General features: G+C 49.9%; 2 protein-coding genes across 4 annotated transcripts; one reads left to right on the top strand and one right to left on the bottom strand.

Moving 5' to 3' along the window:
* Window positions 1–31,500: 31,500 nt before the first annotated feature.
* On the top strand, window positions 31,501–110,246 carry DGLUCY (D-glutamate cyclase). Of its 3 annotated transcripts, XM_080808802.1 has the most exons (15): window positions 31,501–31,726; window positions 34,334–34,430; window positions 64,878–65,005; window positions 68,879–69,032; window positions 70,993–71,191; window positions 74,344–74,491; window positions 75,594–75,716; window positions 79,674–79,877; window positions 84,586–84,846; window positions 89,217–89,316; window positions 92,716–92,864; window positions 95,563–95,682; window positions 101,067–101,218; window positions 106,564–106,705; window positions 109,519–110,246. In XM_080808802.1, coding segments are annotated over exons 3-15 (1,860 nt in total). In that variant the 5' UTR covers window positions 31,501–31,726; window positions 34,334–34,430; window positions 64,878–64,899; the 3' UTR covers window positions 109,521–110,246. The 3 variants fall into 3 exon arrangements, with proteins under 3 accessions (XP_080664928.1, XP_080664927.1, XP_080664929.1); XM_080808801.1 differs by lacking the exon at window positions 109,519–110,246 and having other exon boundaries at window positions 106,564–107,535; XM_080808803.1 differs by lacking the exons at window positions 31,501–31,726; window positions 34,334–34,430; window positions 68,879–69,032; window positions 109,519–110,246 and having other exon boundaries at window positions 64,905–65,005; window positions 106,564–107,535.
* A 3,276-nt stretch (window positions 110,247–113,522) lies between these two features.
* GPR68 (G protein-coupled receptor 68) lies at window positions 113,523–114,605 on the bottom strand (the record flags this gene model as incomplete). Its single annotated transcript, XM_080808855.1, has 1 exon — window positions 113,523–114,605. The coding sequence occupies one exon, from the start codon at window positions 114,603–114,605 to the stop codon at window positions 113,523–113,525; it is 1,083 nt and encodes a 360-aa protein (XP_080664981.1).
* Window positions 114,606–142,715: the final 28,110 nt, after the last annotated feature.

Here is a 142,715-nt window from a genome sequence, read left to right as displayed (position 1 = left end):
CATCCTGACCCTGTTGCAAGTCCTTATTACTCTCCATGCAGAGCTCAGAAACATCCCCAAATGTTCCCACATACCCTGTGAGAAAATGGACAATTTTGTGTAACAGATGGAAAACTCTAGTTTGGGATCAGATGTTTGTGGAGACTTGGAGTCAGATTATGCCTGTTGTACTAACTGACTTTTTAAACCAACCAACCAACCAAACAAACAAACAAACAAAGGTTCTAAGTGAATAAAGAGTCAAGAGAGGGATAGAGATGGAGAGAGGAAGGAGATGGGGTGGGAATGGGGGAGTCATGAAGAGGACAGCAACGTGGTGCAGGGCTGAATACACAAGCAGAATGAAAATACTCCTGCCCCACTTCCTCTTTCTCCCAGTCCTCGGAAATAAATCATGTTTATCTCTTTTAGGTTTTCTTCTGGTGTGACCTCTATAGCTTTAAGTAATATGCTTTTATCACTGTTGATTGATTTGTTTTATACCTTATCTAATGTCCTCCTTATGTGATAAATGAGGATTTCATGCATTTTCTCCAACACCCGCTCTCCCCTTTATAAGGTTACATAACTTTGTTTTTCTACAGTTTTCCTGTGTTACCTTAATATACCTTGATTTCTTTTTCCATCAACTAAGGGCAGTTATCTCCTGACTGCTCACAAAAAAGATGAAGGTCACAGCAACCCTACACTCTTGTTTGTATCTACATTTCAATCTCTGCCATATACAATTTTAAGGATAAAGAATATTTATATTCTCTTCTTGATAACTAACTCTCCCATAGACTGAGCACAAAAAATGACAATCATTATCACATTTACATTGTCATGGCTTTTTAAATATTGTATTCTGAGGAGGCAAAAGGTTTGTCTTCTTCATCCAATCAGGTATTCTGTGGAGTTTTTAAACCTTCCCCTCTGAGGCTCACTACCCATCCCATAGCAGACGTGATGGGATTTCCCTTGATGGTTTTCCTGGGTCAATTCCAGACTTCCAAGATCCGTATCTTCCTACTTAGATTACGTCTTTGCTTTCCTATAGCACATTTTCAGGTATCTTCCTAAGAAATTGTGGGCGAGAAGTAAATTTTCTGAGCCCTGTTTGTCCCGAAAGATCTTTACTCTGCACTCATACTTGGATGATAGTTTGGCTGAGTATGACATTATAGATTGAAAATCCTTTTCCTATAGAATACAGAAGGCATTACACTTTGCCTTCTAGTATCTGGCATTGCGCTTAAGATATCTGTTTTATTTTCATTCCTTTATAAAGGAACTTTTGTTTTTGGACGTTTTCCAATTATTCTCTTTAACTTTGATGTTTCAAATCAGATTATGTGACTAAGTGGATCTTTTTTCAAATTCTGTGTTTACCACTCAGTGGGCCCTTTCTGTCTAAAGATGTATGGGCTTCAGTCCTAGAATATTCCCATGGTGTATTGCTCTGCTACTGTCCTCTTCCTTTGTTTTCTCTGCTCTCTCTTTCTGAATCTACTATCAATTGGATATTGGACCTCTTGTATTTATTTTATATATCTTCTTTCTTACCTTTTTATAATTTTTTAAAGATTTTATTTATTTATTTGATAGGGAAAGAGAGAGAGAAAGCACAAGTGGGAAGGAGGGGCCCAGGGAGAGAGAGAAGACTTCCTGCTGATCAGGAAGCTTGAGGGGTGCAGGGCTGGATCCCAGGACCCTGAGATCATGACCTGAGCTCAATCCCAGGACCCTGAGTTCATGACCTGGGCCAAATCAGATGCTTACCCTACTAAGCCACACAGGCGTCCCTCTTACCTTTTTAAAAAATTTCTGTCTTTTGGTTCTCCATTAAGAGAGAGTACCGTAATTTAACGTTCACACTTTTCTACTGATTCTTTATAACTTCAGCGGGCATATTTCCAGTTGAGAAGAACTCATCCTGTTTGTCCTTTGTCATCGCATTCTGTTCTTTTATGGATGAAATAGCTTCATGAGTCTTTCTGAATCTATTAATTGGAGCTTTTTAGTTCAATTTGCTTTAATTTGGGTTCTCTTCCTCAAATAATTGTTTCTTCTAAGATCTTTGTGTTTTTCCTGTTTACTTTTACTTCTGTTTGTTTTATTGAGACATAATTGATTCACATCCCTGTATAAGGCATACAGTGTGATGATTTGGTTTACATATCCTGTGAAAAGATGACCATAGTAGTTTCGGCTAACATCCATTTTTTTCCTGATCATTTTAGTTTCTCTCTTTTATTATGGAGTCTTTTCCTGAAGTATCTGGAGTTCCTTCTTTGTCCCTTCTTAATTAAGAGTGATGCTCCAGGGCACCTGGGTGGTACATCAGTTGAGCATCTGACTCTTGGCTTCAGCTCAGGTAGTGATGTTGGGGTCTTGAGATCAGACCCCATGTTGGGCTCCCCACTCAGCGTGGAGCCTGCTTGAGTTTCTCTCTCCCTCTGCCCCTCCCCCTGCTTGCATTCTCTCTCTAAACAAACAAACAAACAAACAAATAATGTTAAAAGAAAGAAAGAAATTGAAAAGCAAAAAAAAAAAAAGAAAGAAAGAAAGCAATCCCAGGAGTGATTTGGTGCATGCCTAGCTTCTCCACTCGGTTCTCATCCTCTGGTGACAAGGGGCAGTTTTTAGCCAGAGGCCTGCCTGGAAACTGGGAAATGGACCAGAAACCATTTAACATCATTGAGCCTGAGCTTCTGCCTCTATTAAACTGAGATCATAAAAATAGCTGTTTGTACTTCAGAGTATTGTTCCGAGAATCAAATGAGATAATGTGCAAAGTGGTGGTATTGTGATTGCAAACACACTCTCACCTCTGCTGGAGAAATTAAGCATGCATTTGGATTATACCAGGTGGGGGCAGGAAACAACCCTCAGAAATATCCCAAGGTTACTCTATGATGAAATTTCCAGTCATTTCTGGGTTGATGTCATCCCATCTGATGCAATGGACTGCAGTTTATTTTATTTAATTAAACTTCTTTAAATAACAGGACACCTGAAATAACAAGATACTTTGGAAAAGAAAGTGAGCCCGTCATCGGAAGTCCTTGGAACACGCTGACTTCCCACATCCAAATGACGACGTGCAAAGAGCATTTCTAGAACACATGCATTCTCCTTAAGTTTTCAAGAGCTCTGTTTATGTGCTGGTCTCCTTCCTCCCAAAGAATCCCTTTTACAACTTTCAGTCTTTCAGGAAACGAACAGAGAATTGTGGTGTCATGGCCACATGGAGTTCTAAGTCAACCCAGCCATTAGGAAAGCAGGGACTTCTAAATTTCCTTTTGTTGGGAGATTATGTCCAAGACTCAAACAGTGTCTGCTTTGTCATTCAGTTTCTTCTTTACTGCGTACATTTCATATTGAAAGACACAAAGATTCAGGCACAAATATGTTCACTGAAGCAATTTTTATAAGCGCAAACCATTTGAAAATGACATATTTGCTTAACAACAGGACAATGGTTAAATAAAACATTTTTATGATAAAGGATAAGGCAGCTATTCAAAGCATGTTTGCACAATGGTTCCTGCAGGGGGAATGGTAGCAATACAGATGTAGTTCTGTTGGTCTGGTCCGAGGCATGCTGGGAACATCCACTTCTGACCAGTACAAGCTAGCTGAGACCACACAGAACCATGACTTTAAATAATGTAGCACAGCTGTGCAGTGCCGGTATGTATCTGCAGCCTACAGACAGGTGAGGGCTGCACCTGTCAGAGGTAATGCTGTTCGCAGACACATCTGGAGCCTTCCAGGGGAAACGGATGCTACAGACCCTGCATAATCTGTGTACACTTGCATCTGGGAAACACCCCAGAAGCCATTAGTAGTAGACATTTTCTGAGAAGGCTGCATGTGGGGACACTGCTGCCATCAGCGATGTCATCTGGAGTGAGAGGAGCCAGGTCACCAGGTCATGGAACAAAAGATCTAAGAGGAGCTCAGGAGTGTCTATCAGCGGAAGCGGAGATTTATATGCTTATTCTAAGCTGTTATTGAATCCAAAAGAAAGTTGAATTAAGTCATTGCTGTTGTACTTGACCCTGGAATTTGTAATAGTTGGAGGGGAAGGGGTGTTACCTCAAGTCCAAGGGAATGGGTTGGATAAGCTCAACAGAAGACTGATTTCAGAGGAGCTAGAAAGCCTTAGAGAGTGAGCATCCCAGGAGAAAAAGCAGCCCAGCCAGGCACAGAGAGATTTCCCTGATAAGAGTGTCAGGGTCATTGGAGCAATAGGGTGGTTCTGACGTTAGTCTCTGGGCTGGGCCTTTGAGGCTTTGAGGCTTCTCCTGGCTCAGGCTCCAGTGATCTTTTTAAAGATTATTTATTTATTTATTTATCTGATAGAGAGAGATACAGCGAGAAAGGGAACACAAGCAGGGGGAGTGGGAGAGGGAGAAGCAGGATTCCCACCAAGTAGGGAGGCCGATGTGGGATTCGATCCCAGGACGCTGGGATCACGACCTGAGCCGAAGGCAGACACTTAATGACTGAGCCACCCAGGTGCCCCTCCAGCGATCTTTTCTGTGAATTCTGCAGAGTGGGGTCTGGACATGGAAGGATTATTTTGCCAGAAACTCTTAAATATTGGGCCATAAGTAGATCACTCTGGTGCCCCTCAAACAGCGAACTATAGACAGGACAAGGCAACCTCCCTCCCAAGTCATCCCAGATGACCCACCATATCGCCCTGGCATCATGGTTGGAGTCCTGACCCAGGGCACCAGCAGAGTCCACGGTGACTTGGCTGGACCATGGTGGTGCCCAGAAGGCATGGGCTTGTAGGGGTGGGACCACTAGAAGTCATGAGGGAGGCTTCAACAGGGACCAAGGGCCCTAAATAAGAAGGTGGGGATGAATACTAGGAAAGCCCACAATATGTTGAGGCTTAAAAACCAGGTTACATACAGATGGGGAAACTGAGGCACTGGGAGGTTAAATCACCTCCTCAAAGGCATAGAGCTGTCAAGTGACAGAACCCACATTTGAACTCAGATCTTCTTGACTTCTGCTTATTCCTCTGGACCACAAGGCCTTCCAGGAGAAACCGGAAATCATCCGAAGAACACCAGCAATCCAGTTGGATGGATAAAGTCATCAGCGGAACAGCAGTGGTCAAGCTGGGAAGATCCTTGGGACTGTCTTGTGGAGGAGTTTGCAGGAATTTGGGCAAAAGTGGCCCAAGGATGGGCCACATGTGGCCTGTGGACAGCATCTGCTCCCCGTTTGGGGGCCATGAGTTAAGAACCGTCTTTACAGGTGAACATTCACCATTGATCTGGTGAACTTTGAACCCCACTTAGGTGAAATATTAGCCCATAGAAAATAATTCCAGGGGCACCTGGGTGGCTCAGTGGGTTAAGCCTCTGCCTTTGGCTCGGGTCATGATCCCAGGGTCCTGGGATCGAGCCCCACATCAGGCTCTCTGCTCAGCGGGGAGCCTGCTTCTCCCTCTTTCTCTGCCTGCCCCTCTGCCTACTTGTGATCTCTCTCTGTCAAATAAATAAATAAAATCTTTAAAAAAAAAAAAAAAGAAAGAAAAGAATTCCATTCTTCTCATTGGTAGACTGATACGATAAAATATTCAATTATTATTATATTTTGACTTCAATAAAAAGGTGTGGAAATTTGTTATCTGATTCTCTATATAATATCCTTGATTTTGCCTCTTGGCCTACAGCCTAAAATATTTACTATCTGGCCCTTTGCAGAAAAATGTTGTCAACCTCTGGCATAACCAGTGATTGAAAAAAGTCACAGAGTATAATTATGTGATTACATACTCTCTCACCAATAACAAGTCGGGGCATGCGTGTCCTGTATGTGCGTATTATTTCATATTTATTGCGTATGACATTACTAATGTCTACCAACAGCACAGTCAGGGCTATGAATAGAGTTAGACTAGTAAGTTAAATTGCCTGAGTTCAAATCCCAGACCTGCCCCTAACTAGCTTTATGACATTAGAAAAAATTTCCTAGCCCTTGTGCTTCAGTTTCCTCCTCTGAAAAATGGGGATTAAAATAGTATCTATTTTATTGGACTGTTGCAAAAATTAAATTAGGGAATATATGTAAAGTGCTTAGAACATCCCTGAAACATAGTAAATGCTAAATAAGAATTATTAATAATGGCACAAACATCATATTATCATTTGTACACAAAATATAAGAATTTAAAATAAGGGGATGATAATAAAAGTCCAAAACTCTTCCAAGGGGAGACAGACGTGGGAACAAGCATGTGAGATAGTGTCTTGGGGGTTCTCATAAGAACCTAGGGGAGGTGAAAAGGGGTGAGAGACTCAAGCCTACTGCAGGGGTGGGGAGGGGAAACCTCATAGGGATGGCCATGGTAGGGTTAAGTACTGAAAGATGCGTGGGTGCGGGCTAGGGATGGAGAAGACATTCCAGGTAGTTAGCGCAGTAAGACCAAAAGCAAAAAGACACAACACAGCCCAGGAAGTCCTGGGGACTGCAAATGCCTGGAGTCGTGAGGCTACACGTGGGGAAGGGGGTCCCATGCCAAGCCATGGGGCCATGGCAACTCCGTAGAAGCTGGGAAATCACTGATGGTCAAGTAACAAATTTCTTTCGAACAACATCCTGCAAAACAGACCCTGTTTCCAGGGCAGTACACATTGCCAGGCTTAAAAGAAAAAAGAAGCTATTTTGTTTTCATTATTTTTAAAGGCAGTATCAACGTCAATAAAAGCTACTTTGGATGGTATGCTAGGGAGCAGTTAAATTGCGCTCCCCTCAAAAACTGATATTAATAACCTTGACCTTACATTTACCTTCAAGGGACTTGGCCGTCTGCTTTTATTCTGAAAACGGAAACTGGTGGTTTTAGAACATAATTTTTCATGGTGAGGTTTCAGTGGGGGAGAACAAAGCAGTTCCCCTGCCTCCCGCCCCAGCCGGTTTCCTCCTTAGAGTCCTTTTCTCTCTCTATCTTTTCACTCATTTATTCACTGACTCGTCCGTCTGCATTTCTGTGGACAAGCTTGTGCCTTTTTGTGAAAACGTTAGACCGACCTCAACAACTAGGATTAAGCAGCGGTTGTCAGAGAAGAAGACAGTCTTGTACCAGGAGGATGTAGCAGCCCCAAATGAGCAAGAACTAGGCCACAAGGAAGATTTGGGGTTGGGGACATTTTGGGGTTTTGGTTTGGGGTCTTTAAAATAATACATGTTTTCTGAAGAAAACTGGAGAACACAGGGTAGTAATAAAGAAATGGGGGGAAGTAACTTTTCCCCAAACATGAGGGACAACCTGTGCTACTGTTTTGGGAAACTTTCTCCTAATAATTTTATACTAAGTTTTTAAATTTTTTAAAAAGATTTTATTTTTTTTAGATGGGCTCTACACCCAACATGGGGCTCAATGTCACAACCTGGAGATCAAAAGTAACACGCTCCACTGACTGAACCAGCCAGATGCCTAGGTTTTTTATTTTTTAACATACCTGGAAATCATACGAATCATACAGCAGTAGTATACTCTGCCTTTTTTTTTTATCGTAACATTATATTACAATATAATGTTAGTAAAACTAACATGTCCATAAAATGTTGCGTCAGTAAGATCTCTTGGTGAACATGAATTTCTAATGGCGGTCCGTGATGTGGATATATATTAATAGCCTGAAAAATCACCAGCTGATAAACTTTAAAGCTTTGTAGAATATTTTATAACTCAAAACAACATTGTGGTGAAGAGGCTTCTGCAAAAAAAAGGAAAAAGGAAAAAAATGCTCACATTTCATATTATTGCATTAGAACAGATTCAGAGAAGAGGTCTGAATGTTTTTTACGACTTTCAAAAGTTGTGGAAAAATATATAAAACGTTGTATGTATCATTGTAACTGTTCGTAAACCTGTTGTTCAATGGCTTAACTCCATTCACCATGCCGGGACAACATCACCACTATCTGTACCCGAAACATTTCATCATCCCCAACGTAAACTCCATACCCATTATGCAATAACCCCAATTCCCCTTCCCCCACTGTTGGTAACCTCTACTCTACTTTTGGTCTTTATGAATTTGTCTCTTCTGGGGACTTTATATAAGTAGAATCCCATGATAATCTCCCTTCTGTGACTGGCTTACTTCACTTTAGCATCCAACAAATTTTCATTCTGGGTTTTTTTTGTTTGTTTGTTTGTTTGTTTTTGCCAAGTGGTGTTCCATTGCATGAATACACCACACATTTTGTTTATCCATTTATCTGTTGATAAACATTTGGCTTGTTTCCCCCTTTCGACTATCATGAACAATGCTGTTATGTACATTGGTGTACAGATGGCTTAGTACCAACCTTCAGTTCTTTTATATACCTGGAAATAGATGATTATATGTTTAACTTTTTAAGGAACCTCATACCATTTTATGGAGACCAAAACTGGAAATTACAAATGAGGTTTGTGTGTTATTTCAACAAAAGTGACTGAAGGGAACTCCTACTAGCACACACTCCAAGTCCTGATCAATCCATCAAAATTTGGTGAACACTTACCCGTTTATATGTTTTAAGTTAAAAGAAATGTTTAGAGAAGGTGTTGCCATTTTTAATGGTTTCCTCCATTTTATCCAACCAATCCCAAAGTCATACAAAAAGCCTTCAACAATAAATATGAAACCAGTACAAAAAGGGGGGTCCTGGTGAAAATGTAGACATGTTTTCAACTTTCAGAAAAGGATCAACAGATACATGAGTAGCTTTTTTGTACTTTGTGCAGTGTTCATTCTTCTGAGAAATATAAAGAAGTTCAAGGAAAAGATGGTTTATTTTTCATTCACTTATTCAAAAGCATTTGCTTAGAAAGCTCCATGATGGGTAAAGTCCTGCTCCCTGTTCTGCAAATGCCATGTCTACTAAACCAAGGGAGATGTTCAAGAAGAAAACAGGAGGCATATCCCATAGTGATATAGTATTAACTTTCAAATGACTGAATAGAATTAAAGAGACATTCATAAACTAGAACAGTCCTAGAGGGCCTCAGGTCTGGGCCTACCTAACTTTTCCAAAGGTTGGAGGATGTTAGCGGGTGTGTTACTTTCCTTTTGCTATTGTAATACATTGTCACATATTTTGTGGCTTAAAATGACACACATGTATTATCTTACAGTTCCAGAAGTCAGAAGTCTGAGATAGGGCTTCTGGGCTCCAATCAAGATGTTGCCAAAGGTCTGTTCCCTCTGGATGCTCTCAGGTCACATCTGTTTCCCTGTCCTTTCCAGATGCTAAAGGCCATCTGCATTCTTGGCCCATTGTCCCTTCCTCTGGTCTTCAAAGACTATCTGTCCAAGCTTTATTCATGTTGTTGCTTCTCCCCTCTTCTCTCTGACCCTCCTGCCTCCTTCTTACAAGGACCTTGTGATTACACTGGGCCCACCCGGAAAATAGGGGATAATCTCCCCATCTCAAGATTCTTAACTTAATCTCATCTTCAAAGTGCCCTTTAGGCAAGGGAACGATGTAGTCACAGTTTACAGCAATTAGAGCGTGGACATCTTTGGGGTTTCCTATTCAGCCTACCATAGCTGGGTAGGATTTGGAAAAGAAGAGAAGAGGAAAACTGTGCTAGAAACAGCATGTCAAGAGCATTTGTCAGTTTGACTACCAACATGCAAAACACCCTTTCATATTTGAGAGTAATTCCAAGAAGAAATGTGAGACAGGCAGCCCTCTTCCCATGAAAGAGGTTCGTGATCCAGGTGTGGCCCATGCGACGATCCCAGCCACGATTCTGACCAAACTGCTTTGCTTCTGCAAGTTGCTCTTGGCCTCGCACTTTAGAGATCTTCTAAGAAACAGCCACATAGAACTTGTTACTGTGGTTACTTGAGAACCAAGTGTAACTCCTCACAACTTTTAGGAGGGGACATGTTTCCTAGGTCTCAGAATCAGCAAGACCCAACAATTCTTTTAAGCATAAGGCCTACATTTGACCCATTGAGGTTGTGATTCCTGTAATTTGACATTTCCTAGCCCTCAACGTGGAACGCTGGTATCCTGTGAGATTGAGGCCAGATCTTTTTTTTTTTTTTTTAGATTTATTTATTTGACAGATAGAGATCACAAGTAAGGAGAGAGGCAGGCAGAGAGAGAGAGGAAGGGAAGCAGGCTCCCTGCTGAGCAGAGAGCCCCACGTGGGGCTCGATCCCAGGACCCCGGGATCATGACCTGAGCCGAAGGCAGAGGCTTTAACTCACTGAGCCACCCAGGCGCCCCTTGAGGCCAGATCTTAAGGGTTTGACAGTGTCCATTAATCACCCATCTTCCCTCCTGTGTTGGAAACCAGTTTAAGGCAGACTTAAAGACTCCAGCGAAATTCATGTTTGGTATAGACTCCATCATCCCCAACAAAGGCTTTTGGTTAACTTTGTTGGAGATACAGGTGTGCATCTTTCATTCAGAAAGGTCGGCAGCCACCTTTTGCCCTGCCCCTACTTTCAACCCTAAGTCTGAACGTTGGAAACAACATAGAGGAGTCTCGTTTGTGGGGCCGCTCCCAGCACATTGACACCTCAGCCACACTGGGGGTTGTGGTCTGCCTCGCTCTTACAGAACAAAGAGAGAAAGACCCAGTGAAGAGTGAGTCTCCGGATGTCCAGCCATGTCCGGGCAAGAACAAGAAGGAGAAGGGGAATATGCTCCATGAAGTTCCTTCTGGGAAATGGAGATGTCTCCTTGCTTCCATGTTGACTTAAGAACAGGATACTAGCAATGTTCATTCTTTCAAAAAAATTGTTTTGATATATAAGAAATAGGTGTTCCTGCCCTGGAGCCCTCGATGTTCTGCTCCCAGATCTTCCCACAGCTCTCCGCTAAAGAATTGCCTTACCGCCATCTCTCCACCTGCCGTGTTGTCTGCCCCGCATCGACCGCTGACCAGATGGTCTTGTCCATGTATTTACTTGCTTATTTGCTGCCCATCTTCCTCCTTCTGGAATGCAAGTGCCATGGAAATTGGGGGATTCCTTGTGCTGCACTTGGCTGAATGGCCAGTGTTCAGCACGCAGTAGGACTCATAGTGCATGTGAGCCAGATGCTCTGGATCAAGGTCCTGAGCTCCTGCTTGCCCCACATCTACTCAGTTCCACACTTGAATGGTTCTCTCCTCCATCCCCCATCATGAGCCCCTCTCTCCCTCTCTGTCCACCCTAACACCAGCACGGATGTTCAGCCCTTAAGACAACGGGAGGGGTTCTAACTGCTCCCTCCGCCTCAGTCTCTACCCCACCCTGCCACTAAGTGTTCCTTGGGCTTCCCCATTCACAAGCCTGACCTTCACCGCCACTTTGTGCAAATCACTGTGCAAATCTGGTGACAGAGAGGGGCACCCCGCCAGGTGGCTATGTTGGAATGGGAGGGGCAGAGTAAGGATGGGGATGTGCAGACTGAAGGCAAAGCTGTGCTTTCTTGCCCTAGCTTTGCTTTTCTATACTCATAACATTTACTTTTTCTTTTTTAATCAAATGTTGTTAGGGGAGGGCCTGAGATTTTCGTGTTTATCAAGGAGGCCAGGGTGTGGTTTGTCAAGTTACGGGAGCTGTCCATCGAGGTTATGAAACATCAGCCCTTTGCCCTGCCTTCACCCACCGGCTGCTCCCTCCGGATCTGTGCTGAGGAAACGCGTGCTTCTCTTCCTGGACCAGTTCAAAGGGCATGTCTGTGATGCCTGCCCACATGTTTTTCTTCTTCCTCAGCAGAACTAACTGCCCACTCCCTAAGCTCTACAGCACTGTGTCCACAGCTCTGAAGGGTAATTATTTTGTACTTGCTCTGTTTCCTCTCAGACTGGGCAGGACAGTGGGTGGCTTACTTAACCAGCTCAGGCAGCCATAACAAAATGCCATGGACGGAGGGGCTTTAACAACAGGATTTTATGTTCTCATAGTTCTGGGGGCTAGAAGTCTGAGATCAGGGTGTTAGCATGGTCAGGTTTGGGTACGAACTCTCTTCCTGGCTTGTGACCTTCTTGCTGTGTCCTTACACCGTAGAGAAAGAGAGAGTGTGCAAGCTGTGTAGGGTCTCTCCAAAGGATACTAATCCCATCAGACCAGGGTTCTACCCACCTGAGCTCATCTAAACCTACTCCCAAAGCCCCATCTTCAGTGTATGGGGTGGGGGTGGGAGGGAAGGGGAGTTTGTGCAAACATTCGGTCCATAACACTCAGTAAACATTTTTAAATAAAGAATGAAGCTATGCTTCCTTAAATTCCCCTTGACTGAGGACCAGACTGATTCCAGCATGGACCCACCTTTCAGAGTCAGAGACACAGATGAAGTCTAGCAATTTGCTACAATGTTGATGTCAACTGATCTTGTCCCCTGGTTTCCTTGCCACAGTTTGAGGAAGTCAGTCCCTGAAGAAGTTCCAGGAGACTCTATCCATGCCTTATTTATCTAGCCTATGCCTAGAATCGAATATTGCTTACAAGATCATTTTGTCCATTCGGAAAAGATGTATTGGTCGACTACTGTGTGCCAGGAATTGTGTTGCCCTCCAGAAGCCCCCTGTCTGGTGGGGGTGACAATAGGGCAGTATGGCGGCTGTGCTGTGAGACAGCCTGTGGGAAGAGCCGCTAGCGCAGCCTGGGAATTGGAGGAGGTATCTTAGAGAGGGGACATCTGAATGGGCTCTCTGAAGACAAGGAGGGGTTAGGCAGGCAAAGGGCCAGGAGAAGATGTTCTAGGCAGAGAAAGCAAGCCGGAAGCCAGGCAGAACAGGGCCCCACTGGGAACTGCAAGTAATTACTGAAATTACTGAGAAGTCTGTGTGTGCCAGCTAGTGCTGTTCCCAGCTCTGGGGTGACAACAAAGTAGAAAACAAAGACCCTGCCCTCGAGGAATTTAAGGTAAAACATACTTGAAGGGCCACCAGTGTGGGGTGGGGGGCTGGGGAGGTGCTATCTTAAAAAAATAAGGTACATCAAAAGTGAAATAAGTGACAATTCATAGCATTGTGTTCAACCTCACCTTTTGGGGGGGTACTTTTTTTTTAAGTAAGCTCCACACCCAATGTGGGGCTTGAACTCACAACCCCAAGATTAAGAGTCACATGCTCTACTGACCGAACCAGCCAGGCGCCCCACCAGGGGGTGCTTCATAAAATGACAGTTTATACTCTCTGTCTCTCTCTCTCTTTAAGTAAGCTCTATGCCCACAGGAGGCTTGAACTCCCAACCCTGAGATCAAGAGTCACAGGCTCTACCATCTGAGCCAGCCAGGTGTTCCAACAAAATAACAGTTTGAACGTGCTTTTGAGCCCCCATGCCATTGTTTTGAGGACGTATTCCTCCCTTCTTGGGGGCACCTCTGTAATTCCCACAATCTCAGGGCTCTCAGTCCTAGTGACTCTGCCTCTTGGAGAGAAAATCAGAAAAGCTGAGGAGCCCCCGGGAGGGTCGTGTTCGACTCTGTTATTGCTGCTGCAGCCCACGGTGCCTCTGCTGACCTGTGGGAGTCTGGGGCGGAGCTCATCTGGGGCAGAAAGTGTCTCCAGGATGGAGATGTGGCCAGTAATCAGACAGGGGGAAGGGAAGAGGTCTCCTTTCCATAGGGTCACCCTCAGTGGGGGATGCTATGGGCCACCGTGGACCTCAACCCCCAGTGCCTCCAGTCCTATGAAGACGAAAGACAGGCAGATGGGCGTGCGCACGCGTGTGCACACACACAACTTCAGGGGCCAGGAACTCCCTCCCACATGCATTCTGGGATCCAGCATCTTTCCCCGGGAATCCCATCCTGGAGCAGAGAAGCCCGCCACCCCCTCCTGCTCTGGGACTTTCTGCAGGGACCATGAAGGAACAGGAGTCCTCTATGGTACGTCAGTAACAGCCAAATAGTCAGAAAATTGCCACAGGGCTCACCCAGTAACTATTGGATGTTGACTGTGCCGGACACTAAGGGGTCATCCATTCTATACCCCTCTCCTTTCTCCGTGGTCTCTTGGTTCCCTGGAGAGCCCTGCAGCCCCCTGGCCCTCCTGCCCACAGTGTGGCCTGAAGTCCCTTCTTTGGGACAGTTGTGCACTTGCAGCCAAGAAAGGCAGTGTCTCTAGGATGACAGAAGCTGTCAAATGCACAATTCCAGAGCTGGGGGCAACTCTGTCTCGAAGACAGGATAGGGCTGCAGAGAGAAAAGGCACTGAAGCCTCAGAGTGGAGAAAAGCAGAAAGGACGGACAGTGAGGGGTCACGTGGGGTGCAGGTCCCTGGTTCCCACTAGATCTGACTGTCCTGTGGACCGGACCACAGAACCTCCCTCTGCCTAAGCTACTTCGTGAGCGTTATATAAGACTGTCCTTAACTAGGATGACCAAGTAATGTGTTGTCCAAACCAGGACAGTTTGAGAATGAAAGAGGTCACTAATAATGATTACTTGGGGCAGTAGTTGTAACCTGGGCCAGTCCCGGGCAGACCCTCCCTATAACCAACCGATTCGGGGATGGGAGAGAGCAATCTGTCCAGCATCGAGGTGTGGCGGGCAGGACCGTGAACACGGAGGGGATGCCGGCCCGGGTAGGTATGGAGCTGGCAGCTGCCGAGCTGTGGCCAGCTAGCTTTTCCTCCCTCCCCTCTGCCCAGCCACATTGTCACTACAGCACACAGAGGAAAGCACCGGGTCCCAGCCTTGTTCCAAAACTGCATGGGTTCTTGTGGGGATAACCCCACAGGTCGGGAACTGGACTGGTCCCCATCCTAGCCATGGAGCTCAGTAAAGATCACGTACTCTCCTCTGTGTACCCCAGTTTCCTCAACCCAGAAAAGGAGAGGGGAAGGAAATCTGTTGAATGGCAGCAGTGCTGTCCCCACGGGCTCTGCTCTCCTGTTGCAGACGTCACTGCCTTCTGAAATATCACCTGCCTGTGACTTTTCTCAGACCTCCCCTCCCAGGTTACTTTGACCATGAGCAGCCCTCCGCATCTGAGCTGCAGAAGACAAGGAGGCAGTGTCTCCTCCTGCCTAGGCTCTGGGGAAAGTGAGTCCTACTTAGGAAACTAGGAACCACTGGCACAAGCTTGTGGGTGGTAAGAAAGAGTCCACTGATGGCCACGGCGTGCATGATCCAGCCCCCCACCCCTGTCCCCCAAACTCCTCTGGTACAATTTGAGGAATCACACAGGTCAGCTCTCAGGACAAACAGGAAAAGGGAGATGCCCACAGCTTCTCTTAGAGCCAAGCTGTTTCCTCTATGCTGTCCTGGTCCGAATCCCAGGAAATGTACACCCCGAGGGTAGTGACAGCTACGTCCCCCAAGGTCACTTAGGGTATGCCGTCAGGGACTATCAAGTCTCAGCCCCAGAGGCCGCCTTCCCGGGGATAAATGAACCAGTACTCCGGCTTCTCGAAACATCCCTCCCTCTTAGTCTTCTACCCTTTGCCCTCAGCAAGTGTGGGAGAAAGGTGTGGCCAGTGTGGACTTTGCCACAAGAAGGGCTGTTGCTTCTAGGAGTGTCGAGATGGGAAGATATCTATAAAACCAGCATGGCAGACTTCCAGTCCAATTGTCCATTCCCAGGGGCATAGGCCTTTCCCTGAACCTTGAAAGAATGCAAAAAGTTGTGGAAGCTAAGCAAAAGTCCATAGCCTGTCCGGGCAATTCCAATTTGCAGGTCTGGAGCAGAAGAGGGTTGGTACAGAGGGCAGGCAACTCAGTTGCCACAAAGGAGACCAGCGCGAGTACAGACCCCTGTTTCATCCCTGGTGGAGGGTCTGTAACAATTGCAGCCTGGAAACAAAGGTCCCTGAGTCCTCCCAACCCCATCCCTGGCTCCAGCCTCTCCTGCTCCAGCCAGGCTGAGTTGCCTGGGACACACCTTTCATTCAACCATTGACTGCACTGAAACGTTAGGGCTTTTGGCTGCCCATCCGTCACCCTTGCCACTCTGGGGCTCTGACCTCTGATCTCCCTAGCATGGGGACTGACCATGTCTCCCAGATCAGACCCTGGACTCCAGGCAAACCCATACTCCTTACTCATTCCCCTCTCTTCCCGGAATAGAGCACCCTGCCCTGCTCAAATTCTGCCTGTCCTTCAAATCAGACTCTTCCTTATAAGCCTTTCCTGAGCATTTCAGCCGCCACTGATCTCGTTTATTATCCATGTGGCTAATGTAACCATTGGTTTTAATAGGGTTCAGGGTAGGTGGCCCCAAGGTGTGCCTCTCTTGCATAATAATTATTTTTAATTAAAGTTACTTAGGCAACAGCCAGTGTAAAAAGGACACTCTGACCTTCCTCTGTCCCCCTAAAAGCAGTAAATAAATTTCCCAGGTGAAGTGTATCTCTCTGCCCCTGGAAGGTAGAAGGCATCCTTATTGCCAGAGATAGGGAATTCAGGGTCGAGAAGGTTGTACAAACAAACTGGTTACTTCTTCGTTAGCTTACTACACCAAACCTGAAGTTGTTGGTCTTGTCAACTCTTCGCAAAATTATTGTTTGTCTAAAAGGTTTAGAAGCTGTCTGCTTGGGTCACTTTTTGGGGTCTCTTATCTTGGGGGCCCCAGTACTTACAAATTAAATTAAATTTGGTTGGTTGGTTTTTTCCATGTTAATTTCTCTCTCGTTGCAGGGAATGTCTCAGCCAAGAACCTGGAAGGGTGAAGGAAAATGTCTTTTTCCATCCCTGTAATCTGGTGCAGACACATTTCCTAGTGCACTGGCCTGTGGATCTGGTCGTCTCAGTTTCAGAGCGCGCAGGACAGAAGCTACCCTCGGCTCATTCACATTCCTTCTCCCCCACCATGGTGCTTAGGCGAGTACCAAACTCGTTGTTGATGTTAGATCAGCTCCTGGGAATGGTTTGCTCCCCAGACTGAGCAGAAACGCTTCCGTTTCTTTGGGTGTCATCGTGTGCTGGTGGCTTCTAACCTTTTCAAAGTTGAAGATCCCCACCTGAGATGAGTGGTAGTCTGAGTATTTGCTGGACTGAGGAAGCAGATGATGATGGAGGCTTTGGATGACTTAGCTTTTATTTATCTCAACGGCGACCACCCACGCGTGAGAGACAGTCACGTCTGTGTGCGCAGGAGACTAAGAGCAGCCACTGGGCACCATAGAATGTTTGCTGCAGACATGGTTCAGGAACTCTTTGCTATAACTGTGCAGCCGAGTAGCTTCATGGTCCCCGGACTGGGAACCAGTGGGGGATGCATTCAACATGATGCCAGCAAGTATCTAATCCATGCATCTTCCTCTCTGCTGTCAAACCCTGATGGCATTTAAGCTATTTTGTAAAACAAGTGGACGGATACAACCGAAAGAGTGGTTAGGAGGAACTCATATACTCCTAATGATGGCATTAGTGATATTATTGAGTGCAGTTTGCTGGGTGATTTGGGTCACTTTGTTATGTATGATTTAACCCTCCTAGGATGCTATGAGCCATCATTATTCCCAGGAGGAAACTGGGAGTGGGAGTCATCATAGAAATGGGGAAGGAGCCAAGCTTTGTGTTCAGGTAGATAAAGTGCAGAATAGCAACAACAGATACTCAAAGTGTGGTCTATCCATGCAATAGAATACTATTTAGCCGTAAAAAAGGAATGGAGGGCTGATTCATACTACAGTGTGGACAAACTTTTTTTTTTAAGATTTTATTTATTTATTTGACAGAGATCACAAACAGGCAGAGAGGTAGGCAGAGAAAGAGGGAGAAAGCAGGCTCCCCGCCGAGCAGAGAGCCTGATGTGGGGCTCGATCCCAGGACCCTGAGATCATGACCTGAGCCAAAGGCAGAGGCTTAACCCACTGAGCCACCCAAGCGCCCCAGTGTGGACAAACTTTGAAGTAGCATGCTAAAGGAAGGAAGGCCAGACACAAAAGGCCACATACTGTATGACCCTGTTTATATGAAATGTCCAGAATAGGTAAATCCAAAGGGAGAGAAAACAGATTAGCAGTTGCCGGGAGCTATGAGGAGGCGGGGAAGTGGGAAGTGACTGCTCAGTAGGTATGAGGCTTCCGTTTGGAGTGATGAAACATTCTGGAAGTAGCTAGAGCTAGTTAGTAGTTTCACAACACTGTGCCACGGAAGTGTACACTTTAAAAGTGGCAAATTTTATGTTATGTGCATTTTACCACAATTTACAGCAGCAACAACAAAACACACAAAAATAGCAACAACAGCCCACGTGGAAACGGGGTCCCAGACACAGGACAACCCTTCAGAAAGAGCACTTGAGAAACCTGTAGACACGGGTGGGAGCGCTTTGGGGTTACAAAAACAGTCACTATCGCTAAGAAATGAACCCACCTTTGCCCGAAGAGCACCCAAGAGCCATGGCTGGGAGATGCTATTTCCTGCTGAGCACAGGAGGCAGGGTGGCTGGTTCTCAGGATCCTCACAGGGTGCCCCTCACCTTCCAGCCTGATCTTGTTCTCACCACCCGCCATAACCAGGCAAGTGGCTGGGAAGAGTGTGCTCCCTGCTACCTGTCTGCACGTGAAGGAAAGCAAACGTTCGATGCACTCCATGTTCCTTCTTTTCCAAGGGAGTGATTTCCTCCTATTGGAGTCCAGCCTCTTAAAAAAAATAAATACACATCGTACAATTTCTTTTGTGGATTTCAAAAGAGATGCTTTAATCAGTTCAGATATGTGGCAACAGCTGGAGAGCAGAGGCAAAGAACAAAAACTTGCAATTATTTGTCATATGGGATGGGAGGAGAGGAAGAAGACTGTGCAAAGAGCAGAAAGATGGCAGTAGAAGGAACCAGATGGAATGGAGAAACACCCTAGATTTTTCCTCAAATTTGGGGACCCTCTCCTTCCTATATCTCTTCAGTGGTACTCTTCAATGGCCCACCCCACCCTTCTCAGTTCTCATCTGGTCCACCTTTCCCCCATATACACCCTCTTTATAATCTAGAATGATTACTACTGGTCACCACCTCAATCCAAACCTCACATCTCCATTGTACGCAGGATCCAATCCCCGATCCCCAAATAGTATTTTGCTGGCCTGAGCCACTTGACCCAAACCCACGTCACAAGAATCTTACCTGTAGCCTCTGGGGGCCATGGCATAACTCAGAGGAATGTCAGGGACTTCAGGTACTACTGCTGGCTGGAGGTGGGCATTTATTTTGAGATAGTGAGGTCTTCATCATGCCCTCAAGTTATACTGCACAAGTGGCCACCTGAGCCGGTGGAGTAAGGCACTGTTGAAAACTGGGGTGTGAGACCCTCTTTCCAATCCTCCTGGGGCCACAAAGTCAATGGTGGAGCCCAAACGCTTTGAGCTTCCTCAGAAATGTCTAAAGACTGACCACACCATGTTCTCCAGAGACACAGCTGTCCTTGGAAGTCTCTGAGTCTATAGCCACATCGGGCTGCTGCCGCAGTGCACAGCCCCTTAGCTTGCTTCTCCAAATTCCTCAACTGTCACAATTGCAACTCACACCTTCAGCCTGTGGCCAGCTCGAACGACAACTCAGCTCACCTCTATGAACTTTTGCTCCTTGCTCCATCCCAGGGAAGCCTGGTGGCCCACTGGGAGGGAGTGGGTCAGCCACAATCAGGAGGCCATTTTGTCAAGCTTGCCCGGGGGATCCTGGGTAAATTACTGACTGGCACAGGGCACAAAACCCATGACATACTCTCCAAGATGAACTCATACAATTTCTGGTTTCTGTGTCAGCTCTTTTAAAAAACCGCCTTAAATCTCTGAAGGCAGAAAGTAGATTAGTGGTTGCCTAAGACTGTGGGTTGGGAGGGGAGTTGGGGCGAAATGGGGAGTGTCTCCTAATAGGTACCAGGGTTTCTCTCGAGGGTGTTGAAAACGTTCTAAAGTTAATTGTGGTGATGGTTGCACAACTCTGAATGTACTGAAAAAACTGTGCACTTCGAATAGGCAACTTATATAAGCATATGAATTACATCTCAATAAAACTATTGTTGAAACAAATAGACTCATCTTTCCCTCCAAAGACAATTCAACATTGACAATCCCCTCTATGTAGACAGATTTACCCACCAATACCCTCACCCTATCTCTCTCTACCTCGCATTCAAGGACCAATTAGAGCCATCCCCTCCAAATATCCTTTTTTTTAAAGATTTTATTTATTTATTTGACAGGCAGAGATCACGAGTAGGCAGAGAGGCAGATGGAGAGAGAGGAGGAAGCAGGCTCCCCGCCGAGCAGAGAGCCCAATGTGGGCCTCGAACCCAAGGACCCTGAGATGATGACCTGACCCGAAGGCAGAGACTTTAACCCACTGAGCCACCCAGGTGCCCCCCCAAATATTCTTATTATTCATTTGGTTCTTCTACCTTCTACTGTCACTGGGTAGGCCCCAGTGTACTACAACATGGCTAACAACCACCTCTGTAGCGGGGGGAAACTATCCCTTGGCCAATGTCAGGCTATCTGCCTGATGGATGAGGCAGACTTGGGAAGTGCCTAGCAGAGCGCCATTAGGTAACCCTTCTACCATATAGACATAGTAAAACATCAGGATCATAGTAAAACTATGTTTTAGTTTTAGTAAAACATCAAAAGGTGGTTGGGAAGGCATGACTTTTGAGTGCGTATCACCTTGGAGTGTTTCCATCATCTTTATGATGAGTTTTGAGTGTGTACCTTTAATTTACTTAGTTGTACATTTATATATCTTAATTTTAAATAATGGCTGCGTTTAACCATGGCTCACAAAATCCCTGAAAATTTAACAATTGGCTCCTACAAGCTTATATGAGCCAGCTCCAGCATCCCACCTTTCCCATCCTCATCATGCTTGCCCTTTTGTGGAAAGACAACATTTCCTACAAGGCAGCCTGGACACTCCCAAGAGCAGGGACAGTGCCCATCTTGTTGGTCATCGAATCATCTGTGGGGCTTAGTGGCCAGCTGCACGAGACAGGCTCAGGACATGCTTGCTGGCTGACAGCAAGGGGGCTGTCTTTGAACCACTGCAGCAATTAAAGTGTGCTCGCCAAGTCAGAGGCTACTGAGCAGTGGAAAATAATGGAATAAGAGAAAAATCAATGCAAATGGGTCTTAAACCTATTCATTTTTTATAAGGTAAATCAAAGTAAAAGATGTCCGTTCTGCACTGGACTCTCTCTATTTGGGGTCTCTCTGCATTTGAGGGCTAATGTTAGAGGAAGATGAGGAAGACCAGACGAGTCTGTATGCAGGAAGTAGTTTTAAAAGAATTAAGGCAAAGAAACTGGCCTGTCTTCTAACCTACTAAAGAGAAGGAAAAAATTAAGCAGGGAGATGACTTGGCAGAGGACCAGCGTTTCCAAACTCTTTTTAACACGTGCCCTTCACCGATAGGCATAAAAATGCCCCCTTTTCCCCAGAGATTGTGATCTGTCCCCCTAGGAAATATAACCATTGCCTTTGGATGACAATCTCGCATACTCAGGACTCGTGGGTCTCCCCAGAAGCCCGGGGTGATTTGCAATTGTATTTAGGAAAGGGGAACATTTTTGGTGGCATGAGCTGTTTTTTCCAATGACTCCTCCCCATGCTCACCACCACCCGCTCCCCCCAAGCCAAGAATCAGGAGACAGCCCAGGACTGGCGAGCAGCACAGCTGGGTTCCCAGGCTGCCCCTACCCTGGGAATTGCTGTCCCGCCTTCACAGGTCCCTGCCCTGTCCCGCCCCGCCCAGCTCCCCAGGTTCAGTTTCCCCACCGCTAGCTCTCCCATCTTTAACAAGAAAATTAGATGGTTCTAAAGTTTCTTCTCAGCTCTAACATTTCATGAGCCCAAGTTCAGTTTTCATCCTGACCTAGATTTTAAAGATAATGTACTTAAAATATTACAAAATGTGAAAGTGATCAGTTATCTCCTCCGCTTGGCAGTGTCATCGCTGGAAGTGCATTGGTGGGCGTGGGGGGGGGGCTATTTTGGTGCCTGGATGCTCAGAAGAGGAGGAAGAGAGGGTGGAGAGATTACCAATTCGGTAACCTCCTCACGACTTCTGAGGCCAAGTCGATGCTTGTCTTGAATGCCTAATCCAAAGAGCTAGGAGTTGTGCAGGTGTGTTAGAAGAGTGATTAAAAATAGTTGCCGCTTTCCTTTACTGACTGCCTACTGAGGGCCGTGGACTTGACATGACTCTCTCTGATTTGCAAAACAAGCTCTCAAAGTGGGCAGTATGATCCCCATTTTATATAAGTGAGCAGTGAAGTAACTCGCCCAGGCTTCCCTCACTTGATGGAACCAGGATTCAAACTTGAGTCTGATGCCCACCAACACCTGTCTTCTTCCACTCTGCCAGTGGCTATAAAGTGCCGTCCCCAGAGCAGGGGCAGCAGCAGGAGCTTAGGTATGCAAATTCCCTAGGTCTGCTGAATCCAGAAGTCTGGGGCTGGGGCCCGGGAAGGCCTCCACGGGATTCTGATGGATGTTCATGATGTTAGGCTGACCCTTGCCAGTAGCTTGGTTCAGCAGTCACGCCATGGAGATCCTCAGAAAGCCAACATTTCTGATGACCTTGCAGTGATATGACCGGGACATTTGAAAACCATCCATTCCCTGGATAAGGGGTAACAGCCTAACACTTTAGGGATGTTCTAAATGCCACAGAAATCCTAAAGTTGGTTTATTGAAGCATCCTTGAGTCAAAGATAAACTGAGTCAAAGTCAAAATTAGCTGCCAGAGATCATTTTTCTAATTTGACTTCCTGGCTCAAAAAGAAAGTGGGGGGGGGGAGATCAGCACTCCAGAATTCCGGGTGCTCTCTGAGAGAAATGGATGGATTCCAGAAGGAGGTGTTGGGGTGAACTGAAATTTCTCTCATTGGAATTAACTTCTGTCTCATGTCTAGAAGAGGACTTGCCTCTTTTTAAGATGAGCAGATCATAAGGTGTAGAATTTTGCATGTTGATTCCTACATGGAATCGTTGCTCAGACTCGCTGTTCCTCTCTCTGGGGCTGGGAACAGTAGGCTAAAGGAAGATGTCTTTGGAAGTGGGAGACAGACATGACTTACAGAGGAGCAGGGGCGTCATTGGCAGAATGAGGAGGGTCAGTGGGCTTTGGGTAAAGCTTGGTGGGCTCACAGATGCACGCACAGCGGGTAGAGTTGGAGGATGCGGGATGGGCTGGGAGATTTGTGCATCTGCTCCCAGGGATGAGAGGGTGCTGTGGTCCCTGGTTCTTGATCTTGAGGGTGCACATTTCCCTCCTGCTAAAGGAAGAACCACCAAACGTTGGGGCTTGGCCGCCTGGGGGGAGCTGTGGCCAGTCACTAAAGTCTTCATGCACCTGCCCCACGATGACACCAGCACAGATGAAATTACTGGGAAAATCCTCACACCGCATCGGCTGGCTTCATTTCAGATTCCTGGTCTCAGACTGCAAATGCGCCATCAACACTACCTCTCCTCCTGTTGGCTTGCTTTGCTTTGCTCTCATACAAGTACTGTGCCTTCTCCTCCCACCTCCTCCCCACTCTCCGTCCCAGCTTCTACTGCTGACCGAGGCCGCGTGTTTGGTCGGGAAAATAGAAACCAACAGATGGAAACTCCCTCCTTTTGCCACCATCAAGTGTACACATCTTCCTACATCTTCTTCGGCAACACGCTTCTCTTTCTTCTCTTACACTGGAGCAAGTGTTTCTACTCCTTCCAAAGGCAAATCCCTCAGCTCGTGGTCTGTGTCCTACTCCTTGCTTATCCCAGAAAAATCACATCTTCTCTCTCTCTCACTCTCTCTTTCTCTCTCTCTCTCTCTCTCTCTCTCTCCTTCCTCAGCAAATTTTCACTCTACCCTGGATCGTTGCCATCAATCTATAGATCTCTGCTGTGTCTCATATGGATGTAGAGAGTTTTTAAACTTTCAAATATAAGAATAATAATACGCATGTGTGAAAATAAAACTCATGTATACATGTATGTGTATATGTGTACATATGCATATATATATACATACACACAAAACTGTATACAACTTATGAGTATATATGACTCTTACAGACAACAAAGGTTATCCCCGTTGGCCCCGCCTCCCACCTCGTTTCTGGCTCTCCCCTCCTGCCTCCCATTCTCTCCTCTCGTTCCTCCAGTCTAGTTTCTGTTCCTACCACTCCACAGAGCAGTAGTTCTCAACCTGGTGCATTTTTGTCCCCCAGGAGAAATTTGGCAATTTTTGCCAGGAAATATTTTTGGTCATCACGACTCAGGGGAGGGGTCCCCTGGTCCCTAGCAGGTGCAGTCTGGGGATGGGGCTTAACAATCTACAGTGCACCGGACAGCCCCCCACTGCCGAGAATTATCTGGCCATGCATGTCAATGGAGCAGCCACGGAGGGTCCCGCTTCAGAGACTGCTCTTGCCAAGGTTCCCAGGAGCTCCCATGATGCCAAGTCTGAGCAACTATTTTCCATGTTTAACACACCCGGCCCCTCCCTCCTGGATTCTGTGACGCTTCTTTCTCTTGGTTTTCCACCTATGATTCGGGCCATACCATTGTACGTTCTTCTTCTGCCTGACGCAGTCCTGGGCTTTCTTCTCATATTTCTCTTCCCCCCTGTCTTCCGCATTGGCCCATCCGGTGGCTTTCTATTATTCACATGCGGGCTCTGGAGCCAGCCGGTCTAGTTCAGATGCCAGCTCTCAGCTTCCCAGCTGTGTGACCATAGTAACAATTTCTTCTCGGTTACTGGGCAGCCTTAGTCTCTTCTTCAGTAAAATGGGGATAATAATAGCACTTACTGCGCTGCGCTGTAATCACTGAAAGAGGAAAACCAAGTAAAACTCAAGAGTTTAAAGGCACATCAATGATGAGTGTTGGTGTTTCTGACTCTGTGACATGAAAATCGCATGTCTTTTTTTCCTTTTGACCAGAGAGCTCAAAGATAGATAGCCACTGAGGACTCACCAGATCAAATCAACACAGGGGTCAAGTTCAATCTGATTCCAAACAAAACAAAACAGAAGCACAGTTTGAGCATGAGATGTGTGCCAGGCACAGAACTCAGGCTAGGAATTCCTGCCCTGTAGGGCTTACTTGCACGGAGGACACAGGAAACAAACACAGAAAAGTACAAGGAAGTGATAGCTAGGGTAGGATGGGCGCCAATTACCGGAAGACCACGGTTGTCAAACAGGATTCCGTGAAACCGATTGGTTGAAGGCACTTCAGGTAGGTGCTCAAACTCTTGAATTCCAGTGTCTGTATTTTTTTCTATTGAGGTAGCACTGACACATAACATTTTCGTTTGAAACGCACAGTGCCATGATTCCATATTTGAATTCCTATTTCAACATATACTTCAAACTATTTTTTAAAACTGAGATGTTTTAGAGTATTATTTATTTGTTTGTTTATTTAATGTAATCTCGACACCCAACATGGGGCTTGAACTCATGACCCTGAGGTCAAGAGTCACATGCTCCACTGACTGCACCAGCCAGGCACCCCTCTTTCAAGCCATTTTAAAATTGTAAAAAGAAGAACACACTCATGAGCAGGTTGTGGGCTAAATTTCAAGATGGTAGAGAGCATCGACACATTGAGTTTTGTGTCAGGTTGACAGATTTTCATCCTGACTGAGGAAGTGAGTGTCTCCTTCCATCTCTGTTTCGTAAAAGAAAATCTTCATCCATCTAGAAAAGAGTTGCAAGAGGAGCTATTTTGCTTAACAGCTTTTTTGGCGTTATAGTTCATGTACCGTACAATTCACACATTTACAGTTTGAGGTTTTTTCTTTTAATAGTTATACTTTGCAACTGCTTACCTTGGCGAATCAGATTCTGCTGAGACTGTACAAAGAAAATAGGGGTGCCTGGGTGATACAGTCAGTTAAGCATCTGACTCTTGGTTTAGGCTTAGGTTGTGATCTCAGGGTCATGAGTTGGGAGCCCCACCTTGGGCTCGACACTGAGCGTGGGGTCTACTTAAGCTTCTCTCTCTACCTCTCCCTCTGCCCCTCCCACTTATGCTCTCTCTCTCTAAAATAAACAAACAAACAAACAAATAAATCTTTTTTTAAAAAAGAAAACACAATAACAAAGTAAAATGAGAGTGCTGTGGGGTGATGCCCACAAGTGTCCATAATATCAATTTTCAGATTTTTATGTTCAAGTGAACCCAAATATTTTTTTTCAATTTTTTAAAAGATTTTATTTATTTATTTGAGAGAGAGAGAATGAGAAAGAGAGAGAGCGAGAGCATGAGAAGGGGGAGGGTCAGAGGGAGAGGCAGACTACCTGCCAAGCAGGGAACCGGATGCGGGACTTGATCCCGGGACTCCAGGATCATGACCTGAGCTGAAGGCAGTCACTTAACCAACTGAGCCACCCAGGCCCCCCTGAACCCAAATATATCCAGTGGCTGCCTTTCTAAGTAATTACATAAAGCTGAACATAGAAAATTATTTCATACTAACTAAAAACCTTCGTTTATGTCCCTTATATGTTGAAGTTACCCATAAGGGTTAGATGAAGAGATTTAATTTAACAAATATTAATCCAGTATGGGCCACACACTGGGACTTGTTCCAGGTTTTGGGATTCAGCCATGAACAAACAGACACCAGGCCCTGCTCTCACAAAGCTTAGATTCTAGTGCAGTGACTAGAGAGAAATATGTGAGAGGATGCATCAGATGGTGAGACGTGCTAGGAAAAACCCAAGCAGGCCATGAGGAGTCAGGAGCTGAGCAGGGGAGGGTGGGAACAGGGAACAGGCCAGTGAGGGGTCATACTAGTGTAGGATCCAACCCCGTCTTCACGTGAAATTTTGGTATTTTGCTCATCATGAGTTTTCTTCCATTAATTTTCATTTTTCATTTTCACTCAGTACTTTCTCTTACTGAGTTCTTCGATGCCCTCTTAAATTTCACACCCTGGTTTCTGCCCCGGAAGCAGGGTCTGTGTAAATGTGATCACAGTCACGCGAGGAAGGCTAAGATGACTGGCTAAGTCTTCAGACTTTACTCTGTGGTCTTTGGAAAGGGCACTGGAGGGTCTGGAACAAACAGACGACGTGACCAAAAATACCACCTGGGGACTATTGGTCTGCAAGCCGTGTGGAGAATGAACGGAAATGACCAGCGTGCCAGGACCAGTTGGGGGAAACATACTGTGAATTATCTGGGGATGCTGGAGCAGCAGGCAGTGGAAAGGAAGGCTGGTGGCCCCATGCCCTTCGTGTGTCTTTGCCTGCCCCTAAACCAGCCCCAGAAGTCAAGCAGCCAAGCAGACACAATGGATCCCGGCCTCTTGCCTCTTTCTGTTTTTATATGGTTGATTTGTACAAAACAGGAAATTCTGCCGTGACAATGGCATTATTTGCGGCTGAGAAATGCACTTTCGAGAACTCTAAAAACCAGTGGTCCCTTGTGCGGCAGGTCAGCCATGGTTATGGAACCTCCTCACTTTCCAACGGGGGCCACGATTTCCCCTAGCTCAGCCAGCGAAGTGAACTCAAGAGCTGCTCTGTCCCTAAGATAGGGGACGAGGCGGCTTAGCCTTTCGGGAACTCCCAGCTGCGTGGGGGCCTGGCACCACAGAGAAGAGGGACTGGCTGAGGGCCAGGGGCCCCTGTGAAGGCAGAGAGCTTTACAGGGAGGTCGCAGGAAACCCTCCCCCGCCTCCAGGCTTTGGTCCTGGATAAACGGTTCAATGGGAGGTAGAGCTTTGGGCTGGGGAAACTCAGAGAGGTAAGGTAATTCAATTCCTGGAGGAGGCAGACAGGAATGTGCCATGGGCCCCAAGGGTCTGGGCCTCCAGACCCTTCAGCAGCAACTTCTAGTCCCTGTTCAGTGGACGTGGAATTTCCGGCTCTGATTCCTCCTGGTGGACTCACTCCCTGGGACTTCTCTGGTCATTGTCTAAAATGAGGTTTGACATTCTTTTGTAGACTAGTCTTTTGGAATCAGAGTCCAGTTGGAAACCTGACTGTGGCTTCCTAGCTGTGTGACCTTGTACAGGTTGCTTGGCCTCTCTGAGCCTCAGTTCCTTCATGGAGTTTACATGACAAAACCCAGCAAGAGTCACATCCCTGCTTCTCTGCTCGGTGTCCCTAGGACGGTGGGCCAGACACTTCGCCCTTCAGAGCTTTGATGTTCTCGTCACTGATAGGGTGTAACTGTAGAGCTTACTGCACTTGTCCGGATCAAAGGAGACAAACCCCTATAAGATAAAACATGAACATTGCAAATAGGAACTCGGCAAACGGTTACCGTGATGACTGCTGTGGTTGGTAGTAGCTCTTATAATGTAACTCTGGAATAAGCAGCAGCAAGGGAGCAAGTTGAATTTCAGGGCCCCAGTGAGATCCTTCAGAACTCTCCTCGGGCTCCCCTTGACTGACCCAGCCAAGCGCTGACGGAGCACCTACTACGTGCCAGTCCCTGTGTTAGGAACAGGGGACGCGGCAGCAAAACAGATATGCTTCCTGCTCTCGTGCAGCTTAATGTCTAGTGGGAAAATCAGAAAACTGAATCATTTTATGAATTTAGAGTTCCCTAAAGTGATTTGAAGGAAGAATCTGGCAGTTAGGAGAACTTACAATAGAAGGTGCCAGCTTGGTCTAAGGGGGCCAGGGACACTTTCGGAGGAAGTAAAGTTTGATTTGAGATCTGCCGATGGGGGATGTGATGAAGCCAGCCCTGTGTCCCTCCCTGGTCCTGTGGGGCTGTGACGCCTGGAGGTCTTCATACCTCTTCATACCTTCATACCTCGGCTCCCCTATACTCTGGGGGCCTCCTCTGCCGGGTGTTAGGTGCAGTCTGTAATACCCAGGGATCTCCCTCCCTGCTCTCCCTTCCAGGAGTCGAGCAGACTAGAGATCAGAGTAACAGGTGCGCTTTGCAGAAAGGGGAAGTTGTATGATGCTCGAGAAGGCAGAAAGGCCGATGGAGACAGGAGGCGACAACCAGAATCCAGGTCCTTCCTGGCTACCTCTGTGGACACAGCAGACAGGGATTTGCATGTTCCCTGCCTAACCCAGATTCCCCGGGCTGATGTAAAATGAGTGAAACGAGGCCGAGGGTTGCTGGCTGCAGGCCGGTGGCGTGCGGTTTCTCCTCGAGGTCTCCGTGGAGCCAGAGCAAGACATGGCCTTTGATCTCTCTTCAGCAGTTGGCAGAAGCCTCAGGTCTAACCGGAGGCCAGATCCACTTTTGAGGACTGATCCCTCAGCCCCACCACTGTCAAGCGGCAGCCACTTCTGGAAGCTTCCCATCAAATTCAGGCTGGGCAAAGCATCTCGAATTCCCATTTCTATCACCCACTCAATCCCTTCCACGGCCTACCCTTTTCTTAACTTTGGAATAGTTTCAGTCACCTGTCATACAGTAATCACCTGGGTTTAAATTTTTTTTTTTTTTGAGGGGGACTCATGTTAGCTAAGCAATTACCAACAATAGCTTGATTATATTCCTAAATTCTTTGGACACAAGCAACTGCTTCTTCCCCCAAGCACGCTCTGACGCTATCGGAACATTGTACTGGTTCCCTCCCCTAGTAGTTTTGCCAGATCTCACCCCCTGAAGAAACCAACTGTAAATATTTGACATTCCTCGTACCTCTGGTAGTTCCCGCAGCCTAACCTTCTGGGGCTTTACACCTCAAGGAGAAAAACAGAAAGAAAAGGCGAGGGTGTGTTCCAGGCCCTGAAGATCTTTATAAAGATTCTTTATAAATAATCACCGCTTGTGGGATGGGCGTTAGTTAAGGTGTCCCCGTGGTTTAGGATACTAATAAAGCCTTTTGTGTGTGTTTGGTCAAATATAGACATACAGAATTTACCATTTACACCATGTGTAAGTGTACAGTTCTGTGGCATCAAGGACCTTCACAGTGTCGGTGCACCCATTTCCAGAACTTTGTCATCGTCCCAAACACAAGCTCTGTAACCAGTAAACAGAAGTTCCCCGTTCTCCCCTCCTCCAGCCCCTGGTAACCACTCATCTATTCTGACTCTACGAATTCAACTCTTCTAAGTACCTCATGGAAGTACAATCAGGTAATATTTGTCCTTTGGTGTCTGACTTTTTATCACCTAGCAGAATGTCTTCAAGGTTCATCCATGTTGTGGTGTGTACAGACTTCCATCCTTTTTTAGAGATCCCATTCTGTGTTTATAGGACACCTGATGTTTATCCACTCATCTGCTGGTGGGCACTTGGGTTATTTCCATCTTTGGGTTAGTGTCCAATAAAGTTTTACATGGGTTCTGGCTCCTCTGTGACTTAGGACCAATGTGACAACTACCTTTTACTTTTAGTTCATCTTCTAGAACCAGGACACCCATCAGAGCAACTTCCCACTCTGGGGCTCTGCAGGCAAAGCTGGGGCTGGGGACGGTGAAGGAGGAGCATCTGTGGTTGCTGGGGACCTTGGCAAAGTGATACGGGAAGAAGGTCTGGCTGGTCAGAGGTAGCAGCCTGGTTGGGTGGGATGGCACAACATGGGGTTCCTGATTCTATAATACAAGAGAACTTCCATTCATTCATTCGAGTAATTAATCCATACATTCTAATGTTCTCTCACTCATTCATTCCAATATTATTTAACACAGTCATGAACTCAGACTTCCCCGAGCTTCCAACCATCAGAGGCAGAGAGACAAGCGAAGCCTAGGGGTATGGGGCTTTGGGAGGAGAAGTACGGCTGGGAACCCAGAGGAGGCACCTGTCCTGTACTCGGGAGCTAGGAAATGCTGTCTGGAGGAAGCTCGCACCTGTGCCAAGTCGTCAGGGAAGGGAAGAATTTAGCCAGTGGAGCAGAGGATGGAAAGGGGGAACCAGGCCTTGGAGGGGAACACGAGAGCCCAGAGATGAAAGGGAGGACCAGCCGTTGGCTTACATGCGTGTGACTCATGTTTTGAGGTTGGGGGTGCAGAGACTCAGGAGAGGCAGAGGGGAAGCCACGGATGTGAGCAGGGACCATTCGGTGAGGGAACTTGGGTGATGTGCAGGCTTGATCCTGGGGCAAAAGAGAAGTTAGATGGCTTTGAAGTAGGAGAGGAAAGCAGATCCTGTTCTACCCTTGAGGGACCCAGCATCCCCTGAGCCCTTCCGGAGGGCTCCATGCCTCCCTCGGTTAACCCTCACAGCAGCTGGCCTCAGTGAGGGAGGAGGTCCCGGACTCCCCATGGGGACGGCCGGGTGCTGACACCACCATCCCCTCAGCTCTTCAGCGCGGTCTGTGGAGCTGGTTGGAAACGCAGAACCTTGGCCCTCTACCTTCTGGATCGAATCTGCCTTTAAAGGGGATCCGCAAGCTGTCCCTGAGCACACTGAGGTCCAAGAAGCGCTGGGGTGATTCCCAAGACTCAGTGCATATTGGAATCTCCGAGACAGTGCTCCGGCCCTACTCCTGGATCACAATTTCTGGGGCTGCCACTCAGGCATCAGGATTTTTCAAAGTTCCCCCAAGCCCCGTGAATTCCACGTCCTCTTTTCCGGGGAGGGCAGGCTGACTCCTGCAGGAAGCACCATTGGAGGCTCTGCCGCTTTAAGAACCGGAGCTGGCTGCCTGCCCAGGAGGCCGCGCGAGGCCACCCTGCCAGGGCAGGGACCAAGTGAGCACGGGCTGCAGGCTGCCAGGGTCAGCACTGGGGCTGGCCTGGGCTCCCAGACCCGAGCCCCACGAGCAGCCCCAGCGGCGCGGTGGCGCGGGCGAGCCGAAGAAAGGGGACCTTTATGCCTTTTGGGGGAAGCACACATTCTGCGAGGCCGTGGAAACAAAGAGAGGAACTGTTTGTAGCCCTAGTCCCGACGTCCCAAACCAACAGTAAGTCAGGAGGGTGCAGAACAGGACACAGCCCTCCCCCCAGGACAGCACACACACGCCCCTCCCCCACGCTGCCACCACCCAGGGGCTGTTCTCTGAAATTCTTTCCCCACGGGGTGGTGGGGGGGGGGTTGGGGGGAGCCTCTGAAGGTCAAGGCTCAGATCCTGACACGCAGCACCTGATGACCTCAGGTGTGGGTGGTGTTTCTCCATTCTGTCCCCACTCCTGCGGGGGCCTGGGGGTCCAAGCCACGGTGCCCCAGAAGGCCAAGGTCCTGTGAAAGCAGAGAAAGTAAAACTGAAACCTGTCAGTGTAACTGTCTTGGGACCGCAGGCTTGCCTGGGACGAGGCAGTGAAGCTAATGGCCACAACAGGGGTGGCCATGGGGGCTGTGGCCGGCGTGGGGCAGTTGGCCTGGACCTAGGCAGGATCCTTGAAGGAGGGAAAGGGGCGTGGAGGCAGGAGCCCAATCATTGACTGGAGGCTGAGCTCCGTGAATCCCCTTCCAGGCTCTCTCCAGGCCTCGCAACAGCTTGTCAGGCTCGTCTCCACTGGGGGCTGCAGTGACATGCTTCGGACCGTGCGCCGTGCGCCACAAAACGCTAAAGGCAAAGCCTCGTGACTTTGGAGTGTCTCTTCTCTCATGTTATCTGTACCTCCCTGCCCCCCTCCTTCATTGCGGACAATTGAGAGCTAACTATAATCCGCCTTGCTTCCTGAGACCGTGTGCAAAAATTATCATGTGTTGGGGGCGGGTAACAGGTTGAGATTATGTTGGCAGAAAGGAGAAGGTTGGCATTGATTGGCACGCAGAGGAGGGAAGCTGCTTTGTGTCTTCAAGATCACTGGGTATGCGCTAGAAGGAAGGGAAGGGGAGGTCTGAGAGTAGGGAGCAAAGAGAAAGCTGGCTTTACCAGGGGGTGGAGTGGAGATGAGGAAGAAGGAAGAGGAAGGTAGCCTGGGGTGAAGGGCAGGGCAGGGTCGGGCGCCGACTGTGGCTTGTCCAAAATGATGATGAAGCATCTGAAAGAGCCAGATGAGACATCTGGCACCAGGGCTAGGTCCCGGAGATCAGTTGCTGGTCCCTGAAGTGTTTTATTTATTGATTAATTGGAGCTTCCTTGGAAAATGGGGAGATTTCATGTTTGACTCTGAGAGGCCTGGACACCAGGCTTACACAGGCTTACCCACTCACACGCAAACATGTTGGCTGCCCCCCCCAACTCCCCGACCTCTGTACCTGCCCAGTTCCCATGGGCATTGCAAATTGCTGCTACTCCTGGTCTTGATAATAATGATTCTTTTATATCGAGCCTTCTATTGAGTGTGTGTGCATGGGACTGTGTGTGTGTGTGTGTGTGTGTGTGACTGTGCGTGCATGCACACCAGGCACACAGGTGTGCTCTCTTTCAATGAATTTCAATTAATCTCTCCCCTTTTCTGTTGAGGGTGACAGATGCACAAAACCAGACATACCCCTCTCCTTAGCAGATTCCACAGCCTTTCCAGGCGATCTGCCAAATTGCTAGATGACATTTGCTTTAAAAAAATTTGAGTGCATTTTCTTTCTTTTTTTTTCTTTTTAAGATTTTATTTATTTGTCAGAGACACAGAGAGAGGGGGAACACAAGCAGGGTGAGTGGGAGAGGCAGAAGCAGGCTTCCCGAGGTGCAGGGAGCCTGATGGGGGCTTGAACCCAGGACCCTGGGATCATGACCTGAGCGGAAGGAAGACACTTAACGACCAAGCCACCCAGGCGCTCCATAAGTGCATTTTCTTATTTTGATTTTAAGTATTTCCCAGCCTGCATTAAGGTGCTATTTCACCTATGCCACACTTGGCAGTTTTGAAAGCATTCCTTAAACGTACGTGAATTCATTTTCTCCTTCCAGCAGTTCTGTGAGATGGAAAGTTTGGATCCCCTTCCTGTGCCCTCTTGGAGAAAACTGACAGCACAGAAACCAAATGACTTGCCTTGGCCCTGCAATGATTTTGAAGAAAAGTTAGTGAAAGTAGGCTGTGTCCTTTACATTGCATGGAACTAAAGACATTCTGCTCTGAAAAGCATAGTGGCTAAGGGTAGGCTCTCCATCCAGATACTGGTCTGACTACTAGTTAGGCCACTCAGTAGCTAAGCATCTTCAGACAAAGAATTGTATCTCCCAGGGCCTCCTCCTGTCAAATGGAGACCACAGCCCTTATCTAAGGAGCACTGGACGGATTAAATGAGATAACATATGCACGGTATCTAGAACCGTGCGTGGTACACTGTAAATTTTTAATAAATATCCCACTGGGTACTCAGACTGTTAGTATCTGTATCTCTGGGAAACGCTCTCTATGACTTCGGGCACAGAGTAAGTTGTAACAAAAAGAACCCAAAATACATTGGCTCCAAAGGGATAGAAGTGTATTTCCCTTTCACCTACTGGCCAGGAGGTAGAAGGTCAGTGCAGGATAGGGAAACAACTCTGCTCCATAAGGTCATTCAGGAACCCAGGTTCCTTGACCTGTGTTTCTTCCCACCCCCTCGGGGTCTGGGGTGCCCCCCTCTTCGCCCTAGTTGTAGATTCTCAACCACGTCCACCTTCTGTTCCTGCCTGCAGGCAAACAGCCCCCTCCTCGATGACATCCCTCAGAAGCTGTTCAGACCCTTCCGCTTAGACTGCTCTTTGACCAGAACTGGGGCACGCTCCGCTGCAGGTGAGTCTGGGAAATGTAGTCCGTAGCTGGGCCAACTAAATGTGCCCAACTAACACGTAGGAGTTCTCTTACTAAAAGGAAGAAAGGGAGGGCAGAAATTGGGAGCAGGTCATGGTCATGGGGCCATAACGTCCCAGAGGTGTGCTTTGGACTTGAATCTGGAGTGGCTAGTGCCTGCTCAGGCTGCCAGATTCTCAGCCTACCTGAGCTCTACTTCTTAGGGATGCCTGATTTACTCTTGGATTTCTTCTTTAGCGAAATCCAGGGACAGCTCTTGGCTCTATGTTTCAGACAAACACCTCTGGTGGCAGCATGGTTATCTCCTGCCGACTCGTCAGACTGACTATCCATTGGGTTGGACAGCCTTGTCCCCTTACCACCCAAACCTCCTAGCAAGGGTGGCATTGGCTCTGTTTATTTGTTTGCTTTCCTCTGGATCTTTCAACAACTTCCCCAACCTGCAATGTCAATTTCATACTCCAGAGGTTGTCTGCAGAGAGTCACTATTCCTTGTGATCTTGAGTCCCGGGTATCGGATGAAGGAAAAGTCCCAGCTCCTTCCATTCTCCTGGAGTCTACCCTTGCATGTGCAGAAGAGGGAACCTTCTCCCCACATCATCAAAGATTACCCACGAACCCACAGGGCTGTAATGAAGTGATCAAGCCACACGTTTGGTGGGTGGTTGGGCAGCCATGTGGTCTGGCAGTTCTGTGGTCTTAGAGGTCAACCTCCATGGTGCCTGCAGTTCTGAAAGTGCTGAGTTCAATAGCAACCTGGCTCAAAGAAAGGAAGTGTAGATCAACATTCCATTCTTATCATTGCAAGTAACAGCTTGAATGGGCCAGAAAAGGGAATACCAATGGTAATCCCTTCTCTAGGGACAGAGAAGGTAGTTTGAAGTATATTTCCTAACAGATGAAGGAGGAACTTTGCATGTGTTGAGGCCCTACCACGTGCCAAGCACCTGCTCAACGCAGAAGCCAGAGCCCTGAGTAACAAAACAGGCTCCTGATGGAGTCTATAGCCTAGCAGGCTTGCTCTGCATTAACCGTCTCATTTAATCCTTGTACATTCTGCAAAGCATGTATTGTTCCTATTTTGTGGACCAAAAATGTGAGCTCAGTAAAGGAAATAGTAGGGACAGTTTTAACCCCACGTCTGCCTCATTCTAAAACTCCTGCTCTTTCCATTTTTATTCTGTCTGCCCCCAGACACTGTCTTTGTTGAAGAGGGACTCGAGCCTACACACAGATGTGACCTGGTCCCTGTGCTAAACACCTGGACCAGTTATTGCTATTAACTCAGGGCTTGGCTTCACTTGACTGTGGTGGTTGGGATTTCGCTCTAATCTGCATCTCTCTCTCTCTCTCTCTCATCTCTCTTGCCCATTTATCCTTCTGTGTGCGTCTATCTAGCTAAACTACCCTGCTCCTTCCTGGGGTTCTGACTGCTGTAGGAGGAATTGTCCATCACATCATCTGGACCATTAGAGTCCTGGACTCCCAAGGCTGCGGGGAAACCCTTCCAAGTGTCCCTAGACCCTCTCCTGTCCCATTTGGTCCTTGGTGTCTCCTCCTGACTGTTCCTTTTCCATCAAGCCCTGTTTGAACCTCCTTTGCCTTGTCTGTCATTATCACGTTAGAGGATCCATCTTGTCCACTGATAAAACTGAACAAAACTGAGGGCCCAAGAAATTCTCAATATCTTCCCTGGTCGTTCCCACAGTGTGTCTCCTACTCTGCTTCTCTGCTCCTCCCACACCAGGAAAGGGGTGTGCCCCTGCCAATGGCTGACCTTCTCTGTGTGCTGCTGATGCCCATCTCCCTTGGAAACCCCCCGCTGTGTTCTCTTGCTCACGTCGTTAGCCTCTTGTCTACCGATATTATCATCAGTCTCTCCCATCTGAACAGGACTCTGTTCTTGATCCCATATTTCTGTCTAACTTCTCCCTTCAGTTTCCCTTTCTCTCTCCCCTCACAGCCAAGCTTCTTGAAAGAATTGTCTACACTAGCTGTCAACACTGTCCACCTATACATTCAGACCTCCATCACCCATTGTGATCCGGTATATGTTCCCACGATCAAATGCCAAGACGGATGTCATGAAAGGCAGCCATTCTCCAGGTCCAGCTGGTGTTTTTCTTCCCGGAGGTGACTCCATCTGTCTAAAACATTGGTACTATTGCACACGCCCACATTTTGAGCCTCTCTCTCGAGGTGCCTCTGCTCTCTAGGTTTTCCCGTTACTTTGCTGGACACTGTTTTCCATCTCCTTATGGTCTCTTTATGGAAACCTCCTGTTCCACTCATTCCCTGAATGTCCCCTGAGCCTCTGTGTCTTACTCACTCCTCTTCTTGCCTTCTCCCTTGGTGTCCTTTGTGTCCTTTCTGCTCTCCCTCCTGCCATCGGGTCGTGAATGTCCAGTTTTTCATGGACTGCTGCTGTGGCTGTCCCCAGGCTCCTCCCACTTGGCCTTCTAAACCCAGACTCCTCATCAGGCTCTTCCAAGACTTACCCATCTTCTTATGTCCCTAATTTTCAGGAATGGTACCATTACGCCAGCTGCCTGTGCCAGAACAAGGAAATCTAGTCATTATCTTGGAATCCCACTTCTCATTGCATCTTTTGCTTTCAATCTGGTAACAATTCCAGTGAATCTAGCTCTTCCAACTCCTGTAATCCCCCCCCCCCATTCCCCTACCATTGGGGAAAGACTTCATTGCTTCTCACCCAGATATGGCAAAGGAAAGGACCCTTGAGGGACTGCCTCCACTCCTGTCCTCCATTGGAGTCCTGCCATAGTCATCCCTCTAATGCCTTTGGCTCAGGGCATCCTCCCGCTCCTCAGTGCTCCCAGAGATCTCCGATCAAGTTCACGCACCTTCAGTTAATCACCTGACCCTTCCGAGTAATTTCTTGCCTACCTTTCTGTCCCCACTCCATCTTGACGACAAGTGTGCCCACCACTCGAGGGGCTGCAGGTTCATGCCTCAGGTCATGCCTTCACCAGCAGGGCCTTCTTCTACCTTCCTCCTGGGGCTAATTTCCAGTTGTCTGTCAAAGCTCAGCTCAGGCAGCATCTCGCAGACCACGACTGCTGGCTCTGCTCTCACGATCTCACTCACCAGTCTCCCCATCAGCAGCTCCAGGGCGGAAGCATGTTGCCAGCACATAGAAGGTGCCCTACAGATGGTAAAGGAATGGACTATTTTTTCAGAAACTTCTAACTCTCACTCAGGAAGCCTGAGGCATCAGGTTAAGGTCCTTTGTAAAAAAAAAAAAAAAAAACTCTTCAGGGTGTATCCAATTTTTTTAACGGAAGCGCGCGCTTTGGCCTTGACAATCAGACATGTAGAAGCTGCACAGCTAGTTGGCTGAGGACAGAGCTAATCCGCCCTCCAGGAGCTAAGCAAAAGCAAGAAACACCACCGTCCCTCCTCCTGGCTGTGTCTTTCCTCTGGGTTGTAAGAATACACGGGATTTTTGCATTTACCCAGGGGTTCTTTATTCTCTGGGGTTTCCGAATTCCTTCAGTTATTGCATTTGGCCCGGGGGGGGGGGGGGGTTGACGGTTCAGCAGGATTTAAGGCTTCAGGTAGGAAACAGGTCTCTGTGGGAGTAGCAGCTGGTGAGTTTGTGGTGGATTGGACTTTCTGTGAGCAGTGACTTTCCTCAGCAAGGAGCACAGAAGGCTGGAGAAAGCACTGGTGGAAGGCGATGCTGCCCAGGCCAGGGAACGCCTTGTGCTCCAGATCCGTTGTTGGCATCTCGCTCGGATTCTGTGGCTCAGTAGAAGCAAATCTTCATGTTTTACAGAAACTTTCATTGTTCGTGATGATGAGATTTTACCTCCGTGCTTGAACTTTACTTGGCTGCCAAATCTGTTCTTTGGAATGGCCGGGATTCTGTCTGTGGTAATCACCTCAGGGTTTCAGATAAAGCACTGGCTGGCTGTCCAGCTGGGCACACTGGGCCTGGTCCAATGGCCCAGACCATGAGCGCCAGAGATGCCAGGAGCCTCAACCCTGTCACCTGAGGAGACCTCTACTCTGCTGCTCCCCCAAGTCTGGGCTCCGCGTGGCTGAGGAGATCGGTTGGGCTCAGCTACCTCTCCGAAGGTGGAGATCAGGACCCGGGGTTTGCAAGTGACAGTCCCAACTTATGACTTACGTAAGAAAGATGAATTTACTGGTTGAAAAGTCCCAGAGGGAAATCTGTATTTAGCTATGCTTGTTTGTAGGGTCAGGGATAGCCTCTCCCTTCCTACCCCTTGGCCCTGCTTCCTTCTCAGCTGGCTCCCTTCTCAGGCCAGCTCCTTCTATGGAGGGAGAGAAATTGTCCTTGCATCTGGCAATTTCAGGGCAAAAAACTCTTCTTTCCCAACAGCTATGCAAATACAAAAGGTAACTCTGACCGCCTATTCGGGGTCGTGTGACTGTCTGAGTCTGTTTGGGGTGCTAAAACAAAAATACCGCAAACAAGGGGTTTAAACAACACACGTTTATTTCTCACGGTTCTGGAGGCTGGGACATTCAAGATGGAGGTGTTGGCAGATTTGATGTCTAGATGGAGCCTGCTTCCTGGATGGCAGATGGCCATCTTCTCATGAAGACTTCACAAGGCAGAGGGGAAAGGGAGCTCCTTGGGGTCTCCTCTACAAAAGCACTAATCCCATTCATGAGGGCTCTACCCTCATCACGCCATTACCTCCCACAGGCCCATCTCCTGGGGGTTGGGATTCCAATATACGAATTTTGGGGACTGATGAATAGTCCATTGGAGTGACCATCCCCAAACCAACCAATGTGATCTTGGGGACGGGGCATTTTGACAGGTCGCCTGGGTCTGAGAGAGTGACTGACAGCCCCGCTGGGGGAGGGACAGTCAAATGTCTGTGTGTGTATGAGTTTCTCGGGGCTGCCACAATAAATTTCCACAATTTGGTGGCTAAAAACAACAAAAATATATTATTTTGCCGTTCTGGAAGGCAGAATTTTGAAGGCAAGTTGTTGGCAAAGCCACATTCCCTGCAAAGACTCAAGGGAATTACGCTTCCCGGCTTCCTCCAGCTTCTCTGGCCCCCGGCAGCCTTCGGTTTTGGCTTACCACCCTATCCTCCCAGTCTTGGCCTCCACCGGGCTGTGGCTGCTCGTTCTGTGTTTCTCTCATTCTGTGTCTCATCCTCCTGTAAAGACAGCATCCCTGAATTCAAGACCCACTGGAATAATCTACAATGATCTCTTCTGGAGATCCTTCCCTTAATTACATCGGCAAAGACCCTTTTCCCAAATAAAGTCATATTCAGAGGTACTGGGAGGTAGGACTTAGACATACTTTAGTGGGAGGGGAGGGGAGAACATAAGTAAACTAATTACAGGGCAGAAAGAAACTAATAGATAGCCACTGCACTGTACCCCTTGACTGCCTAGCATACAAACGATTTCAGAAATGCGCCACCCAGCCTGGTACAGGCTGCCCACATGGCGGCAGAGCTGGCGGCTGCACATTCTTCTTGGTCGGGTTTGGATGTTACTGTTAAGAATCTGTCAGCTGACAGCCAACGATCAGGTTCAACACCCCGGCATCATTTAATGGTGGCGGAGGCAAAATAAGACCCTGGGAGGAAAAGCCACTTGACATTGAACAAAGGGACTAAGGGAAACAGCCTGTTGTGATCACTCGGCCAACAGGCTGCAGAAGATGGCTGGCAAGAAGCCAGATCCTACCTACTAGAAGACAGGGGTTCCTCCATCATCCAAGGATGCCTGGGGTTCTGCTCTCTGGAAGACTTTCCCTGGCTCACTGCCTTCCATGAGCGGCATCAGAGAGGACGTGTCTTCTGGAGACCATATCCTCCAGCAGGCCCTTTACGAGGCTCTCAGCCCAGAGGTCCGGGCCGGGCCCCAGCGGTTGAGCAATCTCGTGCTGTGGTTTGCTAGAGGGGGTGTCTCTGGCAGTATGAGTCTCTAAACTCGAGACGGTTGCTGAGCAGTAAGTTTTCTGATAAGTCTGTGAGCTGGCAACCGGGACTGGAGCCCAGTCAAGTCAGGCTCTGGAATCTGGACCCTGTCCTCACCCCGTCTGTCTGCTAACATCATCTCTGGGCTCTGCCCTTCCCTAGCTCTCATTTAGGTTTACAGCCGTTTGGCCTCTGCCCTGGACACACTGGGTAGCGGGGCGGGGGAGGGTTGGGAGGGGGGCAGGGCTAATCAGCCTCCTTGCCCTCAGGCTCTTTCCCAATGGACACCGGTCCACACTGGAGGGAATAGTCACTTTGGCCAGACGGGGAGGGCCCAGCAAGAGCTGCTGGGAAGAAGCCCTCTCCAGCCTTCCTCTCTTACCTCCCACTGTGCTTTCCTTCTCCCACACTGTGCTGGCACCAACCTTAGCCCCGTGCAGGGATCTGACTTTTGCAATACCAAAAGATGGTGTTCTGGTTCTCAGCTCAGTTGAATTACTGGCCACAGGCACAAGGAGGATCTCGTGGCTCTGTTTTCCCATTTCCCTGCTTTTGGAAAGGCGAGCTGAGATTCAAGTGTATCTTTTTGTTAGAGTACCTTTCTAAAGGCAGAAGAAGGGCACCTGGGTGGCTCAGTCAGTTGAGCATCTGCCTTTGGCTCGGGTCATGATCCCAGGGTCCTGGGATCGAGTCCCACAACGGGCTCCCTGCTCAGTGGGGAGTCTGTATCTTCCCCTGGTTTATGTGTGCTCTCTCTCTCTTAAATAAAGAAATAAATAAAATCTTTTTAAAAGACTGAAGATGTAGCCATCGCACACCCATTACCTGGCTTTTTTTTTTTTTTAACAAGGTCTTTGAATTTCCAAACTCACTGAACATTGTAGTCTGAATCCCCAAACTCAACAGGAGTTTAGCGGCTTTGCTCCACATATCAGACAGTACTCACTTCCTGGTCAGGGAGGGGGAGCTCCACACTGCTCTGCTCCCCACCCCAATATGGCCCATGCCACATATTAGGGCTTGTCACTTGTAAACCCCTGCTCCTGATACAAAATTCTGTGCTACACAGAACATTTTTTATCACAGCTGGATCCACAACTGTCTCCATGATGGGAATCAGGAATAGCTAGATCAAGGCACTCAAATGGCAGGATGAGGACTTTGCCTGTCTCTTACCCTGTCTCTGCCCCTCTGTGACTCCCCAGTCCTCGTTTCTGCTTTTCTCTCTGCTGGCTTCATTTTCAGGCTGATTTCATGGAGCTCTAGGCTCACCATGCATTACATATAGCAACATTACCTCTTTCTTGATTGTTCCAACAGAGAGACATGGACAGCTCTGACTGGGCTGGCTTGGGACCACTGAGGCCAGACGAGAGGAGGTACCCTGATTAACTGTCCTGAGTCACATGCCCACCAGACAGCCCCTCTGGGTTGCAGGGAAAGACAGTTTCAGAAAGGGAAAAATGCTTGAGAGGCAAAAATGTCCAGAAATTAAGCCTTCCTTATCTGCATTTTCCTGTCGGTCCAGAGTATGACAGCCTGCCCTGCCTTTGCCTGCCCTTCGGAGGATTTGACTTTTCTCCTGCATCCTTAGCCATCATGGAGAGGCTCTTTATCTTTTATGTTATTTTTTTAAATTGTGAAATGTATTATGCATACTTATAAGCCATATGTTCATCTTAAAGAATAGCAAAACAAACACCTGCATCCCCACCTCCCAAATTAAGAAATAGAACAGTGTGAGTTTCTTAGAAGCCTCAGAATGCCCCTCCCCAGTCAGTACTCCTCTCTCTATCAGAGAGCACCTACACAGAATTTATCTGCCATGCTTTTCTTTATAGTTTTACCCCTCCCACACACACGCATGCACACACTTAAATCTCTAGCAGTATATTTTTTGGTCTCGCAGAGCGTGGATGCCTACTTTAATGCTATATTATAGAATACAATATATATTCTTCTGTGACTTCTTTCATCCAACATTACATTTTCAAGATTCCTTACTGTTGATGCAAGTCACTGTAGTTCTTTTTTTTTTTTTTTTAAAGATTTTATTTATTTATTTGATACAGAGAGAGAGAGAGAGAGAGCAGGAACACAAGCAGGGGGAGTAGAAGAGGGAGAAGCAAGTTTCCCATGGAGCAGGGAACCTGACTTGGGGCTCGATCCCAGGATGCTGGGATCACAACCCGAGCCCAAGGCAGACGCTTAATGACTGAGCCACCCAGGCGCCCCACTGTAGTTCATTTTTACTGCTACATACTAGTCTGCTGCAGGAGTATCCCACACTGCGTGGAGCTCTTCTATTCTTTCGAGTGTATACCGATGCGTGGAATGGCCAATCTGAAGGGCCCTTGAAACTTCAAGTCTCCTGGATGATGCTAATTTCGCCCCACCCAGCCCCCCAAGAGATTGTAATAATCTATGCTTCCAATAGTGGTCAGTGGTAGTGTTTTGGTTGATCTCATTCTTGTCAACTCAAATTTTAGTTGGTCACGTGGGCGTGGTCTGTGACTCCTTGTGGTTGTAATTTATATGTATCATCTGCTTTTCCTCTGCTGTGAAATGCCTGTTCATGTCTTTTGCCTATTTTTGAATGGGCTGTTGATTTTTTTTTTATTGATTCCTAAGAGCTCTTTAAGGGTTTACAGAATTATAATCCGATATCAGTTCTGTACGTTCAGATACCTACCTGCAGCTTGGGATTGCCTTTGCATTTTATTTATGGTGACTTGAACAGAAGCTGTTCATTTTCATGTGAGATTTTTTCTTATCCAAGACACCTTTACCAAGCTGAGTCATAAAGGTATTTCCCGATACTATCTTCTAAGAATTTCTTATTTTGTCTTTCATATTTTAAGCGTTAAATCTTTTGTATTTTAAGTATTTAATCTACCTGGATTTCGTTTTTGTGCTTGTTGTAAGATGCTTGCCTCCCAGGTTTTCTTTCTTCCCCATTTATTTGCAATGTCCTCTCCATCAGAAATCAACTTTCCATGTGTGAGTGGTTGGTTTTTTTTCCTCTAAGCTCCCAAACTTTCTGTCTTGAAAGGAAGAGAGAGAGAGAATCTCAAGCAGACTCCATGATGAGTGGAGCCAGATGTGGGGCTCTGTCCCATGACCCCAAGACTGTGACCCAAGCCAAAACTAAGAGTCAGAGGCCCAGCTGACTTGGTACCCAGGCGCCCCTCACCCAATCTTTTAAAAAAATGTGGTAAACTATCCATAACTTCAAATTTACCATCTTAACCATTTTTAAATACACATTTCAGTGGCATTAAGTACATTCACTTAATATACAACCAACAACACCATCCATCTCCGGAACTTTGTCAGAATCCCAAACTGAACCTCTGTCCTCATCAAACAATAATTCCCCATTCCCCCCTCTTCCTAGCCCTAGAAAGTGGAATAAGTGGAATCACATGGGATTTGTGTCTGGCTTACTTCACAAGTGCAACGTCATCAAGATTCATCCATGTAGCACGTGTCAGAATGTCCTTCCTTTGGGGAATATTCCGTTATATGCGTGTACCATATTTTGTTTATCCATTCATCCATCACTGGACCTATTATAGAATATTGTGAATAATAATATTGTGACTGTTCCACCTACGGCGGCTGTTGTGAGTAATGCTGCTAAGAACACAAATGTGCAAATGTCTGTCTGAGTTCTTGCTTTCCATTCTTTTGGGTCCACACCCAGAAGTGGGGCTGTAGTTTGACGTTTAATGATTTTGAGTATCTGCTATACTGTTTTCACAAAGGCTCCCTCCACCATCTTACATTTCCATTTCTACCAGCAATATACAAATGTTCCAATTTCTCCACATCCTCATCAACACTTGATATTTTCAGTTTTTATGTATTGTTTTGTTTTTAATAACAGCCATCCTAATGGGTGGTGGAGCAAAGTGGTTTTTTTTTTTTAAAGATGTATTTATTTATTTTAAAGAGAGACTGAGAGAGGGAGAGTGGGGGAGAGGGACAGAGAGAGTCTTAAGCAGACTCCGGGCCAAACGTGGAGCCTGACATGGGGCCTGATCCCATGACCCTGAGATCCTGACCTGAGCCAAAACCAGAAGTCAGATGCTCAACCAACTGAGCCACCCAGCCACTCCTGAGGCAGTGTTTTATTTGGTTTTTCTTTGCATTTCTGTAACGATTAGTGATTTGAGCGTCTTTTCATGTGCCTATTAGCTCTTTATATAATTCTTTGGAGAAACGTCTTTTCAAGTCCTTTCTCATTATTTCATTGGGTTGAGGTTTGTTTTTCTTATTTTTTTTTTTTTTGCTTGTTTTCAGCTTGTTTGTTTTTGCTCTTGAGTTGTGGGAGTTCTTTCATTTACTCTTAATTGCTATGGTTTTCTAAGAAGTCTTGATATCTGATCAAGGAAATGTCCTCTGCCGCCAAACAGACCCATATGTGTCTGTCCTTTAAAAAATGATCTGGCATTTCTTGGCCCTTTGCCCTTCCAAATAAACTTTGGCATCAGTTTGTTGAGTATCTTTTTAAAAATCTTGTTCAGATTTTGATTGGAATTGTCTAGAATATGTACATCAATTTGGAGGTAACTGATATATTTATAAGATTGACTCTTTCTGTCACGAGCATGCTGTCTCTCCACTTACTTAGGTCCTTTAAAGTCTTTCAGTAAAGTTTTACAATTTTCTCCATAACAGCTTTCTCATGTTTTGTTAGATTTACTCTGAAGTGTTGATATTTGCTCATGCTCTTATAGGTGGTATCTTTTTAAATTACATTTCCTAACAGTTACCGGTAAATAGAAATGCAACTGACTTCAACATATTGCTTTTGTATCCAGAAAACTTCCTGAGCTCTCATACCAATTTTAATAATTTATTTGTAGATCATGCTGGGTTTTCCATCCAGACAGTCATAAGAGCAGCAAGGGTATTTGTCCTTCCTTTCCAATCCTTCCACATTTCGATTTCCTTTTTCCCCCTTGTCCTACTACGCCGACCAGTATAATGTGCTGATAATGGGATTTCCTAGGCCTTGTTCCAGATCTTAAAGGGAGTGCTCTCAGCATTTTATCATTAAGTATGCTGTGGGGCTTTTTGTTCTTTTTTCTTGTCTTGAGAAACAGAACCAATAGGAAATATACCTGTATTATCTATTGTATCTTATGTATAATATATAAGAAATTGCTCAAGGGATCGTGGAGGCTGAGAAGTCCCACAGTCTGTTATCTGCAAGCCAGAAACCCAAGGAAGCCAACGGTATATTTTCAGTCTACGCGAGTCCAGAGGCCTGAGAACCGGGAGCACCAGGGGTGAGGTCCTAATTAGAGGGCAGGAGTAGACCAGTGTGTCAGCACAAACTGTCAGGCAAAAGGCAGATCTCCCTTCCTCTGCTTCTTGCTCTATTCAGGCCCTCCAGGAATTGGATGATGCCCAGCCATGAGGGCCAGTTTGCTTTACTCAGCCCACTGATTCAAATGTCAATCTCATCTGGAAACACCCTCACAGACACACCAGAAATAATGTTGAACCAACTCTCTGGGCACCCCATGATCCAATCAAGTTGACAGATAAAAGTAACTATCACAATATTCTTGGTTTTGTTACTTGTCTATTTTATTATTTTTATTTTGTTCTTTGCTATTGATATCGTTCCCCTTCTCCTCTTTTTTTAACAATGCTTAAAAAATATAAAGACCATTCTTAGCTCACAGGCTATGCAAAAGAATTTGCCAGTCCCTGGTTTAGATTACCACCCCATCTCAATGAAGTTTTCCTGTTTCCTATAATATAGTGATGCCTGTGTGATTTCTTAAAGGAAATATCTTCGGAGGTGCTGAGTCAGACACAGTCACCACCCACCACGCTAATGTACACCACCCAGCTGTGAAATTCACACTACTGTGTCTCCACCCACCAGATCTGGTGTCTTTTCAAACTAGTACCAACCTGGACCACACCAAGTGCCTCTAATACACAGGCAGGTGACTGGAAAGGCTACAGTAAGACTCTGGCTCTCTCTTGCTGCCCTCTCCTGGCTGGCTCGTTGTTGAGAATTTGCTCTGAGTCCTGGTGGAGTTGGGTGGCTCATGATACCTCCTGGTCTGGTTGCTGGTCTGCAGACTTGTCAAAACCTGTACCGGTAGGAAGTACCAGCAGACTCTTAATGCTGGTTGTGATGGCCAAGTTTATTTCTTGTACATAATAAGCTCCTGAGACTTTTTGAATGCAGATATTATATAAAAAGAAGAGTTAGCATGTAATGAATGTTTACTAGACGCCAAGCATGGTTTAACAAGCATTATCTCGCTGCATCTTGTAACAACCACAGAAGCGCCATCCCTCTTGAGTGTTCAGCATTCCCCTTGTGCAGGTGATGATCTTGAAACCCAGAGAGATTACTTAACCTGGCCAAGGTCCACAGGTAGTAGGGAGTAGAGCTGGAGCTTGGGATTCAGCCCATACTGATCTGACTGTAAAACCCACGCTCTTCACCTGCGACCCAAGGTTCTCAATCTTTGGTAGCGTCTAAATCAGTGGGAATCCTATGGAGCCAGAAGTTTGCAATTTTATCAAGCACTGTGTCCTGGGGATCTATACTTTGAGAGTGCTGCCTCCCATAAACAGATAGAGAACTGCTTCCAGCAGAAACAAAGAACCATTTAACAGAGAAGCCTTTAACCAGAAGCCTCATCCTGGGGTGGAACAAAATGCTGGGCAGACCCGCCTTCTCTAAATGCAAGAGGAGATGAGAAGAAGTGATAACATGTGGGGCATTTTATCTCTTCCTGTCCCTTGGGCTTCCCTGCCCCACTCCCCGCCTTAGCCACAGAGAAGTGCCGCTCATTTACCGAAAGAGGTAGAACATTCCCCTCCAGCTGACAAAGAGCCCTGAGCAAGTGTGTGCTGGTTGTACGAGAATGCTTAAAACCTCAGGGGGAGTCTGACTGTTCTGAGGAACAGTGTCACATCTTAATTGAAAAAATACAGACTGAACCACCCAGCAAATCCCCTTTCCTTTCTTTAATAAGTTAGACCCAGGGCTCAGGCTGTCAGATCTGGAACTGTTCACGGCTTGCTGGGCAGAGACAAAAGGAGAAACACTTCGTTATAATCCAAACACAATGAACTTGCTGTGAAACAAAGCAGCTTGGGCCATAACCATTCCTCCTCGGCGCACTCTGGCTTTCCAGCTGCGAATCTTTGTTTGGCAAGGAAGGGGATGGAAACTTCTCCCCACCTGGTGGCCCATGTTTCCTTGAACTTCTCTATCTCTCTGGCTACTGGGTAGGGCTGGCCAGCATCCATGAAGCAGGGGTGTGGGACACACGCCTATGTGAGAGCCGGCCGCTGGTTCATGCCCAGCAAAGAAGAAACATAATAGAACAGAGCCAAAAGGATGCCAGGCATTGAGCTCGGTGTTCGATACAATGGAATCTTCCCACAGCCCACAGAGGTGTTGGGATTAGATCATCATTTGACGAATGAGACAACCAAGGCACAAATACACAGAGTAACTTGCCCAAGACCAGACAGATAATAGGAAGTAGAGCCGGAAATCGAACCCAGAGTCCTGGCCCCTTCCGTGTGCCATAGTAAGGGACCCTGCCCTCTGTGTTTGTTCTTCCGGAGAGAGCTTACACTTTCAGTCCAAACAGGTTCTGCTCACAGGCCTTGGCGAAAGGCCACTTGCCCTTGGGCCCAAGAATAATGTAAATACAGTGAGCCATTTTTTAAAAATAAGAATACAAATGTCAAGCGCTTTGCCCAGCGCCTGGTACTTCTTAAAGAACTTGGCAGATCTCCGGGCATTGTCGGGCCCCTGGCCAGGGTGTTCCTGGCTGTAGGAGGTTCCCTTGGCCACTGGGTAACGGACACATCCCACGTGACTCCAATGGATGGTCCAAAGAGGAAGAAAAAATGGCTTTGGACTCAAGAAAGTTAGAATCCTAACTGGGGAATTAAAATAATTTCATTTTTAGAAGAAGGAATAAAAGCTTATTCATAGCTCCCTATCACACAGGGTCCTCATTTCTAGTCCCAATCTCACCAACTAATAAATGGGTAGCCATGGAGAAAACTTCACTGGGGCCTCATCGTTCTCAGTGGGAAAATGGAGACACTACCAATTTTATTGTGAAACTTCCACGCATGGTCAAGTCCTAAATAAACACCACACAGGAGCCGAGGAGAAAGGAGGTAATGGGATTCGTTGGGCTTTCTTCAAGAGCTAGCTTGGGAACTGATGTCTGAAGGTGATGGCTGCTTTGGAACTCCCAAGAGGAAATCATGTTCTTGGTGCATTTTTCCTCCTGTTATGGAAAACCCAAATCAAATTGCTTTATACTGAATGGGATTTATTGACCTACGGACCCAACAGAGTCAGAGGGGGAGCCCGTCTGAGAAGCAGTGCAGTCCAGGGGTTCTAAAGCCATCACGGCGCCAGCACCAGGTCTGGGTGGGGCTTTGGCTGTCACCCTTCACATCTCTGTTCTGCCCAGAGGCTGGTCTTGCTTAGGAAAGTTGGATGACTGGAGAGGTCCAGGCCTCACGTCTACAGCCCTTGTGGACCTTCTGTTTCCCATTTGCAAGACAGTCCCAAGGGACATTCTGATTGGACCCACAGAGGCCCCACGAACCACTCCCTGGACGCAGGAGATGGAAATACGTGATCGCCTTACCTCCGGCCACAGGCTTCATCCCCAGCACCTTGGAGGAGGGTCCAGTTTCTTGGAAGCACATGAATCCTCAAGTGTAAAGTGGGCCCTCTTTGGGGGGTGGGACTTGGCAGGGAGATAAGCATTGTGGGGAAATGACATCGGGGAAATGACATCGGGGAAATTGCTTTTACAAAATAAAAAGGGACAAGTAGGGGCGCCTGGGTGGCTCAGTCGATGAAGCATCTGACTCTTGATTTCAACGCAGGTCGTGATCTCAGGGTTGTGAGATCGAGCCCCATGCAGGGAGTCAACTTGAAGATTCTCTCTCTCCCTCTGCCCCTCCCCCGTCCCCAGTGAATAAATAAATCTTAAAAAAAAAAAAAGAAAAGAAAAGAAAAAAGGAACAAGTAAGACATGTGTGAGAGCGAGCCCACCATTTTGTTTGGCAGAGTGTTCTTGAGAGGCGGTGGTGAGAAAGACAGCCAGCCATGCCAACCCTAGGCCTGGCCTTGGGTGAGTTTGGGAGTTTCAGCATCTACCAGGACCTCAGCAAACTCAGGAAACACACTGGTTTCCTTCTATTATAAAGGCTAACCCTTAGTTCATTAAAGAGAGTATTTACTCCACCTTAAAACATTCAGTGGGGGAACAGAGAAGAGGGGAGCCCACCAGGTGCTGACTCTGGGCTGGAGGCGCTTCCTGCCTCTTCTCCTTGAGTGTCTCAACCTCCCTCTGAGACAGGAAGTGTGACCCCATTTCATGGATGGGGAAGGAAAGGGAAGGGATGTTGAGTCACTCAGGCAGCAGATAGGCAGAGGGAAGATTTGAGTCCCCAGGGGCTGCTTGACTCCAAAAGCCCTCAAGCAGAGAACTGGGTTGGGATTTTCTCCTGTTCCGGGGGATTTCATTGTCCTGTGTGTCCCAGTAAGTGCCAGGCTGATGAGCCTTCTGCCTGGCAACACCTGCTGTGAAGGGTGAGCTTGTCCTCAGCCACGTGTGTGCCCAAGGACACAGAGGAAGGTGGGGGTCTGGAGGCAGGGGGCAACTCAGGCCCAGGGGCCCTGCTCATACCTGCCCCACCAGGACGGAGGCAGGAAGTCAGGCTGGGGAGAAATAGGGCAGGCTGAGCACCATGTCCTGGCCGTTGTCACATTGTCACCGCCCCCCTCCTCACAGCTTCCTCTCGAGCAGCTCTGTCTTCTCTGCTAGGTGCTCTATGTACAGTGTTTCCTCCACACTCGCAAAGTTCTTAAGGCTGGCAATGCCCCCATTTCATAGCTGGGCAAACCAAGGAAGGACCATGAAGGCTGAGGTCACAGGAAGTGGCTTGTCCCTGAGGGCTGTGTCTTCTCCTCCCCGTGTCATAGATGAGCACATGAACCCAGCGCTCAGAGGTGGCCCCATGGATGTCACAGGGCTGGCAGGTGCCCGAAGCAGGATTCAGACTCATGCTCTGCTGGACTCCAGAGCCTGGTGTGAGGCCTGGGCTGGAAAGGATGGCCGTGAACTTAAGGAAAACCTTCCGGGAAGCTGTTTGGCCTCATGGATCTCCCCCTGAAGAGAGTGTCCCACGTGCTCCCAGAGAAGCTCGTGGTCCACTTTGTTGGAATAAGTGTGTCCTTTCTTGGGTCATCTGTGTACACTGATGTCACCATCCCTCTCCCCCGTGCCCCACTTTCCCTGCCTTCCCCAAACACCTCCCAGGAGGCCTCGAACAAACCCTGGGAGGAGCCATTTCGGAGGGGCTGCCTGGGCCTGGGAGTTTTACACCCAGGGCAAGTGGAGTGCAAATTCCCCGGAGCCTCACGCCACATCACCCCCAAGATGAGGCGGATGCTGAGACCAAGCCGTTTATTTTTCAAAGCCACCTCCAAAAAAATCACGGAAACCGGGAAGGCATGAGGTCTGCGTGAGCATACGAAAGGTCTGACACCAGCTGCGGGAGAAGGGGACTGACTGCGGAGAAGTGGATTGCCCCCCCTTTCCTTCAGGTTCTGTTTTTAGCCTGTGTTTTTCAGAGCAAGTAGGTGCCATGGTGACAGGTACCATAGAAATAGATGGGGCACCCCGCCTAGTGTGGGGCTGCCAAGCTGTTCCCATGGAGATGCACCGAGAGCTGGGGAGTCCGGGCTTTGGCTGTGTGCTGGCTGCCCGCCCGCCAGGACCCCCCCAGGGGCCTGGCACACCTGCCAGCCGCTCGGTCAGGGGAGAAGGCGCCACGGGAAGCCGGCCCGCAGAGGCTCCTAACTCTCTCCCTGTGGCTGTCCGAGGTCTCGGCTGGCATCCATCCAAGGGCACCAGTGGGGGCCTTCTCTCTGGGGGATCCCACCGGACCCCCTTTTGGGGGATTGGCCTTTGCCCAGCACGGGGAGCACCGAGGCCAACAGTGGCCTTTGAACTAACGCCTTGCCATCGGCAGCGCGCCGTCCCCTGCAGGGTCCCCATCCTGCCCATATGTGGGACCAGCGTGAAACTCGGTGTCTCGCGATGGGCAACAAGGAGCTTGCGGTGTGGGCTCTCGGTCCCGAAAGGCTAGTGTCAGGAATACTCATAAAAGGAAACCTCCGAGAATCTCAGCCACGACCCAGAACAGGGAAGGGCATCATCCCATCTGAGAGCGTGGTTTTCAGTTCGTGAAAGCTCCGGCCATCAGGACCGAGGCCCGGCTTTGACTATTCCTGGACACGGCCTTAATGGGACTGAAAAACCCTTTGAAACAGCGGCCCAGGCCATCCCGGGGCGTTCACACAACCGTCTCCGCACAGCTGTCGAGAGACGTACGTAAATGAGACGGGTCCAAGCTTAGCTCATTTTTACTTGGGTTTATACCAATTACAGTGTCTTCTGAAATGTGACCCATAGATACATATGTCCCTTAAACCTGAATTGTACTGGGTCTGGCATAAGAGGGTTACGTCTAAAGGGCTTGTGTTATTCCAGCTGCCCCACAATATCTGTTGTGGAACGGGGCTCTAGTCCTATAGTATTTGTTGCCGTACAAGTACGCTATCAGGTGGCATGCTTCCTTCAGGGAAGGGCAAGTATAATTCTGGACTAATGTATGGTTCTCAGACCAATCATTCCAAGAACTGACCAACTAAGAGTCAATTTTACTCTCAAAGACACACACACACACACACACACACACACGCCCCTAACAAAGGAATTAAAAAAAAAAAACCTTTAATAATCAATATCTCCATCAACTCACAAATTATTGCCAAGTAGTTACAGATTATGAAAACCGTAGAACTGGAAGGCACTAAAGAAGGGTCTATCCTGGGACCCTAGGTGGCTCCATCCGTTAGGCGTCTGCCTTCAGCTCAGGTCATGATTCCAGGGCCCATGGATCGAGCCCCGCATCGGGCTCCCTGCTCAGCAGAGAGTCTGCTCTTCCCTTTCTCTCTTTCTCTGCCTCTCTCCCTGCTCGAGCTCATACATTCGTGCTCTCTCTCTCTCTCTCTCTCAAACAAATAATAAATAAAACCTTTTAAAAAAAAGTTTCTTCTGGCGTGTCTGGCATTTGACACAAAGGGACCATGGCCCAAAGTGTCAAAGGGCTTTTCTGTTTGGGTCACTGTATCTTCTTCTACACCGTGCCAGAGTATTACCACTGGGCGAGACCTTTCCCAGCGGTGGAAGTGCGTGGAGCCACCAGCTCCTCCAGCCAGAGAGTTGTGCTCACTGTGACCCTGAAGTAGGCTTGTAGGTCATGCCATTGGTTGAGCTGTGCAGTGAACAGCTAGCTAGACATTAAAGCAACTGTTAGATTTATCCCTAGTATTCACCCAGGAACTACGTGACAGCATTTACTGTTACTAACATCGTATACTTAACCTGCATCTGGATGGCTGTGTCACACTTAATGGCTATGGGAATTTGCTCTGACAGAGCATTCCAGTACCTCCGTATTAAATATGCAGACACGGGAGTTCTAGTTTTATAGGGCCAAGCAAACTATGAAACAGAAGGGTTTGCCTTGTTTGCCCATAGCAATCTCATACCTTGGAGTTCTGCCACTAGGTTGGATTGCTTTATTTAGCTAAGTAACCGAAAGCAGATTTACTTTGAAGAATGAGCTCTCAAATATTCTATAACTCTCTAAGAATGGACATTCACAGCCACGTTTGGCAGAGAGTTTTTCCTAAATTTCTACAGAGTCGTAAAGTTACTGCTTGGCCATGTGAAGCATAGACATGAAAATTTTCCTTTTCCAAGATACTCTCCTTCTCATGGAGCTGGAACGGGAACCCTGAGCTGGAGAATATTTGACACTGAATTCAAGACACACACCGACACCTGTGTCACTTTTCACAGCAACAGTCCGAAACTGAACATTTAATGTGAATGTACCTTAATGATCGCAGTTTCCTTTGTTCAATTTACATTTCATGTTGTAGTAAAACTGATAGAACATAAAATTTACTCTCTTAACCAGTTTTACATGTACAGTTCAGCGACATTGAAAACATCCATGTAGCCCTACAACCATCACCACCCTCCATCTCCAGAACTTTTCATCATCCCAGACTTACAGTCTGTTCCCGATAGACACTAACTCCCCATTGCCCCCATCCCAGCCCCTGGCAACCACCCTTCTACTTTCTGTCTCTATGAATTTGACTATTCCAGGTACCTCTTATAAGTGCCATCATACAATATTTGTCCCTTGTGGTGGGCTTTTTTTACTTATCATAATGCCTTTTTTCCCTTAAAGATTTACGTATTTACTTGAGAGAGAGAGAGCGTGAGTGGGAGGGGCAAAGGGAGAGTGAGTGAGAATCCCAAGCAGACTCTGCACAGAGCGTGGAGCTTGATGCAGGGCTCAGTTCCACGACCCTGAGATCAGGAACTGAGCCGAAACCAAGTCAGATGCTCAGTCAACTACACCATCGAGGTGCCCCACTCATCCTAATGTCTTTAAGCTTCATCCTTGTCATAGCATCTGTTAGAATTTCCTCTCTCTTAAAGGCTAAATACTATTCCATTATAGGTATATGTCACATTTTGTTTATTTACAATTTAATTTTTCAATACTTGTTTCTCATCCTTTTTGAATTTTGAAACAATCACAAAGTGACAGGAAAATTGCCGGGGTGGTACCAAAAAAACAACAACAAAAAAACCCTCTTTCTTTTTCCTTGAACTTCTCAGGAATAAGTTGTCCCAATAACTCCGTCATCTTCAAATACTGTCCTATGTTTTTCCTACAAAGACACTTCCCCTCCTAACCACAATATAACCAATTTTTGCAGTCATGTCTTTTACCACAAGAGGATCCAGTTCAAAATCCCTCTTGGATTTAGGTATGTCTGTTTAGTCTCCTTCTGTCTAGAAGCACAGCTTCTCAGTGTCTCCTTGACTTTCATGATTTTGACAATTTTAAAGATCACAGACATTATAGAACATCCCTCAGTTAAGATCAGATTTAAGTTATGCATCGTGGCAGGAATATCGTAACAGTGACTGCCTTCTCCTTGTACCTTACCAAGGGATCCGCCATTTTGGTTTGCTCCTATACTTTGATCACATGATCAAGGTGGTGACTCCCAGGTCTCTTCAAGATAAAACTAGTCTTTTCCTCTTCGTAATGGATAGGTATTTTATGGGGAGGTACTTCAAAACTGTGTCACTATCCCCTTCCTCATCAATTTATATTATTTCTATCTCCACATAAATGTATGGATTCCTATATTAGTTAGTGGGTTATATCCATTCCCATAATTATTTAATTTAAAGCTCACACTGTCCCCAATTTGACTGCTGAGATCTCTTCCATTCTGTGTCCATTCTGTATGGCCCCATCATTCTTTGAGCATGTCCTCAATTTCTAGCACGAGATGTTCTAGGCTCATCTTCTGACTTCCTGGCCCCGGTTGTGGAATCAACCATTTTTCCAAGGACTCCTCACTCATTTTAATGGAAGATGGTATTTTGAATCCAAGAGTGGGACACCAGATGGGCTCGTGCCTATTGAAATGTTTCTGCTCCCAGGCAGAGCTAAGGAATATATGTTTCCCTACATGTAGGTGGCACACACACACATGGATACATACACTCCTTACCCTCTGATGCTACATACCAGGCCGCCATTCTCTGACCCTAGGAAGCATCCCTCCTTGCCCTGACTCAGGCAGTGACACCACAGGCCAGGCCACCCTCCCTGGGGATGCCCTCCTCATCACTTAAGCTCCAATCCCCTGCTTTGGGCCGCCATGGCTCCCTCCTTTCTCCCCCACCATGGACCTAATGACTTTAGGTAGGACTGAATTATTTAGGAAGGGGAAGTAAAAGGGACCACCATTGGCTTTGGTTGGGAAAACTGTTTTATTAACAATCTTTTTGCTTATTGGGAGCATGTGTATCTGACCTCTTAGATGAACAATACTAAACATGACTGCCAGCATTTCCCCTGATCTTTTGTCTCTGTGATTATAATGAAACTAAATGTATGAATTATTTATTACAGTTAGGATGCTTCTTCCATATGACGCCATCTATTTCCAAACGTACCATTGTATTTGGGCTGTCAATAGCCACTCTCCTGGCAAATGTTGAGTAACTCCCACCACAAAAATTTATGAGTGAAGAAAAGTTCTGTACACCTACTTGTTCTGCTCTTCCATTATCAACTTGTAGGACTCTATGCAAGGGATCCAGGGACCTCGAAAGAAACCAGAAATGGAGTTTTGTATTACTGTGAATTGGCTTGTGCTTGTGAATAAGTGAGATCCTCCTGGCAGGGCTGTGAACATCAAGGAAATGGACTGGGTCTCCTACTAATTTTTTCGTACCCTTCAAAGTCAGGGGCTACGCACAATCCTGATTCTGGTGTGGGTGCGCCCTGTGCTCGTTAGCCAACAGAACCATGAGGACTTCATCATGGCAGTGAGGGAGAAAGGGTGTGAGTTTCAAATGCTGATGGATATTATCCTCCTTGACCTCCATGATCTCAAATTCCTGCTTGCGATACTTGCTTCCCTGGGTTTCTGAGCTGTATGGTTTCTCTCCTGCCTCCTGGGCTTTCTCATCATGGTTGTCTTTGTGCCTGTCACTTGCTTTGCTTGTCTCCCCCAACAGTGGACTTTTATTGGGTGTTTTCCAAGATACAGCAAGGAATAAAGCAGATCAGAAGTCCTTCCCTGGCAGAACTGAAGGGAAACAGAAAGCCTCCCTCTGTGTGTGTGTGTGCGTGCGTGTGTGTGTGTGTGTGTGTGTGTGTGTGTGTGTGTGATTTTTTTATCCCCATTTCAGAGGAGCAACAGTTATGGACCCCCGGAAGGGTGTTGAGCCCTGGCTGGTTCAGCCCAGCAAATGAAGGGTTAAGGCACCCACTCTCCTTCAGGGTTCTTGTCTAGGAGGGAGACTTTCTGGACGCTCATCCTTTAGCAGGTCTCCCCTCTCTTCTGCCAGCCTCCTACTTAGCTTGCCCCGTGGTCCAGTCCCCTACCTGTCCCCGGAACCTTCCTGGTAAAAGGCGAGTCTTACCGAGTCCCTCTACCACAGAACACCATGACTTCCCTTCGCTCTTGGATTGCCCAGGAGCTGACTTCTGCTTGCCCTCCCAGCCCCTGCTACCCCACGTCCTCCCTTACCTCAAATATTCCAGCAGCACAGGAAGCCGGTTCCCTTCACACGCCTTCCTGCTTTTGCTCACGCTGTCTCCTGTCCTAGAGAGCCCCCTCCCCACCCGTCCGCTAGTCTGACCCCCACTCTTGCTGGTAGACCCAGCCTCTTTCCCTCCTCCCCTCCCAGTCCACGTGGCCCGGGAACGCTCAGCACGTGGTGTTGCAGCTACAGAAGACAGATAGGGCAGTAATTATGTGCTTCACGTCTGTCTCCGGGGATGGTAAACCCCCCCGTGAGCGGGGGCGGGGGCTGTCTTCTTCCCCGAAGTCCCTGCCGCAGGCTGGGTGCCGAGTGACAAGCAGGTGGCCCTTCCAGGGTGCTAAGTGTGGATCCCTGGCCAAGAACTGTTCTAAGACTCTCACATGTGCCAGCTCCTCAGATCCTTCCCACCACTCAGTGGGGCACAGATTGTTATTAGCCCCAGTTTACGGAGGAGAAGGTGGGCATGGGGGGGTCGGTGATCCCCTGCCGAGTGTGGAGGCAGGTTTGGGATCCTCACAGCCTCCCCCCTCATCTGTGCTCTCTACCGTGATACCTGCTGGATGACGGTTGGAGGATGGATTGTATCTGGACTCTAGGCACCTACCGGGCACCTAGGAAGTGACAGCTGTCATTGTTATCACCGTGCTGTCCACTCTCCCAGGCGTGTAGGACTTTTACATGGGGATAAGTTTTGCTTTACTCACCTCTGTGTGTTCAGTGCAACTCATACAGTAGGAACTAAATAATGTTTCCCAAATGAATGAAAAACTTATGGCAAATGTATAAGGAATGACTTCATATTTATTATTATTTTATCATTATTATTTGTTCTTAGAGAGGGAGAGAGGGTTGAAGGAGAGGGGCAGAAGGAGAGAAAGTCTTTTTTTTTTCCTTTTTAAAGATTTTATTCATTTATTTGACAGACGGAGATCACAAGTAGGCAGAGAGGCAGGCAGAGAGAGAGGAGGAAGCAGGCTCCCTGCTGAGCAGAGAGCGTGATGCAGGGCTTGATCCCAGGACCCTGGAATCATGACCTGAGCCAAAGGGAGGCTTTAACCCACTGAGCCACCCAGGTGCCCCAGGAGAGAGAGTCTTAAGCAGGCTTCGTGCCTGCAACAGAGCCCGATGGGGGGCTCAATTTGGCAATCCTTGAGATGTAACCTGAGCTGAAATGAAAAGTCGGATGCATGGGCTCATGGGTGTCTTAGTCAGTTAAGAATCTGTCTTCGGCTCAGGTCATGATCTCAGGGTCCTGGGATCGAGCCCCACATTGGGCTCTCTGCTCGGCGGGGAGACTGCTTCCTTTCCTCTTTCTGTCTGCCTCTCTGCCTACTTGTGATCTCTGTCAAATGAATAAATAAACTCTTTTTTTTTTAATTAAATTTTTTATTTATTTTCAGCGTAACAGTATTCATTGTTTTTTCACCACACCCAGTGCTCCATGCAATCTGTGCCCTCCCTAATACCCACCACCTGGTTCCCCCACCCTCCCACCCCGCCCCTTCAAAACCCTCAGGTTGTTTTTCAGAGTCCATAGTCTCTCATGGTTCACCTCCCCTTCCAATTTCCCTCAACTCCCTTCTCCTCTCCATCTACCCTTGTCCTCTATACTATTTGTTATGCTCCACCAATAAGTGAAACCATATGATACTTGACTTTCTCTGTTTGACTTATTTCACTCAGCATAATCTCTTCCAGTCCTGTCCATGTTGCTACAAAAGTTGGGTATTCGTCCTTTCTGATGGAGGCATAATACTCCATAGTGTATATGGACCCCATCTTCCTTATCCATTCATCCGTTGAAGGGCATCTTGGTTCTTTCCACAGTTTGGCGACCGTGGCCATTGCTGCTATAAACATTGGGGTACAGATGGCCCTTCTTTTCACTACATCTGTATCTTTGGGGTAAATACCCAGCAGTGCAATTGCAGGGTCATAGGGAAGATCTATTTTTAATTTCCTGAGGAATCTCCACACTGTTCTCCAAAGTGGCTGCACCAGTTTGCATTCCCACCAACAGTGTAAGAGGGTTCCCCTTTCTCCACATCCTCTCCAACACACGTTGTTTCCTGTCTTGCTAATTTTGGCCATTCTAACTGGTGTAAGGTGGTATCTCAATGTGGTTTTGATTTGAATCTCCCTGATGGCTAGTGATGATGAACATTTTTTCATGTGTCTGGTAGCCATTTGTATGTCTTCATTGGAGAAGTGTCTGTTCATATCTTCTGCCCATTTTTTAATATGATTATCTGTTTTGTGTGTGTTGAGTTTGAGGAGTTCTTTATAGATCCTGGATATCAACCTTTTATCTGTACTGTCATTTGCAAATATCTTCTCCCATTCCGTGGGTTGCCTCTTTGTTTTGATGACTGTTTCTTTTGCTATGCAGAAGCTTTTGATCTTGATGAAGTCCCAAACGTTCATCTTTGCCTTTGTTTCCTTTGCCTTTGGAGACATATCTTGAAAGAAGTTGCTGTGGCTGATATCAAAGAGGTTACTCCCTATGTTCTCCTCGAGGATTCTGATGGTTTCCTGTCTCACGTTGAGGTCTTTTATCCATTTCGAGTTTATCTTTGTGTACGGTGTAAGAGAATGGTCAAGTTTCATTCTTCTACATATAGCTGTCCAGTTTTCCCAGCACCATTTATTGAAGAGACTGTCTTTTTTCCACTGGATATTTTTTCCTGTTTTGTCAAAGATTATTTGACCATAGAGTTGAGGGTCCATATCTGGGCTCTCTACTCTGTTCCACTGGTCCATGTGTCTGTTTTTATGCCAGTACCATGCTGTCTTGGTGATCACAGCTTTGTAGTAAAGCTTGAAATCAGGTAACGTGATGCCACCAGTTTTATTTTTGTTTTTCAACATTTCCTTAGCAATTCGGGGTCTCTTCTGATTCCAAACAAATTTTAGTATTATTTGCTCCAGCTCTTTGAAAAATACTGGTGGAATTTTGATCGGAATGGCATTAAAAGTATAGATTGCTCTGGGCAGTATAGACATTTTAACGATGTTTATTCTTCCGATCCAAGAGCATGGAATGGTCTTTCATCTTTTTGTGTCTTCTTCAATTTCTTTTAGGAGTGTTCTGTAGTTCTCGAGTACAGATCTTTAACCTCTTTGGTTAGGTTTATTCCGAGGTATCTTATGGTTTTTGGTGCTATAGTAAATGGAATCGATTCTCTAATTTGCCTTTCTGTATTTTCATTGTTAGTGTATAAGAAAGCCACTGATTTCTGGACATGACTTTGTATCCTGCTACATTACTGAATTGCTGTATGAGTTCTAGTAGTTTGGGGGTGGAGTCTTTCGGGTTTTCCATATAAAGAATCATGTCATCTGTGAAGAGAGAGAGTTTGACTTCTTCCTTGCCAAAAATAAAATAAAATAAAAAGATCTGATTCTAACTTCCTTATGTATGTTTAAATTAAATGTCATTTTTTAATTACATAATATGTCCATGTTGTCCCACTCAAAGATGCAGGAAGGACAGATGCAAAATATACCCCTTCCCTCAGGGCCACCCCATGGCACAACTCCAGAGGGCGCCATTCACATAAAATACAGTGTGGCAGCCACTGCTCCTGCTCAGGACCCCATCCACCTAATTTCCCTCTCTAGAGGCAGCTCTTCTCCAACCTTCCAGAGATCGTCCAATACACTCAAATGCATCATGGGTGTTATTCAACATAGAATAACCTTGCCTTGTGTTATTCATTTTGTCCATTTTCCATTGTTCATTTTATGTCTTTGGGAAATTGTTTCACATGAAGTGTATAGACTAGCCTCATTCTTTGTAATGGTTACATAGTATCTCTTTGTATGGTAGGAATGTATCATAGCTTAGTTACTCTTCTATTTAACCAGTCCTCCATGTATCTGATCAACCTCTATTAGGTTGTTTCTAAATTGTTTCTATTACAAATAGGGCTGCCATGTGCTCCCATCATTTGACCCCACTGCTTGAGCACATCTGGAGCATGCCTTTCTACAACTGGATTACTTGGATAAAGCAGAGAAATGAATTTCTAATGGTGGAATTTCAGTTATCTGCGACAGGCATAGCTGAGATATTTTTACACTAAGCTTTGGGGCATGTCAGATCCTTCTAAGGAACTGATGGGCTGTGGGCCCCTCTCTGGTATATTCGAGGCTAGGGAATGATATTTGTGGACCTGAAGTTTGTTATTCTCTAAAAAGAAGAGAATTCACAGTGTAAAGTAACTACTTAGGGTCCAACCAGGGCTCACTGATTAGTCCCTTACTTAGTGTAAGATCTCACTGGGCATTGAGGCACCTGGACCACTCAGGGCCACTCAGCAGTGAGTTCACTGGAGGCCCTGATGGAAAGCCTGAGAAACTTCACTTTGTGTGGTCTAATGGTTTGAACCCATTCTCTACCTTTGAGTTCAGTCCCCCCAAAACACATCGAGACCCAAGAGACTCTGGCTCTGGAATCACCTTATGTGGGGAAAGGGGAAGGTCCCTGCTATCCCTACTGAGGATATGATTCTTTTTTTTCTTTTTTTCTTTTCTTTTCTTTTTTTTTTTTTTTTTTTTTTTTGAGAGAGAGAGAGAAAACATGAGTGGGAGGGGCCGAGGGAGAGGGAGAGAGAATCTGAAGCAGACTGCTCTGAGTGGGGAGCCTGACATAGGTCTCGATCTCACGACCCTGAGATCATAACCTGAGCAGAAACCAAGAGTGGGATGCATAATAACTGTGCCACCCAAGCCTCAGGATGAGATTCCTATTAATACAGAGGATGGATGGTGGGATGGATGGATAGATGGATGGATGGATGGATAGGTATATACATAGACATAGGAAGGTAGAGTCAGTCAAATAAGCATGCACTTAGACCTTGTTCTTGGGGTTGAGCTCTATAATTTACTAGTTATCAGATTTCAGGGAGTTTCTTTGGTCTCCCCAAGACCCATTCCTTGTCCATAATGGGGTTAACAATGTCTTCTTTGTGGGGCAGTGGTGAGGAAGCAATGGTTGTAAACCAGTGAGAAGAAAGGGTCTGGCTCACAGTGGGTTCCCGTATATGGTGGGTAGGTGACTGCTATCATTTATTATATGATCAGGCATTCTCTGGTTGGTGTATTGAAGGCACTTCTCTGGCAGGAGCCAATGAGCACATACTTCATGCCCTGTTTGACCCCTGCCTCCAGGGGATGACTCTGTAAGGTAGGGGTTCTCAGTCTTCTTTCCCTCCTGACATACACAGTAGATGGTATTTGCGTGCTGGGCACCCTCCCAGTGTGCATTTCACAGGGCAGGATTTCAAGCTACCCTCATTTATCTCCAGGCCAGGAAGGAAACCTTATTACAGGGATGACCTAGATCCACTTACATTTATATTAAAACAATAAATAAATAAAAGACAAGAAAGGCAATCACCCTCAGGTTTTGGTGTTTGGGCTATAATTTGTTGGCAAAACAGCACCCCGCTCCCACCAGCTATCTTCCTGAGTGATAATAATGAGGGGAAAGGGCTCACAGGTACCCCAGGGGTCTCTCTTTTTGTAGGTTTGGGGTAAAATCCATTCTCTCCAACAGATATGAAGTGAAGGCCATTATCAGAGGGGTCTGGCCACCATCCCCACACCATTATGGAATGGTTCTCTCTTTGACCTTTGCTGAGTGCCTGGCTGAGGTGCTAAGCCTTCTGCTGTGACCCTGGGGGAACCACGGACATCAGGCCTGCAGCTGGCTGAGAGGTCAGGCCTGCCGTGTCCAGGAGGACTCGCTCAGCCCAGCGGGCAAGCTCAGGCTTGACCTGTGGAAGCAGCTGCTTTAACACTCAGTATCTTCCCCCCGGGGAACGGAATCCTACCTCGCCTGACCCTCCAGGCACACAGCCCCCTCAGCCCTGTGGGACCAACTGTTCTCTCCTCTGTGTCCCTGAAGCACTTTGTTCTGTAGCCATGAAAGCACTCACCGTCGGTTTAAAATACATCTCTACCCTTTCCAGGGCAATGATTTCTTATGTTTTGTTTGTTAGAGTTTTCATACAATCTCAAATTCTCCATTAAAACGGCAATGGGGGGGGGGTTCGCATGGTTTTCTATCTATGAACTTGGAGTTGAAAACATACAGTGGTGGTTTGGAATCTCATTGGGTTCTTCTCTAGATGGAAAGGGTTGTGGAGGGGTGCCTGGTTGGCTCAGTCTGTTAAGCATTTGCCTTGGGCTCAGGTCATGATGCTGGAGTCCTGGAATTGGGATTGGGATTGAACCCCACATCAGGCTAGCTGCTCAGCAGGGAGTCCGCTTCTCCCTTTTCCTCTCCCCCCTACCCCAGACTTGTGTTTTCTCTCTCTCACTCATTCACTCTCTGTGTCTCTCTCAAATAAATAAATAAATTCTTTAAGAAAAAAACACAGAAAGGGTTGTGGAACATCTTGTTTGTCCAGAACCTTCACTGTGGACACTGCCCTGGATTCCTGCTGTCATCCATTCTGCAGTCAGCTAGTCATTCAACGAACACTGAACTCCCACTTTTGTGTCAGGCATGGTGCTAGGCACATGGTATATTGAGAGGAAGAAGACTGGGCTGTGCCTTGGAGGCTGACACGATGTGACTGTCTAACCCTAGATTGTTTTGTAATAGAAGTCTAGGTGACATACAATGTTGTATTAGTTTCAGGTGTACAAATGCTGATTGGATAATTGATATGCATTACTCAGTGCTCACCATAAGAGTGATAGCCACTGCCTGTCGACAGCACAGGACTGCAATGTTATTGACCATATTCTCTATGCTGTACTTTTCACCTCATTTTTTCCCTTTCTTCACCTACCTAGCCCTAGATTTTAAAAATAAAACTGCCAGCTATTTTACCAGCAAAAATGGGCCTATTTGGAGATAGCAGAGAATTGCAATTCAGGGCAAGCCAGCGGTGGCCAAACCACAGGCAAGTCCAGAGGCGAGTCCGGGGGTCAAAGGAGAGAGGTAGCTCCTTTCCAGAGAAAGGCTGTTACAGAAACAAAGAGTCATTGGAGTAAACTCGGGGTTGAGGCTCCTCATTGACTGGGCTGCTGTGGGAGAGGAGGAGACCTTTCTTCCTCCTACTGGGGTAGTGAAATGGGAGCTCAAATCGAACTTGAGAAGTGCGAGGTGGGGGGCTTCTGTTGGGTAGGCCAAGGGTAGGGTGCGAGAGCGCCCCCTGCTGGCCTCCCAGCTTCATTTTTAAACTATATAAACCGAAGTAAACGGAAGGTTTCGTTTTAAGAATTTTTCAGAGGGAGTCAACATACAGGATTCCTTTCTGGGTGTAATTTCCTAGAGCTTGGACACCATCTCCATATTTAAAAATCTACAGTATTTTATTCATTCACCAAAAGTCTCTGTGAGGCACAGTACCTAGAGTCGTGGGGGCGGCGCAGGGAGTATAAAGCAGAAAACATAAAACCTGTTCCTTCTGGGCACCCAAATCTAAGTAAGAGGAGTCACACGTGGGCAGAACATCTGGCCTCTTGTTTCGTTTGTGAGTGCACGTGGTATGCCATTGTCTGTTCTCTGGAGCGGGAGTGCTTCAGCGGCGTAAGCCCTGGGAGAGGTCCAGGAGGTGGCCCGGCTCTCCAGGTACCTGGGAGTCTCCCTGGGAAAGAGAAAGGGGCGATTCAGAGTCAAGTGAAGCATCAGGCCCAAGTCAGTGACTCAGAGAACACTCTGGGGGCACAGAGGCCCAGCAGCAGTGGGTGTGGGCCTCGGGGCTGCTGCCTAGACGGGGAAGATACCAGCCAGTTTTGAGGAATGGGAAGACCTTCAGGAGGGAGGGATAGAGGACTTTCCGGGGCAGGGAAAGGGCTTGAGCAAAACTCTTGAAGTTCTGGGCATTTCTCATTAAAAACTGAGACATGAGGGACCCCTGGGTGGCTTATCTGGATCTAGGTTTCTGCTCAGGTCATGACCTCAAGGTCAAGAGATCGAGCCCCACTTTGACTGTGCACTTGGGCCGGGCAGGGGAGTCCGCTTGAGATTCTCTCCCTCTCCCTCTGCCCCTCCTCTCTCTTTCTCAAAGTGAATAAATAAATTCTAAAAAAAGAAGAGAAAGAAGAAAGGAAGTAACTGAGATACAAGATGGGAGTTTACTCCAAACAATGGCCACCTGAGGCAGGGCCAGGAAAGGGCCAGCAGGGAGGCAGTAGGTACCCGAGGCCGAGTCTGCCATCTTCGGGAAAGCTGTGCCCCTCATTTTGTCCCCCTTCTTTCCTTCACCCAGACTCGGCCCCTTCGAGGACGCCATGATCTCCTTCACACTCCACCTGAAGTCCTGCCTTCCGCCTGCCATCAGGACCCTGATTCTACAAAAGAAACCAAACATCAGGAGTGTGTCCAGCATGGCTGGGGGTGAGTGGTGCCAGAAGTTAAAAAAAGAAAGAAAAATTCCCTAGAAATACGAGCTGTCCCGGGCCCAGGAATCCCTGAGATTTCTAGCTTCTGCTTGGGAAACAGGAAGTAAGGGCAGGAGGCTATTACTTCCGGTCCCTACTGAATTTCGCAGAAGGAGATGTGGCACCTGGGCCAAGACTCAGGTGTGAAAACCTTATCAGACGGCTCAGCACCAGCAGTTCTGCCCGGTCACCTCCCCACCTCCACGGGGGGGGGGGGGGGGGGGGCGGGGGGGCACCCATGGCCTTAGATCATGCAGTGGGTTTTCCCTCTGGGGAAAGTTGCCCCCATATCACACTGCATTTTAATCTGGCTTTGATTCACACCTATTATCCCTGGTTTGGTCTCCTCTGGGTGTTCCATCTCCTGTGAGAGAAAACAGACATCCAAGTTGTCACTGACCCGAGTCCCAGCAAAATTTCATGACAAAGAAGACTTTTCTGGAAACGGGAATGGCCAGAGGGAGAGCCAGCGGCATGGTTTCAAGTGTTAGGGCAGGACAGTTTTCATTGCTGATTGACACGTCTGGCTCTGTTGCAATTTCCAGACCAGTAGAATTATCTATTGTTGCATAACAAAGTGCCCCCAAATTACGCAGCTTAAACCATATTCTGCCATGAAGCTGTGCAGAGTGGGTGGTTCTTCTGCCTCACGGACTGTCCTGTCTGCTGGGGCTGGACTGTCTATGAGGGCTCCTTCCCTCATGTGTTTGTGGAGTGTCCCCTGGGAGGATCTGGAGCAGCCAGGGCTGGCCTCATGCTTCTGTCTTGCCAGGAAGCCTCCCCAGCAAAGGCAGCCCAACTTCTTTACAAGGTAGCTCAGGATTCCAGGAGAATGGGCTGTAATTAGCACATATTAAACACCTGCTTGAGTCACACTTCCTAGCGTCCCGTTGTCAAAGCAAGGCATGTGGCCAAGGACAGAGTCAACTGGGAAGGGGCCACTCAGGGCTGTGAACACGGGGGAATGTGCCTTACTGAAAGCCACCAAGGTTACGATTTCCCACAGCCCTTCGTGCACACGATGTCTCCCTAGAACTTCTGGGAGCCAAGAGAGCCACGTGCATTGGAGAGACTGGGTGCGAGTCCCGGCTTGGCCCCTTACTGACCAAAGCTGTGGGTGAGCCGTGTGACCTGTCTAAGCTCACCTGGGAACTGGAAGTAACAATACAATCCTCCCTAAGGAGCTCGCGGGTAAGATGGTCCATCCAAGTTGGCCGCTGTCATGGAATGTGCCACAAGGAAAGACGCTCATTTTGCAGAACATCTGGAACACCCCAGTTTGGGACTTTCTTCCAGGGATTTACAGCAAATTAGGAATATTAAAGGGGCTTTTCTCTCTCCCCCTCTCTCTCATCATTAAATTAAAAAAAAAAAAGGAAAATATTGCATTGAGGTAAAAGGACTCAGAAGACTCACTTCATTTCTCTTCACAAAGAAAAGGCCATCAGGACCTTAGCTAGGGCTACACAGGGATTGCAGCGATCACTTCAGACCCTCCCCTCACGTGTCCATCACCGCCTCCAAAGAGCCATCCGTCACAGAGCCCTCTCTTGGTGTCCTGTCACTAATGGGGGCAACTCAGGGGACTCTCTCCGATCAGCAGTGGAGATGAACAAACCCCGAACACAGTGCCCTCTGAAGTACATTTAATTAAAAAGGAAACAAAGAAGCTTTGTGCACATAATACCTCTCTGATTTGTGGTATTCAAAATCCAATTTGCTCTCCCAACAGGCTTTGGAGGTGAGAGAGGGCAGCTGAGGAAAGCCAGGCTTCTAGGCTGGCTGAATTCCCTTCTATCCCACTCTAGAGTATTTTTGGAGACACACTGGGCTTGCTCAAGATGTGCAGTCAGCTTCCTTGGGCTTGCAGGGGCTGGGAGTATCCACTTTGTCCGCATTTTGAACGTCTGCAGCGTCGGCAGGCACTGAGGGTTTGAGGTCATGAGTTCCAGGCTGTTAGGCGCAAAGGCTTGTTCTAGAACTTTCCCTGCGGATGGTTGCAGCTGCTTCATTCTACCATCCCCAAGGAGGAAGGTGCCAGAGGGGGTGGTGGACCCATCCTCGGGAGGCCCGGTGCCTGCAGCCATGTGGTGACCCAAGAGGGACTCGGGGGTCCCCCCCATCTCAGGCTTAAGTCCTGGCTGTGCCACTGGCCAGCTGTGTGATGTCACTTGTCCCTTCGAGGCTTGTTCTCCTTGTGTATAAAATACAAGTGACTACATCTGTAAATGACTCTGCACGTAGTAAGCATTCGGAAAGTATCAGCTGACAGTTTCATGGTGGAAAAGAAAGGGCCACACGTTGATACAGCAACCTGAGCATTTAGAATTGTCACCAAGGTCATTTCTTCAAAACGGCATAATTATGTTTTTCTTTGGGATGGTCTTTTTAAAGGAAATAATTTTTTTAAAAAATGTAACTTTCCTTGTTTGTTTTTTCTCCAGTTACAGAAAGATACGATTTATTACGTAAATTTTAGAATATTGAGAAAAGCATAAAAGAGAACATAAAAAAACACCCAGTCTTGTCACTGGAGATCACCAGATTAACATGCAGATGTATTTCCTTCTAGTTCTTTCTCTCATCAATTTTATTAAAAGGAGAATATGCCGAACATACTATTTTGTTATCTGGTATTGTTTCTTTTTAACCCTATGCTGCCAACATCTTTTCATATCATTAAACATTCCTTCTGTCCCATAATTTTAAATGTCTACACCACATTCCACTGAATGAATGTAACTCCAACTCCTGCTTCCCGTACATCTGTGTGTTGGGTAATTGACGCACAGGAATGAATTCACGGGGTTCCCTTTGAGGTGGGTGTCATTATGGCCATCTTGTCCGTGGGAGTACCAAGGCGGAGGGTCACACTACTGCTTGGAGGCAGAATCAGGATTCAAACAGTTTTGTTTACCCCAGAGGAAGTCATGGCATGCAAGGTGGGGGTGGGGGGTCCTCCTCCATGGCTGCAGCAAGCCCGTCTGCTTGGAGGGAGAGTCAAGGATCCTGGGAGCCTGCTCAGCCAAGAATCTGCCCAGACAGAAGACACAAGCAGTCTCTGTCCCATAAAGGATACCCAAATGGCTAATAAAATGTGCGGAAGGGCTCCCAGCTGTTTCCGGCCTCAGGGCAATACGACCCCAGAGTGCACCTGCCAAGGGGCTAGAATGCAAAGACAGGCAACACCAAGCGTTGGGGAAGAGAAGGAGCCAGCAAGAACTCACACAACCGTTTTGGAAACTGCTTTGCTGAACTCCTAAAGCTGGACATGCACACACCCTACCACCCCAGGTCTATGCCAAACAGAAATGCACGCAGGCAGGCCCCGAATTCCATCTATTAATATGCTTGTGAGAGCACCATTGATAAGAACCCCAAACCGGAAGCCACTCGAATGTCCATCTGCAACAGGGCTGGGTAAGTACATCGCGGTAGAGACGGTATCACCCAACAACGAGGTTGAACAAGCTCCTGTCAAACACGGCAGAAAGGATGGCTCTCCCGAACTCATGGCTGAGTGACAGAAGCCAGACCCAGAAGGCTCACGCTGTAGGATTCCATCAGAGGAAGAACAGGCAAAAGTAACCCGTGGTGTTAGAAGTGGGGATGATGATTGTGAGGGGCCCAGAGAGATACTGGGACGTTGACAATGTTCTGTTTCTTGACCGAGGTGCTGGTGACCTGGGCAGGTTTGTTTCCTGAAAATTCACCAAGCTGTATACGAAGGGCATTTTTCTGTGCTGGGCTACAAAGAAAGAGTTCAAATGAAGTTTCCACCAAGAAGCAACTGACGAGGCATGTGTCTCTTCTCTCGACCCAAACCCAGGACTCCGACCAGCCAGCGTGGTGGTCCTGCACCAGTCCCTGGCTCCAGCCTTTGAAAAGTTCTGCCAAGCCAACGATGGCCCTCTGCCCCTGCTGGGCCTCTGCGAGCCAGGCACATGGTCCCTGCCTGCCCCGAACGCAGCCCCGGACCCCAGGTAAAATGCTTGGGAGTGTCAACAGGGACCTCTGTGTCCAGCCACAGGGCCCCTCCATGCCTGGCACAGAGCCTTGCTAATGACTCTCTCAGAAACAAGCTGTCCTCCCCTCCATTCCCGTCCCTACCCCGTTCCCGTCCTCTGCCCCTGCTCCGGGAAGAATCTTGGGGATCACCCAGAAAGTCCCGCACTGGCTACGGAAATCTTTTTTTTTTTTTTTAAGATTTTATTTATTTATTTGAGAGACAGAGATCACAAGTAGGCAGAGAGGCAGGCAGAGAGAGAGAGGAAGAAGCAGGCTCCCCGCTGAGCAGAGAGCCCGACGTGGGCCTTGATCCCAGGAACCTGGGATCATGACCTGAGCCGAAGGCAGAGGCTTTAATCCACTGAGCCACCCAGGCGCCCCTGGCTGCGGAAATCTTGATGCTGTCACCCACCCACATCATCACCCAGGCCAGAAACCGTCGACACAGCATGCAGGAGAAGACAGAAATACTCGTATGGGCCATCCCTGGAGACAGCCATTGTTGACACTGTGCGGTGTGTCCTCCCAGACTCAGGAATAGAACATACTGCTTCACGGCCCCACGGACTGCTTCCACAGTAGCATTGCAGGGAGCCCCCCGTGCTCCCACCGCCCCGGCTCAGGCTCCCATCTTCTCTGGCTTCTACTCGCCCACCAGAGCGACTTTTCCCAATGCAAACATCTGGTCGCCTGCCTCTCCCATTTCAAATCTTCAGTTGCCTTCCTGTGCCTTGCACCTTAGCCTGATGGCAAGACCTGTGTGGGGCGCCTGGGGGAGGGGGCTCAGTCGGTTGAGCGTCTGACTCTTGATTTCGGCTCAGGTTGTGAGGCTGAGCCGGCGTCGGGCTCTGCATTCTGCAGGGAGTCTGCTTTTCTCCCTCTCTCCCTCTCCCTGCTCACACACGTGTGTGCTCGCTCACTCTCACTCTCTCTCTCTCTCAAACAAAATCTTTAAGAGGCCTGGAGTGACTTGGCCCCAGCTCCGTGTTCTTCCCCACCCCTGACACTCCAGCCATCCCCAGGCCTCTCCCCAGAGAGAAAGCTTCTCAAAAACATTCTGCTTTTATCATTTTGTGGACTGTGGAGTGGGAGGGTCCCTCAGAGACCCACCCTGGACCCGAGGTCAGCTCCTTACGTTTTTCCCTCGCACCCCCTCTGCTGTCATCTCAGGGACTCCTATAGCAGATTATCCCCTGATGGGTCACATGTTTGAGGCCTCCTGCTGTTCCCATACCGCTCCTTCTGCCTAGGATGTGCTTTCCTCCTTGTCCCACTGGTGAATTCCTATTCCTCCTTCAGGACCCAGCTCCGTCACCACCCCCTTTGTGGGAGAGAACGGATTTCTCCCTTCTCTGAGTCACTCCTCTACCTGGACTGTTAACACTCGCTGCTCTGTGTTGCAAGTGTTCTCTGCTGCCAATGTAGGATGGCAAGCTTCTTGGGGGCTGGGTCGGTGTCCTCTCTATCACTATGGTCCCATCACCTGGCTGGTGCCTGGCATGGAGGAATGGCTCAGCAAATGATTTTGGAGTGAATGAAAAATAGGCTTATAACAACTCTACGGAAAAGTTTCTTTATGGGAAGAGAAAGGCCTCACCCATTGCTAGCCCTGGAAACTTCTTGAGACACGTGTCTTTTGTCCCTTTGGTCCGCTGGCCCTGCCTCCGTGGCAGAGAGGCCGCCATTTTTTTTTCCTTGCTGGTGTGGCTGGTCCTGGGCGGAGGTTATAGAAAATATAATGGAGTGGGACCAGGGAGTACGTTATACACGCGCTGATTTAATAGTTTCCAGTCTGGTGTGATTTGAAGGATGCCCGCAAGGTGCCCGAGATTTCAGCTTCAGACATCCTCTTCCTTCTCCCTCATCTGTTTAAACGATGCATGGTCAGGGGCCGTCTTGAGTCTGGGGACTGTGAGCTTTCCCTTGTGTCCCCAGGATGGGCCGTCCCCAGTTCCGGAAGTACGAGTTCGGGGCCTGCACGGGCAGCCTGACCTCACTGGAGGGACACAGGGAGCACCTGAAGGACATGGTGGCCTTCTGCTTGGACTGCAGCATCTCCCCGGAAGCAGCCCTGGAGAAGGTGGGGCTCCCCAGAAGAGACTCCCCAGGCCACGGCCACGCGGGGGCCTACAAGGTAAGGGCCCAATCGACAAGGGGCAGGATGACCTGAACAGTTGGGTCACCTTGAGTTTTCTCGTGGCGGGGAGAACGCTGACACGGGAGGCAGGACACCGACGTGGCCCCAACTCAGCCAGTTCCTGGGTGTGCAGCCTCTCCGAGCTCGCCCCCTCAGCTGGGGAATGGGATGTCCAGCCTCTCCCCGGCCACCGTGGGATCATTGTGAGGCCTTGGGCCCAGGAGTCGAGCCCTTACAGCCGGGTCCTTGCTGCCATGTACGCCGAACCCGTTTGGAGTTTTGTCTGGCTCCTTTAACTCAGAGCACGTCAGTAGCTTTTTGAAAAATCCTCCTCGGCTCCAAAATCCTTGCTGGGATCGGGGAGAATGTGCCTGGCCTGTGAAATGCCCGAGGATTTGTGGCAGAGCCTGGGCCAGCCCGTGGGTGGCCGGGCTGGGTTTCTCAGCCTGCAGTGGCCCCCAGTGGTGGCCTCTCCCGAAACCCTCGTGCTGTTGGGGTTTCCCAGCACTGTTGGGTGACCCCCCTGCTGTGTGTCTGAGCTTCCACACCAGCCCCTGGTCATCAAGGAGAGAAAACCAGATTCCCTCAGGCCGCTGACCCCTCCCAGGACATCTGTGTGAAGCCCGAGAGGCCACCGTGCTGGAGGGACAGTCGGCTGCGGGTGTCTCCGTGGAGACCTCGGGCTACAGATGTTGTCCTGGGCTCCCGGGCACCGATTAAAATTTGCCCAGTGGGGGCTCCTGCCAGGCAGGCCTGAGCTGCCTCTAATGAGAAGCAATTTTATTCTCTTTTTTTAAAAAGAGAATATTTATTTACTGATTTATTTACTGAATATTTATTTACTGATTTATTTGAAAGTGAGAGAGAAAGAGTGATCGGGAAGGAGAGGAAGAGAGAATGTGAAGTAGACGCCACACGGAGTGCAGAGCCCGACACGGGGCTCGATCCCGTGACCGCAGGATCACAAGCTAAGCTGAAACCAAGAGTTGGATGTTTAACCAACTGAGCCTCCCAGGTGCCCTGAGAAGCAATTTTCATGTGTGAAGTGTGTGCCTGAGCAGTTTTCACAGGCAGGGGAGGGCGGGGGGCAGAAGTGCAGCTATGGGAGTGGGGGCGGGGGTCCTGGGCACGGTCTGCCCTCCCCCCCAAACACATAGCCATGTGCAGCAGACACCCACGCTCCGCCTTTCATTTAGATGAGGAGCTGAAAGCCCGGAGAGAGACGAGGACTTGCCTGCCTCCCAAAGCCAGCCGGGAACCCAGGACACCATCTCCTATCTGTAAATGTCACCGGTGGGAGTGTAACACGAGGAAGGGATGCTTGGCACAGAGTGTTCGTCACTGCCTCTAGTCCGTGCTCAGCAGAGCCGTCCTTTTCCCATGACCTTGCACCTAGCCATGGGCTTCGGTTCAGCACGGTCGCCTCTGGCCCAGGGCTCTACCCACAAAGGCCCGCCAGCCATGCTGGATTCAGTGTTGGCCCTGAGGGGAACTGAGGGGAACCCGTCCCCTGTGTAAGTCCCTGACCCGCGTCCCTTCCCAAGTGCTGCGATTCACACGCCAACCGGGCAGACACAGCCAGCGTGCTGCAGGGGAGGGACAGCTGCCCCTTCTTCCCTTCGAGGTCCTTCGGCTGGTCTACTACTTAAAGTGACCTAAGATGGATCAACAGGAGAAGAACAAGTTTAGTGTCAGACCTGCAGAAGCCCCAAAGGGGTGAGGCTCCAAGAAGTGACCAAAGCAGGTGGCTTTTGTGCCTTTCAGACAAACAGTGGGTTTGGGAAGGATTGACGAGACGGAGAAGTTTGGGCTTGGGGTAGTAAATCAGCCAGGAAGTCCCAAGGTTGTTGAGGGAGCTCTCTCGGCTTGGATGTCCCATCGCTGGAGACAAGGATGCCTTCTACCCTCCTGGTGCAGGGAGGGCGCCTTCACGTGGGACATTTATTTCTTGCTTTTCGGTGGGCAGGGGAAGGGGTGTCAGAGTGTTCTCCTTGCACTGGCATTTTCTCAGGTAGCTTGAATTCAGAATAATAGTATGCTGAAGTGGTGTGTTTGCCGGTGGCCTATTTCCCCCCTCAGCGTCAACAGCAAGCCCTTTGGGCAGCAGCCAAGACTGTCCCAGCAGGTCATCATCCTGGCCATGTCCTCAATCTTTCGTAAGCCCCACTGCAGCGACCAGAAACCACTCAAGGGGGAAAACACCACCACCAGAGAAAGGCAGGCAGGTCATCCCAAGGCGGGAGGAGGGAGGCAGGGCTCGGTGGGGTCTGGGCACAGACCGGCAGCCCCCTGTGTGGACTCAGGAGGAAAAGCAGACCCCGGCGCCTCCTGCGAGATCCTTGTCCCTTGGGATGCTCTGCCTCTGCCTCTCCTGGAGGTCTTCACCTGTGGCCCACAGGCCTCCTGAAGTCCGTGGAGACAATTCAGAGGCCCATGGAATTAGATGCAAAAAACTACATTTTGCTATTCATAGCCTCACACAGAGACGAAGCATTTCCTTCCATTCCAAATGCAGGCAACAAGCCGCTGTTGCATCCGTAGATCCTGTGACCCTGGCTTCCCAAAGGACCCTTTATGCCCAGATATTTTCATGTCCCACAGCAGTTCTTCCTGAGAGCTCAGAAATATCCTATATGCGGGTCACTACTTCGTATTCACATCCGTACATCTGCCAGCTTGTTTCTTAAGCTGTTAACGAAGCATGCGTATCTCTCTATCACACCTTTTCATAATTTGTTAAGCACATTTGCAATATAACTGGTTTCCTTTGTAAACCTATGCATTTCCTCTTATGCAATCAAAGACTTTACTCGGAGTGGGGGTCCCTAGCTGCACCACGCTACCAGAAGGGTCCACAGCACAGACAAGGTGAAGGTTCTCTGTTTTAAACCAATCACTACCAGCAGCCTTTCTCATTTCTATGTCACATAAAAGTAGAAGCTGTATTTTTATACTAGCTACTTGGACCCCCTCCTTCATTCAGCGGCCCTGAACTCGGTGCTCAGGGTTTCCATCTGGGTCAGTTCTGTTTTTCAACATGTTTTCCTTGATTTCTTTTTTTTTTTAAGCAAAAAAAATATATATATATTTATTGTGTTGTGTTAGTCCCCATTCGAGCCAAGTTACCCTTTTCCTCGATTTCTTTTCAGACAACTGTGCCTTGTGCCTCCATGGCTGGCTTTTGCTGCCCCCTGGTGGTCACAATGAGGCCCATCCCCAAGGACAAGCTGGAAAGGCTGGTGCAGGCCAGCTGCTCCATGGGAAATAAGGGACAACCCATTCATATCGGCGACCCAGGTGAGTGTCCACTGTCCTTCATGATTCTGACAGCCACCCATGAACTTCAGCCTGAGAAGACGGGAACTTGCTATGTTCCTGAACTCCCTGGGCTTGTCCTCCTCCTCCCCAGAGTTCCCAGGGGTCCCGGACAAGGCGGAACTCCCGCAACAGCAGGAGGGCTGGGTTTACAGGGGCCCCTCGGGTCTGAAAGTGCCGCCCCGGCCAGAAGAGCCAGCCTCACCCACTATCTCCTGTGAACTTCAGGTGAACCTGGGGTGGGAGGAGCCGGTAGCAGAGGACGGCAGCTGAGGACTGGTCCTGGAACTTGAGCTCTGAGCCACCTCTGATCTAGGCTGTTGTTCTGTAACATATTTGGGCAGGGGAGGGCTTTGTTCCAAATGTTAACTTGAACTGATCCCCTGTGTATTAACTTGGTCTGAAAGTGAGGGAGCAGATCCCAGCTTGGCAGCATCTAGGCCTCTTTGTGGTGCTCAGAGAACCTGAGGAAAACTTGGGATTGGGTCTCGGGTGACAGAGCTCGGTGGACCTGGACTTCAGAATCACACAAAGCCTGCGTTCTGCAACAATGCAGTCAGCCCTGGCCACCTCCCTCATAGAAAGACCTCAGGACCAGCCAAAGCAAAGCGCGCTGCTGAATCCTTGACTTGTCTTCTCATTAGTGGAGCTGGGTTGGGCCCAACACATCCATCTTTGCTGTCCTCGTGAACCTTCTGATGCCGGGGCACGGGTAGGGACGCTGTTGTTGGTAGTCAAACGACAGAGCTTACGTCTGTGTTATGTGACCGGTAGCCTGTGCCAAGATAAATGCCAGCTCACAAATGCTGGTTTGGGTTAGCAATCTGCATGGGGCGTCGGGCTGAGTGCACCCAGGGCTCCCCCAGCAATCACAGCAGGTGTCTGTACTACTCAGAATGCACTAGAACTTTGCCAGCGTCCTGGTCCTTAAGGTCCCGAATCCTTTTCTCTGGTACCATCGATGGCAATCCTATGATTAGAGTTTCTCTGGGAGAAAGAAACGTAAACTATTCGATGTGTTCGATCTGGATGCGAACTGCCAGAGCAGGACCCGCAGGAATTCATTTTCTTTTTCCATTTGCAGAATGGTTGGGAATCAAAGATCTTTCCAAACCTGATTATGGGGATCCTGTGGTGTGTCAGCCAGGGGACGTCCCGGTGTTCTGGCCTTCTCCGATGACCAGTCTTGAAGCCGTCAGCAGCTGCAGTATGTCGGGGTTTGAAGGGGGCTGTGACTAGGACCCAGGATGGAAACGGCTGGGTCTCCAGCTCTTGGAAGCACAGGGTTGCAGTGCAGGGGCTTAGGAAACTGAGTCACAAAACAGAACATAAAACATACAGCTCTCCCAGGGCTGGGTCTCACCAGCAGCTTGTACGTTTTGGTGAAATATATTTCCACCTGCAGAAAGACCAATATTTAGCTTGACTTTCTGAGACGTTCTGAAGGTTTGCGGGGCTTTGAAAATAAGAGTGAACGCAGACAGCAGCACTAAACACCCTATGTCACGTGGTATTTGCAGGGTGCAAGGTCCCCCCTTCCCCCACAGTTCCACTTCCTGAGGTTTGTTGCCTGCAATCAGCTGCGGTCAAGAAGCAGATGACCGTCCTTCTGACGAATCAGAGGGTCATAGTGGCCTCAGGTTATGACGCATGCCTACCGCACTCCCCTCTCTTCCTTGAGTTGTGTGGGCATGCTTTCATCTCACATTGTCACAAGAAGAAGGGTGAAGACAGTACAGTAAGGTATTTTTAGAAAGGGGGACCGCATTCACAACACTTTTATTACAGTATATTTTCTAATTGTTCTATTTATTTTTAGTTATTGCTGTGAATCTCTTACTGGGCCTAATGTACAAATTAAGATTCATCATAGGGATGTACAGATAGGAAAAAAAACATAATCTATATAGGGCTCAGTGCTATGCACTGTTTCTTGTCCACTGGGGGTCTTGGAACGTATCTTCATAAGGAGGGGGGACCTCTGCATTTTAAAGCAATACTGTCGGTTTATTTTTTTCAAAAACATAGGGTGATGTTACAACAAGGAGACACACGAGGGCGCCCTAACTAGCTCACCTTAAGGTAGGTAAGAGCTAGAAACATTAAGAGTAACTACGGCAGCCCATTTCGTAGGCACCAGAAAATTCTAGCCAGGTCAGCCACACTTGCACGATAAATCACAGAATTTAATGTTACTTTATTTATTTATTTATTTATTTATTTATTTATTTATTTATTTTTGGAAAGCATTCATGTAAGTTTAGCTATCAGAATGGCCTCACGATAAGGGAAGATTACTTCTAATATGGCAATGAGGCATAAATGCAAGACCCATGCAATTCTATTCGTTTGTTTATTTTTTTAAATTATTTATTTATTTGACAGACAGAGATCACAAGTGGGCAGGCAGAGAGAGAGGAGGGAAGCAGGCTCCCCGCCGAGCAGAGAGCCCGATGCGGTGCTCGATTCCAGGACCCTGGGATCACGACCTGAGCGGAAGGCAGAGGTTTAACCCACTGAGCCACCCAGGCGCCCCCGTTTGTTTATTTTTTAAAAGATTTTATTTATTTGACAGAGAGAGAGAGAGAGAGAGAGAGAGAGAGAGAGAGAGCACAAGCAGAGGGAGGGGCAGAGGGAGAGGGAGAAGCAGATTCCCAGGACCCTGGGATCATGACCTGAGCTGAAGGCAGATACTTAACCAACTGAGCCACCCAGGCCTCCCATTCCTTTGTTTATTTAACATTAAATGTATTGAACACCTGGTATGTGCCAGGCAGGGACCCAGATCTTGGGAATACAGTGTTACACCAGACAAGATGCCGTTCTCAGGGAGTTTGTGGTCATTTTCGAGTATGAGTATGCTCTTGTGTGTTCACACACCCACACATGGTAGTAAATATGGTCCAGCACGGTGGCATCACACATCTTTTGCACCAGCCACGGGGGATGGGCTGCAGAAGAGGGCTCACTGCCGCAGGCATCCCGGCAAACTGCAGCCATTAGCTCTGGCTTGAAATAGCACAACTGCTTTGTAACTGAGGCCAAATGACATCATTGGCTTAGGGACAACCCTGAATGGTTCTAGTTTTGTAAAAATTGTGCTGGGACGCCTGGATGGCTAAGTCAGTTGGGCATCCAACTCCTGATTTCTGCTCAGGTCATAATCTCAGGGTTGTGAGATCGGGCTCTGAGCTCAGTAGGGAGTCTGCTTCTCTCTCTCTCTCCACCCCCGCTGCTTCTCCCCCCATTAGTGCTCTCTTTCTCTCTAAAAATAAATAAATAAATCTTTTTAAAAAATCTTGTTCAAACCTCTATATAATATTTAAACTTCTATTATTTTTTTTCTAAGATTTTTATTTATTTATTTGACCGACAGAGATCACAAGTAGGGAGAGAGGCAGGCAAAGAGAGTGGAAGACTCCCCGCTGAGCAGAGAGCCCGACGCGGAACTCGATCCCAGGACCCTGGGCTCATGACCCGAGCTGAAGGCAGAGGATTTAACCCACTGAGCCACCCAGGCGCCCCTAAACTTCTATTATTTAAACTTCCATTAGTGGGGAGCCAGGCTGCCTCAGTTGGTGAAGCCTCTGCCTTCGGCTCAGGTCATGATCTCAGCATCCTGGGATCAGGCTCCCTGCTCAGCGGAGAGTCTGCTTCTGTTTCTCCCTCTCCCTCTCCCCCTGCTCATGCTCTCTGTCTCTGTCTCTCTCAAATAAATAAATAAAATCTTTTTTAAAATAAGAAATAAAGAAAATAAACTTCTATTGGTGATAGATCAGTTGCTACATTACAGACCTCACAGCTGATGGGGCAAAAGCCTGTGTCACACTTGAAGCTGACTAACCTGGTGTGTGCCTGGCATTAGAATGACCAGTTTTAGGTGCTGTCCAAAACACAGAAAAACAGTGATTGCATTCATCAAAATCCTTAATTCTTGCCTCTCTAAAAATTAAGTTAGAATGCTTCGTGCAATTTTCAGTAGATTTTCCCTCTGAAGTGCTCACTTGGCTTTCTGTTGAATTTGAAAAAAAAATGTTACTGTTTTTGGTGACATTCATGGCATTGTTACTTACTCAATTCACACCAATTCACACAGAGCCCCTTTTATGTGCAAGGTACTATGTGGCATTCTGAGATCAATAAATAACAGTCCTCATCTTTGGGAGCACACAGCTGAGTGGGGTTAACGTACCCCAGGATAATAATGACACTGAAGAAAGCAGATGGTGTGAATTAAGTATAGTAAGTCTGAAGCCCCTAATGGACCAGTCAAAAGGATATGGAGACACAGTAACACAAAACTTCATTTACCGAGGGCTAACTCTGAATCATGTTGAGAAAAACACTTCTATGTGCACTTTTTTTTTTTTAAGATTTTATTTATTTGACAGAGATCACAAGTAGGCAGAGAGGCAGGCAGAGAGAGAGGAAGGGAAGCAGGCTCCCTGCTGAGCAGAGAGCCCGATGCGGGGCTCCATCCCAGGACCCTGACATCATGACCCGAGCCGAAGGCAGAGGCCTTAACCCACTGAGCCACCCAGGCACCCCTATGTGCACTTCTACATGCATTTTCCAGTTTAGCTCTGACAAAAAACACCTGAAGCATTATCATTATTTTATAGTTGGGGAAACAGGCTTAGAGAGGATCAAGTCTCATCTCTCTGGCACACGAAAGCCATGTTCTTAATAACGACACTCGAGTGTTTCACATTGCCCGGAATTTAGTACGGGAGAGTTTTTTAAAGAATGAAATTAGCAAGCAAGATAAAAGTGCTGTGGGAAAAACAGATGCTACGTTCAGAGAGAGCTATTCATTAGCAAAGTCCAGAAAGGTGTCTTCATGTATCTGAAAACATTCAGTAAGTACTTTCTGATCCCCCTAGGATTCAACTGATGGAAATTCCTATCTAGAGCTGTGGTGGTACCTCCCTTCTTTTCCCACACTCAGCTCATCTTCACTTTCCTAATCATTGGAAGCACCTGTTTAAGTGGGGTTTGATTTAGTCATCAGCTGGTTTTTCTGATTTGGTGCAACAAGCCATGGGAGGAGCTTGGTGGCAGCGTTGATGCCTGGCACCATCTTGCCCATCAACCATGGGCTAGATGAGAATGGACTGAATTTGATGACATGAGCAGGCTCAGTCCCTCCCGTTGTGTGTTTTAGAGACCCCTCTGGCTTTCACCAGTGCACCGGGTTGCACCGTCATGACCAACCTGAAGGGTACAGAAGCTCCAGCCGGTTGTCTTACCCCTGAGGGAATTCCAGAGGTCCATCGCATTTCCCAAGATCCTTTGCACTACAGCATGGCATCGGCTTCGGCTGTTCAGAAGATTAGAGCGCTAGAGGCTATTATTGCCATAGACCCAGGTAAGAAACAAAGCGTTCTCACCTTAATGACCTGGAGAAATTCATCACTGGTGTAAGGGTCAGTGAAAAAGCCCACATGAAAACCACCTTCTTCTACAGTATGAATTTATTTTTTAAAGAGAAGAATATATTCCTCTTTATTTAGCTAACACTATCAAAGAGAAGAGATTGATATTTTATCAAGAAAGCAGGCTTAGCCTTAATGTCATGCAACGACTGTAATATTTTTCATTAGATTATGAAGATTGAGACTTCATCCAATGAGAGTTAAGTTTCCACCCGTAAGGTCATTCTAAAGCACGAACCTCAAAAACCAATGTTATAACAAGGCTTCAAGGTATTTAGAATCCAAAGTCTTTAAAAAGTTCCTTGAGAATCATTAAGGTATTTTCTTGAGTCCTCTTTCCCCTCTGCCTCCACCTTCATTTACAAGGGTCAGCTGCCTAAACTCTCTCTGCCTCTACTGTGCATTCCCACGGTGTGATTTTTCTAAATGCTTAGAGCATGTATGAATCCCCCAAAGAAGTAAATGGACCAAAATCCAGATGTTGATGATCTCTGGGTAGTTCAATTGTGAATAATTTTTGGTTTTTTATTTATGTTTTCCCCCAAATTTTCAACACTAAACATAAGAGGGAGTTTGGAAGGCGAGCTTGTTAGCTGGGCACATTGCCATCGCGATTAGATTGGGACTGGGATGGTAAGAAAAAAGGGCGTAGTATGGTTCTTAAGTCATCAACTGTCACCGTTTAAATGAAGTCATCCCTGTGTCCCCAATCTCCTTTTGCACCATTGCCCTGGGATTGGATGTGGAATACATTTTTTTATGCTGGGCAGCAGAGGTTGGGGCGGGGGGCTGGATCCCTGCTCTCCTGGGGATGCTGGTGGGGCAGGACCCAGCAGGGAACAGCTTTACAAGACTTTGCAATCAATATTGTGCATTGCGTCTCAGACAAAGGACAGCCCTTCTGTGGCTTGCGCCCCGCTGGCTTCTAGAGATGGAATCCACTAGGGGTCTTCTGGTTCCAATTAGGAGGAAGTTAGCCACCAGCAAGTTGACCACCCCATGGTCATGGAAGAGCCGCATGTCTTATCCAAGTCGGCCAGCAGAGAGCGCTGGTGTGCACGGAAACAATCCATTTGCTGGCAAAGGCTCCGGAGAGAATGAAGGTGCAGCCTTCCCTGCCCCACTCTGCCTCAGTTTCTCATCAATATAAGAGGAGAAATAACACCTAGACCTCCCTTTTGGGGGGTGTGATAGGTAATAAGAACGACAGCTATCATCTACTGAGTTTTACCGTGGGCCAGGCATGTGCTAAAAGCTTTAGGAAGTTTCATCTTCAATTCTTCCGGACCCTATGAGGCCGCCATGACTAACTGCCTTTAACAGACGAGGAGATGGAGGCATACAGGGTCAAGAAACTTGCCCAAGTCCACAGACCTGGTACATGGTGGGAGCAGACGTTGAATCCGCGCCCGCTGACTCCAACGTCCACGACCAATAATTACTAGAGAAATTGGAATCTGGGTTTGCATGGTATTATCACCGGGCCAGTCCCTGCGGGAAGCAGAGCGGGGAGGTCAGCCTGGAGAGCTCGAGCCTCCTGGCCAGAGTCCCAGCACCCAGACAGAGCTGATGACAGTGACACTGGGACAGAGAACAGCACCTGGGCGGAGCCATAGTGCCACCAAGCTGGGTGTATTTTTTGTGTGAATGAAGATCATGGCCAGAACTGAACAATGCAGAACAGCCTCAAAAATGTCTGCTCTCTCCCTTCGGCTTGGGACCAGAGGTCTGCAGTAGCAAAACTTCCTTCAGAACTACAAAGCCTAGCTTTTGGATGTTTTGTTTGTCTGTTAGGTTGTTCATTCATTCATTCTTTCGGCAGAGAGTCTGGTTTCTTTTGCATATAAACCCCCAGTAAATTCGGGATCAGTGCCTACCGCCCCCAATTCCCCTTTTGGGACACACGCACCCATAGAGATGGAAGCTCGTGGCTGTGTGTACAGAGCCTCTTACATAGCTGAGCTCCTGGGTGGATATATTTTTCTAAATTTTTGCAATCCTTTCTCCCTCACAAACATTCTTACCCAGGCTGACAGCCCTTCCATTCAGTACAAGGGTCGTGGGGGAAGAAGAATTATTAACTCTGCCATTAGCTCAGATGAAAAAATAAGTGGGAAGTAAATTTACGGCAGACCCGGGGCACCCCAGCTTAATTAAAATGACCTGGGAGGTCATCCACAAAATCCCCTTTGGGGGCTTATGCAGACGGGGTCTAGGTTTGCAGCATGACTGAGGGAAGGGCAGATTTACGACTGCCCAGAAACGCCAATACTGTAGATTACGGAGTATCGTCAAGCCTCAAGAACAAGAGATGCTTTGAGTCCTGCTATATTAAATAAGCACAAAATAAGATTAATGGTATTATACTGAGCATTGCTCACTGGGCTTAATGACAGAGCTACTCAGTCATTTTTGAGAGGACGCTGGCTTACATTTGAGGTGCCTGAGAACAAGAAGGAACGCAGAGTTCATAGTGAACTCTGCTAAACTCCGCCCTCATGCTAAAACCATCACAAGTGATGAAATCATTGAGTGCCCTAAATTTGACAAAGTTCTCTCTCTCCTCCTCCTCTCTCTTTTGATGCTTATCCCATCCTATGAAATAGGTTACATTCTGATTTTTTTCTTGTACAGTGTTATACTTCTCCCCTTCCACTGACAGCCATTCACGTTGGTTGTAGAAATATCAGAAAATATATGAATATAAAGAGGCTGTGAAAATAAGCAGAATCCCCTCACAATTCACCCACAGTTCAATATTTGCCCCTAAAGTCTTTTTCTTCAGTTCTAAATCTGTAAGGCTGAAAAAAGAATATATATTTCCTTTTTTAATATATTGTAAAAATCCTCCCATATCATTAATCTTCTACAACATCCTTTTCAATGTTTGCATAGAATTCCATTTTGCAAACATTCCATCATTTTTATTAACATCCATCATTTGACACCATAGTCAAGGCTGCAATGACCACGTGTGTGTACCTGCCCGCGATCACTTTATCAGGATAAATTCCTAGATGCGAATGGCTGGAAAGTATGAATCTGAGTGGAACATACAAATCTGTGTACTAATGACCCTCCAGACAGGTGCTCCTGTCTCCACTCCCACTGAAGGCATGCAGAGAGCCCTTTTCTATAGCCTCCCTCCACCCGTAACCCCCACCCCCACCCCACCCATGCTCCATGTAGGAAAATGGAGACCCAGAGCAATCCAGGGACGAGGTCAAGGTCACACAGCTACTTTGGGCTTGAATGTAAGTTTCTAGATTCTAAGTCTGTAACTGTCTCTTTACAACAGGAACCCCAACTCTGTGTCCTTTCGTGTTCTCCTGGCACCTCAGGGGAAGCTGACACCCTCTGGCCACATCCTTCGGTCTACCTGTCACCTCAGCCGCAGCCGGGGGGGGATTCTGAGTCACATCCTGTCGTCACCGGGCACAGATATGCTCTGAGGTGACCTGAGTATGGACAGGGCCACGATGATATGTCATGGGCCCTGGGGGGCTGTGCTGCCCAACTGGGACCAGGTTGGCAGCCACTGGAGGACGTTAGAGCAGATGCTGCTGGCGGCCTGCCTGTCTCCTCTGCACCCAGCGGAGGACGGGAACAGGTACATCAATGCCCGGCCCCCCGTCCTCTGGCAAAATAGCCCTGAGGTGTGAACCCCACAGTTTCCTAGAGCAGCTCCATCGGGACCAAAGCCCCAGTTGCCTTTCCGGTTAAGTTGTCACCCATACATTCATTCTGCAGGACCTCTTCTCCCTGTCTTCACACTTCCTCCACCTTCTGACTTCCTGGGCTCACTTTCCATAAAAATACCTGCACCCAAGTCCTTGTTGGAGGCCTTCTTCTGGTCACTGCCCTACCAGGGCCGTCCCATTGCCTCTCCTTCGACATTCCTTCGTTAGTTAGAGTCTGCTAGACCGCTCTAACAAATTAACCCCTAGATGCTTTCCTCAAATACAGTACGAGTGTGTGCCTCTCATGCAACCGTCCAGGGCAGGCCTTCTGTGATAAGTATTAGGGTTCAGCAGGAAAGGGGACCTGCTCCAGCCAGAATCTTTGATGCTCTGTGACCCTCAGGAGGTGCTGGTTGTCAACACCCCAGCAGCCTGGAAGAGAAGAAGGCAGGGGGCAGAGATGGCAGGCCCAGAGGGGGCACCATGACTTCCACTCCTGGTCCCTCTGACTGCTCTCCGGATGCAGCAGAGAGAACCTAGGCTGGTGGAAAGCTGGAACCCCTAACTGGAAGAGCTCCTGGTCGGCCATGGATGGGCTCCCCTTCGTGACTGGGAGGGGTGGAAAAGGCATTCTGGGGAACAACTAGCCATCTCTGCCAAATCCCCTTAAATCCTCTCCAGAAACAAGAGTAAATAAAAAACCAAACTGCTCCTTACCGTAAGTTTCCACTTAAAACACACGACATTATTTTATGACTTTTAAAAAGAAAATAACAGAGCATATGGGTGGCTCAGTCAGCTGGGTCACCGACTCTTCGTTTCAGCTCAGGTCGTGATCTCAGGGTCGTGAGATCGAGCCCCATGCTGGGCTCCCCGCTTAGTGTGGAGTCTGCTTCTCTCTCTCTCCCTCTGCCCTCCCCCTTTCTCTAACGTGGATAAATGGATCTTTAACAAATTTTAGGCCAGCGGGGGATCAGACACCTGCTCGGTAGAGATGAGCTGCTGCGAGCCTCCCTGTCACTGTCCCACGCCCGCTCCGTGCTCGTCACCACTGGCTTCCCCACACACTTCAACCACCAGCCCCCGGAAGAGACGGACGGGCCACCGGGAGCCGTGGCCCTCGCTGCCTTCCTGCAGGCCTTGGGGAAGGGGGTCTCCATGATCGTTGACCTGAGAGCCTTGAATTTGTTCGAGAAGCTTATGGAAGAGGCTGTTGAGCAAGGTAAGCAGTGAGAGGAGGACAGTCCGTTTCCCCCAAATGGGCCATTGGGCGCAGAGGATGTGGGAGGTAGGGGGGACCACTGTGTGCGCAATTCCTGCCAGACACCCAGCTCAGGGCCATGCACCGGACAGGGGGCGTTTTCCTTCCTGTTTGAAACCTCTCTGGTATCAGCAGCATTAGCCCCATTTTATGGATGAAGACGCTGAGTCTCTGAGAGGGGCAGGCGAGATCCCCGCATGGGAATGGTGAGCTCGAGTTTGAACCTGGGTCCTCCAGGCTCTGGAGCCCAGGGTCCCATTGTGTACCTGCTCCCTTCCCTGTGTGACCTTCAGGGAACTCAACAACCCAGGCCAGCCCTGGCCCCCCCAGGTAGGAGGAGTCAAGAACAGAGATGGCAGTGCCCCCCTCCGCACCCCCTCTGAGCCAGCTGGGCAGGGATGCCCCACGCTGCCCAGGTTCCTAGAGCACACAGGTGCATGACCACAGGGTACGCTGGTGTGAGGTCGTGACGCTGCGGTCCCGGGCCAGGATCGGTCTGGGGTGCACTGTGAGAGAATGCTTTTCTGCTCTCCTCTTTCTGCAAGGGTTGTTGGGGCATCAGTGGAGAGCCTGGTGCTCTAACCTACTTCCCACTGCCTGTTTCAGTGTCCAGAAAATGCGTTCTTTAGAAACACATTTTTCCATCTTAGCCTCTCAACAGGCTTTCAACCCCAGTAAGGCATGCCCTATAGCACCGTGACACTGGAAGCTTCCCAAAGGCTGTATCTGAGCACACAGAAGCCATGTCACACAACAAATGTATACGGAACACCTACTCTGTGCCAGGCACTGTCGTGGGATGTTAAGAGCCATCAGTGGCTAAGATTGACACCATCCTGCCCTCATGGGCAAGTGCTTCCCAGGGGAGCGTGGTGGGCAGCAAACCACAGGGGGATAAAGGGAAGTGTGTGGTCCGTAAGCAGGTGTGATGCTGGGGGTGGGGGAGCAGACCAGGATAAGGGGATGGGGACTGACAGCCCGGGTGGTAGGCTGCTGTTCTAAACGTGATGGTCAGGGAAGGCCTAGTGGACAGGGTGACAGCAGAGCCAAGACTGATGAAGTTGCTGAAGGAAGAGGCCCCGGGCGGTGACCATGGCCAAAGCAGAAGCCAGACAGTCTGGGAGTCCTGGCAGGTTTAAGAAAGGGCTACCGGCCAGCTGAGTGCCCTGGTACACATGAGGACAAGAGAAGCCAGAAGGGAGGACAGAGGGGTCATGGGGGCAGCCTGGTAGGGCCTCAAGGGACATGTGATCAACTGGGCTTTTATTCCAGGTGGGAGGGGAGCCCTAGAAGGGCACCGAGCGGGGGAGGGCCACATTCTGGCTTCAGCTTTAAAGAATCACCCAGGTAGTTGTAGGGACAAGGGTAGAAACTGGACAGGTCCCTGCAAGGGGGAGATGGGGTGGCTTGGGGTGCCCGTCCCTTTGGTCCCCAGTGATTTCAGCCACCGCTGGAATGACCACACAGGGCACCACACGTACCTGACCAGACCCCATGGCAAGCTGGTGTTTTCAGGTTTTCGTCAAAGCTGTGCAAACCCACTCAGTCCACTAGTAAGGGGACTGATGCTTCTGGGAACCCCTCAACCAGGAGGGAGCCCTGCCTCTTGTCTCTCAGAGACAGGCAGGTCCCCAGGGAACTGGGACCCCATTGCCTAGAGCAGTGACCTCGAATGTGCCCATTCCCTCCTATTGGTTTTTCCTCCTTCCCGCCCTTACTTTCTGCCTGTCACCTGCCTCCTGGGATCATCTTCCCAATAAACCGCCTGCACCCAAGTCTTTGGGTCAGACTCTGGTTTCAGAGAACCTCAAACAGATGAATGGTGTGGGTGGAGGTTTCGAGAAGTAGACAGCTCTGTCTCTATTTTGAACGTAGGGTCATGATTCTGGGTGGATTGGATGTAGGGCTGAGATGGGAGAAGAGGAGGGCTCCACAGTTCAGGGAGGGTGATGGAGAGGGTGTAGCGGCAGGGGACCGACATCAGTGGAGACATCAAGTAGACAGATCTACAAGTCAAGTTCAGGAGAGCCGTCTGGGCTGGAAAGATAAATTGGAGACCAGTTGGCATATTGATGGCATATTGATGGCTTTTTAAGTCCAGACATGGAGTGAGATCACCCAGAGATTAAGAGACAGAGAGAAGGTCCCAGGATTATACCCTGGGGCGCTCCACATTGAAAGGTCAAGGAGGAGAGAGGGAACCAGCCAGGGAGTCTGGGAAGGAATGCTCGAAGGACCAAGGGAAACTGAAGGACAGTATAGTGAACAAGGAGGAGGCACGGGCCACAGCACTGCTGCCAGCCGCTGCCAGCAGGCTCAGCAGACTCCCCCATCTGACACGTGGCTTGGATATTTTTAGCTGTCCACTTTCCCAGAAGCAGGTCTGCCCTCACAGCTCACCGGCTGGCCTGGCTCAGAGGCTCCCACTGCCTGGGAGCTCAGAAATGGGGCTCACCCATGGGGTGGTCTCGAAGGAGGCATCTGCTCTATTCGATTTTGCAGAACATTTGTGACATGTGGACGAAGAAAGGGAAAGAGATTTGGCCTTTTAATGAAATTAGTTCCGTTCCTCTTAAAACCAGAGGCTGCACATGTTTAAAGAAGAAAAAGCTTAGTCATTTCTTCCCTATCTTGGGCCTCAATGGACCAAATGGATAAGCTCAGGTGCAGGTTCTCATCTTGCCGACGTTCCTTTGCAGAGGTTTTTTCTGCCCCCTGAGGGGTATGTTATGTTCCCTGCCCTGTTTGGCTCCCCAGTGCCCCTTCTTACCAATATCCTGTATCCATGATCTGATGTCAGGAAGGAAGAACGCACCAGCCTTAACTTAGCACCTACTACATGCCAGACCCCCAGCTCACACCATCGCATCCACAGCAATCCTGGCTCGGGGGACACATGACTAACCCCATTTTGCAGAGGAGGAAACCCCAGCTAAGGGAGTCTCTGTGGCTTGTCCAAGGTCACACAGCTGGGAATGTTGTTTGGCGGTGGTCAGTCCCCTTGCCAGGTCACCGGGCCTCTCCTCCCAGCACAGAAAGGGGCTGGGTCTTTCATCCTGTGACCACGCCCCCAGCCCAGCCCCAATCTCTGGCTTGTCCCTTGTAGAATGTGCTCGGTGAGTATCCCCTGATGGACTGACTACTCTCTCCTCGACTTTCCCCCTTAGAGGGTGGGTCTGGGGAGGGAGGTTGGAGGGAGTCACACTGGGGGCCCCTTAGGGTCTCTGACAATGATTCTGTCTCCTCCACCCACTGGGGAGGCGGTGGCAGCTCCCAAAGGGCTTGGGGCAGCCCTGTTGTGAAGCCGGGGTGGGAAGCAGCATTTATAACATGAGCCCTTTATTTTAACGTAGACGGGGTGCTTGCTTGGGCTGTGGGCCACAGCGTGGGGCGGCGGGGGTGGGGGGATCCTGTAGAACCAGAGGAACCGTAAGTGCTAGGTCGGTCCCTGTCACAGGCCCACTGTTAACCATCTTCGTGGAGACCTCATCCCGGCCGAGAATGCACAAGCCTTCTACCCCCAACTGCTAGGAAGTGGATTCCTTCATGAAAACCAAGTCACTCTTATTTTAATCTGGGGTCTGTGTGTGCTTCCCACGCATTCTATGTTAATATGTATTGTTAGTGTAATTAGGGAAGGTGCTGTTTTTGAGAGTCAAATTCACTGTGGCAATCACTCCAATACCAGTAGCCAATTCCACACTCAGCCTCTGGGACCTCTCCACTGTTGTTCTGGAACTTCCCTGAAGGTATGCAGGGAGGAGAGCAGATGAGAACTTGGAGTGGAAACTGCGGTAAGGACCCTGACCTCCGTCCGTTCTTGGCTTCACCCAACTTATGTAGTACCTCCGAGCCTCCGTTTTCCTCTTCTGTAAAATGGGCTTAATAATGGTTCTTATCACAGAGAATTGTTGTGACAATTAAGTGAGAGCATGCATGTCCCGTGCTTAGCGGAGGGCCAGCTCCCCGTCACCATGGGCATCACGTGTCCCCGGCACTCACGATGACAGTGAGCCAGAATAGGCCTCCGTTCACAGGGTCTCATGGACTATCTACAGGCAGCATATTTGCTCGCCCCCGAGAGTGGTGAAATAGCCCAATTCCACGCCACTCAGGGTCACACAATCCACCAACCCTAGGGTTTACTCAGGACTAAAAGTAAGCAAATCCTCTTGTGCTGAGGTCTCGGGTTTTCTAACAAAGTATTTGACAGGTAGGTGCAGCTCTGTAATGATAGTGATATTTTCCAAAGAAGCTTTTGAAAAGCCACCATGAATTCCCAAAATGCAGCACCGGGGTTGACATGTCTGTCCTTCGCCTTTATTTTCAAGGTGTTCTGAAGACAGCAGTCCCCTTGCTAACTTTCCAAGGTGAATCAGTGGGAGCCGCTCAAGCATTTCTCTGCAAAGATGGGGACCCCAAGTCACCGAGGTACGTGTGTCCCATCCCAGTGTAAGCCAGCAATGGTCATCACTTTCATGATTCCAGGAAGAACAGAGCCATGAGCCCGGGGGGTCTAATGGGGCAGGCTTCTGAGTTTCAGGGTGTCCTGGGGGCTTCTCAAGGCATCTCTGGGCATAGCAGCTCCCTGAGAAGATGGCATGTCCATAGACGGAGAAGAAAAGAAAATTACAAGAACCAAACACTAGCATGGGTCAAACAGGGTCATGACCCCTTAGAGAGCAGGGAGTCATTTTGGTGGGGTCACCGGCACGTTTGCAAGGAGAATGAGAAGCAGACATACAATCGTCCATCCTGCGTGGTAACGGTAAGTATGGTCTCGTGAAATTTTGTGCAAGTGGGTGTGTTTTTTACTGTGTATTGTGATCAGATATTTTGAAAAATACATCTTTATTGTATGTAGGGTGTATTTCAGATCTTATCTTTTTAATAGTGTTTTTTAAACTTTTTTGACAACGGTAATACCTTTTGCACTGTAAACTGGTATGCACACGCGTGTACACACACACGCACACACATATGCACAACTAAAACAAAGATTCAGAAAACAGTATTTACCCTCGCGAGGTGCAATACATTCTGACGTTTTCTACCCCGGTCTGTTCTAGTCTATTCTGCAGTGTTCTGTTTTACTTTTCTGGAAATGTCAACCTGGCCTAATAAATTTATTTCACAACCCACTAATAAGTGTCCAGTTAGAGCTTAAAAACACTGCTTCCATGGGCCTCGCGGGCATGCTGTTCTGCAGCTCACGGCAGAATTGATGATCATAACGAGGACCACGAGTCACCAAGACAAAGTTCAATTGTGGCTCCCATATGCTATTTAAAACTGCAAAAACATGTGTGGTTCCTATTAGAGATGTTTCTATTCTCCAGATGGTCGACATGTAAACAGAGCTCCGGATCTTCAGGGAGAAGCTAGAAAATTCTCTTGGGTGCCTGTTAACGCAGGTGCTGCTCTGTTTGCTGAGCGGAGGGGGGCCAGGCAGAGGGGGGCCAGGCAGATCAGATTGTTGTGGGGAGAGAGGCGTGTGCTGTCTTTGGAGATGTGTTAACTCTTCCCAGGCAGCCGGCTTCCCAGGAGTGTATTACTCCCCACTGTAGCTAAATGGATCCCGCTGGCCTGAAAAAAAAAAAAATCAATCCACCCATAAGGTATATAACTGAAATTCTCCTGGGGGGAAAGTCCAGAAGTGGTGTTCTCCCTGACAGACAGAGAACATACTGATCTTAGTTGGAGGTCCTGTTCCAAACAGGTTTTTCATCACCATGGATAGGTCTAGGGGAAATTCAAGGTCAAGGCTCCTTCCTCCTGTAGACTCTGCTTCTCGGTGGCTGCTTTTTTTTCGGCCCTGGGCATGTAGTCTCAGGATTACATTCTAAAACCTTCTCAGTGGCCTGATCCCAGGCATCTATGATGTCACCACATTCTACACAACCGGGGGCATAGCCAGGCACTCAGAGTTTAGATTTTTTTTTTTTATTAAGGTAAAATATACATAACATAAATGTTATCATTTTAAGCGTGCAGTTCAGTGACATCAAGGTCGACTTGCACCAGTGTGCAGCCATTCCCACCATCCATCTCCAGAACGTTTTCATCTTCCCAAACGGGAATGCTGTACCCATTAAACAGCGACTGTCCATTCCCCCGGGACCCCAGCCCCTACCTTTTGTCTCTGTGAATCGACTGCTGTCATCCTTCATACGAGTGAGACCATCCGGTGTTTGTCCTTCGGTGACGGGCTTATTTTAGGTCGCGAATTATCCTCAAGATTCGTCCACGTTGCGGCGTCTGTTAGAATTTCCTTCCTTTGTAAGGCTGGCTAATATTCCCTTGTAGGTGCGCGCCATAGTCTGCCTCTCTGTCCCTCTGTTTGTCCCTGTCGCCTAGTGTGAATAATGCTGCTGTGAACAAGGGGTCCCAGCATCTCTTTGAGACTCTGCTTTCAGTACTTCGGGGTGCGCACCCAGACGTGAAATCACTGGACCCGCTAGTGATTCTGTTTCACATTTTTTGAGGAACAGCCACACGGTTTTCCACAGCAAAGATTTTAAAGAACTCCCTCATGGGGCGCCTGGGTGGCTCAGTCAGTTAAGCACCTGACTCTTCATTTCAGCTCAGGTCCCAATCTCAGGGTCGTGAGATCGAGCCCAGCTTCGGACTCCATGCTCAGCGGGGATCCCTGCTTGAGATTCTCTCTCTCTCCCTCGCCCTCTGCCCCTCCCTCACCCCTGCTTGCTCTCTCTCTCTAAAATAAATAAATAAATCTTACAAAAAAATAAAGAACTTTATCATGGGGGATTTAGAGAGCTATAAAGGTGCAATTTTCACAAGTTGGTTTATCAAGACAAGATTCCTCCTGATAATGGTAACAGTCACCAAGACCACCATTTACTGCGCACTGAGTAGGTATGGGCCTGTCTGCGAAGTATCTCTCGTGCGTTTTCCCCATTATATTGTGGAAGCCTCTTTGAAACCCTGTGAAGTCGATAATGCAGTGTCCTACAATGTGGCCCAGGGAGGTTCCTTTCACCACTGTATGAGACCAGCCCTACGGTCTGGTCATCGGATATAGCGAACATGGGTCAGAGAGGCTAAGCACTTGGCCAAGGCCAGGAGCGTGAGGGTCTGGACAGGACCCTACACCATCTGATTCCACAGCCCACAAGCCTACTGTCACTGTCTATGCCGCCTATCTAATCTCAGTCTTGCATTAGATTCATTTGTCTTCCATTTCAACTCTTTACGTCCATCTGTGTACATAAACGGAACAAGATCCTGGGAGAAGGCAGTGGTGTGCCAAGAGCAGGCAACGCTAAGACCTCCGGGTGCTGGTGCCCACCGGCTGGTGGAGATGGGGGCCAGGACAGCGGCAGCATCCAGCATGTGACCCTGACCGTCAGCCTTCCTAGTTTCACAGCCTCTGACTCTAATGAACTGTTAAAGATTCTGATGATATTTTCATTTTTTTAAAGATTTTATTTGTGTATTTGAGAGAGAGCGCATGCATGCGTGTGGTGGGGAGGGGCACCGGGAGAGAGAGAATCTCAGACTGAGCAGAGCGTGGAGCCCAACGCGGGGCTTGATCTCACAACCCTGAGCTCAGACCTCAGTCAAAATCAAGAGTCGGGTGCTCAACAAACCGAGTCACCCGGGGGGCCCCAAGATTCTGATGATATTTTTCTAAATGATCTGATAGACAAGCCCCCAGGACAAGCCCTGGCAGTTAGACCTAAAGGCTCAGCCAAATTCTATAGGAGTGAAGGAATCAGAGAAAAAATGCAAGGGTCCTTCACACAAACGCATACCCTGGCCAGGCAGCCACCCTCCCCATAAGGCCCCCATGTTCTTGCTTCCTGGCAGATTTGACCATCTGGTGGCAATAGAGCGTGCAGGAAGGGCTGCCGATGGCAACTACTACAACGCCAGGAAGATGAACATCAAGCACTTGGTTGACCCCATTGATGACCTTTTCCTGGCAACACGGAAGATTCCTGGAATCTCATCAACCGGTAAGCAGGGAGCACTGAGAATTCAGCAAGAATGTGTCAGCACTAACTGCCTTTTCGCTGACTATAGAACCCTATAGAACGACAAGGAGGAGTTCTATGGGGACCGTAGCTTTCTGCCCCAGCATTATTTATTATGGCCAGTTTAGATGATAAAGACACCGTCACTTAGAAATCCAACATTCCCACAAGCAAGAGAGGGAAATGACGCTTAACCGAGCGTGTCTACTGGCCCAGCTCTAAAATATTAAAACTAACAATCAAATAACAATAATAAAATCGACACAGGGTATATACTGTCAGCCATACAGGACACAGGTACCACGTATACTGTTTCATCTTCTGAGTGCGCTCATTTTTCATATGACTTAAATAGGTGATTAGTGCAGTAGTTTGACTGCTAATGATACAGTAATGTGACCATTTGTGTTTGTACAGAACTGTATGGTCTTCAAAGAGGTTTCACATCCATATGTCGTCAAAGCTTCTTTCAAACCCTGGAAGATAGATAAGGCAGGCAGAGTGTCCAAAAATGGGGCCCCGGGAGGTTCCTCAAGGTCACCTAGCCCATTAGTGTTGCGGGTAGAATTGAGGAGTCCAGACTCCCAGAATCCCTTCCGACATGTTTTTCATGGAATCCTGTTGCCTTAATGAATTTCTGAAAGGCTTGACACAACTCCCAGAACAGCGTTCCTCCCCTGGGGGTGGGTATAGACCCTCGGGTAATGAAGGCAAGTTTCTCGTTCTGTGTTTAATTGTTCTCTTCGTTCAGACACTTCAGAGTGGTTCCCGGACTCATTAGTCACCTTTGGCTTTTGAGGTTTTGATGAGACAATGAAAGTCTTCCTGGTTGAGTAGAAAATTTCTGCAAAGCGCCTGGTCTTTCCCAGAAGAGGCCTTGGGTGTGGTACCCACAGCACACTTGGCTTCAGCTTCCTGCCTCTCTGGGCTGGACAGGCCAAGACTTGAGGGCTGGAGGAAGGAATGCCCAGGGTGGAGAAGGAAGGGGTCTCCAAGTCAAAGGGGAGATCAGGATCCTAAGGGGCTGTTCTTCCCCTGCCAAATGGACCCCTAATCTTTGTTGATTCCCCTAAGGCTGCCCCCAAGACTGCAGAGGAAGCAAGTAGAGCTGGCTGTTTGTGCCTTCAAACTGCTCCCTCTGTGGACCTCGGCAGCCTTCTCTTATCCTCAGGAGCCCAGGCTTCTCCTGTGGTCCCCACAGTCCCCTGCCCTGTAGGACCATCCCTGTCTTTTCTCTCCTCTGTTCCATCGACACCCCGTTCCTCAGTTTCCACAGGCCGCTGGCTTGTCATGGACATAACACGGACCTGCCACTTAGCACCCAGCTCCCGCCCCTCTCAGAGACCCCGGGAGTACCCTCAAGTGAAGAAAACAAGGCCCGGGCAGGACTGACCTGGGGAGCAAACAAGACAAAATTCATAAAGTACGAAAGACCAGAGAAAGACGTAGACAAACACCAGTGCTAGCTTTGTCATGGTTTCCCTTCATTCCGTCGCTGCCGTGGTCCTAGAAAAGGATGTGTGTCAGTCCATCTTAGTCTGATGAAGAGAGAAGTCCTCAGTCCTCAGTCCTCAGGGTGTGGACCTGAGGCACCAGGCCATTGAGATCGTCTGATTCTTTTGGCTGCGTCCAGGTCTCCGGTGCTTGAGGTGGGGAGCTCTCGTCCCCGTCCACCACCTCTCGATGCATGTGGCCTCAGGTGGACTTCTTGCACGCGTTCCAGGCCTCCGTAGAAATCCACACAGAAACAGCCGATGCAACCATGCCTCAGGCCAGCGCCTGGGGGAGCTGTTACCTTGAGGCAGCGACAACTGTCTCCCTGCTGACCTCTGACCCACGGAATCCTCCAGAAACAGCAGGACACAGGACCAATGGTGGTCCTCTAGCACCACCCGAGACGGCGGCAGGCTGTGGGGTTGGTTAGATTATTTTCACCGTGTGCCTGTGAGGTGGGAACCCTGGTTTTTATTTTTAGCCAGTCCCCCTATCTTCAACACCATTCACCAAAGAGTTAAATAATTTCGAACACTGATTTATTCTAGCATGTTTGTTCAAGCATTTATTATGCAAATTAACAAACCCTGGGATGCCTCTTCCGTCTTTAGATGGGGTCTCTTTCACCTGCCAACCAACTCCCCCTGTGGTACATAGTCCTGATTCAGCTACTTCCCAGCGCGCCGGGCACTCCTCTAGCATAGACGAAGATGAACTGACACACAAGTATTTCATCCTCTTTCACCAGAAACCTTTAAAGTAAATGGCAGAACTGACCTTAACCATATCTACCCGTTCGCTGCCACACAGATGGGGCTCACGACCTTGTAGCCCATCCCTGAGCAGGAGCCACTCAAAAGTTGAGGAACGCTACACCTGCTTCTCCCATGGGCCTGGTAGCACCATCATAGGGGTCCCTATCTGTGACTAGAGAGCGTGACTCAGTAGGGCACATGGCCGCATGCTGGTGAGTTCCAGACTCCAACTCACTTTTAACTAAAGAAGCCTCTAGAAGACCTGAAGGAGAAGTACATCCCCTGCTTGTCTGAAAATAGACCCTGAGCCCACCCTTTTCCCCTTCCTGAGGCAACACAACACATGCGAAGGGGCTCCCCTACCCCCAAACCGTCCCCCCCAATTCTGTCATATCCTGTACATGGACTGACTTGGTTCTTCTTCCCTTCAGGGGTCGGTGATGGGGGCAATGAGCTTGGGATGGGCAAAGTCAAGGAGGCTGTGAAGAGACACATACGAAATGGGGATGTGATCGCCTGTGACGTGGAGGCTGACTTTGCCATCATCACTGGTGAGTGCTCAGATGGTCGGTCAGTCAGGCCCGGCTCCCCAGGAGGACGGACCTGGAGGCCCAGAGCCTGTCCAGCCAGAAGCTCCCCTCCCCTGTGAGTGGAGTCTCTAGGGTGCCAGGTCAAGATGGGGACCTGGTTCTCAGCCTTAGGCCTCTCACTCAGTCATCCGACAAACATTGGTCCTGGAGTTAGCGTGGCAAGAGTCGGGCTCCACAGGGCTCTTGCTCTAGTGGGGGCAGATGGACAAGGAGCCCTAAGAAAGAAATACACCAGCTCGTGCTAAGCAGTACGAGGAGCTACAGGGAGATGAAAGACAGGGCCAGCAGGCCACTTTAGATCGGGGGTCAGGGAAGACCTCTCTGAAGAGGAGTCATCCATGCTTTCCCCTGTGCCTCCTGCGGGGTGGAAGGGAGGTGAACAATCTGGTAAATGTTCGGAGGGGGCAAAATTCTTCCCACCTCTCTTCAGACTTACCTCTGTCCCAGGCTGCCCTGTCCCTCCCATTCCCATCAGGACCGACCTTGCCCATGTCCAGGTCCTAAAGGAACCCATCTCTCCTCCCTTGACGGCACCACAAGTTTCAGGACTTTCGACAGATACCTAAGAAAGGCTCTCCCATTTCATCCTCAAAACAGAGCTTGGAGAGGAGTAGAAATTTCTGAGGGAATTAGGACCAGGGTAGGAAAACCTGGAGGTTCAGTGTGGACAGGTCTAAGAGTTCAAAACTCCACGGGGCCCTGGTCACAAGGGGTCCCCACACTTTTGTGACTTTTGCCCCATTAGTTCTACCTGGTCCACACCATGGATATCAGAGAAAAATCCCCTTGTGCTTTTGGGGGTAGAGAGAAGAAGCCATTTTGAAATACATCAGAGCTCTCCATTCTTTTTTTTTTTTTTTAAAGATTTTATTTATTTATTTGAGAGAGAGAGAGAGAGAGCGAGCAGGTGTGCACAACAGGGGAAAAGGACGAGGGAGAAGCAGACTCCCCACTGAGCAGGGAGCCCCATGCAGGGCTTGATCGCAGCCTGAGATCATGACCTGAGCCAAAGGCAGATGTTCAACCCGCTGAGCCACCCAGGCGCCCCCAGAGCACTCCATTCTTAACAAGGCCCGCCCTCAGGAGAAACCGTTTTACCTGAGCCTAGCGGGCTGGAGTTTTATCAGATCCCGACCTACCTGGGGGGAAGGGAAACACCCAAATGTAGTCAACATGCAACAACAGATGGTCATATAAGCAGAGACATGGAAATTCTGAGAAAAAAATGAAAAAGAAATGCCAGAAATCAAAAACACTGCAACAGAAATGATGAATGCTCTCGATGGGCCCACTGGCAGGCTGGACACAGCTGAAAAAAATCACCTCTGACCTTGAACATACGACAACAGGAACTTCTAAAACTAGAAAACCAAGAGAAAAAGACTGGATGAAACAGAATAGAATATCCAAGCATTGTGGAACAATTACAAACATCCATGTGATGGGAATATCAGAAGGAGAAGACAGACAGAAGGGAAGAGAAGCAATATTTAAAACAATAATGAGGGGCACCCGGGTGGCTCAGTGGGTTGAGCCTCTGCCTTCGGCTCAGGTCATGATCTCAGGGTCCTGGGATCGAGCCCCGCATCGGGCTCTCTGCTCAGCAGGGAGCCTGCTTCCCCCTCCTCTCTGCCTGCCTCTCTGTCTACTTGTGATCTCTCTCTCTGTCAAATAAATAAATAAAATCTATTTTAAAAATGAATAAATAAAACAATAATGACTGAGATTCCCCCCCACCCCAGATTAATGTCAGACAGCAAACCATAGATCTAGGAAGCTCAGAGATCACCAGCAGGATAAATGAGGAGCTCAGGTAGGAATTATATCCAACTTCTCCTCAGAAACCACACAGGCCATAGAGTAGCATGACATATTTCAAGTGTTGACAGAAAAAAAAAAAAACCACTAACCTAGAATTCCGTGCCCTGTGAAATTATCCTTCAAAAGTGAAAGAGAAAGAAAGAATTTCTCAAACAGGGCATCGTTTCTAGTAGACCTGCCTTGCAAGAAACATTAAAAGAAATTTTCAGGGAGAAGGAAAACCGCATAGGTCAGAAACTCAGATCTACACCAAGAAGAGCATTGGAGAATACATAAGTGAAGGCAAAATAACTTTAATTTTTCTTGTTCTGAAATTGGTCTAACAGATAACACCTTATTCAAAATAATGATAGGAATCACTCATTCAGTTACGTTCCTGGATGTAAGTGAAGTGGTTGACAGCAACCATTCATGTAATGGGAAGGAAGAATGAGGAGTGTTTGTCCTAACTGTGAAATGGTTGTTTGAAAGTGAGCTTGGATTTGTTGTAAAGGTATATTGCAAACTCTAGGGCAACCACTAAAAATAATTAAAAAAAAAAAAAAGAGGTATTACGGGGGCGCCTGGGTGGCTCAGTAGGTTAAAGCCTCTGCCTTCGGCTCAGGTCATGATCCCAAGGTCCTGGGATCAAGCCCCGCATCGGGCTCTCTGCCCAGCGGGGAGCCTGCTTCCTCCTCTCTCTGCCTGCTTCTCTGTGATCTCCGTCTGTCAAATAAATAAATAAAATCTTAAAAAAAAAAAAAGGAGGTATTACGGATATGCTAAGAAAGGAGAGAAGATAGAATCCTATAACATGTTCATTTAAAACCACAACAGGCAGAAAAGGGGTGGAAGACAAAAAAAGGGGTAAAAAAAAAAAAGAGCTAGAGCAACAAACAGAAAATAGTAACCAATGTGGAAGATATTAATCCAGCCGTATCACCGATCACCTTACGTGTCAGTGGTCTAACTACCCCAATTAAAAGGCAGAGATTGTCAGAGCACATCAGAAAATAAGACAACTATAGTTGTAAGAAACCCACTTTAACTATAAAAACACACATAGATTAAAAGTGGATGGAGGGGGGCGCCTGGGTGGCTCAGCGGGTTAAAGCCTCTGCCTTCGGCTCAGGTCATGATCCCAGAGTCTTGGGATCGAGCCCCATGTCGAGCTCTCTGCTCAGCGGGGAGCCTGCTTCCTCCTCTCTCTCTCTCTCTCTGCCTGCTTCTCTGCCTGCTTGTGATTTCTGACTGTCAAATAAATAAATAAAATCTTAAAAAAAAATCTGATAAAAAAAAGTGGATGGAGGGAGGAAAATCTACGAGGGGAACAATAACCAAAAGAAAGCATTAGTCGCTGTATTAATCTCAGACAGAGCAGACTTCAGAGCAGGGAAGGTTATCAGTGGGGCAGTCCATGATGTAAAGGGGTCATACTGCAAGAAGATATAACAATTTTTTTGTTTGTTTGTTTGTTTTGGTTTTGGTGTTAAAGACATAACAATTCTTTTTTTCAAGTTTTATTTAAGTAATCTTTACACCCAGTGTTGGGATTTGAACTCACAACCCCAAGGTCAAGAGTCACATGCTTTTCTGATGGAGCCAGCCAGGTGCCCCAAAGACACAACAATTTTTTTTTAAGTTTTTATTTATTCATTTATTATTAGAGAGAGAGTGTGTGTGTGAGTGTGAGCCAGGGGAGGGGCAGAAGAGGAAGGAGAGAATCCCAAGCGGACTCCTCAGGGTTCAATCCCATGACCCCGAGACTACCACCCAAGCGGAAACCAAGAGTTGGACACCCGACCAGCTGAGCCACCCAGGTGCCCCAACACGTAAAATTCTTCATGTGTATGCTCCTAACACAGAGTGTCAAATATGTGAGGCAAAAGGTGATAGAAACACGAAGAGAAATGGGTGATTCTACACTAAAATCTACGGAGACTTTCTTAGCCTTCTGTCAGAAAGGGGCAGATCCAGCAGGCAGAATATGAGTAAGGGCATAGTTGAAATCAACAACACCATCAACTAACTGGAAATAATTGAGGGGTGCCTGGGTGGTTCAGTGGGTTAAACATCTGACTCTTGATTTTGGCTCAGGTCATGATCTCAGGGTTGTGAGATCAAGCCCCATGTCGGGCTCCACACTGAGTGTGGAGCCTGCTTGAGATTGTTTCCCTCTCCCACTGCCCCTCCCCTCACCAGCCCCTCCCCTGCCTCGTTCTGGTATATGTCTTCTATTTATATGCCACACGCCTTTGTACTCACTGCATATTGGAACTTTTTCCGACCTCCAGGGCCCCCACTCTCCACCCTTCCTCTGATAAATCCTGCCCAGCCTACAAGGCCCGTATGAAATGACCCCTCTTCTGTGAACTTTTCCCAGACGAGGCGGGACGAGTGGTCCCTCCTGAGTGCTCCCATCACCCTCCGTGAGCACCTCCCTCGCCACGCGTCGGCTGCGTGCACAGGCCCTCTCTCCCCGGGTCCGGAGCTCCTCTTTCTTTCTTAGCTCTGACGCCCAGAGTCTAGCAGGTCCTTCATCAATCCTTGTTCAGTTGAAGGGAGAACTCCGGCAGGTGTCAGAGAAGAGCCAGGGACATTGTCCCCGAGCTGGGGAATAGGCGCCTTGGGGCTGGCTCACGGAAAAGGAAGGCAGGCAGAGGCTAACCTAGGAACCCTCTTCCAGTACAGTCAGCCAGCCCCTCTGAGGACCAGCTTCTGCGCAACATGACGGACACAAGTCCACCATGCAGGAGAGTTTCTTTTCTTTTCTTTTTTTTTTTTTTTAATTTATTTATTTGACAGACAGAGATCACAAGTAGGCAGAGAGACAGGCGGGGGGGGGGGGAAGCAGGCTCCCTGCTGAGCAGAGAGCCCGATGCGGGGCTCGATCCCAGGACCCTGAGACCATGACCCGAGCTGAAGGCAGAGGCTTAACCCACTGAGCCACCCAGGCGCCCCAGCAGGAGAGGGGTTTTTTTTTTTGTTTTTTTAAAAAATATTTTATTCATTTATCTGACACAGAGAGATTACAAGTAGGCAGAGAGGCAGGCAGAGAGAGAGGGGGGAAGCAGGCTCCCCGCTAAGCAGAGGGCCCGATATGGGGTTCGATCCCAGGACCCTGAGATCATGACCTGAGCCGAAGGCAGAGGCTTAACCCACTGAGCAACCCAGGTGCCCCAGTAGAGTTTCTTAATGTCAGAAGATCTGCATCGGCTTCCTAGGGGGAGAGCCTGAAGCTTCTCGGCTGGTCGGTGGGTAATCGTAGGTAACCCAGGTGGTTTGGAGCAGTGCCTCTCGACCTTCAACTTGAATCAGCATCTCCTGGAGAGCTGATTAAAACTCTGTGTGCTCCCTGTCTTCCCTGCGGAGTTCTTCTGATGTAGGTCTGCACTGGGGCCCAAGCATCTGTTTCTCACAAGTTCTCTGGTGCCACGCGTGCCACTGACCTCGGGGCCATTCTCTGAGGTGAGTTCTAGCTGAGTGGCAGGGTGACGGACCCCATTACCTTTCCACTTCTATGATAGAATATTTTTTTGTTCTAGGTGTTTCTAACTGGGGAGGCTATGCCTTGGCCTGTGCGCTGTACATCCTAAACTCATGTGAGGTTCACCGACATTACCTCAGGAAGGCAGTTGGGCCCTGCAGAGCACCTGGAGAGCAGAATTGGACTCAGGCCCTTCCATCTGTTGCCAAGGTAACATACCAGGTGGCCACACCCTGGCGTGATGGGCAGGCCTGTTCCCAGCTATAAGCTGAGGGTTCCAGGTTATAAACCGAGGGTTCCAGGTTATAAGCCGAGGGTTCCAGGTTATAAACTGGGGGCCAACACCACTGCTGCCTGTCAGCAGTCAGGCTGCCTCCGTAGGGAAGCAGAATTTGTCACCACACAATGTGGCTCTTTGACATGTGGGTTATTTTAGGCTGATTGGTTTTTTTTTTAAGATTTTATTTATTTATTTGACAGAAATCACATGTAGGCAGAGAGGCAGGCAGAGAGAGAGGAAGGGAAGCAGGCTCACCGCTGAGCAGAGAGCCTGATGCGGGGCTCGATCCCAGGACCCTGGGATCATGACCTGAGCCGAAGGCAAAGGCTTTAACTCACTGAGCCACCCAGGCGCCCTGGCTGATTATTTTTAAAAAACAAAAGGACTCAATGACTCTGCCATTCCCTCCTTGGGCCTCAGTTCCCGCGGTCCCACCTGCTGACACTGATTCTAGACTCAAACCCACCTCTTCATGCCCTGCTCCTCCCAGAGCCTGGAGCACCTTCTGCGGGAATTTTCCAGAGTAATTTGGATCTTGGGAAATTGGTGCCAAAGCCCTGACTTTATGTCGAAATCCCAGGCCTGAGGCGACTTCCCTTGTGAGCTGTAGCTTCTGCCTGAGCTTCCCCTTCACCTGACAGCAGGCAGCAGGCTGACAGGACTGCGGAGCCTGAATCAATGGAGGGAGCTGGGGTGTGTGGCCTGGAAGGGGCAAGACTCGGGGGCCTGAGGCCTCACACCTGAATGGTGTCCTGGGGGAGGGAGACAGACCATGCCCTCGGCCACCTGAGAGAGACAAAAGCTGGCCGAGGGGCAGAGGTCACAAGAGTAAACTATGGTTCATGGAAAGGAAGAGCTTGCCTTCTGCAGAGCTGCCCAGCCCTATGAGGAGGAATGCCCTGATGGGCCCAGTCAGGGTTGAGGGAGGGATTCCTGTGCTAGGTCAGGCTGGGCCACTAACCTCATGGCCACTCCTAACCAGTCCAAAAGCAATCTCCTGCACCTTTCCACCTCGCTTTCCCAGTCTGGTCCCCCAGAGGTCTAGACTGCTAAATGCAAGACCAGGAACTGAGTTTCTTGTGTCTGCTTTCCCAGCAACCAGCAGAGGGAAACAGGGTGCTTGGTAAATTCTAGAGAATGAATGAATAAATGAACAAATGAACACATGGATGGATGGATGGACGGACGGACAGACAGATGCAGTGCCCTGTTAGGACAGCAGTTCCCCAACCTTGAAGGGATCTGAATGACCTCAGGGTCATCTTAAATCCCAGAGTGCAAAACCCACCCCAGGCTTCCTGCTCAGTTGGCCTGAAGTGGGCCGGACAAGCAGCCTATCTGACACGTTCTGGGTGACCACACTCGGAGACCCTAGATTCGATGGTTGGTCTGGGGAGACCGGGAATGCAGTCTAAGGGCAGGAAGGTTCCTGAGCGTTGAGCCTGGACATGACAGCTCAGGTGGGGAGAGCAGTTGTGATGAGTGCCCAGGCAGCCAGTGGCTGAGGCCCAGAGCCCCTCACTGCTGAGAAGCAGGAGTTTCCAGAGCCTGGTGTCTCCCTCTGTTTCTCTCTTTCTGCCTTCTGCCAGCCCATTTCTCCCTAACACCTCTCTGGATTGACGTTGTGCCCACTTTACAGATGAGAGAGCTGGGATTCCCACAGGGGAGGTGGCTTGCCCCACACACCCAGGTGAGAGGGGGAGCTGGGACCTGAGTCTGGGTCTCTCTGACTCCATTATCTGGGCTCATTCCAGCGCTCAGAAGTTTCCCTGTTCCTGGTAATGCCAGGGTGCCACATGGGGTGGGGGTGGGGTTGGGGGGACTAGAGCTGCTGAAGGATATTTTCAAGGGAAATGGCCTGCCCCAGTGGTGCCCAGAGGGCCTTGCGTACTTTCTTTGCATTTCCTGAATCTGAACTGGAAAAAAAGCCTCAGGGGCCTGCCTCACGCATGATTCCTGATTCACACAGACACAAAAGAATGAACCCAGCCAGGAAAATTCATACAACCCAAACGCTTACCCTCCAGGGATGGAAAATTCTCCCTTTGGGTTTCCACACCATCCTTCATAAATACATTAATAATGTATCACCCTTAGGAGGAAAATAAAAGGGAATATTTTCAAAACAAAAGTACAAACACATGTGTGTTGAGCCCCTCCTCTGGGCCAGGCCAGCTTTGCTCTGGGAGAAAATGGAGGGCCAGACCCAGCCCCTGGGTAGGGAAGTCGGGATCCACTGCGGGTGGATGGAGGGTAGAAGGATGGAAGTGGGCAGGGCTATGGGGACAGGGAACAGGCCCTTAGCTCATTCAGAGAGCTCAGGAAAGGCTGCCTGGAGGAGGTAGCACTGACCTGGGTCTTGAAGGGTGAGTAGGCTCTAAGTAACCAGGTAGGAGAGGGTGGGAAGGGCCTTCCAGGCAGCGAGACCCACAAAGCAAAGGTGCGGAAAAACTGGAATCGTCCCAGCGGAGCTCTGTCGGTCACTCCCTGCGCATCCCTGAGTCATCAAGGAGCGCTGGGCAGAGCCGTGGCCTGAGGGGCGGTGCAGCTGGATTGGCTAGGGCGTGAGGAATGTCCTTCATCTCATCAGTGTGAGTTGCTTGTAAGCAGGGCCTCCGGTATCAGGGGTCTGATCTGATCATGACTGTGACGGGTGTGGGCACCCTGCGGAGGAGCCCAGGGAAGGCGGCCGCCACCATCTAGAGCACACCCTGCCCTCTCTGGCCTTTCGTTGTGCCCGGGAGGTTTACCTGAGGGCATTCCTCAGACCTTGTCAGGAGCTACAAGCTGACTGATGACAACTTACAGGAGGGACTACGAATGGATGGATGGATGGATGGATGGTTGGATGGATGGATGGACGGATGGATGAATGGATAACGCAGATAATGGACAAGGCAGGAACGTGGCTTCATCCTGGGCTCCTGTTCTCTTCCAGCACTCCCATCCCACTCCACTTCTCTTGCCAGCTTTGAAACACTGAGTTACATGGAATAGAGAAGTGCTTAAGCTATAAGTGGACAGTAGATGGATTTTTACGTATGTACACATCCACGCAGCCATTGCCAAGCTCATGACACAGAACAGTTCTAACTTCCCAGAGGGCCCCTATCTCCTACCCCACTTTGAAGAGCAACATCACCCCCCACCGTGAATATCAGCCTGCCAGTCTCCCCGTGTGAACCCCAGAGACCACCCCCATGCTCAGCCTCCAAGGCCAGAACTCATCTGGGCCTCTTTCCCTGCTCACAGTGCACTGGGCCCCAGGCCCTGTCCTCCCGATCTCACTTCAGGCCTTTGTCTCTCCCCTCATGCCACGCTGTCTCTGCCTGGCCTGGGATGTCATGGGAGGTCCTCTGCCTCCAGCTGGGTTCTCCTCTCCTTCTGCCACCTCCTCCACTTGGTGGAGTCTCTTGGAAGGTGGTGAGGTGGTTCATTGATTCCTGGAAATTTCCCGGCTGTCCCTGCTGGCCCAGCTGTTCTTGTGGCTCTTCCTCGAGGCTGAGTGCCAGCCCGTTCCTAAGCTACTGATGGCTCACATGCACCCTGACACCCCAAGGACCCTCCCTGGGGCCCAGAAGGATGGGAATGGTGCCAGCAGGCAGTGTGTGGGAGGAAATGCACCCCCCCACTCCCAGATCCTAGAAGCACTCCCCCCATAAAGAGAGGATATGACCCAATGGGGAGAGAAATGGAAGAATAAAACCCAAACAAAGGGCAGGAAATGGCATTCTGGGCCAGGCAGCCTCTGGGAAGGGGCCGGAGGACAAAGAGATGCCAGGAAATGCCCTTGGGTGTCCCTCCCAGGGCAGAATGGAAATGCAGGCTCTCAGGCCAGCTGAGAGGAGAGCCATTCCCAGGCGACCTTTGCCAGCTCATTCTCCATTGTTTGGACAAGTTTGCAGTGAGTGCTCCTCAAGCACCCCTGGCTTGGCTCATTCCTGCTCTTTTGTCACCTGTGGTCCTAGATGCCCCTCCTCCAGAAAGCCTTTCCTGAGCCACTCTGATAATGGGGGTTGGATGCCCCTGCCCTGTGCCGTGATCTCCATGGACCATTCCTACCTGATCAGTCATCTGGACTGTGAACCCCCCAGAGCAGGGACCATGTCCCATTCACCTCTGTATCCCCGGTTCAGGGCGTGGGAGGTAGCAGGCAAGAAAACTTTGACTTTGATGGGGGTGGGATCGCTGAACAAGTGCCTGGGAAGGAAGGTGAAAGCCCTTCTCAGAGCCGTCCTAACCTTTCTGCTGGAGAGTCTTGGTCTCCTCCACCCATCCCCCTCCTCTGCTGGTGGAGGAGGAGGGAGAGGATGGGCTGGACTTCTGCCCCTCGGGTACCACCCTCCTTGTGTCTTCACTTAAGACCCACCTTTCTCGGGGTGATCAGAACTTTCCAACCAGAGGGAGACGCATGGAGGGCAAGTAAGCAAGTAGCTCCTTGGGACCTTACTTTCGGAGGAAGTGAGGAGGAGAATCGAATCACTTAAAAAAAAAAAAATCAGCAAGTATGGCAAAGGAAAAAAGCTCTGGGCTAAAGGCCAGGGGACCCAACCCTGCCAATAATAATTTACCTGATTTCATGAGCACCTACTGTGTGCCAAGAACCACACTAGGCACTTTACTTGCATTAGCTCATTTAATCCTTACAACAACCCACTCAGGAGACATTATTACTATTATTATCATTAACATCCCCATTATACAGATGAGGACACTGAGGCATGGAGAGGCCAGGGAAGACCCAAGTCAGACCTGTCTGATCCCAGACCCTGCCTGCCGGGCCCAGGATCAGGCTGCATTTCCTGCAGGGCTCTGCTCCCTCCAGCTGCTCCCCCATCCGCACTGGGGGATGCTGAGGGAGATGGGACATGGCCCACACCAGCAGATGATCAGAGCTGAGCAGGGGCTGGTTTGCAAGAAGTAGCCCACACTGCACCCACAGAAGTGAATCTTCCGTGTTTTTAACAAACGCTAAATGTAATTTTCTATAATAACCACAATTTAGTTACATGACTGTAACTCCCAGAAGAACACCCCAGATTCCTCGAAGTGGCTGCTTCTGAGGAGGGGCTTGGGGCAGTTGGGCCATGATGTAGGACACCTAATTTTCATGATGAGTCTCTCAGTGGCATCTGTATGGTTAAGTGAAATTTTATTTTTAAAAAAGAGACCACACCGAGTCAAAAGCTCTTCCTCTGCTTATAAATGTATGCATCTCTTTCTTTTTCCTCCCCCTCCCTCCACCACTTCTGTCTCTGTCCTCATTTTTTCCCAGGAAGAGAAGATGTTGGGCATCCTGGTGCGGCACAAGGTCCGGAGTGGAGTGTCGGGGGTCGTGGGCATGGAGGTGGACGGGCTGCCCTTCCACGGCACCCACGCCCAGATGATCCAGAAGCTGGTGGATGTCACCACAGTGTGTATGTGACGGTGTCTATGGCCCGTGTACCAGATGGTCATGCCTCGACCTCAAGAAGGGTTCCCCAAGGGTCCCAGCTTCTTTCCACGACAGCCTTGCACATGAACCCTGGCTCTGGGTGAGCCCTGCCCAGGATCCTACATGACCACTGCCTGGGACGGGATCATGCGGATGATACGGCCCCGAGGAGAACCATTCTTTGGGGTTTCCAGTTTTTTTTCTTTTCTTCCTGAGTGCGTGGAAGCATTGATTTCAACCCTCCTCCCCCTGGGCACCCACGTGGTCTGCTCTGAGAGTCTTCTGATCAGTCACGGATGGGGATACCAGCAAAAATGTTCCTTGCCAGGCAGACACAAGAGTAGGCATGACCAGGGCCATGAATAATCCCACAGGCTAATTAAGAAATACTAAAATGTACAAATACATAGTGCCTATTTACGAAGCTCTGGGATTTTACCACCAGTACCAAAATATTTATACCTTTGAAATGTTTTCTTATTCAAGCAATGTTTTGTTTATGTGGGCCTTCAAACCTGACGTTTCTCACCATCACCTCCTGTATGCCCCCCGCCTCTCTTTACCCCCACAGGTCCTGGCTCCTCCCACCCACCCTCCCCGAAGAGCCTGACACTTCTCCCACTCTATCGCCATATGCTCAGCCCCAGCCAGGAGCCAGCGGCTTTGGCCTTCCCACAGAGGAGGGCAGGCACACTCCTGGAGCTGGGGGCTGGGTCGGGACGGTGTTGGGCTCAGGTGCCTCATGGGATCCTTCTGGACAACTGTAGTCAGCTCACCCACATCTCCTTCACCATCTTCCACTGCATATTCCCCAAGAAAATTAGAAGTAGAATCACTGACCGCATCCCATTGCAGTCCCGTATCGAACGGGGACAGTACCTTGTGCTGGCTCACGGCTGAGTGATGGCTGACTCATCCAGATGGCGGAGTCTGGCTTCCCGGCTATAGCCCCAAATGCTTACTGGGGCTGCTTCATTTTATTTCCTTATACGCATCTACTCCAGTTCTTTAAGGGGCCTTAGTTGTAAAGCGTGGAACACATGCTACCCCAAATTGTCTACCCAGCTGTAGAAGTTAAAGCCCGAGTTTACAGTAAGCAATCTGGGATTCACTTCCAGCGCGCCCTACACCAGGGCATGGCCAAGAGCCCCTGGCCAGAAGCAGCTGGGGTGGGGACCGTCCAGACCTCCCCTTGTCATTTTGGCCAAGTGTCCCCACCTACAGGTCTGTGCTTCTGCTGGCGTGAGCTCAGGGCTGATGTGCTCATTTAATGAGCTCACACTCCCTCCACCTGCAGTTTCTCACAGCTTGCCAAGTCCCTCCCAGCCCCAGGCTTCATGGACCGGGGGCCCTCCAGGGACAGTTTTGGTCCTGATTTGCGATGGCAGAGCTCCATGTCAGGCAGGCCTCTGAGAGCATCCCCTGGTATTTTTGAAGTCTCGATGGCTAGGAGAGAGAAAAACCCCACTTCAGTAAAGCTGCCATCACTCTTCTGATTCATATTTTGGAGAAGGACACTAATGGACCTTTGGTTTTACAATAGTAGTAAGAGAGTTCTGTTCTGACGTGGAGCGGTTTAAGGCAGGACCGTGTAATAGATTATCCACACTGTGGCCAGAAGTTTATGGGGAGATGATGAACTTGTTTGGGAAAGAGGCTGAGACCCAGTTGGAGCCCAGAGAAGGCTGAGAGTGGGGGGTCCTCGCTCTGGAGTGATGCACCCAGAGGCCCCCCTGCAGGGAGAAAGGGGCTAAGGTACAAGAGAGAGCCAGGAGTATACCCCTTTGCTGGGCCCAGCCCAGGGACCACTAGAGCTCTGAGCTCCAGGATCCGGTTTTCATGTGTTTCTGTCCTATAGTAGAGATTCTTGATCAAGCCTTTAGTAAAGTTTTGCTCAAATATGTCTCATCTTGGCCATATTTTGATAAAGAGTCTGTGTCTACATCTGGGGTAGCATGGTGAGCATGGCTCCAACCTTGGGGAAGCCAGTTACAGCAGGACAAGAGTGACCCACAGGGAATGGTGGGGCAGCTCAGGGGAAGAGATGGGTTAGGGAATCCAGTAGATTGGATTTGTGGGGCAGGTGAACATCTCTGGTCATTTCCAGGAATTTAGGGGTCTCCTGGCAAGCAGGGTCTAGGGTGCTCTTTGGGTGTTCAAGAGCAGGCTGGAGACATTGGGCATATGGAGGAGCACATACCCTGTAGACCTTGCAGGATGTGAGACTCAAAGGCAAGCAAGCCAGCTAATGGGGTCAGGGTTCCTTAGCCCCCTGCTGTCCTCTGGTCCAATGTTGTCCCATTGCTCATCTGGGCAAGACATTCCTCTGAATTCATTTCCTGCCCCTCTTTGCCCAGGCCCTGCTGATGGCCAGCCCCACCTCTGTCCAGCCCTCTACATTGTGCTACTTCCTCCCTGTTCTGTGTGGGTTTCTCTGCCCCTCAATGAAGTCTAAGTCTCAGCAGACCCCCGCTCCAGGCAGGATGCAGAAGATGTGGCTTAACAGCAGTTCCCATAAACTCAACATATGTCAGTCATGATGATTTGTTTGCCAGAAAAATTAATGTGTCAACAGAAGCACAGGGAGGTAAATGGTCCCTTTCTTCTCAGTGCACATCAGACAGGTTTAATTTCACTTCAGATCCAAGCATCACATTTGAAGGTGTGAGTTTTGTTCAGGTGAGGTACATGAAGGTGAGAGCTTAAAACCTATTGAATGGAGGGAGGTGGCATAAAGAGCTGTCTGAGACTGGGCTGGATGCTCACCGCTTCTGCTTCCTCTTTCTGCATACATAGGAAAACTACATTTCCCAGCCTCCCTTGCAGTTGGGTTGGACCATGTGACTGGAATCTGGCCAATGGAGTGTGAGTAGTAGAGATATCAACCACTTCCAGACTTGGCCACAAATGCGCAGAGAGATTTTGTTGCTTCCCCACCCTGTGTGGATGGAAGAAGACACCAAGATGCTGGAACCTCTTGACAAAAGGATCCTGAATCACATCCATCACTTGGATAAAGACTTGCCAGAATTGGCAGCCTCTCATTGGACTTTGCGTGAACAGGAGACAAACTTTTCTTGTTTTAAGGCACTGTGATTTGGGGGGGGCTATATTTGTTACTATAGTATAATGCAGCTTATTCAAATTTAGAGAGTTTAATACTGAGAAGTGGGATAAGAAAACTGTCTTTAGATGCTAGTACCTGAAGCACCATGTGCCCCAGAGGCACAGTTCATGTGCTCTAAGGCCAGCGGGGAAAGTGATCTACCTTCGCTCATTTGGAGTTAAGATTTTCTCCCCAACCTTGGAATGAGTTATCTTGGTTAGTAGCAAATTGGTGTCTTTAGTGGTATTTGTTCAGAAACTGGACCATCATTTGGGGGGAGGGGATATGTCTGGGATAATTCAATGGAGAGAAAATTGGATATCATGACCTCTATGGTACATTCCAGCACTGCTATCTAATGTCTAATCTAACAGTGTCCGGTTAGTTGTTGAATTAAAGCAGATGGAATTGAAATCCTACCATTTCTCCTGATCATTGGGTACCATTGCGACCTGAGGGTGATTGCCATCGAAGGCCATTGTCTTGCTAGATGAATTCCAGGCATGGAGGCTATAGGATCACCAGCTTCAAGAAGCAGGTTTTTGAGAAAAGCACTGAACCAAGAAGACCACCTTCTGGCTCTCTTGGTTATACCCATCAGAGGAAAGCAGCAGATGGGGATGTATTCCGTGCTGAAAATTTCTCCCACTCTTGTCTGGCCAACCCACAGACCAGTGTATATAAACAGGAAGATGAGCCTTCATCTTGCTAAGCAACACTGGTGAATGAGAAAGGAATCTAATGACTCTGTCACCTTCTGTCCAAACCAGATGGGCCTTTTCCTCCATCCATTCTCTCAGGAGAGAAAGGAGTCTTAATCCCCAATGACGTCCTCACTTAGTCTGTTTGGAAGAAGGATCAATTCTTGCAGAATCCTCCAGGACTCCAGGAATCTGACCCAGGAAAGGATTAAGTAACCAAAACCAAATTTATGTTTTAATATGATGCAGCTGATCTTGAGCAATAAACATGTAGCCTGTCACTGTTGAGAAAAAGCTAAAACCCAAAAGGGCTGGTCAACAAATGTGAGCCTCCCCAGACAAAGCTCAAGTGGTAAGGACACCCCCTAGAGATGACTCAACAGGTCTTTCTACTTTGGCTGTCTTCCATTAATGAAGAGGGTGGTCTGTCTGATCAAGCCTGTCCTCACTGTGGGGAAGAGCCACCTAGAGGGCAGAAGGGGTCATGTGTCCAAGGACAGAGTGATAGTCTCCAAATCACAGGGTCGGACTCTGTCCTCAAAGGGGAGGGGGCCAAATTAAGTCCCAAAGTGGATTTGCAACAATGTGCTAAAGAGTTGAAGATACTTTGTGACTCTCAAGAAGAGGGAGAGAATACCCAACTTCACTTGAAGGCTCCATCCTTGTGGGTCACTGCTGGGTAACCAAGGGCAAATACCCTAATTTCTCTGAGTTTTCTCTAAGAAAGCTGATCCCTGGAACTTCCTGACTCTGCTGGATATTTCAAGAGCCCTCTAGGTTCCCCCTGGTATCAAAACACCTTTTTTCCCCGTAAGGACTGCAGCACACTCCAGCTATGGCTGGTTACTTTGCTTTATTTGCAGACTCAAGTTTGCTACATAAATCCAGTACACAGTCCAACACGCACATACTTGGCATAAAAGAGAGGACAATACAAAAATACAACTCTTGATAGTAAAAGGGAACCACCCTCAGCTCACCCCAGTCCATCCCAGTGGGAATGCCCATGTGTAAGGTCAAAATAGGAGGAAATTTGGGATGAGGGGGCATGGAGGCCTCAACCAGTGCCATTGCCCCAGTAAGATTCTGGGGTGAGACTAGGTAGACTTTTCTTGGCAGGATGGCCATTTCTGCCACCTTCATATCTGGTTACTTCTTCCTTCAAGAAGGGAAGAGAAGCTCCCCAGGTTCTGGGAGGCCCTCCCTAAGGAGCTACAGTAGGGCTACCCAGTCAAAGCCAATGTCACTTCCAACCTGGGCCTCTGCCTCTGGGTAGCCCTGATTGGAGGGTAAGAGAATCAGGATAAACGTACTTCTTAGAGAAGGACGGGAGGAGAGGGGAAGAGAGATTGGAGATATTCTCCTTGGCTGTCCTTTTAGCAGATTCCAGAAATGTTCTGTGGATGCCAGCTTGAATCTCCCCATCCCTGGTCCCGTTCCAGGCTTGAGTCCACCCAGTCCACCCAGCCCCTTGGGTGTGGGGAGCTTAGCTTGAATCCCAGAACTCTTAGGGAAGTCAGAGCTGGCCCCAGCCCACGGCCAGGAAACCTGAAGTGCTAGCGTTTCTGCAAACGTAGCCAGATCCTTGGAGCAGCGAGAAGTTCTTCTGGTCCTTGGCATGTGCACCAGGGTGGAGGCTCAACATGGCTGGGCACAAAGGTGTAGGAGAGATGAGACCCGTACCGAGCCTTCGGGGACAGAACGAGAGAGAGCAGTCAGTACCCTGGGCTACACGCGGCCCCTGGGACCTGCTGTCACCTCCCAGGGAGTGAGGTGGGCCACCTGGCAGAGGAGCTGTGCTGGGGAACAAGGGCGGCAGGAGGAGCCTGGGGCCCCCTCCTCTCCTTGTCCCAGGGGCTATTTAAACCATCATGGAGCTTAACCCCAGGCCTTTGGGCTGAGAGATCCTAGAGAATGTGTCTCTGTTTTACTTTGTTATAGCTGAGGACAGCAAGAGGATATCATGAGACTGCTGGACACTCCACAGGGTGTGTGGTGGGGGACAAAGTGGGAACTGGGGGGCAGGGCGAGGCAACACCACCAGCAGTCACACAACCCCAGCCTCAGTGTCTTGGCACACAGCTGTCATGAAGACTGGCATTTGAACCATAAACACATGGACGTGTGTGCGTGCGCGCACGCACACACACACACACACACACACACACACACACACACAACCCCCAGCTTCTGCGTCCAGTGCTTCTGGGCAGAAGGAAACAGAAAACTAATGAGGAGGACTGTGCATGCTGGGAACTCTGTCCTGACACAGAGCTTTCGGTACCAGCTGTTTGAAAGGACCACAGACATGGCCCCAGGGAGCCCCAGGGAACCCTGGGATTTGTCTTCTATCAGTCCTGGGGCTTGGGAAGTCCACTCAGTTCTCCCTCTGAATATGAGATGAGCCTGGAGCTGGGGTCTCTCCTCTGCTGTCATTCCCCTCACTGTCCCCCACCACACACTCCCAGTGCCCAAACACCTCCCCACCTCCCTTCTCCCCATCCAACCTCCCAGCTGGTCCTCTTCCCACAAAGAGGTGAGGCCCAATTGTCAGTGATGACAACACAGCTTCACGTGTCGTGACCCTAGGAAGCACTGGGGCCTCTGGAAAGGTGTCATCCGTGACGATGGCAATGGAAGGTCCTCGCACGTGTGCACCCAGGAACCCGCCCTCACCCCCCAGTCCCATCCTCCATGCCCTCACACTTTGCACCAACCCCCTCCCATCAGCTTCTCTTCGAGAACCTCGTGGAAGTGACAATTCACCCTCCTCTCCTCCCCAGGAGCCCAGCCAGCAGCGGAGGACACCCATCAACTCCCGGGGCTCATTCCCACCGGGTTCAGCAAGCCGGAGCAGGCTCCCTGGGCCAGAGAGGTTCTCACTCCAGCAGAAAGAGGCACCTGTCCTTGGCCAAGGGCAGTGGCCAGCGGTAGCCAGCAAGCTCAGCCCTCACCAGCCCCCGACCGATAGTGAGACACTCCACCACCCCGAACTAGGCCAAGCCGCCTGCAGGGGACCCCCCGGCTCCGGGTGAGTTCGGGGTCTGGAAGGTTGAGTGGAGCCGGGTCAGCAGCTCGGGCTCGTCGCTTTTCCCGGAGGCGTCTGCGGCGCCCAGCGGGTAGGCCTCCCGGGCGCGGCCACCACCAGCACAGGCGAGGAAAGCCAGGCAGGCCCCGCGGAGGCGGCCCAGGTCCCTGTGAGTGGACTCGCTGACAAAGCAGTAGAGCACGGGGTCGGCCACGCAGTTGAAGCTGGTGAGCAGCAGGGAGAAGTGGTAGGCGTTGAAGATGGCCCTGGCGAACTGGCAGCTGGCCTCCCAGAGGCTGCGCACGAGCAGCAGCGCGTGGTAGGGCAGGAAGCAGGCCAGGAAGATGACCACGGTGCTGAGCACCAGCCGCTGGATCTGGTCCTTGCGGCTCTTCTGGGTGCCGTGGCTCCGGCGCACGGCCCGCAGGATGCCCCGATAGGAGGCCAGCAGCAGGCAGAGCGGGAAGAGGAAGCCCACCAGGAAGCGGTAGTGGTTGATGCCCCGCTGCCGCGGCTCCAGGGGATAGTGCTCGAAGCAGACGCGGTGCCGGTCCCCGTCCTCCACCACCTCCTCGTGCAGGAAAAAGTAGACGCTGGTCAGCAGCTCCTTGACCCAGATGAGCACGCTGACGGCCACGGCCGCCTTGAGCGTGCGGAACTGGTGGAAACGGAAGGGGTGGGCCACGGCCAGGTAGCGGTCGATGGAGATGCAGCAGAGGAAGCCCACGCTGATGTAGATGTTCTCGTACAGCAGGATACCGCACACCTGGCAGGACAGGTCCCCGTGCGACCAGTTGTCGTGCTGCAGCACGTACTGCAGCCAGAAGGGCAGCGAGCAGATGTAGAAGAGGTCGGCCACCGTCAGGTTGCACAGGTACACGCCCAGCTCGTTGCGGGCCTTGATCTGCAGGTAGCCGAAGTAGAGGGACAGGCAGTTGGCCGGGAAGCCCACCACCAGCACCGCCACGTAGACCACCGGGGCCAGGGTCTGGTGGATGGTGTGGTCAATGTTGCACAGCGAGGTGTTCTCCGCGGTGGCGTTCCCCATCGCTGGGCCCCAGGGCACCTCCCCCCTCACGGGTGCAGGGAAAGGGCAGGTCTCTCCACGGCCATCTTGCTAGTCGGATGCGGCTCAAGATGTATGGAAAGCTGGGCCTCCTCGGTGGTGGGTAAACCCCTGAAAGGTAAAGGTGCGAAAGGCTTCGGAGAACGGCAGCTGACATTTATGTAGCGCCTACTGTGTGTCAGGTACTGTTCTAAGGGCCTTCCTTAATGGAGAAGATGGACCAACCTCAACCCAACTCGACTATCTAGTTGACTCTCTTGGTCACATGCCAAGACACTAAATGGTAGTTTATGCCTCCCTGTCCCCCCTACCCTGGCTTCCTGTTCCTTATTTATTTTCCTGGTCACTCAGGGCAGCGAGCAAGGGGAGGAGCTCTTATGAGCACAAATTCACCCTGAGCCCTGCTCTCCAAGGGATGCCCAAGGTGAAGATCAATTCCAACCCACACACAACAGTGAGGGCTCCGGCCACTCTCTCCCACGACAGCGCTAGGCATCATTCACATTTTCCTACTCGCTCCCAGGAAGGTACCAGGTCAGTCAGCACTGAGGCCACAGCTGCTTCTGGGAGCCTCTCCAGACAGCCCGGAAGCGGCCCCACCTTGCCACATCCTAGTGGGCTCTGGCAAGAAACGAAGACCACACTTCCCATGGGGCATGGTCTGGACCCCCAGGTGCTCATCAGGAGGTGCTACCTCACCTCCTCTCCGTGCAATTGAGGACATAGCACAGGAACAGAAATGAGCACCAGGCCAGGGTCAGCTGCTTACAGGCTGGGCAAGTGATTTCCCCTCTCTGAGCATCTGTGTCCTCATCTGTAACCCAGCCGTAGAAACACCTGTCCAGAGGTCAGTATCAGGGCCACGTAAAATGATGGATGATGGACGGATGGATGATGGATGCCAAAACCCACAGCATTGTTTTGCCAGAGGCAAAGAGGCAGAGTAAGAGATGGGAAGTCTTACACTGGTGAAAAGCCCATATTGTTGAGAATTTAACGAAGAAAATGCTATTGCTATGTGTACAGATACATTTGAACAAGAGAGAACAAAGATCTCTGTTGTAAGTCCACTTTATAAATTAATATATCGAAACGAAAGTTCAATCTGTTGATTGAACTCTTCTGGCTCCACTGAAAAATCTCACTGCCTCTAAATCAGGACTTCTCGATTTTTTGTTTGTTTAAGAATCATCCTCCCAGAAAGCCTCATTAGACAGTTTTTCCCCCCGACTGCTCCCTTTCCATGAAATTGTAATACCCCAAATATATTGCACATCTGTTTCTGTACTGGGGCCCTTTGAAGGGTGACAAATTATTGTAATAGCTCAGGGGTTTTTTTCACCCCACCCAAGAACCAATTTCAGCCCTGCCTTGAGCATGTATGGCCCACATGATTGCAAATTCTGAGTGAGTGAGGTTTGAACGAAGCTGTTTTGAAGTATCAGGAGATCCACACCTGCAGTAAAACCCAAACTCCTCATAGGACCTACAAAGCTCACTGCGATCTGGCCCCAGCTCCCTCGGAGTCACCCACCACTGCCACACGCCGTGCACTAGCCACAAAGGCCTGCTGTCCGTGGCTCAGGCCTCGGCTGCATAAGCGGCGGCCTCTCGAGGGTGCTGTCTCTGCCTTCCCCCCCACCTCCACCTCCACCTCAGGTCTGGCTCCCTTTATGCAAGATCTCCGCTGACCGCCCCCCACCCCGGCCACCCTCACACCTGCTGCTTGACCGCTCCTCAGAGCCCCCAGCAGCACGCAAGATTGCTCTTGCCGGTTTGCTTGTCTGCGGCTGCTGGTCTCTCCCCTCCACGGGAATGCGAATCCCAAGAGGCCAGAGGCCAGGGGCGCCTTGAACGCAGCCTGGCACCTCACACGTACTCACGAACACTTCTGGAAGGAATAAGTGAAGACCGCTGCCTCGTTTCACAGGTGAGGACACCAAGGTTGCCAGATGCCGGACCGAGGAAGGAAGCCTGGGTCTCCCTGCTGCATGTCGCACCTCCCTGCCCCCCCCCCCCCCCGAGACTCACTCCCAACCTCTCAGTCTCTAGAAGATGAGGACTCCCGCTCCGGCTCAGCGGTCCATCCTCTCCAGGACACAAGCCTGGAGTCTCAGTGGTGGTGGTGGAGGGGTGTGCTTCTTGGTGTTTTTAATGGTGGTGAGATATATATAATATACCATTTACCACGTGGAGCATTTTAAAGTGTACAGGTGATCACGCACACTGTCATGCTCCCAGCACCACTGTCCGTCTTGAGAACTCTGTCATTTTCCCAAACTGGAACTCTGTTCCCATGAAACGCTAACTCCCCATCCCCCTCTAGCCCCCAGTCCCTGGCACCCGCTGTTCTACTCTCTGTTCCTGTGAATGTGACGATTCTAGGGCTCCCGTCTAAGGAAATCATTCAGGGTTTGTCTTTTGGTGACTCGCTTATTTCACTCAGCAAAATGTCCCCAAGATTCATACCTGCTGTGGCATTTGCAGAATTTCCTTCCTTTTTAAGGCTGAATAATATTCTATTGTATGTATTTACTATATTTGGTTTTTCCATTCATTTGTCAGTGAACTTGAGTTGTTTCTGCCCTCCCTGTTGGCTGTGGCTGCTATGAACATGGATGTTCGGTTATCTATTTGTGTCCCTGCTCTCAGTTCTTTTGGGTAGATACCCAGAAGTGGAATTACTAGATCATATGGTAGTTCTATTTTTAATTTTTTGAGGAACTGCCATTCTGTTTTCCACAGCGGCTGCACCATTTTACATTCCCACCAATGGCGCCCAAGGGCATCTTCTTATTTTTTGCTTTTTGTGTGTTTTGGTTTTGCTTCTACATTTTGATGGTGAGAGGAAGGGGCAGCTGAGGTCTGTGACCCCAAAACTCAGTGTGTCAAACCATGTCTCCATTCATCTTCCTCTTGCCAGACCGCCTATCCCCAAATCCCAAGCACACCTGTGGGGCCGAACGGTCTGGCTGGCTTCCAGATGAGAAGTGGACCGCAGCACAGGGCCCCAGACAGTCCCCCAGAGCACTCACTCAGGAAGAACGAAGCCAGAGCGAAAAACACATCCTGTCAGGTCTTAGGAATTCACTGGGAGTCACTAGGCTGAAGCCTATTGTTTACTAGCGGTGAGTGTACACATGTGTGTGGGAGGGGGAGGGGGGCAGGGGGGTGGGGGGTGGGGCGGCACTGGGGCACCGGCCTGTCCCTTTCTCCCTCCTAGGCCAACAGTAATCGAATTCTGGCGACCAGAATCAAAAATATTCAAGCCTGCAGGGCATAGAAGAAACATTTACTATGTTTAGATTCAAGTACCTCCTACGTTCACTCGTAGCCAAAACAGGATTTGGGTGTTCGAAGAGCAACGGCTTTTGAATTTAGGTAACATCCGAATGCCCTGGAAGATTTGTTGAAAACAGATTATTGAACCTCCCCTTCAGGGTTTCTAAGTCAGTGGGTCTGAGGTGGGGCTTGAGAATTTCCAGCATGCTCCTAAGCTGATGCTGGTGTGGCTGGCCCATGGAGCACACTCTGCGTTCTAGAAGGTCTGGGATTTGGCTCCCGCTAAGTGGCAGGATAGGCACCCAGACAACACAAGTTCCCAACCTGGGGAGCAGAGGTGGCTGGAAGGGAAACCGAAGCCCCAGCAGGACCTTGCGGGCGGAACCAGGAGATGACCCGTGCGAGGTCAACAGCCTGATTCAGTCTCTCGAGAAGCAGTGACTGGATCTGCCAGGATACTTAGCCCTCGTATTTGCAAAATGTTTTGCAGAGCATTTCACACCAGCCCCCACCCCCGTCTTCGCAACGGCCCTGTTATTTCCCCCATTTGAGGGACGAAGCAACTGAGGCCCAGAGAGATGGCGTGGCCTGCCCAACGGTCCAGTTCTTCTGTGTTTCTCCCGCCCTCAGGAGGCCTCCAATCTCACAGGACAGGAGCAGCACATGCACAAATTACTACCACCCTACGACAGGGCAGGGTATGGCGGTGCTGTAAGCATCCCTCACACTCACATTTAATGTTGGTTTGTTCTTTTCACTCCACACGCACCCTCTGGGGCACAGCATCCCTCTGTCCTACCAGGTGGATGATGGACATCACCAGCGTCCTCCTGCCCCACTGGCCAGGCTCAGCGAGACCCACCCCACTTCCATCATTTCTGCATGAATCTGCTCTTGGAAGGGGCATCCCTACCTGTCCAGTGGAAGCGCCCTCAGCTTCTTTCCTTATCTTCATCCAAGGCCTCCGGTTAACTACCCTGTTCTACCATTTTCAACTCCTAAATATTTCCCGCATCAGTCTCTTCCCCTTCAGTTTCCTCACCAGTGCCCTAGACTGGCTAGGTCAAGACGTCATCCCCAGAATCAGCTCAGTGGCCTCCTATTGGATTTCTTGGCTCTATCTTACCTCCCGTAAAGCCATCCACTAAAATACGAATCTAACATAACTGTTCCTACTTCAGATCCTTCAATGGTTCTCCAATCTTCCTTCCGTCCATCCATTCATGCGTCCATTCACTTATCTGTTCGCACAACAGAAACTTACTGAGCAGCTATGGTATGGAAGCCACTGTGCCAGACACTGTCACTTAGTGTAACTCAAGCTGCATTTACTTTCGTGGGACAGTGAAGAAGACAGGCGAAACCAGCTCCTAAGGAGAGCACAGGATTTTAAGGGAGTTCGTAGGAGGTAACCCAGCCCAGCCCAAAAAGCTTTCCTGAGCAGCAAGTCAGGCTAAGACAGAAGAAGGGGGAAGGGCTGCCCCAGCAGAGGGAAGTTTCTGTCTGTGGAAACAATGTGTGCAACAGGCCAAATCTGAGAGATAATGGGCACTTCTAGGGAACTGAGAGTAGCCTGGCATGGTGGGGTCTAGGTATGAGGAAGTGTGGCCAGAGAGGAGAAAAGAGGAAGCTGTAGCCACTGACAAGGGAGGTGGATAAATCAGAGCCAGGGGCAAATCTGAGATGTTCCTCAGTGCTTGGTCCTTATGAGCTCCAGAAATTATTTGGTAGATGGGTGGAGAGGTACAGAGGGACATGGGTGGGTGGGTTGAGTGGCCTGGTAGATGGAGGGACAGGTAGATGAGGACATGAATGTATGAAGGTAGACGGACAGATGGGTAGAGAGATGGAGGAATGGGTGGGTGGATGGGTAGACGGGTGTGTAAACAGCTAGATGGATGCCAGGTAGATGGATTGATGGGTGGGTTAATGGGTAGAGAGGTGGATGAATGGGTGAGTGGATGGGTAGATGGGTTTGAGGTTGGGTGCTGGGACAGTAGGGATGTCATTCATAGAAAGAGAAAAGGAAGAAGGAAGATTTACTGTGGCCTTCACTCCAGCAGCCGGGAATCTACCCAAGGCTCCAGAGCTGGTCCGAGGCTGCAGCTTTCTCACCCGGGTCTAATCCCAGCCAGCCACCCCTTCTACCGGTTCCTGATGACACGTACCCTCAGATGGCAACTACGCCTTGCCAGGAGTGTCCTGTCTCTACCTGGTCTCCACAGGAAACTCGCTCCTCAAAAATCAAGGGACACAGTGGGTACAAGAGTAATCTGTAAATAGAAGAACGCAGACAGAGTGGCAGAACCAAGCCACGTCAGCGGAGAGCCCTCCACCTGCCAGGAACATTCCCGTACACTCGTTCTCTTTCAACACCACTCTTATCAGTGCTCACTTTACAGACCAAAAAACTGAGGCGTAGAGAGAGGAACCGACCCGCTCCAGATTCCACAGTCACAATGTGGCAGGCCAGGTTTTGAACTCAGATCAGCCCACACTTTCTTCTGCGTCACATTCTCTTTCTCTCCATCACGATTATCACTGAGCAGTCACCCCCCACCTCCAGGCCTCACCGAGCCCCAGTCCTCAGATGCCGCCAGGAAGACCCCTAGGCTTAGTCCTGGGCTGGCTCCCTGCACCTGGCAGGTGCTTTACCAGGTCAACGGTTTCCTCAGCAGCCCCTGAGGAAAGCCCACAGTGCGCCCAGTCCGTGGTTGCCCAAGGGGTGGAGGTCAGGGCGAAGAACCAACACAAGGAGCCCCTGCGTCTACCTCAAATGCTTCATCATGCAGCTAAGAAACCGAGAGACTCCACATAAAACAACCCAACACCTTGAGGCAAGTCTTTACACAAATGCCCATCAGCACGGAGGGCTCCGAGGACTTTAACGACCATGAGAAATGAGCCCTGAAAGGAAGGAAGCACCTCTTTGAGGCAAACTCAGAGTCTCCTGCACATTCCCAGCCAGAAGGCGGAGGGGCTTGACGCTGGCCTTGAGCTGATGCATAAACAGTGATCTAATCTTCACGTCTCTTCCGTGAGCTGCACACAGGCACGCACGCAGTTACTCACGGAGCCCCGAGCCCACGAAGTGGGGAGTTTCCGGCAAGCCCAGCTTCCCTTCCCTTCAGCGGTCAAACCTCTATATGCTTTTGGAGGCTGGTATTTCCCTCCAGGACAGAAGTAGAAAATCAGCCTGCAGTCTTCCTTGGTCGCATCTGGCTCCCAACTATCCTCACTCCAGCACCAACAACGAGGAGACAATGTTGTTTCTAAAGCCCTCGCAACTGTTTCAAAGTTTGGTCCCATGGGGGCTCCAGCGGTCCCTTTAAGGTGGGTGGGGCTGGTACCACTATCCCTTTCCCAGAACCTGAAGCCCAGAGAGCCTAACCCAGTGGCTCAAGTTCAGACAGTAAGTCAGGTGGATCCGAATCCAGAACCCAGCATCACGGCATGAATTTGCCGCCTTTTAAGCTCTTTCGACCACAAGCCACAGCAAGAACACACTTGACATTATAACCAAACCCGCACAGACATTACACACACGCATACTGAGAAACAAACTTCCCCAAAGCAGTACTTACCCTACTACTTGTCACGCACTCTGATCATTTCTATTTCGTTTTCAAAATGCAGGTCGTTAGCTACTAAATTGATTTCTTGACCCACTGATAAATCACCATCTTCAGTCTGGAAACAGCTGGGCTGATCCCCTGCCTTGCTCGGCCTCCAGACCCCAGGAAGGCGATGACAATCTCTGCCGCCAGGTGAGGAGCAGGCAGGGAGCAGCAGCAAAGGGGGAATCTGGCTCTTCCCTGACTGTCCACCCAGGCTGAGCTCTGCCCTCAAACCTCAAACAGCCGGGCTCCCTCCAGCTGCTCCGGAGAAGCCCGGAGGAGGTGACTGGACCCACTTTGCTGGGCCCGGTGGACGCCCCAAGCCGGCCACCCTGAAGCCAGGACCCAAGCTTCCCCTCCGGAGATTTTCCACAGACCACACCTCCCTAGCTCGGTCTAGAAAATCCCAGCTGGAGGCTGCCCATTCCTGAGCTGAGGCAGAATCATGTGAACTCCGATCTGGTATCAGGCTGGGCGGTTGCCGAGGAACACTCCCCAGCCAAGGATGAGAGCGGGGGACTGCATCCTTGCATCCTCGGAATGCTTGTCACACACCCCAAGGGGGGCAGGGAGAAACCTTGCCAGGGCTGTTCGAGCTGCAGTTAGGGGCAGGGGGCCTGGGGAGTGGGAGGCAGGGGATGCCGGGAGGAGCCAAGGGCACGAATTCTACCCATCAAACCACCTTGAGCACCTTCAATACCAGGAATGGGGGTGCAGGAGGTTGGACCCCTGCCCCAGGGGTCCTTGCTTGAGCCATTCAGACAATCCAGGGCTCCGGCAACTAGAATGTACTGTGGACACGGGCAAGGAAATGGGATAACGGCCAAGGACAGGGGAGCACGGCTATTTCCGCTCCCATTCCCTGCCTGTCACCCTTCAGCCGCTCACAAGGAACATCTGGGTCAGTGGGTCACACCTCACCTAAGAAAATACCTGGGGAGCTGATAAAAATGAATGCCAGCCCCCATGCCCTACTTCGGATGCATGAAGTCATCCTTCCTGGAGGGGAGGCGTGAGCACCAGTGTTTCTCAAAATGTCTCTGGACAACCCCAGCTGGCAGCCAGGTGCAGCGTGCTGATGGGGTGGAAGCGAGTTGGGTCCTGTTTTGTGGACCCTCAGAGCCAGGGCGGCAGAGGAAGGCTCTGGGTGCTGAAGAAGGCAAGCGGCAGTGTTGTAAAGTGGCCTGGCCCCGAGCAGGGGGCCGGCCCAGGGCTCTGGCTTCACGGGGGCCCTCCGTCTCTCAGGAGCATTTACTAAACTTCCTCAGTGCAGCGGGATTGAAAGAACTCCTGGAGGTGACCCAGGTCAGGCCCCTCATTTTACAAACGGGAAAACTCGGGCACACAGGGGCCAAGGCTCTAGACCAGGGCCTTACGCTAAACGAGAGAGCTGCTGGCTTCAGGCGCCGCGCTGGGTCGGGAGAGCCTCCTTCCCTTTGACGTGATCTCCTTGGAAGCTGCTCGTCGGATACATGGCTGGAGCCAGAAATCCAACGTCCACCATGCCTTGGGGCCATTGAGAAAGTGCGTTCTCTCTGCCCCATCGGGTGATCTGTGGGACTCATCCTCTCCAGAGGACAAATCATAGTGACAGTCTCTTGGGTGGGGGGGGGGGGCTATATTGGTAGGAGTGTCAGAAAAAAAATCCCCTCCTGTGGGGCTTGGGCCCTCCAAGCAAATGCGTCTGTGCCAGCTGCTGCTAAAGGCCGCATCTCGTGAGAGAGGGGTGGAGCAGGTTAGACCCAGAGGTTTTTCCTGAGCCACGGAAGTGTGGCTGGAGTTCCCCCATGTCACAGGAGGAGCGGGAGGGCGAGGGGAGCAGGGTCAACTTAGTGGTGAATGCTGGACCCCCCCCCCCCACCGGCGGACACACAGGCCGGGGAGAACGCCTCTGGCTCTCTCTACAGGCCGGCCCCGCCTAACCAGACAAACACAGACAGACTGACTATACCTGTGGGAGCCACAGATGCTGCTGCCTCCCTTCCCCCGCCCCAGGACCCCCAGAAGAGCTGCCTCCAGGCTGCCCAGCCCCCTCAGCAAGCCATAGACACCATATTTTACCTGGAGTGGGGAGCCTTCCTCTCTCGAGGGCCAGAGATCCCCTCTTCCTCCCCAGTGGGCCCTCAGGACTGTAGGTGCAGGGGTGATGCTTGCTTTAGTTTAACTCAAATCAGCTGAGCCCACATCCTCTGAGACACCCACTCAGGAAGAGAAAAAGGAGCCTGTGCTGTGTTCTACTTTGGTGCCACAATTTCGTCTTTAACCTAAAACAGGAAAGAACGACTAGAAACTGTGAGGACGCCACATCTTGAGCAGTGGCCTGAGGGGTCCTAGGGACCCCATCACTTCGACTCCCCTAAACCTCACTCAGTAAACCTACAAATAAGTGCAAAGTAATGAGTTTGTAATAAAAACACAGCCTCCAGAGAAGCCCTTGACCTGCCTGCCCCCATTCATACTTCTGTCCTTACACCCAAAGTGACAGTATCTTGGAGCGGCCGTCGAGCAGAGGGGGAATTTAGTGAAGGGCAAGGGCGACTGAGCTCCATGGGGTACGGTGACCTCCCAGGGCTTGCCAGGGTCCACCTCTGTGGCTCCCTCCACCCTGGAAAGACCTAGGGCCTAAACTGCGCCAGGCCTGCCACCTGTAATCACAGTCTCCTGCTCTCAGCCCTCGGTGATGGCAGTCAGGAAGCATGGTAGGCCCCACGAGAACGGCAGCCCCAGAAGGTCAGACTGAGCCCTGGGCATGCCTGTCTGCCCCCAGCATAAACATCTCCTCCAAGAACCTTGACTCTGGAGGGCTGGTGGACTTTTCCGAGCCATTCTGGAGCCTATGATTTTGAGGGCAATAGCACCATAGGCCATAAGGCTCTTGGGCACCCACTGGCCCCTAGAAGTCCAGACAACTTGAGAATCACTGTAGGGAGGGCCGTGGAGTCTGCCCTGAGCTGGTAGCACATGGCAGCAAGCCCAGCGGCAAGAGATGAAGGTTAAGAGCGGAGGCTCTGGGACAGACTGTGCAGGTTCAATCCCCGTGCTGCCACTGTCTAGCTTTGACAGTGACCTTGAGAAACCTCAGACCTTGCTGACCGATGGTGTTCTATGAGAACCAAAGAAGATGAGGTCCAGCAAACACCTGGCACCTAGAAGGTCCTTGATGTTAGTCAGGATACAGTGATGATGGGCCTGGTGAAGATGGTGGAAACAAGGATAGGAGGTCCTGCCCCATGATCTGATTTACCCTGGGAGGAGTGAAGGGTCGCAGGCCAGCTTGGTGAGGTGTTTGTTAGAGTGCACTACCTGGTTCCCTTGGCTACTCTACCAATTTGGGGCTAGTTGGGGGAAAGGCCTTGGAGGCTCCCTGAGGGCTCAGGCAAGTACAAGTGTCTTATCGTGAGCCATCTGCTATTTGACTGCCGGGATCTTTGTTGACTTGGGTCTTGAAGGCTGGCCTTGGCCGTCCCCAGGCCTTCTACTTCCCCACAGGCTTATATCAGAGGAGCCAATGCAAGGTGCAATATTGTTGCATTTAAAGGTGGCCAGGTGTGAGGTTAAGATGGCTTCAAGGACCAAAAAAAGAACCAGCAGGGAACCTCCCAGAGTGCCTGGCACCATGGCCCTGGTGGGGTCAGGGAAGAGGTGGGAGTGACTTAGGATCAAGGAGCATGGTCATTGCCAGTTGGGGAACATGTGCTTAGTACCTGGTCTGAGCACCTTTCAGATGCTTCCTGTTGAAACTTTTGCATCCGTCCTGTGTGGTGGGTTTATCCCTGTCTTCTAGCTAGGGCAACGGAGACTCAAGAGTGCCAGCAGCTGGCCCGGGGCCCCATCACTAGGGAAGAGCAGAGCTGTCTGACCCCAAAGACTCTGGACCACTGTATGAGTTTCTTGTTACTGCTGGAACAAATCCCCACCCACTTAGTGGCTAAGACAACACAAATTTCTTGTCTTACAGTCTAGTGGTCAGGAGTTTGACATAGTTACCCTAGGATGAAATCAAAGTATTGGCAGCCCTGCATTCCTTCTGGAAGCTCTAGGGGGAAATCCCTTCCCTTGTCTTTTCCAGCTTCTAGAGGCATCTGGCATTCCTTGGCTTTCAGTCCCCTTTCAGCTTCCAAGACAGCAAGGATGGGTTGAGCCCGTCTCTCGCCGTTTACTTTGGCCTCTGCTCCCAGCCTCATACCTCCTTTTTGACTCTGACCCTGCTTCCCCCCTCCTCTACTTCTAACAATTTTTGTGATGGTACTGGGCCTGCCCAGGTAATCCAGGACATGTCTCCTTCTTTAAGGGTCAGCTAATTAGCAAGCATGATTCTACCTGCTCCCTTAATTTCCCTTTGCCACATAAGGTAACATATTCACGGAATGCCGGGGCTATGAAGTGGACATCATTTGGAGGGGGAGGTCATTATTCTGCTGACCATGCTTCCATATTGTCCTTATTAAAAACCCTACAGAGCAGTGCTTCACAAATGTTGGTGTGACTCTCCCAGGAATCTCGTTTACATGCAGAATCTGGTTCAGTAGGTCTGGGGTGAGGCCTGAGCACATCTAACAAGCTCCCAGGCCCCTGAGCCAGCCCCGCCTTTTTCCCTTTTGTAGCCCCACAGTGCCTGGTACCATGCTGCCCAAGGGGCTGGCTCTAATAAATGCTTGATGACTAAAGGGCGGGGGGCGCAGCTGGGGTGAGGGTCTCGGGGGTGGAGGAGGTCAGGAAGGAAACAAAGACCTGGGCATCCCCCCCACCCAATGCCCACCCTGCATTCAGGACCAAGAAGGGAGCGTGATGGAACCAAAACCAGGTGCCCAATCCACAGAGCCACCTGGAGAGGCGTGGGGAGTTAGGATAGAGCCTCTGGGCAGGGGGTGGGCTTGGAGCTGTGCCCCCGCAGTGGAGGGCGGGCAAGATGGGCAGAAGGTGGCTAAAGTGTGAAGGAAATGAGGAGGCCCCATCAGCCCTTGCTCTGAGGTCCAGTCCATGGCCAACCACTTCCTGACCTCTTCTTCCGACTCTTCAAGGCCAAATCCCTGCTCTGGTCTTCAAGGCAGCAGCTCCCAGACGAGCTTTAGGAAGCCCACCTCAGTATTCCTGGGCCTGCCCTGGATTCCCTCAAAAAGAATCACTTCGTGATGAAGTCCAAGAGTCTGGCCTTGGAGCAATTCCTTCGGGATTTTCTGACACATGCCAGAATCTTGAGAACCAGAGCTTGTTCAAGGCCCAGTCCAAGTGCCACTTCCTCTACACAGCCCTCCTTGGGATCTTTTTGTCTTGCCTTGGCCAACTCGAGACTTCTGAAAGGTGAGGTCTGGGTGTTCCACTGCCTCGCCTGCCGGGGAGCTGGGACCAGGGCTCCTCCTACAGAGAGAAGGCGGCTGGCAAGTTCCGAACGACGAACAGGCAGTGGACAAGTGGACGCCGGGGGTGGGGGGACGATTCTTACATATTTGGAGTTACTGCTACGGGCGAGACACTGCGCATCCCAGAGCATGCCTTGGTGATGCCTCACAGCAGCCCCGTAAGGTAAATATTATTATCCTGGCTTTACCACCGAAGGGACCAAGGTCACAGAGCTGGCTCACGACAGGGCCGTGGTTCAAGTCAAGTCTAAATTAATTATATTTCAAAGATTAACAAGGCAATGCGTGGGAATTTGTACGAATATTTGCTCATGCCCCTCTCACTGTCTTCTAGACAGTAAGCCCCAGGAGGAAGGAGGAGCAGGGTCTGTTTTGTTCTCTCCCAGGGAGAAGGTGGGTCAGCCCCAAATAAACGCACGGCACAAATGTGTCGAATGTGTGAATGAAAACATGAATCTCAGACCCACTTCTTCCTGCAGCCCAGTGTGGCTGAAACTGAAGTCAGGAGATGAAGGACTGGGCCAGACAGTCAGGCTCTGGGATGAGGCAAAAGGAAAGAGGGTTGGTTTTGACTCTGAGGACATGGGTGGGTGGCCGTGTGAAAATACATTACAGTGGAAACCTCTCTCTTTGGAGCGTCTGTGGTCTTTCTGAGAAGGTCTCAGCTGTCTTGGGCATCCTTCCTGCTTGGAGCCAAAGCACAAACCACAGACCTGGAGGTTGCCATAGCTACTCCTGGGGCCTGCTGCCCTCTCCGGCCTCCTGCCTCCCCACCCACGGTGCTCCAACCCATCAGTTAATAACCTAATAATGTAGGACAACAGTCACTCCGAACACCCAGGCAGCAACCCTCTTGGAAAACAAACAGATTTTTCCAGGGAACTGAGAGATACGTCGGTGCTCATTACACTCAGCCCGAGCCACCTGCTAAAATCCACTTTTCTGAATCCAAATTACCTACCCTCTGTCTGGCTTCTCCCTCTTTTTTTAAAGAAAAGGGGTTGGCAGAGCTGGGGACTGAAGCCTCCGAGGGTCCAAGGACACAGACACTAGAGAAGCCACTATTTAAGGGGCCTGCTTCATCAGCCTGGAATCAGGCCCAGAGAGTGATCCTGACCAAAACAGGCTCTGTGATAAGGCCCTCGTTAGGGATATCTGGATCTCTACTGGTCTTCTTTGCAAAGTTGAATGAATTTGTCACCATGGCACCCAGCAGGGGGAAAAAAAAGCCAATGCACAGGGAAGGCTTTCAAGTTGGGGTAGATTCAAGACAGTCAGAAATTATGTGATGCTTTTCTCATTGAGAGACAGCCTGGAAGTCCCCTCCCCTTGAATCTCAGTGGGCTCTGTTACTACTGAGGCCAACTCTGAAGAGACTGGAAGCCCCCTCTTCCTATCACGTGGGATAGTTGCCCTTAAAACCTGGCTGCCATGCTGGGGGGAGGCTCAAGCAGCCTCTTGGAGTGGCCCACATTGACAGGAACCCAGAACCTGAACGACGGTCCCAGATGAAGACCAGGATTACCTGGCTTGTTGCATGAGCGTGTGATCTTGGAAGAAGATTCTTCCGCCCCAGCTGGCCGTATCAGCCGATGCTGCAAGGAGCAGAGATACGCCACCCACCCCCAACTCTGCCCAATCACAGATTCCTGTGCAAAATAGATGAATGCTCTTATTTTAAGCTGCTGTCTTTAAAGTGGCTTGTGAAACAGAAGGAGATAACTAGAACACAAGTTCTAGTTTTTCGGGTTTTTTTCCCCCAAATCAGGTGAGGGTTTATCATGGGCTAGATTCATTTATATAGTTTTTTCATTTTTTAAACAACGTTGTGAGATGGATACAATAATAATCATTTTCCCCATAAGCTACTAAGTCTCAGAGAGGGAAGGTATCTTGTTTGAAACCAGTCATCTAGGAAGGACAAAACCCATTTTCCCAGTTTGTTGTTGGATGAGGCTTCTCTCCTTACAGTGTTCCTGTACCGAGAAGGGTGCGACATAATGGCAATAACAGTATTCATAGGTAATGTTTAGGGGACACTGCAAGGCTTTCAAGGCAAGGCCTTCAGCTGCATGATCTCAGGACCACCCTAGGAAGCAGGCTCTACCATCATGCCCATTTGACAGAAAGTAACACTGAGGCTTAAAAACAGAGTCACCGATTGGCCTAAGGTAATAGGGCTAATAAAAGGAAGGCTGAGATGTGGACTGGAGTCATCTAGCTCTGGAATGGAGCTCTCAGCTGCAGATGCCCTAGTCTATAGCTTCCACACTGCTCCAGCCCCTACTCTTGTTAAGCCTTCTTTTCTTCGGAAGCTTACCTGTGCCGGCAGGCAGGGGGAGCAAGACAATCACATCATCTGACACTTGGACCATTCTCACATCTCTTTTCTCCTCACCACCCGCCATGCCCATGCGGTGGCCCAGGCTAGTAGTTATTTCTGATTCACAGAGGCCCAGCGCCAGAAAGTGACAGCCTCTGGCTCCAAGTCAGCACTCCCTCCTCTGTTCCTCCTCCTAAATCCCCAAAGTGTCTTCCTCTGCCATTTGGCCACCACGTCACTGCTCTCCAGCTTGAGGACAACCTGGGCCCACCGACTGCCCACTGCCTGGCAGAAGCCCTCGCCAACTCCATCCAGCTTCCTTCGGCCAATCGCAGGCAAGCTTGCCCTGAGGCCGACACCTGACTTCATCCCGCCACGGTTTGCGGAGAGGGAAAGGAAAACCTGGCGAATCTTTCTGTCACTGTGCTGCCTGCTGAGCTCTGGGAAATGAAGGGTTAGGGGGTGTGGGGTGTGTGTGTGTGTGTGTGTGTGTGTGTGTGTGTTTACCAGATGGTCACGCCGGCCGAGGGGGTGGCTGCCAAAGCAGGCAGCAACCGCGGACAGAGACATTCCACCCCAGAGAGGGACCGGGACGCGCCGGCGGCGCTCGGGGGCAGACACTAGGCTGGCCGCAGCCCTAACCACGTCTGCCCGCTTCCGCTAGGCGCCCGCGGCTCTCACCCCGGGTGCGCCCGCACTTGGCCGCCTCCGCCCGGCCCCGAGCGCACGCGCACACGCCGCCGCTCCCGCGCTAGCCCGCCCCGCCCCGCGCACCCACGCGCGCACGCGGTGGCTCCCGCACTTGGTCGCTGCGCCCAGCGCACGTACACGTGGTCCCCACGGGTCCGCCGCCTCAGCGCGCGCTCGCGGGGCCGGGCCGGGGGAAGGCGCAGAACTGGCTGCCGGTGCCTGGGCCCGGGCGCTCTCCGCAAGCGGTTTCCTGGGGCGCCAGGGACCCTGCGACCGACTTGGCGAGGGGAAGAGGTCTGGCTCCGGGGAACACATACCTGCGCGGTGAAGGGCCCGGGGTGCCGGTCGCAGTTACCCCGCGCGCGTTGTCCGCGCCCCCTCCCAGGGCCAGCGCGCAGCACGCAGGGTGGGCACTGCGTCCTCTGGTTGCGGGCAGAGGCGGTCTGGGAACGCTGGCGGGTCCATTTCCTGGCCGGGCCCTCCTCCTCCTGGTGTCCCGATATCTCCCATCCTCTCTCCTCTTCCCCTCCTTGCCCCCCCCCCACCTCCGCCGTCGGGCACACCCAGCCCTTGCAGGTCCTTGCCCTACCCTTCATGACCACAGGCCCCAGGCTAGGCGCCTGCCAGGAAAAACCACAGTCGCTCAGACCTGTCCTAGAGGTACAGCCCTCCCCACCCCCGCTACCATTGTGTCCCCGGCACAGGCTCTGGAGTGCCTGAGTGTGGGCTCAGATGGCCTTGCTTGCAAAAGGACAAGGGTCCTTCTCAGCCACATCCGTAGGTCAGCTGAGAGAAGAGTCCCGGAAGCACCTTTTTGTACTTTTCAAGTCCTTATCCACAGTGCTGGCACCTGGTAGCCACTCCGTAAATGCAGTCTGTAGTGGCTGCCCTGAGCCTCTAGCTCAGCCCTAGTGGCCCAGCCTGGGAGTCTGCCCTTAGGTTTTCTGCCTCCTGGATCCCTGCCCTGGTGCTTCCTGGCCTGAGTGTGCCTGAGTCATGGGTGGCCAGGCACAACACAGAGGACCTCCTGCTGGTTTTGTTGAGAATTCAAGGAGGCGTTACAGCCGGTCTGCCTGCCCTCTGCCCCCACAATCTCCCAGAGAACAGCAATAACCATAGCCAGGGCTTGCGGTGTGGAGCACGTAGTATGTGCCAGACACCGTGCCAAGCACTTAGAGGTATGGAACACAACTGATCCTCGCCCCTCTCTTAGGTACATGCTGTTATCATCACCATTTTGCACATAGGGGGATGAGGCACAGAGAGGTCAAGTAATGAGCCCCAGGCCACACAGGTGGTGAGTGGAGGCACTGAGATTCAAATCCAGGCAGGTGAGTCCAGAGCCAGTATCCTACCCAGGCTAGCTACCCTCAGCTGTTCCTCCAGCATCTGTTCTCTTTCACACTTGCAGATCTTAACTCTGTGTCTCCTGTCCTCATCTCTGGAACTCCAGCCCCAGTTTTGAGACCCAAAAGTCACTTTCCCTATCAAGCCTTCTTGGCTCTCCCACGCAATTTGTGCTATGCTCCCTTGGTTCCCTTTCCAGCATCTTCTGCACCATCCACTGGGGTCACTGGCACCCAGTGGTCCCTGTGCAGGACACTCACTCCCGGCCCAGCCCCTGGCTCTGAGGAGAGCACCCTACTCCTGCTTGCAGAATGAGTGTCTTGGAGTGTCACCGCGGGAGTCTGCAGAATCTCATGCCATCATGGTCATTAGGACTGATGATCAGGTGACAGGAAGGAGGGCAACCAGAGAGCAGGCAGAGAGGTAAAGAGAGAAGTCGACGTCTCACCTTCAGCTAAGCCCTCCGGGTGGCTCAGAGCTGCCCGCTTTGTGACTGGGCCCCTCGGTGAGTCTCTGGAGGGAAATGGACAGTGACAAGAGGGGAGAAGCTACCCTGGCTAGGAAGGCAGGGGAAGCAGAGGGAACCCAGAACCTCCCAGCAAGCTCTTCTCAGAGGCGGCATGAAACCCTTGGCTGGTCCTCGTTTTGAAATTCCTCCTCCTTGCAAAATCTTCACAAATGGAGTTTTCTGGGTTAACTATGCATGCCATAAAAATGCACATCTGCTTTTGAAAAATTGCCACGCTGAGAATAGTTGTTAAGAATTTGCCCTCAAAAGCCAGAGTGTCTAGAGTTTGAGCCCCAGCTCTACTACCTACTACTAGGGCAACCTTGGATAAATCCCTCAACCTCTCTATGCCTAGTTCCTTATGTGGGAAATGGGGACACTTGTTCAAAAGGGAGTTGAGAGGATTCCACAATTAAATCAGGAAAAGCTCTTAGCTCAACACCCAGCAGTTATTAGGGTTCCATAAATGTTCGCTGTTACTGTCCCCCCTACACACCCTCTTATATATATGGCTCTTACCTTTCGAATGCTGTGTCCCTGGTGCTTATGAATGGTCTCCTCAGGAAACTGAGCTTCAGTGAATTACCCGAGGGCACTCAGTTCTGAGTGTCTGAACCAGGACTGGAACAGAGCCCTAACTAAAGCAGCAGTTATGATCTGCCTCATCCTATCCCCCCAGGAGGCAAGTGGGGTGTTTTAAAGCCCATGGTCAGTTGCCAGATCCAGGATTCTGGCTCCCAAGGGTATAGTACATGCTGTGTAGGAAGTTTGTTACAAAGTGAATCCCATGTGGGCCGCCAGGTGCACAATTCAGGGTGGGGGGTGCGGGGAGGCAAACACATTGTAACTTACAAGATGGTGGCCCCTCTCTCCCCGTCTAGCACTACGGATCTCCAAACCCAGAACCTTTTACAAGTGTCAATACTCTTCAATTAAAACAAGCTCCGTTTGGATTCATGCTTCACTTTTTAAAGACAGAACAGCATGGCACCTATTCTAGTTACTTAAAGGTCCGAAATTGGCCAGTGGAAAAGGGTTGGCATCTCTGGCCCTGCTCTCCCTAAGAAGATGCTAGATTTGGAGAAGGGGAGATTCATCACGCTGCCTACAATGTCGCCTTTTGGCTAGACTTTGCTCTGTTTCTTGGTGTTAAGATGTCCAGTCCTTGGCAGGGGCAGCAAAATTTGTTCTTTTGTCAGTAAAACCTGGCCTTGTAAACAACAAACAGCTCACTAAGTTAAAATGATGCATGCATTGTTTTCCAGAATCTTCCTGATTCTAGGGGATGGCAAATTATGGCCCATGCTCCTGGAATGCTGATTTGAGACACTGTACTAATAACCATCTTCCTTGCCCACAGCAATCATCTCCCACAATGGGCTGGCCTCCAGAGACGGGGGCAGAATTTCTCCATACCCGGCATAAGTGACGTTTTCGTCCATTGCTTCTTTAACGGCCTCTCCTGAGTTTTTGGTCTCGGCGTTTGCATTTTCCCAGTGTCTGGTTAGGGAAGCACTTGCAGGTGGTTAGAAATGGCAGCAGAGGGGATGGATGAAAGACGGTCACACCAGAGCCAGAAGTGTGCCGAGGACTTCTTATCATCCCATCCAGAACCCCTCTCTACCTGTCTCCTTCCTAACTCCATGGATTGGATTGGCCTCCCTTGCCCTCTGGCTACTGTTGGGTTTGGCCAATGGGAGGCGCCAACTGGGATCAGAGGATGGCAGGAGAGTGGAGAGTAGGGAGTGTTTCTCCCCCTGCCAGGCTGGCTGCCTGTCTTTAGCTACTGCTGGAGTCCTTGTCCGGCACTACTCTTCCCTCTCCTTCCAGCCTGGGGCAGTGACAACTGCCCTGAGATGCTTGGCTCAGGCTCGTGCACCGTCCTGCCGTGGTTCCCTTAACCCCAACCACACCTCGGAAAAACTGTGCGTGGGTTAACCTCTCCTCGGTCCCCCTGCCCGACAGTGCCTCTGCTTCCTGCCAAGACCCTGACTGATACACACACGTGGAGACCAGATGTCTCTTCCCGGCAAACTCACACTAATGGAAGAACATGCACACCGTTTAGAATGTGCATAGATTATCTACTTTTAAAAATTACTGTTTCTTCCAGTTCGTTCTTCCAGTTAGCACAGCTGGCCAGCCTCAGAGGAAATCTGTCTTTATCCCCGGAAGAGCAGAATGAGGTCCCTGCTTCCTCACTCAGGGCTACAGCCCCAGCTCGTCGTCGTCACCCCTGCTCAGCTGCGGGTCTCTGCCTCTCGCGGACTCCCCTGCCCTGTGCCTCCTGTCGCCGTGAGCCTCCTAGCTACTCCTTTTGGTGTGTCTGACTTTCCTTTTGAGAAATGCCTGTCACCGTAGAGTCAGGCTCGTCCCTGGGACAGTTTCAAGCAGCAAGAAGCTGGCTTTTTTGAGAATTCTCTTTCCTGGCACCAGCCATACTCCAGCAGGTTTGGGCCTGAACTGATTAATCAGACTGACCTGATTAACACAAGGTTGTTTCCGCTCCCACTCAGATAATCCTTGGGCCCTCAGACAGTGTGACTAATGGGGTGACCCAAAGGCAGGAAACTCTGAGGCTGGTGGAGAGGGAGTGCAAGTCCAGAAGAAGTGTGAGCGCACACATCTGGCACGCTGGGAAAACCCTGTTGCATGCCTGGCTGGACTGCAGACTTCTGGAGGAGGTCTTCAGGCTAGGCTCGCTCAGTCTTAGGTAGTTGGGAGAGGGAGAGGGGGAGCATCTGAATGTCTGGGTTCAAATGCCAAACCTGTTGCTTTGTGGTTGGGGGAGCTCTGGCAAGTTTTCAGGCTCCCTGCAGCCTGCTTTTCCTGCTTTAAAAATGGAGGCAATAATGAAGGTCAGCATAAGCATGAAATATAAAAGTGCTCTCAAGAAATCTGTTGACATAGAAACCAGGGGCCCAGCCCAGCAGGTGCTAAGAGAGCAGGTTATGCTAGGAAGGCACAAAGGGGGCTTGGCCGACTGTCATCGGGTGGGTCAGGCTGGGACTGCTCAGCCAGCTTTGACCAGCCTCTGCCTTGGTTCTCCTGCTTATGGAGAATGGATGGAATCCTGGATCTTCATCCTGGCTATGGGACCTCGGAAAGTTACCTGACTGCTCTCTGCCCCCATTGCCTTATCTGTAAAATGGGGATAATAACAGGACCTCACAGGGTTGTTGTAGTCAATGAATTAATAAGTATAAAACTCTTAGAAATATGCCTGCCCCTTCTGGGTGCTCAGGGGATGTTAGGGCACCCCTCTCCATCCAGTGCCTGTGGAAGGTTTGTGTGTTCCCCTCCGGCTCAAGTATGCAGGCTTCTCCATGATGGCGAGCTAGGGAAGTGTGGTTTAGTGTCTTTGGTTTGTTTCCTGTGGGGCTCGTATGATTGGGGTGTGGCTATGGGGGCAGGGCAGAGGTGAATTTGACTGGCGGGTGGCATCCAGGAGCTCTTCCAGACTCACCAGCCTCGACCCCACAAAGAGAAACTTTGAAAGCTCCCTGCTGCTCCCTGGGATAGGCTTGGGTGCCTCTAATGGGGAGGAGAAAGGGCTGACATGGAAGGGGACTGGCAGAGAATCTGTGACCCAGATGGGGTCTCCCCCAGAAATCTGTGAAAATTCTCCCTCTTTGTTGGGCTTCAGACCTCGCCTGGTCTCTCCCAGGCTCTGGGCTGGGATCCTGGAGGTGAGAGTGGTGACAGAGTGGCAGTTAGGAGGTGAAGAGGGTAGGAGGACGCACATGGTGGAGCCAGACTGCCTGGGTTCAAATCCCGGCTCTGCCACTTGCCAAGGTATTTAATCTCTCGGTGCCTCTCCTGTACAGTGAGGGTGATAATGGTGGCACCCGCCTCAGGGTGTTGGGGAACATGCTCAGAATGGTCCCTGGCCCAGAGTTAATGTTCAGCAAATGGCAGTTATTATTAATACACCACTGGCCACAGTGCCCTGTGACGAACCGGGACAGCTATTACGCAGCCTGCATAATGTTCGTCCTCAGAGATGTCCATGTCCCAATCCCCAGGACCTGTGACTGCGTTGCCTTTCATGGCAAAAGGGACTTTTCAGGGGCTGGGTAGCTCAGCTCGGGTCAAGGTCTCATGGGTCACGGGATGGAGACCCCTGTCTGGATTCATGTTCAGCGGCGGGAGGGGGGCGGGTCTGCTTGAGATGGTCTCCTTCTGTCCCTTCCCCCACTCTCAGGAGCGCTTTCTCTCAACTAATTAATTAATTAAAAAGAGAGAGAGATGGGGCATCTTGGGCGTCCGACTCTTGGTTTTGGCTCAGGTCATGATTTTGGGGTCCTGGGATTAAGCCCGTGTCTGCTCAGTGCTCAGGGGAAGCCTGCTTATCTCTTCCCCTGCTCGCTTTCTCTCTCTCAAATGAATAAATGGATCTCTTTTTTTTAAAAGGAGACTTTGCAGGTGTGATTCATTTAAGGATCTTGCAATGAGAGTATCCTGGATTTTCCATGGGTGGGAAAGACAATCAGTAATAGTCGGCTTTGAAGATGGGAGCTGGCCACCAGCCAAGAAATGCAGGCAGCTTCTAGAAGCTGAAAAAGGAAACGAGATGGATTCTCTCCTAGAGCCTCCATAAAGGAACTCCACTGTGCTGACAGCTCGAGACCCACTTCTGACCTCCAGAATTGTAAGATTAAATTTGCGTTTTAAGCCACTAAGCTTATAGTGATTGTCACAGCAACGCTAGGGAACCCATACAGTGTCCCAGAGCCAACACGGCCGCGTCCTTGAAGGGGGAACCATGCTGAGCCACTCCACATTAGATATCAAGCTGCTGTGGTGTCACCCATACTGCCTGTCCCATGCAGGTGTGGGGAACCCACTGGACCATGGAACTGAATGTCCCCTGGGTATAGGCAGCACCAGGGATCGAAGATTCAAGGGCAAGGGTGCTCAGGGTGGGCTCAGTGGGTTGAAAAAGGCCTCCCAGAAAAACTGAGCTCTCAAGCAGGGCCTTGAAGGATGGAAGGTGTGGGGTTTGGGCAGGGAGGAGGAAGTGGGGGAGGAAGGAAAAGCATTTCTGGAGGTGGGGAGAGCCCAGCAAGACCAAAGTCAAGAAGGTCAACCCAGCTATGCATTCATTACTCAGTCATCTGTTCAACCCCTGTGCTCCAGGCCCTGTGGGGACAGACACCTGGATAGTGAAGTGAGTGAGACAGACCTGGTGGTGGTTCTTATGAACTTCTGCTTGGGAGTGGAAGCCAATAACCCATTACAGTAGAGCATAATGACCCTTAAAACAGGAGAAGTACAGCTGGCTAAGGAGGCCCATCTGGGTGGGCTTCCTAGAGGAAGTGACCCTACAGGGATGGATACACTGAAGGCTTGTTCTGCATCACTTCAGGTGTAGTGTGGTGCTCTGAACTCAGTAGGGGCTGACTGATAGAAGTTTGGCCATACATTTTGTTTTTCCCTATCCATTTCTCTCTTAACCTGTTCTGCACTAAGGAGAAAGTCTCAGCTGGGTGTCAGTATGCCTTTAATTCTTAATTCTTGTTAATCTTCTTTTGTAAACTAGAGAACTAGCCTCAGGTGTGTTCTGCAGGCAACAGGTGCTAATCTAAGTTTAAAACCAACACTGCTTGGTTTTCCTTGTTTTTATTTGTTCAATTACCTTGCTTTTGTGGCAGAGGATACTGATTTCCCACTTCTCTGAGTGGAAAACAATTTCCTTTTAAAAATAAGGGTATTTAAGTGCCCCAGAACCATGAGTGTGTGGGGGGGAGGGTTCTCCCTCCTGTTCTGGAGTTGACCACTGGGGTCCAGTTGAAGACCAAGAGGAGCACCCAGGGTGCCCCTCAGCAGTGGGCCTGACCGCTCCGGGGCTCCCAGTGCTAATCCGTGTCCCTGGTCCACATCTGTAGGGCTGGGGAGGGTGAACAGGAACCGGGAGCAGAGGGTGAGCCCTGAGAGGCTGAGATTCTCCAAGTGAACTCTCGTGGAGTGGGGCTGGGTCTGCTCCAGAGAGAGGAACCCACTGGTCCGTCTGCTTAGGCAGGTGATGCTGATCAGCTTGGTGTGCCTTTTTGGTCAGGAAGGAAAGAAGCCTGGAGAAAGGCAGGAGCCGGCCGGGGGAGACTGAGCCCCCTGCATGTCCTCTACTTGTCCTTCGGGCTGGTGTGGCTAAGTGGATACGGAGGACAGGAGCTGAGCTCCCATAGGGCTGTCTGGTGGGGTGGGAGCCAAGGCGCCGTGTCAGGGATCCAGACAGTGCGAAGACCCCGGGGGGTTTTTGCATGGTGTCCCCGAGGAGCCACCCAAGGGCCATCAGGGCCAGTGCAGGCTGGCCAGAGAAGGGATGACCAACAGTGAGAGGACATCGATAGGGGAAGCCTGCATAATGGGACACGGTCCTGGTCCCTCCTGCCCCCAATACAGGGAGGGAGTCAGGCCCCAGAGGAGTGGAGAAGGAGGGGGCCCTGTTCCCTGTCCTCTCTTCAGAATATAGGTTCTCTTTGTCCTCTGTCAGGGGCCCCAGGGGTCATTCTGGGGTATCAGGGCTTGTCCCCAATGTGCCAAAAAACTGATGGACTCTGTGTCAGAAGTTGTGAAGCAGCCTAGGGGAGATCTGAAAATAGTGGCAGCGAGAGATTAAGTTTTAAGTTTCTGTTTCCTGAGTAGAGGTTCTGCCATAATACAGTTCCAAAGTAAAATATTCAAGAAAAATATTATGTGTATGATAAAATGGAACTCGAATGGCTGAGTTTTTGTAAATGACTTAGTGGGGAAAACTAGGATTGACACAGCAATGACAATACTCTGATTACAGCTGTGAGTAGAGGATGATGGGCAGGGAGGGCCAGGGTGCCTGATCAAGAGGAGGGTAGTCAGGGTAGCCTTCCTGGAATAGGTGACTTTTAAACTGAAACACGCAAGGGGATGAGGAGGCATCCTGGGAATCCTCCCAGTGACTGGTGTGTGGGTGCTGTGGAAGGGGTCCTGTGAGTATTGATGGTGGGGGCGTAAGAATTTCTCATCAGTGCAGGGATAATCCTGCTTTAGATTCTGATCGGCTAGGGCAGGAAAGAGAAGCACGGTGGACCTTCTACCAGTTATGTGAGTTGTATGGGCAGGGACCAGCTCCCCCCATCTCCTGTTTCAGCCTGGCAGAGGGCCCATCTGCTGAATGAGTGATAGGGAATGGAGGGGGCACCGCTGAGGCAGGTGGGGATGCTGACGGAGAGGTACTGTCACCACACGAGCAGGCACTCGGTAGATGTCAGTTTGCTCTCTCCCCCTCTGCATCAGGGAAGTCTCCAGCCTGGGACCTGGTCTTTGGACTCCGCCCGCAGTGCTCCTTCCCAGGGCCTTAGCTGCAGTTATGCAGGGTCAGGGCATGTCCCCAGAGGACCCGAATGGTGTTGGACTTTTGAGATCTGCTCCCACCGCAGGGACCCCGGGCAGGGCAGCCCCCTTTGGCCTCCTGCTCCCTCCCCCAAATGCCAGCGTTGTGACACACCCTCTGGGTGGTAGGTCCCTGAGCCCCCAAAGCGCTATGGATGTGGACCTTGGAATGACAGGACCTGCTTCCCAGCCCTTCTCCTCCTCCACTCCCCACAAAGGCCTTTATCCAGAGACTGGATTTTGAATTTTCCGCCGCAGGAGATGTCGGGGAGCCGGTCTTGCGGAAGGGCCAGCGGTCCGCTCCGCCGCTGTCATCCCCGCACTACCTGCCCCGCTGTCTGGGCCCAAACCCCAGCTGCCCGGGCGCACTCACCTCTCTCGGGTTCCCGGCGCAGGAAGCCTGGCGGCGGCTGAGCACCAACCGCGGCGGGCGGGCGGCAGCGGAGGGACGCGCGGCGGCGACGGCGGTGCGGGGACCGGGTGAGGACGGCGGGGGCGGCGGGGACGGGCGGGGGGCGTGGTGCGGGCGGCCCTGCGCAGCGCTCGGCTCCGGCTCACCCGCCGCCTCGGGAGAGGGTGAGGGGGCGGGGGCTCCTCCAGGGGCCCCGGGAGGGAGCGGCTTCCAGAACCATTGCTCCAGAACCGCCGCGCTGCCGGAACCGAGGGCCCCGGGGGTTTCCTGCCCGCTGTTTATTAGGGGTCTCTTGGGAGAGGGGATGGTGGGGGGGCGCAGGTGACTGGCCTTGCTCGGTCAGCTCTCAGACTGACAAGGACGGCCGGGGCCATGTGATCGCCCATAAACTTAACCTCAGTGGGCTGGGCCGAAAAGCCAGAACTTGGGAAGGGGAGAACCGGTCTGAGTGCGGCCACGACCCTTTCCCTGTCCCCAGGAAGTGCCAGGCCTGCCAGGAGACCCCGGCTCCTGCCGGACCTTGTGTGGTTCACCGCCCTCCTTGACAGAGGCAGAGGTGATGGGCTTTCCTCAGACTCACTCTGCCCCTCTGCCGCCTGCAGAAGGGCAAGGAGTGGGGGATGGAGGGGAAAGAGCCGCCAGGGGCAGAGTTTCCAGCCTCCCGCTGTGGCTCCGTGGGCCGGTGGGCCCTGTGTAACATGGAGTCGGTGGTCAGCCGTTCACGGGTTCCTCCTCCTTTGGTCAGTTCTCAGTTCTTCTGTGTCTGCTTTTTCAGCCCATCCCTAAAGGATTCTGCAAAGCTGTTTGTGAAACAGTCATCATTAAAAGCTGACTTATGTAAACCTCTGATTAAATACTGTATATTAAAAGCGAAGGTAATAAATACATAAAACTTGCCACTTCCTAATTATTTTACTGTTTTCTATACTCTTAAGGTTATTTACACCCACTCTCTAGGTGTGTTTGTGGAGGGGAGTTCTTGTGACAGGGGCTGCTGCACATCCCTTCCCACCTCTCTCCGAGCTTCCTGACGCCCTGTCAGCAGCTTGCAATCAGCCCTAGTGAGAGTATCGATACCACAGAAACTGGCAAATATTCCCAATCCAGGCTTGATGTATGTTTTCTTGAGGGTCTAGACTTAAGAAAACGATGGAGAAAATGTTGAGTGTGGATTAAACGTGGGTCTGGGGTGCATACTAATGTCAGGTGTGCTGTGTTTGTAGCCAATACAATGTGAACAGTGGGGAAACTGAGGAAGCGCGCTCGTCCTGCCTTCAGAACCATCACATGACTGAGCAGCCATGCCGTCATCCATGGGGGTGGGGGGCTGAAGTTCTGACATGATCTTTGGCTTGTTTCATTTTCATCTTCCTGTTAACATAAACGAAAATATGAACCAGCCTTCCTGCGGGAACGACGCGCATCTGTGAGTGGCACGCATACGCTGGCTATAAATACACGTCTGGCAAAAATCAGTGAGAGCTTTCTAAGAGAAGCAATGGGATGTGTGGATTTTGCAACAAAATGTATTGCACATTTTATTATTTGTAAGTTTTGTTACATATCTTTATATCAGCAAAACTATTCACACACACATTCTTTCCTCTTCCTCCACTTGGTTGATAAACATTTGGCTGGCTATTAAACGCTGGCTGGATGCTTCCCAAGGTTTGTTCTATCCTCTCTCATTTTCTCACTTTGGTGTCCTCCCCGGGGTGAGCCCCTCCTGTCCCAGAGATGATCCCACTTCTCTTTCCAGGCAGACCTCACCCCTCAGCAAAGGACCTGAATACCAGCCGTCAGTTGGCTCCTTCCCAGACACCAGGTCACACAGCTACCAGGCCAGTGCAGAGGGTGGGGACCTGGAGCTCAGGAGACGCATGATCTGGGGTGTCCCGCTCAGCAGCAGGACCCTGGGGGGCCGCCCAGGGTGGAAGCTTGCCAGGGTTGAGCTGCGAATGTGAACGAGGTGTCAGAGTTGGAACTCGCTGATGAAGTCATGGATAGGACACAGGGAAGAGGGAAGGGAATATTGGATATCGTCTAGATGTAAGGGGACAGATAGGACAAGATGGGGAACATAGAGAAGCTTTGGTGGGGGAGGATGGTGACCTCCATGTTGAGTGTTCTGAGTTGGTGGTATCTTCGGGACATCCAAGCTGGAAAGGCAGGTCAGGTCTGGAGGTTCCGAGGAGAGGCCAGGGCTGGAGATGTCTGGAGCTTTCTGGGAACAGATTGTAATTAAAACTGTGGATGTGTATGAGCTTGTCTGGGGTGAGAGGAGGGAGTGATAAGAGGGCTGGGTGCGCCTCAAAGTGAGCCATGCAGAGGACCCAGGCCACAAAGGGATGGGTGTGGTTAGTGTGGAGGTAGGCAGAGGGGGGATGGTTCAAAAGGTCACCTGGGGTGAATACTGCGAGGACTAAGTCCTCCAAGGCAGGCAGCTTCGGCCAACCCCCGCGGCCAGGTGTGTGTCCGACCTGGGATGGGAACAGCTGGCTGAGATAAAGGTGCGGGGGACAGATTCCAGACCCATCCTCAAGCCAGGATGTGGCCTATAACATGTGGGGTGTGGAGACAAGGGCCAAGCCTGCATCCTGGGCTTCTGGTTTTTGTGATCGCAGGACAGTTTGCCCCTGGATGAGCTAGAGGAGCCAGAGGGGTGGGGGCGGGGGTGGCCAAGCCGAGGAGTTGAGGCCTGCAGGCCCAGCAGGGGGGAATCTGACAGCAGGTGTGACCTCAGGCCTCAAGGTCAGGACTGGTCAACACTCGGCTAGCCCTGGGGGTGCGTGGAAGGGGAGGCCTCTAGGACCTAGCACTTTAGCTTTTTTTGTTTTTAATTTTATTTACATTCAATTAATTAACATAGTGTATTAGTTTCAGAGGTGGAGTTCAGGGATTCGTCAGCTGCACATAACCCCTAGTGCTCATTCCATCACGTGCCCTCCTTAATGCCCGTCACCCAGTTACTCCATCCCCTTACCCCCTTCCCTCCAGCAACCCTGTTTGTTTCCGATGATTAGGAGTCTCTTACGGTTTGTCACCCTCTGATTTTGTTGTTTTATTGTTCCCTCCCTTCCTCTCTGCTCCTATTCTGTTTCTTAAATTCCACATATGAGTGAAATCATATACTTGTCTGTCTCTGACTTATTTTGCTTAGCATAATACCCTCAAGTTCCATCCAT

Source organism: Martes martes, assembly GCF_963455335.1.
Source record: "Martes martes genome assembly, chromosome: 7".
Classification (NCBI taxonomy): Eukaryota; Metazoa; Chordata; class Mammalia; order Carnivora; family Mustelidae; genus Martes; species Martes martes.
This window is presented reverse-complemented; position numbering and strand designations above follow the sequence as displayed.

Excerpts from the sequence above, each read along its gene's own strand:
- DGLUCY (XM_080808801.1), top strand. The coding sequence starts at position 64,900 with ATGATCTCCTTCACACTCCACCTGAAGTCCTGCCTTCCGCCTGCCATC. Across the intron at positions 65,006-68,878 it reads TGTGTCCAGCATGGCTGGGG|GACTCCGACCAGCCAGCGTG; the intron begins GTGAGTGGTGCC and ends ACCCAAACCCAG. Across the intron at positions 75,717-79,673 it reads TGAAGCCGTCAGCAGCTGCA|AGACCCCTCTGGCTTTCACC; the intron begins GTATGTCGGGGT and ends TGTGTGTTTTAG.